Genomic DNA, 125,733 nt, shown 5'->3' with positions numbered 1-125,733 from the left:
CTGTAAAGTGCCAGTGTAGACAGTGCACCACCACTGGGAACCGCGCTCCCATGTATCTGGTAACTATTCCCCTCGTGGAGGTGGTTTATTTAGCTCTCCCAGAGCTCTCCCAGCGCTATGTCGCGACTACACCAGCCATGTTAAAGCGGTGCCGCGGCAGTGCTTTAACGTTGCTAGTGAAGACATGCCCTAATATTACCTGGGCCAGTCTCAATGTAATCTTTCAAACAAACAAACAAACAAACAAACAAACAAACAAAAAGCCTTTGTTTGCTTAACATTTTCAGTGACTTCATGTCCACACATGAAGACTAACCCTGTTGATAGTGACTTTGACACCCGAAGTGAGCAAGTGGCAGTCTGTAAGGACTGATAAACTTGATATACAGTTGAATCTTCTCCCAAGGGGGCATCCACTGGATCTGGCTAGCAATTTTTTAATTTCTGTCTCTTCAGCAGGTTGTCATGTCAATCACAGAAGCTCCTATCTCCATTTAGATAATATAGAAAGGTCTTGAAGATTACACTTTGAAGTATACTAAAATTTTTAGGAAATCTACCTCGTTGCTGTCCCTGGCCACCAACTTTCTGGGCACTATTGCCCTCTGATACACCAATATCATAAGGAGATAGCAAATTACTTTCTTTACTGTTATAATTAAGGCTGTCGATTAATTGCAATTAATTCACATGATTAACTCTAAAAATTAATTGTGATTAAAAAAATTAATCGCAGTTTTAATCACACTGTTAAAAAATAGAATACTAATTGAAATTTATTAACTATTGGAAGTTTTTCTACATTTTCAAATATTGATTTAAATTACAACACAATACAAAGTGTACAGTGCTCAATTTATATTATTATTTTTATTACAAATATTTGCACTGTAAAAATGATAAACAAAAGAAACAGTATTTTTCAATTCATCTTATACGAGTACCATAATGCAATATCTTTTTGTCGTGAAAATGCAACTTACAAATGTAGATTTTTTTTGTTACATAAATGCACTCAAAAACAAAACAATGTAAAACAACAATTGGCAACCTGCGGCCCGCGGGCCGCACTTGGCCCATCATGGTAATCCGCTGGTGGGTCGCAAGACACTTTGTTTACTGTAACTGTCTGCAGGCATGGCCGCCTACAGCTCCCAGTGGCCATGGTTTGCCGTTCCCAGCCAATCCACGTTGCCCACCACTGATTGCCCACCACTGATGTAAAACTTTAGAGCCTACAAGTGCACTCAGTCCTACTTCTTATTCAGCCAATTGCTAAGACAAACAAGTTTGTTTACATTTAGGGAAGATAATGCTGCCGGCTTCTTATTTACAATGTCACCTGAAAGTGAGAACAGGCGTTCACATGGCACTTTTGTAGCCGGCATTGCAAGGTATTTACATGCCAGATATGCTAAAAATTCATACGCCCCTTCATGCTTCAGCTACCATTCCAGAGGACATGCTTCCATGCTGATGACACTCATTAAAAAAAATAATATATTAAATTTTGATTGAACTCCTTGGGGGAGAATAGTATGTCTCCTGCTCTGTTTTACCCGCATTCTGCCATGTATTTCATATTATAGCAGTCTCGGATGATGACCCAGCACATGTTGTTCGTTTTAAGAACACTTTCACTGCAGATTTGACAAAATGGAAAGAAGGTACCAATGTGAGATTTCTAAAGGTTGCTATAGCTCTCAACCCAAGATTTAAGAATCTGAAGTGCCTTCCAAAATAGGAGAGGGACGAGGTGTGAAGCATATTTTCAGAAGTCTTAAAAGAGCAACACTCTGATGTGGAAACTACAGAACTTGAACTATCAAAAAAGAAAATCAACCTTCTGCTGGTGGCATCTGACTCAGTTGATGAAAGTGAACATATGTCGGTCTACACTGCTTTGGATCGTTATCGAGCAGAACCTGTCATCAGCATGGACGCATGTCCTCTGGAATGGTGGTTGAAGATGAAGGGACATCTGAATCTTTAGCGCATCTGGCATGTAAATATCTTGCAATGCCGGCTACAACAGTGCCATACGAACGTCTGTTCTCACTTTCAGGTGACATTGTAAACAAGAAGAGGGCAGCATTATCTCCTGCAAATGTAAATAAAATTGTTTGTCTGAGTGACTGGCTTGAACAAGAAGTAGGACTGAGTGGACTTGTAGGCTCTAAAGTTTTACATTGTTTTATTTTTGAATGCAGTTATTTTTTGTACATAATTCTACATTTGTAAGTTCAACTTTCATGATATAGAGATTACACTACAGTACTTGTATTAGGCGAATTGAAAAATACAATTTCTTTTGTTTTTTACAGCACAAATATTTGTAATAAAAAATAAATATAAAGTGAGCACTGTACACTTTTTATTCTGTGTTGTAATTGAAATCAATATATTTGAAATTGTAGAAAACATCCACAAATATTTAAATAAATGGTATTCTATTACTGTTTAACAGTGTGATTAATTAGGATTAATTTTTTTAATCATGATTAATTTTTTTAAACACTTGACAGCCCTAGTTATAATCAGTGGGACCACAACTTAAGGTCATATCATGCCTTTAATTCTGAAGTGGGATTAGTAAAATTAGTAATCTCGAATCATAAATAGCTTCATTGTCTCTGCCTCATGCTTTTACAAAGAGCTATTACTTGCTTTCAGTCTCTGAGTATGAGTCCAGGCCCAGTATATATGTGTCTGTTACATGTTCTGGGACAAAAATTCTAAATTCTCTCACCACTTAGCCTTTAGCTGTTGTTCACAGGGCCTCTTTACATTAGAGGCTAAAATTGGAAAGTTTGTGTGGCTAGGCACAACCCTGGAGGTTTATTCAGTTCTGGGTTCATAGGAGATACTGTGTTTCTCCTTCTGTATGCATATAGAAATAAGGATGTGTATCAAGGCAATACATTTGGAGACAAGTAGTCACTGTTTGTAAGTAACCACTTCTTACATTCTACATAAAATTTATGAAAGCAAGGATGGATTGTTTAACAGATGTAGACGGAAGAGGTTTCAAACCTTGGTGCTGATTATATGTAGCCAGACATGCACCAAAGGTCTGTTATGCCACTCTCAGTACCAGGCATGTTACCCTTATTAAAGGTAATCTACATACTTATTTTGGATGGTTTTGTTTTCATGAGTTGCTAGTTACTGTATGTCTCAATGTATTTTGATGGATAATATACATTAATTTATGAGTAATGTTACTCAAACGCTTATGTGTAAATACAGTAGATTCTGCAGGTGACAATAGTTAGGATATACTATCCTCTAGGGAATGTTAGGCTTTCAGTTTCTGCTTAATGAGTTTGATTTGAAGGTTAATAAATTCATTTTGTTTCCATATCATTGCCAGTATGACTATGCTCACTATCACTGTTCTTAATGTCATGTAACATCAATTAGTCACATAACATCATGACAAAGAGATAGAAAAGCAACTTTATTTAACAACAAACAAGCAGCCTGGCTGAAATAACTATGTAAACATTTGTTTACAAATGTAAACAAAAAACATACATAGTCCATCCACTGTCAAGCACTGTGAAGAGTGGAAATGCACTATATTTTGGTTTATGTTCTCCTGGTCGTAGCTATGGTCTAACTGTAGAACGGGGAGGAGAAAATGGGTCAATCTAATACATTGTTGAGGCTGTTCTGTGATGTGCCACTATAAATCTGCCTGTGTGTATGAGGAGGGCCATACTGAGGTACTTGAGGATGGCACGTAGTCTGCATGAGCTATCTCACAGAGCTCCTGTAATCTCATGGTCTCCCTACAAATGTCTATTGCCTCATGTCTCCTCATGGTTCCCTTTATGGCTCAAAGAACTTCTCTGTATCCGCCCTGAAGGCTTATAAGCAGCATTATCCTCTTTGAATTTGTCTCTTCAGCTCCATTTAATATACGGATGATTGTTCTCATTTCCTTTTGCAATTCCACTGACAAGTCACCCATGTTTCTGTGCTGGTTCCCCCTTATCTTGCCAAATGCTCTGCCCCTTTAGCTACTGGACTGCTGCTCACTTATCTGGCCTGTGATGGACCAACATTTCTGGGTTCTTTCTCCTAGTACTGGTGGGGTCTGAAAAGGAAAAACAAAGCAAAAGCTTGAAAGTAATATTAATGCGTGTTGCATTGCTTTTTCAGCTGCATACTTCTTTTTCCTTCAAAGGAGTCTTAATGGTTGCAATTCTCAGTCTCTGAGGATACTTTGTACAGCCCCCCCCCCCCTTTTTTTTTTTTTTTGGAAAAATTAAGCAGCAATATCAAAATGCTGTCTCTTAACCAGTGTTTTTTGTTTTATTTTAGAGCTTTACAATTGGCTGTGGGTCAGAGCAAATAGTCTATGATAAGGCTACTTGTTGAAGGCATCAAGACCCACATGAACACCCTACAGAGGCCATCTGAAAAATATTTCTTCTAAAGCTATGTCTACGCTGCACACCTCTTGCAGTGGTGTGTAGGGTATGTGTAGCTACATACCATAGTGAAAAGCAGGCTGCATCCTCACTGTTGTGTGTAGCTATGCATCAGTGAAAGGCTCTGGTAGGTGGGAGGAAGCAAGGAAAGACTCCTGCAACAGGGAGCTTCTAGAGCCTTTCCCTTCCACAGGGAAGGACTCCTGCAGCCAGAAGTTGCTGGTTCTGGCAGCTCCCTGTTGCAAGAGTCTTTCCCTGCAGTGGAGAAAGACTCTGAAAGCTCCCAGTGGCAGGAAAATTTTCCAGCACCTGGGAGGCAGTGGACCGCTAAACTGATAAAAATACCAGGGAGGCACTGCTTGGGCATGTAGAGAGTGCATACCCTCAGGGTTCAGGAGTGTCTTTACTCCCCTAAGCAGTGCCTCATTGTCTACACTGCTATTTATACCTGTGCTAGGGGAGCTAGCCATGTATGTATGCTACGTACCACTGAAAGGAGTGTGCTGTGTAGACGTACACCAAGGGTTCCAGTGAGGGAAGGGAAGGCTTCAATAATTTAAATGATGGTGCATGCTGATTTCTCCTGGATGATGACCCAGGAGAACCTTGTTTGGAAAGGTTCAGGGAGCTTCAATGGAGGTGAGGGACAAGTAATATTACACCTTTAATTTAATTGTAAAATTAAGGCTGACTGATAAAGAGATAGTGGGAGTTGATTCTTGAAAGCTGAGGGAATATTAGGGCTCGGATAATTACACTGCTCTACAGCCAAAATGCTTCTGAAATAAATGTAGTCAAACTTTACTAATTCTGGGTCACTGAGAACGAAAATGATGCTTAAAATTGTTGATTGGCTCTAGTTTTCAAGATATGCTATTGAGTCAGTATATACGACCCTTGACTTGGGAATGGCGGAGGATAAGTGAGTTATAAAGGGAAGGGATCTCAATTTAAAACCAGAAATGACTAAAATACATCTTTGACTGGATCTATGAATAAATCTATGACTGGGTTTGGACAGTACTTGCTTTTTAGGCAAAACAATGAATGATGCAATCTGAAGCTGGTATTGCATCATACATGATATGAATTGCATCATGTTATTCCTAGAAGTCATGGATGAGGCAATCATAACGAAGCTTACATCACTCTGCTGAACAAATTGCCCTATATCAGCTCTAGAAATCATACAGTGTCGTGCACTCTTATTTGTCAGTGTTTGATTTTGCAAAGGGACACATTTCTGTTTAGCCAAAGTGAGCAGAGATGCCTCGTACTTGTGTGAACAGTGCAGATAACTTCTGCTATGTTTGTGGTGAAGTGACTTTTGCATCACAAAAGCGCAGTATAACCACTATGGTTAAGAAAGCCTATCACCTTTATTTTGGCTGCAAAATTGGAGATCAGGACAAGAGGTGGGCCCCACACATATGCTGCAACACTTGTGCAACAAATCTTCGCCAGTGGTTGAACAGGAAAAGGAAATCTATGCCTTTTGCAGTGCCAATGATTTGGAGAGAGCCAACAGATCATACCAGCAATTGTTACTTCTGCATGGTGCCTCCAGTTGGGAAAGGTGTGTCAAAGAAGAAAAAGTGGACTGCGCATTATCCAAACATTCCATCAGCTATACGCTCAGTACCCCACGGAGATGGACTGCCGGTTCCTGGTGCACCAGAATCAATCATTCTCACTTGAGGCAGACGAAGAAGAGGATGAAACTTCTGGTCCTGAACCATCAATGTCACAGGACCCACATTTTCTCCCATCCTCCTCCTCTGAACCACACCTCATAACACAAGGTGAACTGAATGACCTTGTCAGGGATTTGGAACTACCCAAGAGTAAGGCAGAGCTGTTGGGCTCCAGACTACAGCAGTGGAATCTCCTGGCAGGTGATGTTAGGGTTTCCATGTTCTGTGACCGTCAAAAGGATCTTGTCCCATTCTTCTTCATGGAAGGTGATCTTGTAGCCTGCAACAACAACATCGATGGTGTGATGGCAGCCCTCAACATCATTCACGATGCAGATGAGTGGAGACTGTTCATTGATTCATCGAAGACGAGTCTTAAAGCTGTTTTACTGCATAATGGCAATGTTTTGCCATCAATTCCAGTTGGTCATGCAGTCTATATGAAGGAGACCTATGACAACATGAAACAACTTTTGAGGTGCATAAACTATGACCAACATCAGTGGCAGCTTTGTGGCGATTTGAAGGTGTTGCTCTCTTGCTTTGTCTGCAGACTGGATACACAAAGTACTGCTGTTTTCTCTGCGAATGGGATAGTCGTGCAAGAGATTCCCACTCATCAAGAAAGATTGGCCACTCCGACAGTCATTGGAGCCTGGGAGGAAAAGTGTTCCTTGATTCAACAAGTGGTGGATGCTGAAGATTTTGTTACCACCCTTACACATCAAGCTGGGTCTGATGAAGAACTTTGTCAAGGTCATTGACAAAACACAAGCAGCTTTCAAGTACCTCCGTGGAAAATTTCCAAGGTTAAGTGAAGCTAAGATAAAGGAAGGTGTCTTTGTTGGTCCTCAGATTCGTGAACTTCTTCGAGATGATGTATTTGACCATGCACTGCGTGGCAAGGAAAAGACGGCATGGAAAGCCTTCCAGTTAGTGGCAATAACTTTTCTCGGAAACAACAAGGCAGACAACTACAGGTTGTTGGTGGAAAATCTCCTCAAGGCATACAAAAGCCTTGGTTGCAACATGTCACTAAAGATACATTTTTTGCACTCTCATCTAGATTTTTTTCCACCAAACTGCGGAGCAGTGAGCGACAAGCACGGCGAGCGATTTCACCAGGACATTGCAATAATGGAGAAACGCTATCAGGGCAAATGGAGCCCATCAATGCTTGCAGACTATTGCTGGACAGTGACAAGAGATGCTCCATTTAATGAATACAAGAGACAAGCCAAGAAGCGCCAAGTAGACACTGAATAGGACTAAACTATGTACATAATAGTTTTTTGCCTTTTGTTTCATAATAAATTTTATTTATATAACCCTTTTGCTGATTTTTAAAGTGTTACATAAACAGGACAGGTGAAATATTATCATGTAAAGCAACCATAAACACATGAAAAGACCTAGGTTTACAATTTATGATTAAAACTCTACTATCTACACAATATACAGAGACATAAAATGTAAAACTTAAATATCTTAGAAACAGTAGCCAATCAGTTGTTTTAATTGTCATATTTGAATCCAGCACATCAAAATACATAATAAATAGCACATTTTATCTCTGAAGCAGACGACTTCTCAAAAATTGTAGACCAGTGTTATTATCAATGGCAGATTTCCAGCCCTGAATGTGTTGACTTGCAGTAAGTGCTATGGACAGATCCAAGCTTTCCCCCCCCAACTGTCAAGTGGGCCATCACAATAAATATGACTCACTTTCAAGTGTGCAATAGAATGCAGAATGACAGTTTTTATGCCTGCTAAATAAATGCTTTAGTCTGAGTGTCTAGCAGTAGTGTGTGTATAAATTCAAACAAAGAAGGGGAATTTCAAAGACAGAAATAGCAGTTTGGTGCCTAACTCCCATGAAAAGCTTGATAGGAGTTAGGCATCTAATTGCCATTTCTGTCTTTCCGCCTCCCGCCCCCACCCCCACCTCCACCTCCCACCATAATTTACAAGCTGCGGGCTGATGTTGCTCAGTACAATAAATATCTGGCATTGCAATTTCCAATACTGTGTCTCTTTCTGGTCTTTTGCTAACACACACCACACAATTGGACGAAAAGATTTTTGTTAAAGATTCTATATCCTGACCCTTGAATTAAAGTTCTCTGAATCCATTAAGTAGCCCCACAGCAAAACCATGGAAGACAAAACTGGAATTTCTTTATATTTTTAAAGTGAAAAACAAGAAAAAAATCTGCCAACATACAAACAAACAAGGCTTCTTACAGCAAAAAAAGGGAAAAGGTGGCACAAACACAAACGGTTATAGGGCAGGGATGAATTTCCACCGTGGGTCTGCATCTGTGGCCTCTTCACTGCTAAAAAAAAAAAAAGTGTATTTTTTAACCTTGGGGTAATTAACCCATGTGAGTTATCCTAATGAAGACCAGACACTTTAGTTTCACCATGGATCGAGGTCAACCCCCGGTGTGGGGGCAGTGCTGAACTTGTCTAGTTTACCTCACAACCTTGTCTTCGCCATGTTTTTACCTCAAGATAGCTCTCATGCATTAGTTGTCCCAAGATAAAAAAAAAAAAAAAATACATATTTCTTTAGCAGCAAAGACGAGGCCTATGACAGTTACCTGAGGTTCTGTCCTTTTTTTGTCCTATATTTTGGCAACACTGGCATAGAATTCTGACTCTGAATGCAGAAGTCTCCAAGTGATGTTTAGTCTGGGAAAAAACTGTATCACCACGGCAAAAAAAATAAAGGTTTTAATTTTAAGACAAACCTTTTAATTGACCTGACAGGATTATGTTCATGGATGCTCAGTCATGACAAATTCATAGGTAACCCCATGTTTTTAAAAAACAAACCTGCAGCGCAATGCCATGTGTTTAACATCAGTAATTGATTTTCTTCGGAACATGTATCATGCTGTGGAAGAAGGCTTATTCTAAATATTTAATAGGAAATAAGTTAAACTTCAGAGTTTGGTACAAGACAGTTGTAACCACAAACTGCAAGCAATCCAGTGTACACAACCTTATAGCAGGCACATCCGTGGACTCCAGGAGCCCTTCAGAGATGGCTTCATTTGGCTGCATATTTTACTTTCCCAGAAATAGTGAGATTATTTTCTCTTTTTTAAAAAGTGCAACATATTTAATAATCTGGTCCTGCAAAACTTTTGTTTTTTAAATAGTTTTCCTTTCCCAAGCTACAATACTTTAATGTATTTCGAAGTGGGAATGTATAGGGAAAGGTTATGGTATTTTGGACAAGGATGATCTGCAAAATTTATTCTATGAACTTAAAACCATACCCAGCTTTAAGCATAATTTGGCACAGAGCCAGGACTTGTTCTTAATGTTCTTTTAAAAGAGCTTGTAACCAAAGAATAATTTACAAAGTTGATGGGTGAGGAAGGCTAGCAAACATGCTGTGTTTTCATTTGAAAGCTAAGGCCTTTCTGCTCCCTTCCAGTGCAAAGGCATCCAGCGGAAAACAAAGGAATGAAAATGAAAAACCTTTATAGTTCCCTTAGTACAGTCATAGTATCTGTGCAATATTTCCCTCTGGTATGCAGAACTAGCAGAGATGGGTGTGGAGTCTATCCTGTTCCCCTGTGATGTGGCATCTTTAGCAGCAACTGGAGTCAGTCTCTATGTGTTCAGGCTCTGCCTCCAAGGAGTGATATTTGTGTGGGGGTGTCCAGCCTAGTTTACTTCTTTATCCATCTCCCCACCCCCATCACCATTGATGTTCCACTAACAATAACCGCAGTCTGTCTCTATAGCAAGCAGACTTTCTGGATCTATGTCTCTTTACAGGCCATGGAAAGGAGGTTGCAGTATTGCCAACTCCAAGCATTCAAAATTAATGATCTAGGCCCCAAAGTCTTGACCTTAGTTTAAAAATTGCGAGACTTTTAATAATCAGTTTGGGTGTTCTTTTTATTTGCCTTCTGGGTTTAGAGCCTTTAGGTTACATTTGAGCCATATTTTCAAGCTTATCTCTTCAGCCACTAGGGCTAGAAACATACTTTTTTATTTTTAAATGAAAGCTGAGATTCTCAGATAATCAACTATAGTTGAAGTGTGGTAGAACCACAAGTTTAATGGTAAAATATAGATAGATTATGTCTCGATCTATATGGGCCTTTCAACAGAATTTAAGAACTGTGCTTAAAAATGGTCTAAGCATATTTGTAGGCAAACAGCATTCCAAGCCTGAATTGCCTAGCCAGTGTTGGTGGGAGGTCAGACTGGGTTATCACAAGCATACTTTAGCCAGGATCCTAGACTAGGCCATCACAGTTGTTCTAACACGACTGGCTCCTACTCCACATTGCTTGGCCAAACTGTGCTAGACCCAGGTATCTACCCCCAGGTCTATCACTCTTCTGTCTAGCTCATTGAATACTAATTTTGGTCTCTAACCCTGCAAGTCCATGCAGGCAGATTTCTCCACTAACACAGAGACCCTACTGCAGGGCAGCTTGCAAAATCAGGGCCTTGGATAGCAGATATTTATAGAGCAATAAGGGAAGGACAAACAAATCTTAAGGCATCTAATTAAGAAAATTGTAACAAAGAGATGCAAAAATAATACCGGGGGTGGGGGGGAAATTGTCTCCTGTTATACAGAACGTGTAGAAAACTGCTCATATGTAATAAATTGAAGTGATTAAATAAAGCACAGTGTTTTGCTTGACACCATTTGCTTTTCTCAAATTAAACAATGTAATAATAACAAACTCAGACAAAATAGTTGTGTCAAATGTAAAGTGGGACTTGTCCGTATTCCATATGTTTTGAATTTATCCTGTATAGCAGAGTTCTGAAGAAAGATATACAGAGTGAAATCCTGACCTCACTGAAGTCAACTGCAAAACTCCCATTGGGTCCGAGATTTCGCCCACGGCATTTTATTTGCTGTATATGATGCCTACATACATTACTAATTTAAATTTTGCTTTTTACATGTATAGACAGGCATTAATTTTAGTTGGACAGAATGTTTATAATCCTGTATACCCATGAGGTAAATTGCTCTTAATATTTTAATAAAAAGATAAACTTTGGATAAAAAAGGAGTTGTAATAGGACAGTGTTATCTTTATAGATTAATGCTAGTATATTAAAAAAAACCGAATATATTTTTGAGATCTTTTTACAAAACAAAGATACTTAGAATTCTTAACAGTAGGGTTTAAAATTATCTTCCCTAAACTAATTATGAGAGATTTAACTGCTGTGTTTCTGTCCTTTCTTTAGTTAATGTATGAAAATTTCAGTCTGGTTTTTATTTTGTCAGCAGTCGCCAACATAACATGTGCACACTTCTATCATAAACAGTATCATTGGTAGCCCTTTAAAATAATTATCCCTCAATTTTAAGTGCCTTTACTTTTAAGGGTCAAATTTTCTGCTTCTGTGTGCTTGTCTTTCCTTGTTGTTCTGTTGGAATATATATATAGAGAGAACATCGTATTTGCTTGCTATATATCAAAATTATATTTAGGGAAAATATATTTTTAATTTTTTTAACTTTATTCACTACTGGCTAAATGTCCATAATTTATTTTCAGAAGTTGTTCTAAAGGCAAATCTGTGTGCCATGTGGTTGTCTATTCTGGATTATGAAGGGAAAAAATTGAAGCATTTCGCATTTTTCAGCCTCTGTTGGTGTAGGGGTCCCTCGCTCTCCCGCTCGGAGGGAGGCCACTCCGGCTGGCCCAGTCTGGTCCGGACTAGAGTCTGCAGGGTAGCCAGGGGCTCACAATAGGGCTAGGCGATCAACTGTTGCTACCAGGCTTCGACCTGGTGGTCAAGTGGTCAGCCCCTCAACACAGTCTATGAGGGGTGGCTCCGGCCTGGGCAGGCCCCAAGCAGCCCACAAACAACCAGTCTTCAAGGGCAGGCCCTGGCCTGGATGGAACCCAGGCAGCCAGCGAGCAAACAGTCTTTACAGGGCTGGCTTTAGCCTGGGCGGGGCCCCAGTAGCAACAAACAAACAGTCTCTCCAGGTGAGTGATAAGGGAGCTCTCGTCCTGGGCTAGAGCCTCGTTGCACCATGTAGGGGGTCAGCCACCCGGGGTGGGGTGGCAGGGGGATGCAGGCCCACCCTACTCCACCTCGTCCCAGCCCAGGGCCCTGGCAGGGGCAACCATCGGCGGGGATGCAGCCGCAACACGCAGACTGCTCCAGGGCTGCCAACTCTGCAGCCGGCTGCTCCAGGGCTACTTCCTGCCTCCCCGGGGTTTGGTACCTGCGGCCTCCAGGCCTCTTCCAGCTCCTCGGGATAAACCATGGCGGGTACTCCAGGCCAGTCCTCGTCTATGTCGGGGGATTGGGAACAGCCAGGCGCAGGTTCCTCTCGTGGCGTCCGGAGAACAGGCCGAGCATCCTCCTCCGTTGCAGGCTCTCCCTGAACTGTGCTGCAGGGCCGGCCTTTTATACTTCCAGCCACGCCCCGGTCCTTCTGGCGAGGGGGGTGGGGCGATCTAGGCTCCGCCCTCCAAGGGGCATGTAGGGGTCCCTCGCTCTCCCGCTCGGAGGGAGGCCACTCAGCCTCACAACAGTTGGCTAAACTTCTCTTGTGTGTACATTTATCTCATTCTTCATAGTTTGAGTCAGTGGACTTTGTATTGGACAACTTGGCCACATACTGATATTTTTAGTATGTGTGAAGAATCTGTACAATGAATGGAATATTTCTGTGGGTTCCCTGTATCTGAATGGTTATTGAAGATGATGTATCAGTTCAGCTCATATTTTATAATAATTTTCACCCATCAGTAAAATTATCCATCAGATTTTAAACAACAAAACTAGTTTAAAGTAAACTCCTAACGCAATATTTTTAGAGGAAACAAGGCACTGTGTACATTAAGCCTTTTATGATCAAAACACTTACCATACATTTACATAAACTATAAGTTAATCTTAAAATATAGGGTTCACTTTCTTGCATTTCCAACAATGGGGTCTCCTCGACAATACAAGTTGTATGAACATGTTACATTGAGGAAAAGAGACTAAACGTGAAAACCAGAAGGAATGTCTCTAAATTCACCAAGGAAAGAGAAATAAAATACACCCATTAAGGCTTGTTTACAATAAACTGCTACTGAAATAATTAAGGACTTAAAAATCAATTTTGTTTAATTCTTAAATTGGTTTAAAACTAATTATATGGCTTAGAGCATTCCTGCAAATTTACCCGTATAAGTTAAACCAATGTAAATAAAGTTTAAACTGATATAAGCATCAAGCCACACAATTGAAAAGATTTAACTAAATGGTTTAAAAATCACACTTTTAGTTAAATCAGTACAATTTTGTGTCTAGACTATACTCTTGGCTGAATGTCCACAACTAATTTTCTGAAGTTGTCCTAAAGTGTCTGAAGGGGTCCTAAAGGCATATCTATGTTTCCACATGTGTTTACTGCAATTGTCTGTTTCACATGGATCTGTGTTGTATTTATAGACGCCAACTTCCCCTCTATCCAGTGGGTGCTCAACCCACCCTGCCCCACCCCTGCACTGCCCTGGCCCTACCCTCATTCCACCCCTTCCCCCAAGTCCCTGCCCCACCCCGCCTTTTCCCACCCCAGCCCCGCCCACTTCCCACCCTCATTCCACCCCCTTCCCCCAAGTCCCCGCCCCGTCCTGCCTCTTCACCTGAGCAAGCCGCATCCCCGCTTCTCCCCCTCCCTCCCGGAAAGTCCTAAGTGCCGCCAAACAACTGTTAGGCAACAGGGGGGCGGGAAGTGCTGGGAGGGAGTGGGAGGAGCGGGGACGTGGCATGCTCGTGGGGGAGAAGGGGGCGGGGGGAGCTTGGCTACCACTAATTTTTCCCCTTGGGTGCTCCAGCCCCGGAGCACCCACGGAGTTGGCGTCTATGATTGTATTTGGCTCCCTCATTTTATAACTGTCATCATCCATAGATGGCAAAAACTCAGTGATTCAGTGCAGAGATTACCTACACTGACAAGATGGATTCTTCTGTCAGTGTAAGTAATCCACATCCCTGAGAGGCAGTGGCTAGGTTGATGGAAGAATTCCTCTGTTGACCTACTACTGTCTACACTGGGAGATTAGGTCGGTATAGCTACATTTCCACGGGTGTGGATTTTTCTCACCCTTGAGAGATGTAGTTATACCAATGTAAATTTCTAGTGTAGGCCAGGCCACAGGATCGTTTATTCCCAAACTAGAGATTGTCTAGCTATACCTATCAGGGGGGAAAAAATCACATCACCTAACCAATATAATTATACCAATACAAAAACTGTGTGTAGATCAGGCCTTAATCTAAAATAAGTGTCCTTATAGATTTTCACCAAAACAACAAAATTGCTTTCAACCTTTCCAGACTACTCTACCCCTTTTAGGAGTCTGATTTGCCCCCAAATTTTACCTCACTTAAAAACTATTTGCTTATGAACATAAAACATAAAAATACAAAAGTGTCACAGTACAGTATTACTGAAACTGCTTATGTTCTCATTTTTACCATATAATTATAAAATAAATCAATTTGGATATAAATATTGTACTTACATTTCAGTGTATAGTATAAAGAGTAGTATTAATAAGTCATTGTCTGTATGAAATTTTAGTTTGTACTGACTTCGCGAGTGCATTTTATGTAGCCTGTTGTAAAACTAAGCAAATATCTAGATGAGTTGATGTATCCCCTAGAAGACCTCTGCGTACCCCCCGGGGTACGTGTACCCCTGGTTGAGAACCACTGTTCTACTTAAACATTCCCTGATTAAAAAATATTTAAAAAACTGTACTCAGGAAGGCCTCAATGCTGTTTGTGGTTTAAAAAGCCTCTAAAGGCAATGATTTACCACAAATTCTGTTCAATTAACGTAATAGGGGGTGATCTGTATTGTATGCTGATGCTTTGTTTTTATTCTGAATCTTCTGGTTTTTTTTTATCTTGATAGATAGTCTCTTTTCATTGTAAACCCAGATGCAGTAACTAATCAGATGAACTCCACAGCTTGTCCCTGATTACTTTTGAGAGAATAGATCAAAGTGGACTATCTCTAAATTGAGTTCTTTGACAGTCAGCCATGCTCTGTTTCCATGGCTTTACAAACATAAAAACAAATTAAACAAGCTTTTACCCATTTTCATAAGGGCTACTTTACAACTATGTTTTTTTTCCATTGTCTGACTACTAGTACATATTCTCTCCTCTTTACTCTACTCTACCTCTTCCTCCTGTATAAAAGAGCAATTATCAGCAAATCCCATCAACTGCCTTGCATTCCTTTAATTATTAAATGGGTTGTAAAGAATGCAAAGTTGCGTGAGAGTTTGCCTAGCTCCATGATGAAGCACTAAGTATTTGTGGAGATTAATATTTTGCTCCCAAATACAGCAACTGTCCATTTCACATGGATCTATGTTGTATTTGTCTCCTTCATTTTATAACTATTTTCCAAAGACGGCAAGAACTTGATGTTTCTTGTTAGAGTTTACTTTAAATTTCTGTGGATGCACAGAAACTTTGAAAACCAAGCATTTAAAAAATATTAAATTTATGACACTAAAATGCATGATGAACAACAGACTGGAACTTCCTCTCAGAACCAAAATTGGAGACCAAATTGGTCAGCCTTTTCCTTGCTGGAAACTGGCAGCATGAAGATTGTATTTGAGCAGTTTGGCTTATAAATCCTACAAATTCCCTTATAATTTCTACTCTTCTGCTTGTGCTAGTGGTGTTCCATTATTTGGACCTAATTAGGCTCCTACTGAAGTCAAGAGAAATAGGATTGGGCCTAGTTGGTAATAAAATCTGTATTAAAGGGGAGAACAAACGTAATCCAAAGACATCCAGAGAATTGCTCTTTAGAAGGGAGGAAGAGGAGTGGGGTTATGAAAGGTACTGAGAGGAAATAAAAAACCCCCACACAAAGTGAAAACTATTGCTACTAATGGCACCATTTTAAAAACAGCTGCAGAGCCAACTATTGGGAAGCCTGTTTCTCAAGTAAAAAACTTCATTTCTGAAATGTTGATCATCAGCATGCCTGCCCTCTCTGGACCACGTAGAGGGTTCTCTGTGTGGCCTGGGGCATATGTAAAGAGAAGGGGTGGAAGCAGGGCCCTAGCAATACCTCTCAAATGTCCCTCAATTTGAGAAACATCACTCATTTGCTCTAAAGTTCCCTACATTCCACACAAATCTGATGTCCCCTTGCTTTTATTGTTGGAAATTATTTAAAATGAGAAATAAAGAACCATGAAACTGAGGTTATAGGAAGGAGAAGGTTCTTTAGAATAGATGAATGAATCCCAGTGGTGTTACAAGGTTTCTGCTGGATTATTTTTTTCTGTCCTTTATTTTTGGATCTTTTTTGCACAGGGAGTTTACATTTAGGTCTTGGCACCTTGAGACATATGGGCTCCATGCTGTATTAATTTTTTTTATTGCCCCATGTATCTTCAGGATTTGCCATGGCCAGCTGGGAGTTTCTGGAAGTGGGGGCATAGAGGGTAGGTTGTAGTTAAGGGTAGAGGGTGTTTGGTGCTGGGGGTTAGAGCTATTGTGGCAAGAGAGGGCCTCTGCATGGATGGCCCTGGCTTCTCATGGATCACCAGGATCCATATAGATCCCAGGAAAATCATCAGATTTGGGCGTGCAACTACCCTTCTTGACAGGACAATTTGGGGTAAATTTTACATTTTGTGTAGAGATTTCCAAGTAAAAAGTCTCCTCTGTGCCTTTTAACCACATGGGAGGGAAGAAAACAGCTTCATAGATACTAGCAATACAAAATTATGTTTCTAATATACTTAACAGTAAGATGTACTTGGCTTTTAAACAGGACTTGGGAGGTAGGGGAGAGATCAGAGACTGTTTTTGTGTTCAAGATACTTGAGAGGTTTTTTAAAATATATTTCTTCTGCTAAGAAAATGGGTAACAGACTTTATAGCAAATCTGTAGTAGATGTGTCCCGACTAGCGGTCTTTTTCCCAGATACCTAGGCAGGCAGGTTGTAGTGAGGAAAACAGCCTGAAAGTGGAGGAAGTGTTTTGGGGTTGTTTTTTCCCTTTGCACCATTTTTCTTTAAATTGAGAAGTCATTCTTAAGTAACCCAATTCAAAATAGTATCCACATTTTAAACACTGCCTTGATATTTGGGCTGGAGAGAGAGGACTAGAGGAAACTAGTGTAGCAGACTTCTGGAATTCCCTCACAATTTTTTTTTTTTAAAAGTGTTCTCTGACATAAAGATTTAAAAGTAGTAAAATATTGGGAACAAAGTAGTTAAGGTGTATTTCAGCAGTCTTTATTTAAACAATTCCCAGGTCTCCACGTGAGGGGCTGGGCTGCTGGCCAACAACAGGAACTGGAGTGGGCAAGGGGAGGGGTTTTCCTTAAAACGAACCACATGGTCTGCCCACCCCAGTCAGTGCTTCTAGTCCTAAAGCGAACAGCTGAGAACCGAATGGACTGCAAAGGACTGTCTATCAAGTAAGAGGGACTGTTGCAACGCGACTTTAGTTTGCTTTCCTCACAGGCAGTGGAGGAAGGATTCCGTGTGCTCTAGTTAATGCAAGAGGCTGTTTTGCTGTGTCACTCTTGATTACACTGAGTCTTCACAGAAATAAGGGAGCATCATACTCTGGGGAGAAAATTTGTCATCAGAGTTGTTTTAAAAATGCTGGGGACCATAACGATTACAGGTAGGAGGAAGTGGTGTTGCTAAACTGTATGTGTTGACTATATTGATTATTGGCTTTCTGTGTGGTTTGTGCCATCCAGGTGATTTTATGCTGCAAGTGTTTTGGGGGTTTTTTTGTTTTTTTTTTTACTGCCTACAGGGATGGCTCAGAGTCTAGGGTGTGGCAGAGAGTGTCCTGTGCACACAGGAGTGCTCCTTTAACTTTCACAAACATTGTTTTATTTCTTAAAACTTTCCCGGTAGCGTGCGGGGCGGGGGAGCAGAAGGGGGACACACTTTAAATAAGTTGGCTTAAACATTTTTTCTGAATAATAACCATTGCCAAGTTTAGAGTATATATGTTGGAATTTCTTGTCACTTTTAATAGGACGTGATATAGAATTTGTAATACAAGAACAATTGATAGGCTCCTGGGTTTCAGAGAAATAATGACTTATGTTGGAGTAGCAGAAAATAAACTAGCAGCTGAATTAAAGGATAAGTAAGTGCAAAAGAAAAACTAGCCATGACTGCCTTGATTCTGTTGATAAGTACGAATCAAGAGATAATGTAATACAAAATTATTATCCTTCAGACTCAAATTAGTTAAATGGAATTGAAACAGATGTATGGAAGGGGATATAATTTAGACCCTACAAAAACATTAATGTATCTTTGTTGCTTGATAGTGTTTTTAATTTAAAATGGCAAAATTAAAAATTGCTGTTTGAGAGTAGCTTACAAAAAAGAAACCTACATTAATTTCTCTATACATTTGAGTTCAATCACTAGAGGTTTTCCTTGTGTATGTAGATTAGTACTTAATAGTAGCATTCAGGGTTTCTTAGAAGGCATTCTAATGTACTTCTTGCAACCTTGAACTCTGAAGAATTTAATGAACTTGTTAAAACTTTGTTTTACATTGAACTTTATTATGAATGATCAGTTTTGTTATATCAGCTATTTTCCCATACATCAGGTAGATAACACTGTTTTGAAAAGTTTGTTGCTTTTGATGTGTTCCCTCAGGCATTTGTTTCCCAGAAAACTTGGATGTTTAGACTTTACATGTTTTATGCAGTCTAGTATTTGTTCCACATTCATACAGTTAAGTGCAGTATAAGGACTTTTAAAAAATAAACTTTTTTAAAAACTCCATAATTTCATTTTTTTAACTTCTGGAAGTCAAATGATCACCATTCACTCACTTTGTTAATTAAAAAAGTACATTCCTTGCTCAATTGTTTGTCTTTATGACAGTAATAGCTATTGAAAATGAAGTGTTTGACTAAGAGTAGTGTGAAGAATGGAACTGTCTCTTCCCTATCCGTTAAACAATTTGTATTTTAAACTACATCTTAAAGAGATCAACATTTTTGTGGGTGTGTCAGGAAAATGCTAACAAATTGTTTGTTTGGCTTTAATGAAAGGTACTACTACAGTTTAAAAACTCTGGGGATTTTGAAAACATCTCTTCACAGAGTTGTTTGTGCAGATAGTCCCTTCTTGTGAAAATTAAAGTGATCAGAAGTTTAGCCAGAGTATGAACAAAACAAAATTTTATTACTTCCTGTCGACTTACTTGCTTGCGGTCTCTATGAATTTTGCCTTCAGCTGATTACTAAAGAAATTTTTATAATCTGTTCCTATCTTAACTCTTTGAACAACTATTCATTCTCCCTCATGGCATTTACTTGAGCTAGTAAATGGACATGACAAATACCTGAGTCCTGGCTTTTCATGTTTGAATTGTTTTATCAACGGTACAGCATTTCTACTGAGGATAAAACCTCCAAAAGTCTAGCTGTGGGAGAATTTGAGCCTGGGGGAGGATGGTATGTGGTCTGTAACAGCTGGCGAGGTTGGGGGAAAGAAGGGGGGGTTCTCTGGCCCAAGCTTTACTTGGTGCTGTTGTTTACAATGGGGTTTTCATTAAACTAGATGCTTAATGAGCTTATTGCATGCTGAGTCTATCCTCAAGGGCTCTTTTCTTTTATTGCTAGTAATTAAAGGGTAATTTATGTATTATTTATTTTTGAGGACCCTTTTTTATAGGGTCACAAGAATGATGAAAGAAAGAAAAAAAAATAATGAACTACCAAACTGACTTGGGTAAATTGTAGAATGATTGCATTTGAACTACATTTTGCAAGCATTTAAACTTGCTCATAGGACTAGTTACCATCTGAATGTAGAGGTCTACACTTTTTTTTTTTTTTTTTTTTATAAGAAGGAATATGTGAGCTCACATTAGTGTAAATTAATGTAAATCCATGTAAATCTCTTGTGCAGTTTGCAAGTAATGCTAAAATTTATCCTTCATTAAGATGTCCTGAGAAGGAGAACTTTCAGTCTGGTTCTCATTGTGAATTGGCATTATTCATTGTTACATTCCAGAAACATCCTGATTTACATTTATAACACTCTTAAGTAAATACTATGATATATAACTTTAAACTCTTGTTTGTCCCTAATGCATCAGGTATTTTTTCAAATATCTGAGTAGTAGTGTTATAACTATATGTCATATTGGGGAAACTAAGAATTTTTTTAAAATACCTCTGAACATGAGGAGAGTAGCCAAGCTTAAAACCCAGATGTCATAATTATTTGTAGCATGTTGGTTTGGTTAACCTGCATAGTAGCTCGGATGACTTGAAAGCAGAATGGTTGTGAGAAATTCATTTAGCAAAGAATCTCTAAATACAGTAAGTAACTGAAAAATTGTTAGTGAACTTAAAGAGCATCAAAACAACTTAAATGTGTTTTAGAAATATTTAGATAAAAATATAAATATGTTGTTAAATTGGTAAAATACAGTACCCCATGGCAGGAATTTCATAAATCAGACCTCAATCTGGAGCAGACTCTTACAGGTATATCATAAATGTCTGAAAATAAGGTGTTTATGATGGAAGGCAATACCATAACATTAGTAATCCTTGTGCTTTCTTTTAAGTTAATATAAATTTAATTACACCTCTACCCCGATATAATGTGACCCGATATAACAAGAATTCGGATATAATACGGTAAAGCAGTGCTGGGGGGGGGCAGGGGTGCACACTCTGGTGGATCAAAGCATGTTCGATATAACGCGGTTTCACCTATAACGCAGTAAGATTTTTTTTTTTGGCTCCCGAGGACAGGACAGCACAGCATTATATCAAGGTAGAGGTGTACCTTCATCAGGACCATGCTTGTGCTTTTTCACAGAGAAACAAAATGGTAATTGACTTATGACCCCCCCCCCCCATTTCCTTTATGTAAATAAAAAAAAAAAGTGTGGGATTACAACATTCAACTGCTTGACTACCAATTTGTTAAACACTACTAGGAGCATCCAAGGTGGAGTCAACTGTGAATTTGTATTTAAATCTCTGAAATAAATCACTGGAAAGGTCATGGATTACAAGTATTCATTGTGAAATCCAGTGTGTAAATCTCCTTTAAATGCTAATTACTGCTATCTACAACTAAACCCCTCCCCACAATTAGGCAAGGTAAATCTGTGCCAAAAATAGGTGAGTGGATAGAATGGTGAAGGATGTAGTATAGACTTTAAAAGGAGGTATTTGTAATTGGAGGGTGTAGATGTAAATATAGCCATTGGAAGGTCAGCAAGGAGAGAAAAGACTTGCAAAATACCTTGTCACGAATCAGCAGTGCTCCAGACTGCAGTACATTACACTCTTCAGTTTAAAATTTAATATAGCTCTTGAAAAAGTCATGTCTAAACTCTTTCCTTTAAGTTATTTTATTAGTAAGGCTATAACTGACTGATCATCTGATTTATTATTAAAAGCTATACCCTCAAATCTGAGGTCCAAAAAAATCCCACACCTGGGGTTATAAAACAATGTCTAATTCTAATTTTCCATAATGAAAATTGAAATCCACAGCTTGTCTTTTGCTTGCTAGAAAAAGTCAAATTGACTAATATCTCCAAATAGCTATCCTAGCAAACAAATCTTTGCAAAGTAAACATCTTTTTAAAGTATATTTTTGACATGATAGACCATCAAGAGTTATTGCTTTTACCAAGACTTATAAACTTTGGACTCCTTTCATAATTTTCTTTTCATGCTTCTATTAATAATAAAAGCTAAACAAGTCCAACAAATACATGTAAATAATAAAAGGTGTGAATTAAACTATCAGAAGCAAGGAAATCTGTCCATCCAAATTCATTCTTAAAATTGCCCTGTTGTGTCTGGCTGTTGTGTGAGTGTCAGAACAGTGGGTGGCTTTTACATGTCACGTGTTGTAACTCTAGGCACAATGGAGGCAAAATACTGTTAATATCCTTTATGCCTTGGGTTTAAGCCAGAGATTTTAATTTACACTCATGTAACCCCAGTAATCACAATATATGACCAAGAGCAGAATGTGGCCCTTAATATTTAAACATTTAATAAACTAAGACCAAAAAACCTTGTTTGGAGTCTTTCAATGACTAGTGGAGTTTGGAAGAGGGGTGTTGGGTGTGTATGACATATATCTGATGGATTTAGAATGTAGGGAATTTATGGAAAAAATCCAGGGCTGTGCTACAAATCCTAGGGGGGGAAAACTCAACCAGCTCCAGATGTTGACATGGTTGACTGCGAGAACATGAAATGCTGCAGATTTAACTGTTGCAGCCTGAGATTTTTTTTCTCTCTTCCAAATACTATAAGTGGAATACATTCTCACCCCTAAAGGGAAGGGAGATGGTAGGACGAATTAAGAAAAGCTGCCAACAGTATCTGCTAACTTAATAGAAGATAAATGCAAAAAAGGTTATTAATTCTCTATGTTGTTCATTGGATTTTAATGAGATAGGAAATGACTGAAATATGTATGAAAATCTTAATATTGTATCAATACTTTAGCAGCAACATATAACTGAAAATAAATTCTTATCCTCTGGACACCTAGCTACCATAAAAGTTTGTAAAATCAAGCATCCTTGCTCCTTAAAGCCCACATAAAACACTACAGTGCCCTTGCAGTTTTATTAGAGGTCAGACTATACCATTCAATTAAAAACACTTACCGGCTGATTTAGGCACAAGAGCAGTAAAGAGCTGAACCATTCTGGGTAAGTACTGAGCTGATGCATTGTGTGAGATGACCCATGTTCTTATGACCCATGTCTTGTCACTCCAGCAGCACATTATACATGAGTGGTATACGGGGTGTTTGTGGTAAAGACAGTTTCAGCCCTCATCCTAAATATTTGACTTACTTTTTTTTTTTATTATTATTATTATTATTAAAGGATGGAAGTTATTTGAATGTACACTTTTTGTACTCATCATTTTCTTCTAACTTTCATTTAATGAAGTATTGAAATGAGGGGTAGGTATTTAATCCAAATGGCCTTGAAAACTCTAATTATTATAAAATTACTTTAGCAATTTTAAAAAGCTTACTACATAGCCCACAAACTACATTTAGAAATTTTATTCATTAATTTTTACTACATATCTGTAGCTTTCATAATAAATATACAGCTCTATTTTTATCTTCAAAGCATTTTACAGACATTATTGTCTTAGCATGCTATGAACAATAGTACTAAAAAATTAGAAGTAAAAACACTTTATAAGTGATTACCATACATATAAAGCAATGCCTTTATGAACAGCAGTCCTGCATCTGTCAGACTCAGCACTCGATCTTTAAAACAGAAAAAGCAACTGATTAGTTCCCATTCTGGTCCAGTTGCTTGTTAAACTGAAATTAAACTGTGTATTTGGGTTTTAAGAATACTAAAAAGGAACCCAAACTGGTAAACTTGTATATATTTTCTGCACCTCTAGTTTTTCAGAACTAAAGAACCAATTTAACCCTTTGAGACAATAGTTAATTCTTAGGGTTCAACACTTCGCAAGGGTTAAGGAGAGCCATTAGGAGGCCTTGTGCCTTGAGGGACAATTTCTAGCTTCTAGGAGGCTAGTGTAGGTCAAGATTCTTGCCTAGAATGAGTCATCACTATACTTATTATCCTTGTTCCTGCTGGCCCCTCCTGCCTCTGGCACCTCCAGTACCAATCTGCATTCCCAACATGCCCTCGGTCCCTTTACTGATTCCTCCTTCGATCTGCAAATCATCAAGGAGAGGCAGGGTTTCAGTCTGAGAAAGGACAAGCATGTTGCTTCAAGCATTGCAGATTGGAGAGGTTGATGGAGAGAGCTTTCTGACCTCTTTGGATACACCTACACAGGAATAAAAGACACATGGCATGGTCATGGCTGGCCCAGGTCAGCTGAGTTAGGCATACAGGGATCAGGCTGCTAGGCTAAAAACTGTTGTATAGATGTTTGGGCTCAGGCTAGCTCAAGCTCCAGCCTCAGAGAGTCCCAGAGCTCAGATGCCAGCAGTATACATCTACCGAGCAATTCTCTTCTTTCCCCCCCCCCCCCCCCCCAGCCCCACAACCTTTGCTCCATGCCCTTAGTCAGTTGACTAAGGGCCAGCTAGGTTTGCCAGAGGTCCGGTTTTCCACGCCTGGTCGAAAAGGGACCCAGGCGGATCCAGGCAGCATTGCTGGCTGGGCTGTTAAAAGTCCAGTCGGTGGCACAGCGGGGCGGAAGAGCAGGAGGGGCTCCTGCTGAAAGGAGGAGAAAGACCTGACTCTCTCTGACCCCACCCCCCCACAATTTTGCTGCTTGCCACCTGAAATTGAGGTTTTTAATCATAGAAACACTGTTAGATCTTAAACTATAGCAATATTAAATTACTTCTGTTGTCACAGGTTGCTTTCCCCTCATTTTACTAATCATTTTTCAAATATCTGATACATGCTTCGTATTTGAAGAGCCCAACCCTTTTCCCTTTGGGAAATTCCACTCATACTTTGTGACAAGCTTCCCATTAAACTATAGTTTTGTGGAAATGGCTTAATTGAAGTATGCTTTCTAGGGCGAAGAATGAATGAAAGAACGATTTTCATAGATTGTTTGGGTTTCTTTCTTGTTTCCTCTCAGCATGTGAATCGTATGGCTTTAATTTTTAAGATTTAAAAACCCAGAAAAAAATCAATAAATCACTTATTCACGATACTCATTTTTCACTGGGGGTTAGAGAGAGAGAGAGAGTTACCTGTGTCTGGTAAAGTTAATTGCTCTGAGACCATTGCTAAGCCCTTCCTACCTAGGATTCTCTAGATAAATATTTTTGCTTGTGGAATGCACTGAAGTCTACAAAAGACATACATTCCCAAAGGGAGAGTAATCCCAGATTCTTTTAGAAATGTTTTATCCCAATTCCTGCCCTTGCAAATTAATCAGTTTGAACTTTTAACGACTTAAAATTTCATGGGGGCAAGGATGTTACTGGATGTTAGACTGTACAACTGAGGTTGTACAGTCCTATGTGTTAATAATTAAAAGGAAGATTTTTACTTGTCAGATAAATACAATTACCATTAGAGATTCCAGTTGTTGAATAAGCAGTTGTCTGTCATTGGGCTATTAAATGTGGATATGAATACTACCTTTTTCTCCCTAGTTCGTTACTTGGAAATCTCGTAGATGTATTTTTAGGTTTGTTTGTATTCCAATCATATCCACGATGCACTGTTCATGCACAAAGATGCAGTCTCTTCCAGAGGGACATAGAAGCGTAAGTCACTTTTGAAAGTGTGACTTGGGCAGTTTTGAAAATTTTACCCTTTGTGCCCTGTCGCAGAATTACTGCATTTATCCAAATGTCTGGTGAAGAGTAATACTTGTCCCAAAGTTGTGGCCATTTCACTTTGATCTATTTTTCTTTGTGTATTCTTAGCATTCCAGTCAGATCTACAGAGCGAAGGAATGCACATTCTCATCCTTTCTTAGTTTCACCTCTTACACAATATCAGGGGTCTGGTAGAATAATTGACGTCAAGTCTCATTGATTTAAATGGGGCCAAGATTTCACCCTTAATGTCCCTTGTAGACAATATCGTTATCTGTCATTTCAGATTCATTGCTCAAGGATCTTCCCCTGCATCTCAAAGAAACAAACAAAGCCTAAGTATATTAACTTAGGGCTAATGTAATTTGACAAACCATTAATGATACTTAAATCTTGATATTACCTATTTTTGTATACCATGAACTTCAAGAGAGGTGCCTGATAAACTATAGTGATAGCTGTAAAAATGTTGCTGTACTGCCATCTGCTGTTCTTTTCAGTAATGTGGTAATTGTCTGGTGTTTCAATTCTGCAGTCTGAGTCCTGTCATGAAGCATGCTGGCAAAGTTTTCAATGTGGAAATATGTATTCTGATACTTAGCTACTTTAAACTGTGGCATTTTTGTATGCATGCATAATTACTTGGCTTCTGCTTTGGCAGGGAAGAGCTCAAATGTTAAGGTAGGGAAGTGGCAGCTGAAAAATTACCAGCAGCCATATTCATTCCTTTTGAAGATACTTTTTCTCCCCCCCAAAAAAAGCTCTTGATTTCCTGCAGAGTTGTCTTCCACTCACAGATGGAAGAGCAGATACTTCCAATTATTTGGCATCTTTTCCATAACTGCAGAGAATTCCAGCCATTTTCCTTTAAATGTCATGAATAATCAAACTGTGGATAAATATAATCTCAGGTTTGATGGATATTAACTGTCACGCTGTCTGGAGGTGGCTGACAACTGAGTGTCTACCTCAGGGCTGACTGTCAGAAAACAGGGCGGACACCCTAAGCTGGTGGAATGTTCCATAATTAGACTTCACCAAGCCAGTAACAAATGTGAACTCTGGGATCATTCTGGGTTGCTCACAGTCCCGAGAGACCAACTTACCCCAGATCAGTTGGTACTCTAGCTTCTGCTTCTTACAGAAAACAAGATGACAATGCCACCACACGTGGGCTTTTCCATGAGCTTTTCGATGATGGAGAGTGAGGAATGCATTTTGAGTCTTTGACCTCCAGTCATCACATGCACAGTGACCACTTGCTTTTCAGTGACCACTTGCTTTGAAATTAGCTCTTTTCTCTCAAAATTCTTCATTTGCATTCCACGAGGCTTTTCTCATTTGATGGGTTATTTAGTTACAGGGGTATCCACAATGTAAATGTTTACTACATTATAACAGGATACAGATAAGTGAAAACAATGCAAGTAGCACCCCACTACTTTTAATGACGTTTAAATACCAAATACACTCTGATACATTTAACAATCATTTTGATCTACAGTTTACGAACACCTCGGGAATGGAGGTTGTTCATAACTCTGAAATGTTCGTAACTCTGAACAAAACACCATGGTTGTTCTTTCCAAAGTTTACAACTGAGCATTGACTTAATACAACTTTGACACTTTACTATAACGAAGAAAAATGCTGCTTTCCCTTTATTTTTTTAGTAGTTTGTTTAACACAGTACTGTACTACATTTGTATGTATGTATTTTATTTTGTCCCTGCTGCTGCACTTCCGGTTCCAAATGAGGTGTGTGGTTGACTGGTCAGTTCGTAACTCTGGTGTTCGTAACTCTTGAGTTTCTACTGTATACTAATACACAAGTGAATTGGCCTGGAGCTCCGGCATGAGCTGGCACCTGGTCTGCAGCTTCACACTGACCATCCCTTCAAGACCTTGTGCATCACATACTCAGAGCTTGTCTACACTTACAGCGCTGCAGTGGCACAGCTACCCACACCCATGGGGTTCTCCCATCAGCGTAGGTACTCCACCTCCCAGAGATGCAGTAGCTATGTCGACGCCCATCGACCTAGCACTGTCTACACCAGGGGTTAGGTGGGTATAAATAGCTACATCACTCAGGACTGTGGATTTTAGTTATACCACCATAAGTTTGTAGACCAGGACTCAGTGATGTATCAATTTCAGAAAAGGGAAAAAAAAAAAACCATGAAGGAGAAATATCCAAGTCAGATCCAGACTATAAATATTGGACAAAGTCTCAGAATAATGAGGAAGGAGTAATTGTACACACGGATTTGGGAGGTCAAATTCTTTTGGCCAACAGTGTCCATTGGTCACACCTGTGCCCCAGGTATCCTGATGCACCCCCTTACACACATGCATAAATGGCAGAGTGGACCCAGCTATCTCTGTTACTTACCACTGTAGTGGCAAGACAGAATTCCTGCAATGTCCACTTACTTTGCACACTGCAATTTTTTCCCCTTAGCCTTGTATATAATATTTAGTGTAGCTTTCTTTTTTTATCTGTTTGTTTTTATATGTAATATAAAATTTCTGTTGTTCTAGACCCCCACACCCCTCTCTTACAGGGTTTCGCTGGGATTTAATACCTATCCTTCATGTGATGCTTTGATGCCCATTAATGATGGGCATATCTGCTGCTTGCTTTGTCTTGGAGATATCCTCGGGCAGTGTTCCATCTGTCTTTCTTTCTCCAAATAGAGTGTGAGGGAAACATATCTGAAAATTCATCCTAGATTAATCAATGCAGGCCTCCTCAGGCTCTGAGAGCTACAGTCAGTCCTCAGATACTGAGTCAGTCTTCGGTAGTGTACCAGTTTGCCGTGATACCACTCAGTTCCCGGGCCACATCCACCTATAGGCAATGTCTGTCACAACATTGGTATTGATGTCTAAAAGGAGCACCTGAAGATGATCCCAGGCGCAGGTCATTGTCCCTAGCATCTGGAAAAGTGATGTCACTAGCCACATGACTTTATTTATTCCAAGGCTTATAAACCTCTTAAAACCTTTCCAGTGGCAGAGGATTCCCAGAAATAGACTTGTTTGCCGCTGACCCAAACAATAAATGTGAGATGTTTTGTTCCAGAGTGAGTTTAGGCCTAGATCATCCCTGGATACTGGGACGTATGTATGCCTTTCCAGTGATTCCTGTGATACCAATGGTATTGAGGAAACTGAGGCAAGATGTAGGACTGATGATTATGATAGTCCCAGCATGGGCCAGTCAGTTCTGGTACTCTGATGTGATGAATACTCTGGTATTCACCCAGTTCTGGTACTTTGATGTGATGAATCTTTCAACACAGCCATCCCCATCTCCCTACTGGCTCTGCAGAGCAATGATCAGATCCTGCACCCAGCTGCACCTTTATTTCACTGAAAGAAAAGCTGTTCAGCTAAGGTTCAGATCATTCTGCTCCAGCACAGGAAACCTTCAACCAGACTTTTTTATAAAGCTAAAGAAGAGGTTTCTTATTTGGACATCTCAGTACCAGATTTCTCTCTTAACATCACCTATTTTAGGAGTATTGGGCTGTTTTCTAAGACTGAAATAATCTGGAATTCCCAACAGTTCCATAAGGATCCATGAGCAGCAATATCTGCACATCGCCCCTCAATCCACCCTGTTTTCTCACCCTACAGTTCCAAGATTCCTGAATGACCCCATTTATGTTTTTTCTCCCCATTGAGGAGCTCCCTTCCTCTTGGGACACCACTATTGGTTGCTGGGTCTTCCTTTTGAGTCCGTAGAGGCCTGTTCCCTGTACCACTTATCAATGAAGACTGCCTTTCTGGTAGCCATTGCATCAGCTGAAAGGGTAGAGGAGATTCAGGTCTTCAGGACAAGTCTTCTTTATACAGTTTCATAAGGACAGGGTAACTCTTGGACCTCATCCCAAGTTTTTGCCCAAGGTTGCTTCAGAGTCCCAATGAATCAATCCATAGTGAAGACAATGCCATAGAGCAGTGGTTCCCAAACTGGGGTTTGTGAACCCCTGGGGGTTCACGAAGTGTTATAGGGGGTTCTTGGGGGGGAAAAAATCCCTAATGGCGGACAGAGCTGTCCATAGGGACCCCGGGCAGCACGGGGCCAGCAGCCTGGAGCCTCTGGACTTCCAAGAGCTAAGAGGATCAAAGCAAGCATATCTATCAGACTGAGGAGATTTAAACTTCAAAACTCCTTATAAGAAATGGAAAGGGAGGTGGATATTTTTTGCTGTTTTTAAAATAAATAAGCAGCTAGTATTGTTTTTAAAATTATTATGAAGAACTAGTTTAAGCTTTGTTGTAACGTGCGTTGTTTGCCTGGACTGCTTAAGACCTGAATGCTTGTGTAGGAGGAATTCTTTGAGTTGGCTTCTTAAATACCTTCACGCTGTTTCACATCTGATACTCCTTGATGAAACGTAGGAGCCTTGTCTTATAACAGGCTTATTCAAAGTGATACAAGCTACGAAAGTGAGATCTTGGAAGAGTGTTGCCATTTTCATAATGTAATAAAAATACTGTAATGATAAATAATAATTAATAATAGTGTGTAATAAGCATGTCATAAAAACACATTTTATATTTCCAAGATCACGGCTTTTATAATTTATACTCGGGTAAAGGAGAAAATCCCTGGAAATACTCATTTTTAGGAGGGGATTCGTGAGACTTGACATTTTTAGTGAAAGGGGTTCACAGGTTGTTAAAGTTTGGGAACCACTGCCATAGAGATTTGGTCCACAACTTCTACTGGAAGGGATTGTTTTCAGTGAGGAGTTTAGTCCAGGGTGCTTGGGATGCTGAATGTATTACCTGTCTGGTAAACATCTATCGTGTCTGGTAAATCACCTGTATTTTAGATGACTTGGTTTAATTTGTTGCTAGGCAAGAAGTGCAAATGATCAACCAGTCTGTGTAGGTGGCGCTCAGCTCTTTTGGGCCCTCAAGAGACAACAGCAAAGGAGACTGGCCCCATCCTCAAAACAACATCATAGCAATTCTCTAGATGCATCCAAACTGGGACCAGCACCACCTACTTGTCATCATTAAAGGTGGGGGGAGGGAAATAGAGGAATGGAAATGGGAGTCTGCCTTTACTGGGAGGGAGAGCGGGTTTAGGTGGTTTTGGTCTAACAGAGGGTTAGGCTCAGCTCTAGGGAGGCATATCTGTTGTGGCCTCTGCTTATAGCATAGGTTCTTGGCCTATGGTCATGTCTCAAATTTATGGGTGAGGGGAGCAAGGGGAAGGAGAGAGATGCAGATAGGTCGTGCAGTGGTCTCAAGAAAGCAGATTGTCTAAACTCTTTAAGTATTTTTTGGGGGTGGGTGTTTTTTTTGTCTAGTTTTTTAAGAAAACTAGAATTTGCATTGATTTAACATAAGAAATAAGAACAGCCATAGTGAGTCAGACCAATGGTCTATCTGGCTCAGTATTCTGTCTTCTGACAATGGCCAGTGCCAGATGCTTCAGGGGGAGTGAACAGAACAGGGCAATTTATTGAGTGATCCCCATTCCCTGTCATCCAGTCCCAGCTTCTAGCAGTCAGAGGTTTAGGGACACCCAGAACATGGGGTTGCATTCCTGACCATTTTGGCTAATAGGTCCATCAATGGCTATCTTCCATGAACTTACCTGATTCTTATTTAAACCCTGTTATACTTTTGGCCTTTACAGCATCCTCTGGCAATGAGTTCCACAGGTTGATCGTGGGTTGTGTGAAGAAGTACTTTTTTTTTTAATGTTCATTTTAAACCTGATGCCTATAATTTCATTGGGTGACCCCAGTGCTTAATTTTGTGCCAGGAATTGCCAGGGCTGAGCCTTGGCATCTCTAGGCTTGGCAGTTCATAGCCCCAGCACCTAATTGCTTGAGCCCAGCACCTATTTCATTACAAATTAAGCACTGGGTGACCCTTTCATTTTACTGAATATTGCAAAACTTGCATATAAGTATAGGATTCTCTCTTCCTTTGTCAATGCATGGTAGTTCATGCAGGTATGTAATTCCTGTAAATGCTAATGAGAACACAAGTGAAATCCCTTCCTCCACTGATGGCATAATAAACTCTTAAGAAAATTACTTCCACTGGTCATAGAAAGCATCTCAGAATAAAATTTCTTGGCTTTCAAATCTAGCCCAGGTTGGTGGTGACCAAAAGCTGCTGCCATTTGATGGCTGTTTGATAGCCTATGTGAAATGAGTGTGGTGGTCTCAATCTTACTTCTAGAGAACAGACTTCTATATGACCACAATCACTGTAACATTTGGCGCGATTTGGCAACATCAAAGACGAAGGATTTAATGGATGGAAGTGCTAAACAAACCTCTCACTCTGAGAAGTGGTTCCTGCATGTGTGGGTTATAGCACAGTAACCAGGCTAGCTTGCATTGCTATTGACCATGCTTATTGTGCCTGACCTGTGAATAAATAAAGGACTTTCAGGGATGTCAAGTCATCACCTGTCACCAGCACTGAATTCCCAAAACAAGGTGTTGGGGAGGGAGGAAAATATTTCTCCACCCGCCCCCCCCCCCCCAAAATTTCTCCTCTGCTCTCAATGTCAGATTTGTTTTATAATCCAAAAGTATTCATCTAAATACACAAGATACTTAATATTAATTAACAGGATTCTGACAAATCTGGTAGAATTACATGATCTTAATAAAGGATATTAAGTAATTTCTAGATCAAATCACTTTACTTCCCAAAGTTAATATATTGGAAGCTGTACAACTTTGAATCACCAAGCTAGTTGGCAAGGTAAGGTGCTGCATTGCAGATGAGTGTAAATTTAGTAGTTTCTGAAAGTCTGTGTATGTATCAATAGTTTATTCTGGGGCTGGCTGGAGATTGAAGACATGTGCATTGAGGGACTGGCCATTGATTATCACTTTACTACAGGTTTTTCTGCTCAGGAAATGAGTTTAATGTAATGCAATGCAAAACAAAACTGCTGACACAGTTATGGATGATACAGTTGTTAGAAGATTCTAGATCAGGGATCGGCAACCTTTGGCCCACCAGGGTAAGCGTCCGCAGGTTCGGCCGATCGCGGCTCACACTGGCTGCAGTTCGCCGCTCCAGGCCAATGAGGACTGTGGGAAGCAGCGCGGCCCGAGGGATGTGCTGGCCACTGCTTCCCACAGCCCACGCTGGCGTGGGACAGCGAACCACGGCCAGTGGGAGCCGCGATCCGCCGAACCTGCGGACGCGGCAGGTGAACAAACCAGCCTGGCCCACCATGGGGCTCACCGCGTGCCAAAGGTTGCCGATCCCTGTTCTAGATTATGAAGAGAGGGTTTTTTTTGTTTTTTTTTTATATTGTGGCTTTAATTTTTTTCAAAATGAAAACAAGTTAGAGCATATTTTCTTTCTTCCCCAATAAAACCAATATATTTGCAGATATTCTACTTTCAACTTAGCTGACATTTAAATTTATTAGTCAGAGATTAGCAATAGTGTTCCCTGACTAAGACAATATATTTAATAGTGCAACCTGGCAGAGAGAGCTGCAATATTTTTAGTAATATTTAGGACCCATATATATATCAAGTGGATCTGTAGAAACTAATGAAATTGCATACAGTAAATTGATAAATGTTGTGGTTATAACATTCAACCGATCAGATATCTGTGAATTTAGTACAGTAGAGATTTAAAATTGGTAATTTAAGGATAAACTGATTTCTGGTTGGAGGACACTAGATCTGTTCTTTAAGATATTAAGAAGGAGCATATGGTAATGGTCTAGTGAAAACCCATTACTGTTGTGGATCAACTTCCATCAGATAAAATCTTCATCTACTTAGGCCAGTTCGACACTATAAATGTGCATCATTATAACTACGTTGCTCAGGGGTGTGAAAAAGCTACACCCTTGAGCAATGCATTTATACCGACCTAACACCCTGCTGTAGACAGCTACTGTGTCGACTCCTGTCAACATAGCTACCGCCTCTTGCAGAGGTGGATTAACTCTGCAGATGGGAGAATAGTAGCATCTTCACTGAAGCACTACAGTGGCACAGCTGCACCGCTGCAGCGTTGTCAGTGTAGACCTGCCCTTGGATTTTTCAAGGCTTTTCTCTAAATGGGGGCGGGGGGGGGGGGTTGTTTCTTCTAGTCTACGTAGTAGTGTTCCATTTGCCTCTTGGAAGCTGAGGGTGTGAGAAAGGAGGCCTTACTTGTTTTGTTTTGTTTTATTTATTTATTTATTTATTTTTAATGTAAGTTTAGTTGTGAAATGAGGATGGCAACTCCACTGTGACTCCTGTATGCCCCTCACTTAGCCACATCATCATACCAGGGAAGGGAGCAGTAGAGTAATGGTGCGCTTCCTCCTCCCCCACCTTTCAGTCACTTTCATACAAACCAGGAGAGACTAGAGAGGGGAAGGGACAGAAAAATTTTCCCAGGAGCTAAGCAGAAGTGGATTTTCAAATTTTACAAGATCTTTGTTTAGCCAAATGCAGGTCTGAAATATGATGACCATCTAGCAGGGTTCAGGGACAATAGTCTAATAGAAATACAAGCCCCTTTCACTTCCCAATAGCAGTGTGCTGGCTGCCTCACATCTGTAGCCCCTGGATCTTGCAGTGAAACTTCTCCCTTCCATTGTACTTGAATTTAGCATCTACCTCTGATTAACAGAGAGAGTTCTCAGAGTAATAGGTGTCAGAGAAGGTTTGAAAAATTTACCAAACAGATCTACAGCATACAGCCTCTGGATCAGGAGTGATCTAACCAGTTTTTGTTCCATTTGACACCAGTGCAGCGTCATGCTAACTTCAAGAAAATTAATTTTGACTTGGGGATTGATTTTTGTTGTTGTTGTCAGGGATGGCAAACTTCTAATAACTGTCTACCAACACTTTTTTTTTTTTTTTCTTTCATCCTACTGCAGCAGCAGGAGTATGTAGCTGATGGTGTAGAAGTGGGGAGAGGAAGTAGGTATTGTTGGGATGATATCTGAGAGGAGCAGGAAGAGGTACATGCTACTGACCATGCGTCTAGGGTTTCAAGGCAGTCCCAGCTCTTCTGCTATATCTCCAAGCTTGAGTGATATCTGGGACAACCATGAGACTTACCAGTTTTCGTCTTGACTCTCTCTGACAGTAGTGACGAGCCAAAACTACCCCTCATACCAAGTCCAGCAAACTGACATTTTCTGTAAAGGTGGAGAAATTAAGCTATCTTCAGAATTTGAATTTAATTTAGTTTTTAAAGTTGAGGAGGTGATTGGAAAAGAGAATGTTTTAAAAGTTGGAAAATAAAAGCAAAATGAGGGGGGGAGAGTGGTTACAGCTCTGAAGGGGAGCTTGAGGGTGGGAAAAGAGAAACTTTGAGTCACGTGCAGCCCCAGTGGGTGGGAAGGAGACCAGAGTCACTACTACTTCCCTGTCTCCAGTTGAAGCACTGGTCTAATTGCATCTCTCATTTTGCTCCTTGGCATGCTTACAGCTTTAAGGTCATATTAAGGCATGCTGAGTAAGAGAAATGCCTGCTTCCTACCTAGAATATCTGCCTTACCCCACTAGGCTGATTTCTCTGCATCCTTTTCTAAAGCATTATTACTTGAACTCAATCTCCTAGCAAGAAACCAAATTTGACCCTTCCAAGTAAAGCTGGGAGTGCTCTGACTGTCCTGTCCATTAGATATTTAAATATTGCTATGGTGGCTTTGATGGATTTTGGGTGTTGGGGGATGGTGGAATTTTTGCAACTTATGCCAATGCGGTCATATTGTGTTCAAAAATTTGAAGCCAGCATCTCTTTGTGTATGCTGTACACTAGTGTCCAACACCTTGAATAATCATTTCCCCTCGTGCAAAATACTTACTCAAACAGCATGATTCTGTTTTATACCCACTTTACACTAGTATAAATGACTATACAAGGCCCATTTTTTCTAGTTAATCTCCACAAAATAACTTCTGGAAGTTTTGCGTTTCCAGGAGTCAGGAATCTATTCACATAATTTACCTTCAGAGAACAAGGAGTATAGATAAATAATTTTCTTAGTTGCAGTGGTTAGTTGTGATGCGATAACTCAGCTCACCTTCTCCAGGGTCAGATTTTGTCATTTAGCATTCAGATATCTTTTTCATTTTATTCCTTTCACATTATTTTAAGAAATTAATGAATGTGGGTGTGGAAACAATGGCAGACTACAAGCAAATAAAACCTCCCTCTCAACATACTATAAAAATAAAGAACGTAATTTGTATAACTACCACTTCTAGGCAGTTAACAGTTTTAGAATTCCAGCTGGAAAAATTCCCAGTAATCAAATGCTAGAAGCAATGACTGTCCTAGGAGTGATTATTATAATTTACCTGTAAATCTTCTCTAAAGGTTAAGAACTTTCTTCATGTCCCTGACACTTTCCTAAATCCCATTACAAGCAGGCTTCAGTTTGGGTCTCCCTAACAGTAGAGCATTATACTTGAGCCACCAGATTAGCTATGATTTAACACTTACATATTTGACTTAATTAGTATGTTCTTCTAGGATTATGGGTTCATATGGTGCTTTTTATTTTTCACTTTAGCCTAGTACTATAGTTCCTGTATACAGTAAACTGCAGAGATAATATAAGGGTCTTATTGCCAGGTTTTGGATGGTTTTTTTCCTGTAGTCTAGGGTGCCAACCCTCCAGGATTGTCCTGGAGTCTCCAGAAATAAAGATTTAATATTTAATTAAAGATTGTCGTCATGAAACCTCCAGGAATACTTCCAACCAAAATTGGCAGCCCTACTGTAGTCATGAAATAAGTTAAAAACAAACATGTATAGCTAATTCCGATAATAAAATATGAACTTCTTCCAAAAATAGAATTCCTTGTAATTATTTCTATATTTGCTTTAATTTTTCTTTGCCAGTGACTAACTTTTATATAGTTGTGTGCTCACATAAATACAACACATTTGCTTCTCTTATTGTCTCTTACATATATTTTCATTTTCATCTCATGAGTTATTACAGAACTACCTTAATAAATACAAATAATATCAACATGCTACTACTATGAAATATTCTGAGCTAGTTCACTTTTTAAAAATACCTTCAAAATTCATTGATCCTTGGATATGAGCGCCAAGGCCCTCTCTCAGGGTTAAACTGTTGGAAGTTTCATAGATTCATTATTTGAGTGAGTTTTATACAATATAACCCCGATCTTACAATTGGATGCAGACAGGTAAACCTTTGTGACACTCCTGCCCCAGTGAAGCCAGTTGCTCTTCACAGGTGCAAGGATCTATCAGTCTGTATTTGATTGGAGGACCAGGGTTGACATTTGTTGTTTGCAACTTATTCTGTGCGCTTGCGTTTCTTCAAAGCAAAATAGCTGTAAGTTGGTATTGTCCGCATTTAGTAACAGCAGGGTGAGCACAAGGTCTTATGTTGATTATATGAAATTCAATAATTTTAACTGTCATAAGTCAGTAGTTGTGAGTGGAACGCAATGCATTCCTGCATTCATTTCTTGTGTGTGTGTTTTGGAGTCTCTGAGCTTTTCCTGTTACTTACATTCCAACCCCCTCCCCCCAGTTTCATTTCAGTTTTCCTGCTAAGTGCATTTGGCCATTAGGTAGCATTATAATCTTATGGTCTAAACATTAGAGTGCATACACTGCATTTAAGTTCACAACTGCTGTCTCTCTTGGGTTGTTGCTAACCGTACTGGCAATATACTAATAAGGACACAGTCGTTGGCATATTTTGCCAAAACAACTATAATGTACTATATAAATCAAGAACCCTGGCACGCATCCAGAAAGACTACAGTGCCTATTAGAATTCTGATTGTACACTATGTAAGGCATAAACTAAACTGTCTCCACCTACAGGCCAAATGCTCTTAGCAGGAAAGCTGTAATGAGATTTGCCCCCTTTGATGATCTGTAGGAAAGCAGGAAGGGGGACTCCGAACTGACATGCACAGAAGCAGGTGTCAGCATGTGGTGCAGAAAGGTTCATTGTAAGTAGAAACTAACCTAAAATGTTTGATGAAAATCTTATAATTAACAACAACAAAAAAGAGTAAGGCTCTGGAAAATCTCTTGTGGAGGGGAAAATAAACATTTTAGTTTGTATTTTTATTTAGAGCTAAATTGTGATTTGTTTGTGTGGCAGTGCAGGGGAATAAGAGGGCGGAAGACGCCACATTCCATTGCATTCTACCATACCTGCACAGGGAGGGAGATGGAATGACTAGTTTCCTTGGGGCTTGTAGTCCCACTCCTGCGCATGGACCTGAGAGTGGTAGGGAACAGGAAGATCCTGGGCTATCCTCCACCCAATACTATAACCAGCACCACTGCACCAGAGGACATTCATTACATCGAGTGCATAATATAGACCAGCTGGAGTGTACTTGTTCTCTTTTCCTTTCCTCCTCACACTATTGTATTTTTTTTAATCAGATGTCCTCTGCCTTCACTGGGACACTCCTCTGTCTAATGGGGGCAGGAAGCAGCTAAGCAGAGATAAAGCTGCTAGGATCTGAGATTAAAACTGGGTTCTTGCCTTCTCATGTATCATCACCAGCTTTGATTCTGCAAGCCAAACTATATTCTTTTACACCTCTGCAACCTCACTGATTTGATAAGCTGTTGCACTGGTGAGTAGATAAGATCTAGCCGTCAGAACATTTAAATACTGGCGATGTGTGGAAAAGGAAAGAACCCAGTTTGATTTGAAGATCTCAGGGTGAGTTTGCGGGATTGGTGCTTTCATTCTTGATGCTATGCTCTTCTCCTAACTGGGAAGGAGGTTGAGCATCTGCTTCAGAAAAAATTACCAATGTCATATGTATCTTCTAAGTAGAGGCATTACTGAAGTGAACAGCTGTTACCCAAACAACCTGAGTATTGAACTTGTTTTAAACTCCTGAACTTCGCTTGCCCAGAAAGAATGAGAGTGAGCCTAGAATGTTCTGAATGAGCCTGTCAAGCACAAGACTAATCCAGATATGATTTTCTTCACCTCTTACAAATGAGGGGGAAACTAGGTTTATAATAACTGCTGATAAACCCTTAATTAGCAGACCTAAGAGGTGCCACCATACTACTGGAATTTATATTTTACAAGATCACATTAAAATGTAAATTCATATCTGTATTAAAAATTGAAGTATGTATTATCTTTTGAGTGATTTTAATACATAATTTAGTGAATTAAGATGGTAAATCTAATTTGTTTTTATCTGATTTTTACTTTTTTTCTTTCTTTTTTTTTTTTTTTTACAGTTGGACAAAGAGAACCTGCGAATGTGACTGTAAAAGAAGAGCTAGCTGAAAATATGGAAGCCATGCCACCAGAATCAACCGATAAGGATCGTGTGGAAGATGGACAGAAGGATGTTCAAGAAGCTAATGAACAGTTGCCATCAGAAGAAGAAAAAGTAGAAGAGCTAGAACAGCCCAGTGAATCTCAGTCTAATGACGTTGGATTTAAAAAGGTTTTTAAATTTGTTGGTTTCAAGTTTACTGTTAAAAAAGATAAGACTGAAAAGTCTGAACCTGTTCAGCTACTGACTGTAAAAAAAGAGGAAGCAGAAGTGGCAGCAAATGGAGCTGGAGATCATAAAGAAGTCAAGCTGGAAATGGTGGAGGAAGCAACAGAAAGTGAAGTGACCCATCCTGCAGAAAAGATTGAAGAAGAACCAAAGAGTGAGGAAAGGAAAGATGAATCTCTTCCTGAAAAGGTAGCAGAAAGCCCAAGTGAGGAAGCTGAAGGAAACGAAGAGGCAGAAGGAAAAAAAGAACCTAGCAAGTCACCAGAGTCTCCAACAAATGGATTAGTTAATGAAACCGCATCACCACTAAGAAAATTCTTTACTCAGGGTTGGGCTGGGTTTAGGAAAAAGACAAGTTTTAGGAAGCCTAAAGAGGATGAGCAGCAGACTCCTGAGAAAGAAAAGGAAGAGCAAGAAAGGGAAGTGGCAGAGATCCCAGTAGAAGCACATGAGAAGGAGAAAACTGAGAAAGAAAGGGAAGAGCAAGAAAGGGAAGTGACAGAGATCCAAGTAGAAGCAAGTTTGAAGGAGGAAGTTGTTATTCCTTCTGAACAGCCACTTCCACAAGAGACCGTTGAAAGTGTAAACAAGGAATCTGAAGTGTCCTTTGAAGAAAAAGTAGACCTATCCCCTGAAGAAAAACCAAAACCAGTGAAAGAATGTACAATATCCTTAGAAGCAAAAACTGAAATACACTTTGAAGAGAAATCTGAACTACCAGCTCCCACGACCATGGAAATATTTGGTGAAAAATTAGAAAAATCTAAAGGCAAATCTAAAGAAGAATCTGAACCTGTAGCTCCAATGACAACAGAAGTGTTTGGTGAAAACATTGAGAAACCTGAACCAAAAGCTCCACTGGCAACTGAAATCTTTGATGAAAAGTTAGAGACAGAGGAAGAAGTTCATGTTAGCACTACAGCGGCGAAAGAGGTTAAAACAAATGAGATAGAACAAATGCCCTCCTCAGCTTCTGAACAGTCAGTTGAAGGAGATGGTGAGCTACAAAGAATTCGACCCACTGAGGAACAACTAAAGGCCAAAGAAACAGTATGCATAGTAGTAGACGACCACATCAAGCAAACAGAACCAAGCCCTGAAGATGCAGCTGCATGTAAGCCTCCAGAAGGCATCACGACTGAGGTTGAACTGTTGTCATCACAAGAAAGAGCCAAAGTGCAAGGCAGCCCCTTAAAGAAACTTTTTACAGGAACTGGCTTAAAGAAGCTTTCTGGAAAGAAGCATAAAGGAAAGAGAGAAGAAACTAAGCCAGGGGAACAAGTAGAACAAATTCAACATTTAGCTGATTCCCCAGAAAGTCCCGAAGAACGGAAGGCAGAGAGCTCTGCCTCTTCACCTGAAGAATCAACAGAGCCTCCTTCTGTGGAGAAAGCCATAGATGCAACACGGGTCACTGAAACCGAAGAAGGAGTAATTTCAGATGTAGAGAGGAAAAGAGAGTGTGTAACTCCTTGGGCATCGTTTAAAAAGATGGTGACTCCCAAGAAACGTGTCAGAAGGCCTTCTGAAAGTGACAAAGAAGAAGAAATTGATAAGGCAAAGAGTGCTACCTTGTCTTCTACTGAAAGTGCAGTCTCTGAAAATCAGGAAGAAATTAAAGTAAATGGTGAGGAGCAGAAGCTAGAAAAAAGCACAGAAGAGCCAAAACGAAAGGTTGATACTTCTGTATCATGGGAAGCCTTAATTTGTGTAGGCTCCTCTAAGAAAAGAGCTAGGAAATCCTCCTCTTCTGATGAGGAAGTAGGACAGAGGCTTGCTCAAGAAGGCCAAAAGATAGATGAAGTTGGCCAAAGCAAAGAAACTGCACCAGACACGATCCTAACTAGTTCCCAAGAAAGTGATCAAGGACAAGGAAGTTCCTCACCAGAGCAAGCTGGAAGTCCATCTGAAGGAGAGGGTGTTTCAACCTGGGAATCATTTAAAAGATTAGTCACTCCAAGAAGAAAATCCAAAACCAAAATGGAAGAGAGAACTGAAGAATCTGTGTTAGTTTCCAGCATAGAACATTCTACTTCAGATGGTGAGCCTGGAAAAGAAGAAACATGGGTTTCATTTAAAAAATTAATACCTGGTCGTCGGAAGAAAAAGTCAGACGGGAAGCCAGAACAAGCTTGTGTTGAGGAAGCTGGAGAAGAGATGACAGAAACCAATGAAGAAGACTCTGATGTTCCAGCTGTTGTTCCTTTATCTGAGTATGAAGCAGCTGAACAAGAGAAAATTGAGGCCCAACAAGCAACACAAACTGAGGCAATAAGGGAAGAAACTTTAGATGAAAAGAGAGCTGAAAAATTAGAAGATACCTTAATTATTGAGCAATTTAATGAAGGACTGGTTCATGCAGTTACTGTGACTGTTGTAGAGGGGGAGAGAGCAGTTACCAGTATTGAAGAAAGGTCACCATCTTGGATATCTGCTACTGTGACAGAGTCCATTGAACAGGAAAAAGATGATGAAGAACAGACTGAGCAGATATTTGAAACTGAAGTTGTTGTAGAAAAGACAGTGGTGGTTTCTAAAACTTTGCCAGAGTTGAGAAAGGACATTAGTGATGATACTATAGTAAGTGAGCTGGAGTTAACCTCAGAAGCATTGACAGCACTGGAAGAGGCAACAGAAGTTTCCTGTGGTGAAGAAGCAACAGAAGTGTCCCTGGCAGAGGAGACGACTGAGATGGTTTCTGCAGTGTCACAGTTAACTGAATCCCCAGATACTACAGAAGAAGTTACACCTGTGCAGGAGATAGAAGGGACTGAGCAAAATTTAGAAGAATTAAATAAACAAACACAGGAAATTCTTGAGGAAGTTGTAGAAAGAGTGAAGCTATCAGATGAAGTACAGATGATTAGTGAAAGAACTGTGACTGGAGTCATAATTCAGTCAGTGCAGAAAATTGGATCTGAAATGAAGGATGAAGCTAATGAAGTTACAGTCATATGCAAAGAAACTGTGTTGGTTGAACAGTCCTTAAAGAAAGAAGAACCTGAAGAGGCTGACATTCAACACATGGAAAGTGCAGGAACGGTTCGAGGCAGAAATGAAGCTGACGAAAGTGTTCTACAGGAAGTGTCAGAGATGAGTGAAAAGTGTGCAGTGATGAAGGAACACACAGAAGAAGCTAAAAGTCTGGATAGATTGGCAGATGAAAGTCAATGGCAAGAAACTGAACAAGCATTTATAGAAAGACATGAAGAAACGTCTGAAGTAGAAAAGATTCTAGAGAAATGTAAATTGAAAGAGGAGGAATTTTACAGTAGTGTCACAATAACTACCAAGGCAGAGCATGAAGTGAAAGCTGAGTATGTTACAGTAGTAAAACAACAAGAAATTTCAACTGAAGAGGCCAAAGTGAATTTAAAAGTAATAATTCCAGGTGAAATCACAGATGAAGGTGCTCCAGAAGTGGATGGATCTGAAAGTGAAACACATGAAGCAAAGCTTGAGCTGTCCCAGGAATTTAAGCAAGTGGTGGACATGGTGCCTAACTTAGAATCAAAATGCATGAAAGTAACTGTAACAGAAGCCCCTTTGCAGAGTGAGGCAGAAGATGCCATGCTCTCTTTGGAATCAAAACGTACAGAAGCAACTGCAGCTCAGTCCCCCATACAGAGTCAGGGGACTGACATCCCAGTGCAGAGTGAAAGGGAACATGCCAGGGAGGCCTTAGAACCAAGATGTACAGAAGCACTTGTAGATGAGGCCCCTGTGCAGAGTGGGGTAACTGAGGTTTCTGAGAAGAAAGAGGTGGAAGATGCCGTGCTTATCTTAGAATCAGAATGCACTGAAGCAGTTGCAACTGAAGCTCCAGTGCAGAGTGATGTGACTGAGGCCTCTGTGCAAAGTGAGGGGCAAGATGCTATGCTTACCTTGGAATCAAAGGGCACTGAGGCCACTGTGCAGGGTGAGGTGACTGAGGCCACCATGCAGAGTGAGGTGGAAGGAATTGCTACTGAGGGGTTGATGCAGAGTGAGGTAACTGAGGCTCCTGTGAAGAAAGAGGTGGAAGGTGCCGTGCTTATCTTAGAAGCAGAATGCACTGGAACAGTTTCATCTGAGGCTCCAATGCAGAGTGATATGACTGAGGCTGCTGTGCAGAGTGGGGTGGAAGATGCTGCACGTATTGTGGAAAAAGAATGCACAGAAGCACTTGCAACTGAGGCTCCCATGCAAAGTGAGGTGCAAGATGCCGTGCTTCTCTTGGAATCGGAATGCACAGAAGCAATTGCTGCTGAGGTCACTGTGCAGAGTGAGGTAACTGAGGAGGCCACAGTGCAGAATGAGGTGGACGATTCCATGCTTACCTTAGAATCAAAATGCACAGAAATCACTGCAATAGAGACCACCATGAAGAGTGAGGGAACTGAGATCCCTATGCAGAGTGAGATGGAAGATGCCCTGCTTTCCTTAGAATCAAAATGCCCAGGGGCAGTTGTAACTGGGGACGCCATGCAGAGTGGGGTAACTGAGGCACCTGTGAAGAGAGAGGTAGAAGATGCTGTGCTTACCTTAGAATCAGAATGCACTGAAGCGATTGCAGCTGAGGCTCCCATGCAGAATGATGTAGAAGATGCACCGTCTAACTTAGAATCAGAATACCCGGGGGCAGTTGTAAATGGGGCCCCTCTACAGAGCGACATACATCCTAAAGAACTGCCTGTGTATGGAAAGGGAGATGAAGAGGAGCCCATGGAAGCAAAACAAACACTTCTATTGACTGTGACAAGTTCAAATGACAATCAGCAAGAGGAAACCAAGTTTGAGCTAATGACGGAAGTGGAAAAAGATTTGTTTGAATCTGGAAAATTGGAACTTGCAAGCGGTGATAAACTTTATTCAACTCCAGTGCAGCAAGAGATTTTAGCTGTGCAGCTGGAAGATACTGGCTCACCCATTCCTACTGTTGAAAGCTCTGAGGCTCAAAAAGCGTCTGTGCCTGTAACAGCTGCAGCAATTGAAGAACAAATCATTGTAGAAACTGTAACATCTATGGAAACCTCAGCTGAAACTTTAGAGCCTTTAGCAGCAGTCCAAGATACTACCATTGCTCATTCAGGAGTTGAGGCTGCAGACAGTAGGAGTGAAGAAACTGCAGCACTGTCAGTATCAGAGATGACCGCTGCAATGGTGGATGGAATGACTGAGGAAGCAACAAGCTGTACACAATCTGATTTGGTCCAAAAAGATTATGTGGATGACGCAACCCAGGGGAAGGAGCAACAGAAGCCAGAGTGTAGGGAAGAAGCTGGGGAAAAAATAGTTTCTCAAGATAAAAGCCCATCTCTAACCCACGTAGAATTCGAAAAAGATATTGTTCAGTCTGTCACTATAGAATCTCAGAGTACAAAAATTGTATTAAAGATAATTCAGACTGCCGTTGACGAACTTGAAAGAACAGAAGAGCCAGCTGCTGTGTGCATGGCATCTGAATCAAAGCAGCAGATTGAATCAACAGACGGAAGTCAAAACGGTATAAATATAGTTGAAGTTCAGGAAAGTGTACAGGCTCATCAGCAGCTTCTTGTAAAAGGTGAAAAGACAATAGAGGGTAAAGAACAAGAGTTCCAGCAACCAAGTACAGTCAAACATACTATTTTAACACAGTCTGCAGAGAAACAAGCTACTCTAGAACAAACAGAAGATGTGCCATTAATTTCTGATATGTCAAAAGAGGGAGAAATTCAGGATTCAGGAAAGATTGTAGCTGTCCCTGAAGATGTTTCAAGTGAAAGTTTAGGGGGTCAAAAATCAGCGATAGATATGAGTGTTTCAGAAGACTTATCCACAGAGACAAGAACAGACCAACCAAAGCTAAAGGAAAAAGAAGCGGGGCACACTGTGGCCACCCAAGAGAAATATATGGTTCAGCAAACACATATAGAAAGGAAGGGAGACAAACATGGCCAACCAGTGGAAGACATGAAGAGACACACAGAGGAAGATGTAAATAATCAAGAATATGCATCTTGTGGGAGTCCACAATCAAAGTCAGAGCTCACCAAATCTTGAGGCCCAACGTAAGTAGCATTTTCATTACTTATTTTTTGGTAGCATTTCAGAAACTTTTCATTTCTTTTCATTGTTACTGATTTGATACTGTGTAGTGCCTTTTGCACGCATCAAAGACCTCCTCAGGATTGCAACCCAAGGCCCAAATTTTCAAATTATTTTGCCTGACTTGAGACAACTAGACCCATATTGGTTGAAACTATAGTTTCAACCAGAATTACCAGACACTTAGATCAGTGTTTCCCAAACTTGGGATGCTGCTTGTGTAGGGAAAGCCCCTGGCAGGCCGGGCCGGTTTGTTTACCTGCCGCGTCCGCAGGTCTGGCCGATCGCGGCTCCCACTGGCTGCAGTTCGCTGCTCCGGGCCAATGGGAGCTGCTGGAAGCGGCGCAGGCCGAGGGATGTACTGGCTGCCGCTTCCAGCAGTTCCCATTGGCCCGGAGCAGCGAACTGCAGCCAGTGGGAGCCGCGATCAGCCGGACCTGCGGACAGGGCAGGTAAACAAACCGGCCTGGCCCGCCACAGGCTTTCCCTACACAAGCAGCATCCTAAGTTTGTGTTCATCTATGTCAATGTTTCCCAATCTGTCGGGGAAGAGTCAACACTGCTTTTGTTAAAGATTGGGGAGATATGCTTTAATATTCCTTATTAGAATTCTTTGGACAAGGGTGATCCAGTGGATACAGTGTACTTGGACTTTCAGAAAGCCTTTGACATGGTCTCTCACCAAAGGCTCTTAGGCAGAGTAAGCAGTCATGGGATAAGAGGGAAGATCCTCTCGTGGATCAGTAACCAGCTAAAAGAAAACAAAGGGTAGAAATAAATGGTCAGTTTTCAGAATGGAGGGATGTATACTGGATCCAGTGCTGTTCAACATATTCATAAATGATCTGGGAAAAGGGGTAAACAATGAGGTGGCAAGATTTGCAGAAGGTACAAAATTACTCAAGATAGTTAAATCCAAAGCAGACTGCAAAGAGTTACAAAGGGATCTCAGACTGGGCAGACTTGGGTGACTGGGCAACCAATTGGCAGATGAAATTTAATGTTGATAAATGCAAAGTAATGCATATTGGAAAACATAATCCCAACTATACTTACAAAATGATGGGATCTAAATCAGCTGTTAGCACTCAAGAAAGAGTTATTGTGGATAGTTATTGTGGATAGTTCTCTGAAAACATCCACTCAATGTGCAGCGGCAGTGAAAAAAGCTAACAATGTTAGGAACCATTAGCAAAGGGATAGCTAATAAGACACACAATATCATTGTGCCACTATATATTTCCATGGTACGCCCACACCTTGAATACAGCGTGCAGTTGTGGTCACCACATCTCAAAAAAGGTTTATTAGAATTTTAAAAGGTACAGAGAAGGGCAACAAAAATGATCAAGGTATGGAACAGCTTCCACGTGTGGAGAGATTAAAAAGACTGGGATTTTTCAGCTTGGAAAAGAGATGACTAAGGGGGGAATATGATAGAGGTCTAGAAAATTGTGAATGATGTGGAAGTGAATAAGGAAGTGTTATTTACTCCTTACATAATAATAATAATAATTAAAAAAAATGGGTCACCCAATGAAATTAATAGGCAGCAGGTTTAAAACAAAAGGAAATACTTCATACAATGGACAGTCAACTTGTGGAACTCATTTCCAGGGGATGTTGTGAAGGGCAAAACTATAATGGGGTTCCAAAAAGAATTAGATTAGTTCATGGAGGATAGGTCCATCAATGGCTATTAGCCAAGATGGTCAGGGTGTCCCTTGTCTCTGATTGCCAGAAGCTGGGAGTGAACAACAGGGGATGGGATTCATTGGTAGCCGTGTTAGTCTGCATAAGCAAAAAAAAAAAAAAAAAACCAGGAGTCCTTGTGGCACCTCAGAGACTAGCAGATTTATTTGGGCATAAGCTTTCATGGGCTAGAACCCACTTCATCAGATGTATGAAGTAAAAGATACAGGAGCAGGTATAAATTCACGAAAGGATGTGGGGTGCTTTACCAAGTGTTAAGTCAGTCTAATGAGATAAATCAATTAACAGCAGGATACCAAGGGAGGAGAAATAACTTTTGAAGTGGTAAGAGAGTGGCCCATTACAGACAGTTGACAAGAAGGTGTGAGTAACGATAGGGAGAAATTAGTATTGAGGAAATTACATTTAGGTTTTGTAATGACCCAACCACTCCCAGTCTTTATTCGGGCCTAATCTGATGGTATCTAGTTTGCAAATTAATTCCAGTTCTGCAGCTTCATGTTGTAATCTGTTTTTGAAGTTTTTTTTGTTGAAGAATTGCCACTTGAGGTCTGTTATTGAGTGACCAGAGAGATTGAAATGTTCTCCTACTGATTTTTGAATGTTATGATTCCTGATGTCAGATTTGTGTTCATTTATTCTTTTGCGTAGAGACTGTCCGGTTTGGCCAATGTACATGGCAGAGGGGCATTGCTGGCACATGATGGCATATCACATTGGTAGATGTGCAGGTGAACGAGCCCCAGATGGTGTGGCTGATGTGGTTAGGTCCTATGATGGTGTCCCTTGAATAGATATGTGGACAGAGTTGGCACCAGGGTTTGTAGCAGGGTTTGGTTCCTGGGTTGGTGTTTTTGTTGTGTGGTGTGTAGTTGCTGGTGACTATTTGCTTCAGGTTTGGGGGCTGTCTGTAAGTGAGGACTGGCCTTTCTCCCAAGGTCTGTGAGAGTGAGGGATCGTCCTTCAGGATAGGTTGTAGATCCTTGATGATGCGCTGGAGAGGCTTTAGTTTGGGGCTGTAGGTGACAGCTAGTGGCGTTCTGTTACTTTCTTTGTTGTGCCTTTCTTGTAGTAGGTGACTTCTCGGTATCCTTCTGGCTCTGTCAGTCTGTTTCCTCACTTCACCAGGTGGGTATTGCAGTTTTAAGAATGCTTGATAGAGATTCTGTAGGTGTTTGTCTCTGTCTGAGGGATCGGAGCAAATATGGTTGTATCTTAGAGCTTGGCTGAAGATAATGGATCATGTGATGTGGTCTGGATGAAATCTGGAGGCATGTAGGTAAGTATAGTGGTCAGTAGGTTTCCGGTATAGGGTGGTGGTGGTTATGTGACCATTGCTTATTAGCACTGTAGTGTCTAGGAAGTGGACCTCTTGTGTGGACTGGTCCAGGCTGAGGTTGATGGTAGGGTGGAAATCGTTGAAATCTTGGTGGAATTCCTCAAGGGCCTCCTTCCCATGGGTCCAGATGATGTCATCAGTGTAGCGCAGTGGCTCTCAAACTTTTTTTTACTGGTGACCCCTTTCACATAGCAAGCCTCTGAGTGCGACCCCCACCCCCTTATAAATTAAAAACACTTTTTAAATATATTTAACACCATTATAAATGCTGGAGGCAAAGCGGGGTTTGGGTTGGAGGTTGACAGCTCGTGACCCCCCATGTAATAACCTTGCGACCCCCTGAGAGGTTCTGACCCCAGTTTGAGAACCCCTGGTGTAACGTAAGTAGAGTAGGGGCGTAAGGGGACGAGAGCTGAGGAAGCGTTGTTCTAAGTCAGCCATAAAAATGTTGGCATATTGAGGGGCCATGAGGGTACCCATTGCAGTCCTGTTGACTTGAAGTTATAAATTGTCCCCACGTCTGAAATAGTTGTGGGTGAGGACAAAGTCACGAAGTTCAGCCACCAGATTTACCGTGATGGTATCGGGGATGCTATTCCTGATGGCTTGTAGTCCATCTTTGTGTGGAATGTTGGTGTAGAGGGCTTCTACATCCATAGTGGCTCGGATGGTGTTTTCTGGAAGATCATCAAAGGATTGTAGTTTCCTTAGGAAGTCAGTGGTGTCTCGAAGATTGCTGGGAGTGTAGGGCCTGAGCAGAGAGTCTACATAGCCAATAATCCTGCTGTAAGGGTGCCAATGCCTAAGATGAATGGGGCGTCCAGGATTCCCATTCTCATTGCTTGCCTGTTCTGTTCATTTCCTCTGAATCACCTTACGTTGGCCACTGTCGGAAGACAGGCTACTCTGGGCTAGATGGACCATTGGTCCAACCCAGTATGGCCGTTGTTATGTTCCTATCTAAAAACATAAATAAGGAGCCTTATTTTTAAAAGTTGTTGAGTACTCACAGCTTCCATTGTCAACAACAGAACCTTCACCTCTGCAAATGAGGCCACTTTTATTCAGAAGCAACAGATCTTTTGGATGTAAAGCAGAGGTACTACTAAAACAGCTGTACTAGTCAACTTCATGGGTAATTGTTCTCCACTTGCCTACTGTATTATCCTTCACCTGCTGTCCCCCATGAGTGCCAGTTGGAGCTGTGCATACTCAACACCTTGGGAAATCAGAACACTTTTATTCAAGTGCAGCACAGCACTGTTTCTCTTCTAAATGCAGTAAGAGAGCTATTCTCTCCTGTAGGGCCCCTCCTCCTTCTTGGGTAGTACAGTGAGAGTTTGCTCCACTTCTCATTTTAGTCTTTGCTCATCCGTGAATAGGGGGGAATTCCAGCAACAATCCTGGGGGTAATATGGGACATGCAGCTATATTACTGTCATCTTATAAGCTAAGCAAGTTGATCCGTATCTAGTCAGTACTTGGATGGGATACCTCCAAGGAAACCCCAGTTGCTGCAGGAAATGCTGATAATTCAGTAGTGGCAGTCTTTCCTCTGGCTCAGTACTAAACTGTTGGTGTTAATTGAGACAGAAAACAGAAGTTCTAACTGTTTCTATTGCCGTTGTCATTTTGCCTCTGAAAATTAGAGGCCAAATCATCAACTGGTGTAAGTCAGTTACTCTGTAGACTTCAAATAGAGCTGTCCTGATTTATGTTAGGATCTGATCTTAGATTTCCAGAAGAATGTAACCTGGGAACTGGCTAATTTCCAAGTTTAAGAGGTAGCCACTTGAGTATTGGACACCTGGGAGGGAGGGTAGGTTTCTGGCCACTGGAAGATGGGTCTGCTTCAGGACTTTTGAAAGGGAAAAACTCACACCTACTCATCCTTTGCTGGGAGTCTCCTCCTTCTCATCTTGTGTTCCTAATGTGATCCTGCTTACCTTGCTACTCGTACCCAGCCATCCTGTTTGGACGAAAACCAGCAGCGCAAAAACCAGTAAAGAACCTGTGAAGCAAACTGAGATAATGCTGTGATGCTGCCACCTTCCTGTTATATTAGAGTTCTGTGGAAGTGAGAGAAGTGGTGTTCTCTTCAGAGCAAGAACTCAGAGTGAGATGGGGATTCTGCTGGGAAATGAAGACAAGGGATGAAGTACTGAAAAAGAGTCCCTTCAGTGTAGGAAAAACTCTAAAAGCTATACAAACACAGTAGGGAAATGCAGCCACTTCTTATATAAAACTTCAGTCAGTGTCAGCTGGTGGATAATTATGAACAACCTGACAATAACAAACCAGTGCAGCCATGTCATTTAAGCTTCTGTGATGTGGGATTTAAAAATAATTAACATGTTTAAATTCTGAAAGCTATGTTGACAGTATCTTTAACTAGAATAATCCAGCTATATATACACCTGTGTGTTGACTTGCCTTTCAACAAGAACTGAAACAAACTGGAGAAGGTGAAAGTTCAAGTTCAGCTGTCTATGGCCAGAAAATTGGTATGGATTCTAGAATGGGTTAGTTCATGGGTAAGCATTTAAGTTTCCAAGGAAATTTGGAATGGTGCCCATTTATCTGTCTTTCCCCCACTTAAATGAGTCTGCTAACAAAGGAAAATTTGTTGGGTATGTCTGGGGAAGAAGTCGGATTTTTATCTGAAATATGAAGTTAGGTGGACAAATAGTTACTGAATTATGATATCCTAAATTGTGTTCATCTTTTTTTTTTGCCATTTTCATAAAAAACAATGGAAAAGAAGAGAGAGAGAGAGTTTAACTGATTTTTCAGGTCTCCTATTTCTGATATAGAGTACAAGACAAAGTGGCTACATTCCAATTTTAAATCTTCATATTTAAATTCGTAATGTCAGACTGATACCTCAATCCAGAAGAGGTTAAAATAGGCTGTCAAATGACCAATCACTAGAGTAGCTTGTCAATGTAGAAAAGAGAATGTTTACCTATACTGAAGCTAATCAGACACGCTGTTGAAAACAATTAAAATGAAATGAAAATGTAGTGATCATCACCCTTGAAAATTCTTCTAACACTTTTTTTTGTCAGATTCTAGATTTAGAACATCTATATAGGGTGTGCCTCCATGTCTCCTGCTACCCTCTCCCTGGATTTCCTTAGGTGCTCCATTTCTGTGAATCTTAGGAGTTCTGCAGGAGGGGGGTGTGAGTGTTCATGTAGTGAGCAGTGGCGGCTCCAGGCACCAGTGTAGCAAGCGTGTGCCTGGGGCGGCAAGCTGTGGGGGTCAGCCTGCTGGTTGCTGTGAGGGCGGCCGTCAGGCTGCCTTCGGTGGCATGCCTGCAGGAGGTCCGCCGGTCCTGCGGCTTCAGCGGTAATTCGGCAGTGGGGATGCTGAAGGCGCGGCACCTGCGGACATCCCGCAAGCATGCTGCCAAATCCGCGTAGCCAGGGGACCGCCTGCAGGGGTGCCACCAAAAGCCGCCTGACTGCCGTGCTTGGGGCGGCAAAAACCATAGAGCTGCCCCTGGTAGTGAGGGTGTTGTGTTGTAATGAGTGGGCTGACCAGAGCGTCGAGCTCAAGGAGGGCTGTGAAGAAGATGGTACAAATGTTGTCAGTGGGGTACGGGAAGTGTTCACTGGAGAAAATGGGGCAACTGAGCGAATAGTGAAGAAGGTTTTGTGGAGGCAGCAGAATGTGGGGCATGCAACAAGGGCAGAATGGGGGTCTACAGGGCTTGTCACTGTATTCCTATATCTCCCCCTCAAGTCTAAAAAGGCTCTCGGTGCTTTCAAAAGATGAGCTTAAATTCCCAACTCTGTTAGACAGTAAAAATCATGGACTGAACAGAGACACTGGATTTATGCTTTTTACCAATCTGCAACCCACTACCCTCCTCATTTTGTCCTATGACTGCAGAACTTAATGGGCCACTCTACCTTATATTATGTGCTAACTACTTATGCTAAACAATCTGTTCCACGTTGCATTTGGCTGTGTTGCTCAGTACCTTTCACAGACCTGAAGACGAGCTCTTTGTACGTTTGAAAGCTTGTCTCTTTCACCAACAGAAGTTGGTCCAATAAAAGATATTACCTCACCCACCGTGTCTCTTTAAAATGCTTAAGGGAGCCCAACTCCTGTGCACCTCCGAAGGCCCCCAGGAGTCCAGGCACCCTTCATTTTGGACTTTGGGAGATACACAGGAAGAGCAAAGGGAAAACTCCCATGCTGTGTTGCCCTACAATCCTTTTGCTTTCTCCATCTGGCTCCCCCTCTCCAGCCGCATCCTAAGATGTTGCTCATCACAGCCTTGTTCCAGCAGAAAAGTCTGACTTTTGATTAAGTGGAATCCCACTTAAACAATTGCCACTTGTTGGCTGGTATAACAACTTCCAAGATAATGATTTAGGGCTGTGGTTCTCAAATTTTTGTACTGGTGACCCCTTTCACACAGCAAGCCTCTGAGTGCGACCCCCTTATAAATTTAAAACACTATTATAAATGCTGGAGGTGAAGCGGGATTTGGGGGTGGAGGCTGACCGCTCATGACCCCCCATGTAATAACCTTGGAACCTCCTGAGGGGTCCCAACCCCCAGTTTGAGAACCCCTGATTTAGGAGGTGAAGATTTTCTCAGGTGTTTGGATTTTCAAGTGAATTCTCTTTAAGGGGAGGTAATGGTCACAGGTCATCCTTACCCTTACTGTCAGTTGTGTTTAGCTTAGCTTTTTCTTTTTAAACTGGAGGATGTTAACTGAGTTGATGAGGTCTCTCCAACACCACTCCTGACGAACAGCCTCACCACTTAAGGAAATTCTGAGGGAGAATATAAATTACTTGAGAGAGAAATTTGTGATTAATAAGGCTTTAATATTTTTATTCTTTTATTTCAGCCGTTCTGTTAAATGTGTGTGTTACATTTGGAGAGACCAGAATGTGAAGAAGGCAAGAGCAGAAAGTGGAATCTGCTGATTGGTCTGTAGACCAATGTTTCTGAATTGTGAGATTAGACCATCAATATCTGACGTCATTCCTTGAGAGTAGCTGACAATCCTGAGGCAAGATCAGGAGCTTTAGTCATCACCCTCTACTCTTTTCAAGACTTCTTTATTTTTTGTTTGATGAAATGATTGAAAAAAGTGATGTCTTTGATTTAAATGATTTCCATAGCCTATTGGCAATGCCCAGTTTCTATTGTTCCAGATTTCCCCCTTCTAACATGCTTCCAAAACTGGAGTATAATTCTTGGTGTATTTATATGTATATCATAAACCCACTTCTGATTTTAATGTATATGTTCTCTATCTTATGTTAAAAATACAAAATGATATACATTTGCATCACTATATGAGACTAAGTGCATGTGACCATGGTGAAGCACTGTGAGTGAGCTACAGCTGGCCACAAATTATCTTCATGAAATTTAGGCAGGTTTTCCACTTAGTGGAAGGGTGTAAGAACTGATATTTAAGGCATTATGCTAGTTGTTGTTCCTGCTTCCATAAAAGAACATTCATGATCGAACAATTCCTATTTGGAAACCTACTGATGTAAATTATTAGGCAGAAGTTAATTTTGCATCACTTCCTCTGTAGGAAGTGCACTATAATTTTATTGAAAACATTTAAAGTTCACTTTATTGCAATTTGATTTTTCTGACAGCACCTGGTGGAAGCTGGAAGTCCTTAAGAGTTACAAATTTATCCATTTCAAATTGTTCAGCAACCTTGAAATGGCGATTTCAAGAAATTATTGTGCTTAAATCTCAGACAAAATATTTCAGCGTTATGAAGAAAAGGATTAACTGTTCTTATTTTTGCATTCTAATGTTACCCTGTCTCCTGGACCACACAAATGCCATGAAATGAGACATGTTCTTTTTAAAAAAATGTTCTGATAGATACTGCATTATGTCCGCTCCATATTTATGCCCACTTCTTTTCAGAACAGTGTGTTTCATTATGCTCATGTACATTTGGCAGATTGTGATTTCTGAAAATGATTTAAATAAAATCTTTGCTTATACTTCGCTCTGTTGGTTTTAATTAAGACTTGGCAAACCTGGATCAAAATATTTCTCAATTTTGTCAGGTGTTAAGTTACAAGTGTAGATCAGTGCATACATAAAACTGGGCAGGCTTGAAATATTAAATAACTGAACAATTATTAAGTGTTCAAAGTATTCTGTACCCGACCTTCTAGGCACAGAGCAAGCATGGTGGGTCATCAGTAGTTTTAGATCTGGTTTCTAAAATAAATGTTATACGTTGCACTTTGTGAACTTCACACCATTCTGGTTGAGCAAGATGTTGACCAATAACTTCATTATCCTATCTATATAGTAATTTATTTGAAAATGAACTGTTTCCTTCTAGTGTACCAAATGTTCTTGTTACGTCAGGTGCCTCCCAGTCTCTGGGGCTGCACAGTGTGCAAGCAAAGAAATGTGACAGATTACACTGTTGTGATTGCACCATCTGGTGGTGGTTTTCTGCAACTTGCAGCTTGTTACTCAGAAAAAGTATGTTAGCCAACTAATTCACCTCTGGCAAGCAGATATGGGTTTCTCCTAAAATGTGTATAAAACATCACATCTTGCACAGCATCTGCTAACAAAATATGGCCATGTCTGCACTTACAAGCTTACAATGGCACAGCTGTATTGGTACCAATACAGCTGTGCTGCTGTAAGATTGCTCGTATAGCCACATTATGCCTACGGGGGAGAGCTCTCCCGTTGACATAAAACCTGCTCAACGAGTGGTGGTAGCTATGTCAGCAGGACATAATGCTGTGTACCCAAGTGTTTATGCCGGCAAAGCTTATGTCACTCAGGGATGTGGGGTTTTTTCCACACCCCAGAGGGTCAAAAGTTTTCCTGACATAAGTGCTAGTGTAGACATGCCTTGGTCTTGAGCCGAAAAGTGACAGGATCCTTGTGCTGTAACTGCTAAATGAGAATTCCAAATATCAGGTTGTTAGTTTGAGCATATTCCCACTGTATTTGGCATAAACCATCTCATCACAAAGTATTGGAGCAGGGAGATATTGGTCATCGGGAGTTAGAAACACAAAGTAATTTCTGCAGAAATATCCAGTTATGTGCAGTGTTTATAGCTATCTTCTGAACATTTTAGGGTACATGAGAAAATGGAGGGTTGAATGTATTTTTGTTAAAAAAAAAAAAATTAGTTTCACAATTCTTCTCTTTTCTTCATTTTTACCATCTCTCCCCTCACTCCCTTGCTACTCTCTGTAACAGCAGTCAAAGTGCTTAGCCCAGGAACAATGTTTTAAAAAAAAAAAAAAAAAATCAGAGAAATTTTAGCAGAAGTCTTTTTTTCCCTTGATGGTTTTAACTGTAGTTGAATATCACTTCAATCCTAAAATTGGGAAACTATTCTGAGTTAAGAGCAGGTCTTTAGTAACTTGTACTACAGGCAGATGCTGCTGCAGTAAAACATTTAACCTGGGACACCTTAACCCGAAAGAACAACCTAGCGCTCAGAACCTTGGAATCCCTTCTTTCAGCTCACTCATATTTTAACAGAAGTTAGTCGTGCATGTGAGACTCGAGGCTTTATATAAATGTTTCTCCAAGACACTTTGATACTGTACTTAAAATGAATTAGGATCTTCACTCTGCTATGAGGACTTTGATTTTACCTGACATAATGCACACGCACTCTGTTTGTGTGTGTGTGTATAACATTGAAAGGAGAGGTAGGTATAATTAACAGATGGAACTCTGGGGATGCCCAGAAAAAAGCAGTGTCCGTTAGCTCTCTAAAAAGTCAATATTCTCCTACAAAGAACATGGCAGGAAGGGCCTTATCTTTGGCCCAATTATAAATGACGCCAATCTGCATTGTCACCAGTGCAACTTGCTAGAGTACTCCCATGAGTGCAGAATATAAAGGTTTTTCTTAACTCACAGAAAAATATATAAAAGTTGAGAAATGTGATATCAAACAATCCAGTCTGTCTTTCCTTAGTGGCAGCTTTCCCCCTTATCTTTGGGCATGAATTACAAAAGTAATTCTGACAATGGCTGTCAGTTCCCAGAGTTTATGTTGCTTGCGTTATTTGTGCTTTTTATAACACCATGCAAATGTGAAATCGGTTACGTTTGTACAAAATTATATACCTATGTACGTTAAGCCATATTGCAATAACTGCAACAGGTAAAACAAAATAACAGTAGCATGACCTGTGTAACCCTTTGTAGTTCCAAAGCTGTTAATAATATGTAAAGTTATTTCTTGTCTAAATCTCATTTAAAGAAAGCTAGCGTTTATCACAACGGAAATGGTCTGTTGGTAGAAGCTGAGAAGCAAGTGCTTAAATCTTGCTTGTTTTTTATATTAATCCTGGGCCTAGCTAAGCAATGCAACAAATGTGAACTGTATAACCAATGTTTCTCCTTGTAACAGACACCTATAAAATATGGCACCATTAAGACCTTCCTAATGGTGCAAGGAACATCGCTCTACACACAGATACTACTTTGTTCCAGCGTATTGCTTTGGCCCCTGAAATACTCAGGCTGCAACCTGTAGCTTGTGCTTAAACTCCAAGCTTGCAGCTTCCTCTAATCCAATGTACTGGGTTTAAACAAATGTTGATTTTCTATTTTCTGTTTTTAAGGTAGATTTTCACTGACTAAATAAAGTACAACCACAAGTTCATTCTAATGTGTACGTGTTTTGTAGTTTCGACTTCCTTCTTGCAAATGGTTTCTCTGTTTATTGATAAATCTCCAGACATGAGAATGAGTTTTGCTTCTTGATAACTGACAGTGTTGATTGACATCTCATTCAGCTTTAGATCTGAATAAAAAAAATTAATTCTATGATTACATTGAAGCTTCAATTGTGTGGGTGTATGTATTAATGGGTATATGTAATAAGCTATTTCAGAGGATTTTGAAGAACAGTTTCCAGATTGAATTCAGGCTTGGTGGTTGTATTCAGTGAGCAGGAAAGGCTATGGAATGAATTGTACACTTGCCTTGTGTAGCTACTGAAGTCAGGCAAAAATAAGGCATCAATGTGACTAAAATTACAACATAATACTGACATTGAATTGCCACAGCAAATATGCAAAGCTCTCTGCATTGGCTCTCTGATCAGAATTTTCAAACTTTCCAACAGCAAAGGGGTAACTCAGCTTCTCCCTTGAGATGATACAAATAAATAACAATTACATAAAAGAAGATTTAAACCCAAACATAAAAATGGGGACTATCAAATTATACAAAAAAACATGTTGGGGGAAAAAATACTTTTGACTCCTGTCCCTCCTTCAGCCTATCCTAGCAGCACTGATTTCAAAAGGAAATTATAGTTGCATCTGTAGGGCAAGCAGCATCAGGCCCTAGATTGCATTGGCCTCCCTTTTTATAGGACAGCAAGGTTTGCATCCTCCCAGTAAGTCTTATGTTGACATTAGTTTGTAGCCTCTCCCTCTCAATTCAGTTTTGAAACCCAGATTAAAACAACTTTGCTATGGTGGAGTTTTACAGATTGGTTTGTGTGTTTTTCTTTTAAACTGAGACCATTTAATTAAAAAAAAAAAAAATCAGTGTTGGCCAGTATGTGGTGGTTATTTGGTTAAGAAACTCTGCCTTTGTCCTCACTACTTGTGTTGTCTGTACATGTCCTCTTGTGGCCCTCATCACCACAGTGTCTGAGCCCCAGGCCAGGAAATGGTTGTTACCTTATCAATAGCAAGCATCCTAATTATTAAACTGAAGTGCTCAGTAAATGGGATGCTATTAGACTGGGCCCTTGCATCAATTTTTCTCAAAGGTTAATGTTCTCAGTTTCTAGCATAATAGGCAGTGAACAGACACCATGTTACCTTAGTAGGATGGTGCTGTTTGGTGATGGTGAGGGACTTCAGTGGAGCTACACCACTTAACACCAGCTGAGAATTTGATCCAATTATATCTTTAGAGTTAACACTTACATTGTGCCTTAGCTGATATATATACTATAAAACATCAATTCCTACTGCCCATATGAACTAATGTATAGAATAGACTAGAGTAAATCTGTACTAGCAAAAGCTTATAGGCAAAGCTGGATTTAAATATAACCTGAACATAAGGAAAATCTTGCTGTGGCTCTGAAGACTTCTTTGGGAACAGAACCACCATGATGATAACACATAGGGTGGGAGCAGGACTTTGGAATGACACAAACGGGATGGAATTCAATAGTACAAAGCACATGGTCATGTACTTAGGGTCCAATAAGTGTTTCTTCGAGCTTGGGAGGCTTGTCAGTTGGAAGCAATGGAGGAGGAGAGGTCCTGGTCTGTTGGTCAATCACAGGATGCCAAGCCACCAGTGTGATGCAGTTGCGAAAAGGCAAATGTGCTCCTAGGCTTTATCTGGTGAGGCATTTCCTGCAGAGCTAGAGAAGTATAATGCCATTGTACAAGGCACTGGTGACGTCAGACCTCATTTGGAAAATTATATACAATTCTGGTCACTTGTGTTAAGGAAAGAGGAATTGCAGTTGGAACAGGTGCAGAGAAGAGCTACTGGGATGGTCAAGGGAATGGAGGGCCTGTCTTAGGAAAATGGAAGAGCTTGGCTTGGTTAGGTAGCAAAAAAGGCTGAGAGGAGATATGATTTCTTGCTATTAATACATGAGAAGGGTAAACAATGGCCTAAAGGCCAAATATTGACACAAGAACAAATGGATATAAATTGGCCATGCCTGCAAAGAAGGTCTCTAACCATCAGAAGAGTGAGGGTCTAGAGCAGCCTCCATATAGGAGTTGTGGGAATGAACAACCTAGTTTTAAGAAAGAATAGGACAAATTTATAAGTGAGAGTGTATGATGGGTTGCCTGTAATGGAGGGGGTGCAGGGCTCACCAGTATTAGGACTCACTTCCAGTTTATGCTTTATATTCAAAAGCTCGGGCTTAAGCCAGTCTTGTAGGGGTCAGGAAGGAATTTTTTCTCCCCACCAATGTATTCTGGAATTATTAATTTTTGTCTCCTTCCTCTGAAGCATCAGGGACGGCTATGGCTGTAGATGGGATAGTGGGGTGGACCAGGGCTTTGAGGTGGCACCAAACAGTCTCTCTCAGGTGTGTAGCTGCCTGGTTCTTGCTCACATGCTCAAGGTCTAACTGATTCTCATAGGTGGGAGTGGGAAGGAAGTCCCCCCCCCCCCCGGTCAGATTGACAGGCCTAAGTCTATGATAGTAAGTGGTGAGCAACTTAACTATAGGCCTCACTACCTGCATGACCTATAACATTTACACATCTATAGCAGCTTTCAGCAGAGGATGGCAAAGATTGCAAAGCTCCAGCTGAGACTGGCAAGGAGGCTCTTGCTGTTGGTATTGTTGGAGCGCACTGGACCTGATTCTCCACCCCTTGCACCTGCACCTTGCAGAGTCAGTCACACTTGTGCAAAGTGAATACAAAACATGAGCAGATCTGTATGGTAGTATTTCTCACCCCTTTTCCCCAGGTCAAGGCAATGGAGAATAGCCTCCTCCCCCCAAAGTCTGAACGGTCGCTCTTAGCTGAGTCGGGTTTTAGACTTCACTGCTTTTCAGTCCAGGAGAGCAGGAATCTAGGGATCTGCAGGACAAGATAAACTGATGTTGTTTAGCATTTCATTAATTTTTTGTTTGTATTTTAATCCCTGTAATTAAAGTTCTTACGTCCATGGTTACGGGCACTGTAGAAATTAGCAAAATAACAGCTCTGAACCAGCTTATTTGAGGTGTTGTTGTTATGCAGAAAGACACAGATTACAGAGGATAATATTTATTTGTTGTTTGAATTCCTCTCTCCACCAGCATAGTATTTAGTCTTTAAGGGGCTCAGCTTCTGTACCAAATGACTGAAGGATAGCTAATGTGACATCAATTTTTAAAAAGGGCCCCAGAGGTGATCCCAGCAATTACAGGCCAGTAAGCCTAACTTGAGTACCGGGCAAACTGGTTGAAACTATAGTAAAGAACAAAATTGTCAGACAGCTAGATGAACATAATTTGTTGGGGAAGAGTTAACATGGTTTTTGTAACAGGAAATCATGCCTCACCAATCTATTAGAATTCTTTGGGCAGGGGGGCGGGTCAACAAGCATGTGGACAAAGGGGTCCAGTGGATATAGTGTACTTAGATTTTCAGAAAGCCTTTGACAAGGTCCCTCAAAGGCTCTTAAGCAAAGTAAGCTGTCATGGGATAAGAGGGACGGTTCTCTCATGGATTGATAATTGGTTAAAAGACAGGAAACAAAGGGTGGGAATAAATGGTCAGTTTTCAGAATGGAGAGAGGTAAATAGTGGTGTCCCCCAGGGGTCTGTACTGGGACCAGTCCTATTCAACATATTCATAAATGATCTGGAAAAAGGGGTAAACAGTGAGGTGGCAAACCTTGCAGATAATACAAAACTACTCAAGATAGTTAAGTCCCAAACAGACTGTGAAAGCTACAAAAGGATCTCTCAAAACTGACTGACTGGGCAACAAAATGGCAGATGAAATTCAATGTTGATAAATGCAAAGTAATGCACATTGGAAAACATAATCCCAACTCTACATATAAAATGATGGGGTCTAAATTAGCTGTTACCATTCAAGAAAGAGATCTTGGAACAGACTTCCGAGGGAAACGGTGGGGGCGAAAGACCTCTCTGGCTTCAAGATTAGGCTAGATAAGTTTATGGAGGGAATGGTTTGATGGGATTACGGGATTCTAATCAATTAGGCAATAACGGCCATCGCTGGTAAAATGAGGGTCTGGCTAGAGAATCTTGCCTGTATGCTCGGGGTTTTGCTGATCGCCATATTTGGGGTCGGGAAGGAATTTTCCTCCAGGGTAGATTGGCAGTGGCCCTGGAGGTTTTTCGCCTTCCTCTGCAGCATAGGGCAGGGGTCGCAAGCTGGAAAATTCTCTGCGACTTGAAGTCTTTAGATCACGATCTGGAGACTTCAACAGCAGAGTTAAGGGAAAGTGGGGGGGTCAGCTTTTGTGGCCTGCATCATGCGGGGGGTCAGACTAGATGACCATATTGGTCCCTTCTGACCTTAAAGTCTATGAGTCTATGAGTCTATGAATCTTGGAGTCATTGTGGATAGTTCTCTGAAAACATCCACCCAGCGGCACTTAAAAAAAGCGAACAGACTGTTGGGAATCATTAAAAAAGGGATAGATAATAGAACAGAAAATATCGTATTGTCTCTATATAAATCCATGCTACGCCCACATCTTGAATACTGCATGCAGATGTGGTCATCCTATCTCAAAAAAGATATATTGGAATTGGAAAAGGTTCAGAAAAGGGCAACAAAAATGATTAGGGGTATGGAACTGTTTCCCTATGAGGAGTGATTAATAAGACTGGGACTTTTGAGCTTGGAAAAGAGACGACTAAGGGGGGATATGATAGAGATCTATAAACTCATGATTGGTGTGGAGAAAGTAAATAAGGAAGTGTTATTTACTCCTCATAACACATGAATTAGGAGTCACCAAATGAAATTAATAGGCAGCAGGTTTAAAATAGGGTTACCATAATCCAGCAAGCAAAAAAGAGGACGGGAGGAGCCCTGCCCCTGTCCTGCCCCAGCCCCACCCCATCCTGCCCTAGCCCCGCCCCTGCCCCTCCCACTTCCCCCCCTCAGAACCCCCAACCCTCCCCCCGCTCCTTGTCCCCTGACTGCCCCCTCCTGGGACCCCTGCCCCTAACTGCCCCCCAGGACTCCACCCCCTACCTAAGCCTCCCTGCCTCTTGTCCCCTGACTGCCCCCTCCAGAGACCCTCCCCCCATCCTAACTGGCCCCCTAGGACTCTACCCCCTACCTGTACCCTGACTGCCCCAACCCTTATCCACACCCCCACCCCCAGACAGACCCCTGGGACTCCCACGCCCCATCCAACCACTCCCCACCCCCTGACAGCGCCCCCCAGAACTCCCGACCCATCTAAACCCCTCTGCTCCCTGTCCCCTGACTGCGCCGATCCCTCTCCCCACCCCTGCCCCCTGACAGCCCCCCCCAGAACTCCCAACCCCCCCTTGTCCCCTGACTGCCCCCTCCTGGGACCCCTACTCCTAACTGCCCTCCAGAACCCCACCCCCTGCCTAAGCCTCCCTGTTCCTTGTCCCCTAACTGTCCCCTCCTAAGCCCCCCCCCCAAATGCCCCCCAGGACCCTAGCTGTACCCTGACTGCCCAAAACCTTCTCCACACCACCCAAAAAGCCCCCCCCAAACTCCCGACCCCCCCCCGTCTCTTGACTGCCCCCTCCAAAACCTCCCTGCCCCTTCTCCGACCCCCTGGCCCCCTTGTTGTTGGCCTTTCTTCACCTAATGTCTCCGTGAGCTTGCTCAGAAACTGCATGAGCCGCTCGTCCGGCACGCTGGGCAACAGTGGGGGAGGAGCTCCAGACTCCCGGAGCCGATCTGCCATGCAGGGAGGGAGGAGGAGGAGGAGGACGTGCTCTCTCTGGCTGAGTGTCAGAGCCCCATGTAAGTGACACCGTCGGCGGCAGCACTGTTAGCCCTGCGCGCTCTGCATCAGGGGGAAGTCCGGACATTTACAAATTCCCCCCGGACGCTATTTTTAGCTTAAAAAGCCGGACATGTCCGGGGGAATCCGGACGAATGGTAACCCTATTTAAAACAAACAAAAGGAAGTAGTTCTCCACACAACACACAGTCAAAACTCTTTGCCAGAGGATGTTGTGAAGGCCAAGACTATAAGAGGGTTCAAAAAAGAACAAGATAAGTTCCTGGAGGATTGGTCCACCAATGGGCAGGGATGGTGTCCCTAGCCTCTGTTTGCCAGAAGCTGCGAATGGGTGACGGGATGGCTCACTTGATGATTACCTGTTCTGTTCATTCCCTCCTGGGCACCTGGCATTGGCCACTGTCGGAAGACAGGATACTGGGCTAGATGGACTTTTGGTCTGACCCAGTATGGCCATTCTGATGTTCTTATGTTCAGTTCTTGGCATCAGGCAAATTCAATTGAGACACATATGGCTCTTCCACAGAGATGCACTAGAGTTTGCAGAAGCCCCACCATTACATCTGAGTAGCCTAGGGACTGCCTCTGCTCCAGGGCCTGGGTGCTGACACATGTCCCCCCATTAGAGATCTCCAGTGTCTAGCACTATTACTTGGCCTCAGATATTACAGTAACGGGAGCCATATAAAGAACTAGAAAGACAGGAGCTGGGGCAACGGTTTGCCCCTACAGATGGAACCCTCATTAAATTATGTAGACATACCACCTGAGGGGCAGCTGCAGAATGAAGCCGTTATATAGTAAAGCGAACAGCGAAAGACTGGTACACTTACTGAAACAGCCTTGATTTCTGACCCTGGAAAGATTTGCACAGGTACTTACCTTTAGGCATATGAGCAGTCCCATTGACTTCATCAGACCAACTCACACATGTAAGTTTAAACACATAAATACATAAATTCTTGATGGGTTGGGGCCATATTTGTTAAATAGTTGAAATATGGCTATTTAAATAATGAGTATTCAGCAATGAATTATTCTGTTTATTTGTTCCCCTGAAGTTAAAAATAAATCGCAACAAATATACAAATTTGTTTGCATCAGGATTTTAATTTTGTTCTCTTTTCCCCAAGGCCATTAATCAGTTTCCAGGAGCAGAGTCAGTGGCCAAGATTCCACTCAGTTAAGCCTAGAAAAATCAGCTGCTGAGGCAATTGGCTGGCAAGCTCCATTGCCGGTAAAACCACTTAGACTGTCAGCTTTTTGTTTGTACAGCGCCTAGCACAATGGGCCCCTGCTCCATGACTGGGGCGTCTCAGTGCTACTGCAGTACAAATAATGAATGATCATTAATGTTCCTGATGTTGGCTCTACCTACTTCTTCCATGTCCACCAAGAAAGCAGCTGGGGAGTCCATCTTTGGGTGTCCGTGATGGCCTAAGTGATTAAATTAATTAATTAAAAAAAACCCAGTTGCTTAGGGAAGTCATGAAGACAGAAAAGAAATGGTTAATTATAATTCAGCCCTTAATTTCAAAAGGGGTAAAAGAATTGGATGAGGAAGTGGAATGACAAGCTGACAACCCAATGGGGGTAGACTAGAACTCCATAAAGCTTTATGCAGGCAAACTTTACTGTCTTTTACTCTGCCCTCAGTAAAATATAAGTAGAAACCAACTACAGCTAGAAAAAGAATTTAAGTGTTTGAGAATAAGTAGAGCCTTAACTCAGAGTCAGAAAGAAGGAACCAAGTATACTACTAGTGGTGGCTAGGGTAAAGCGTAGAAGTTATTTAAACATATAAAAAACTCCAAGGGAAAGTGAACAAAGATGAAGGAAATAGAGACCAACTTCTGGATCTGCAGATGTAATTGCTTGAATGCGTTTATAGTTGAATTTAGGAATCCTGTACCAATCAGAAAGCTGACCAGCTGGAAGAAATTCAACAAGCAGAGACTTTCAACATCCAAAAGGAACTAATACCAGGTGCAAACCAAAGTATGTGAGTAAAATTTTCCTTTGCACTTACCTGGCCAGGATTTACATAGTTTCCTATGCTCTTTTATTCTTTCATTTTGACAGATAAGTTACAGAATGTGGTTTTTGGCTTTTACATATAAGGCCTTACTGTGCAGGCTTTAGTCATCTGAGTAATCTTAGCTCATGCCAGTAGCCCCATTGACTCCAGGGAGACTACTCCCCTCATGAAGACTTGCATGATCAGGCCTATAGTTAGTTCATGCTTCACAGTGATTGGTGGACTAATGGTAGTTGGGGGAAAAAATAATTCACCGTGTCTATGGAATCTTTCTTCATTGTCAGGATTTTCATATTCGGTTACAATAGGGTCCCCAAAATATTGCCAAAAGATGCAGCAGCCTAAACAATGTTTTTCACAAAGCGGGTCCACAAGGTGGAAACCCAGTTGGAGTTGACTATTTATTCTGCTTCTTTAGGCAGTAATTTTGCTCACATTTCCAGGGGATTGCACTGATTCAGGAAGATTTTTCTCTTCTTGGCATTCTTCCATTTTTGTAGCTTAGCCTCTAAATGTTTTATTCTTTTCTTTTGCTGGTTTGGTAGTAGAATTCGATTTCACTATCCCAGATTGGATCATTTGGTGCACCTGTGATTGACTGACTGAGACAATGGCCTGCTATACAGGGCAAATATTGGCACAGAAAAACCCTCCAAACCTTTATTGTCTGGGGAAAGCTAACTTACTTGTGTAGCCTAAAGGGATTTTAAGGACAGCATAGGTCATAGGATTGTCAATAGGAGAAGGAGAGACTAGAGGTCAAATCCACTCATGAGTAAGCAAAACTAGGGGAGGCTAAGCTAGTGTACCTTATGCATGGATGGGCCAGAAGGAAAGGGTATAGATCCTAACACAGGACGGGGTATGGATTTGGAGGTACAAGTACAGTCCTTTGTCATCCACCCATTAGCAAATAATTCAATCATTTAAAATCCTCTAAGCAGATCAGATTCAGAAGTGATGTATAGAGGGATATAAAATACACATCAATAAGCCTGTGTGAATCTAACAGATCTTATTTGAGTGTAAATTACACACGGATGGGGCCAGAAGGTGTAAATTGTCTGCGGGTTGGCTACACCAGGAAGTTATTCTGCAATAAGGTAGGGTGTGAATTTAAAGCACTATGGATATTTTGGAATAATTCCATGTATGGACATTTTTATTCCAGAATGTTCACATGATGAGCTATTCTGGAATAGCTATGCCAGACAATTTCCCCATGTAGAGAAGACCTTAGATTTGTGTCAAGTTTAGCCCCTATGTCTAACCATAGAGGTGGAATGGTATGGCTTTAAAACAAATGGTTCTTCCACAGACCTTCCCAGTTCCATGCTGAAGGAAACCCCCACCAAGTAGCACCCTGCCTCATCATCAGCTCACCAGGGCAGCGTTTAATGTATTTTTAGGGCCTGAATTGATTCTTGCTTCAGGGGTCTGCTTTTATTGAGAAAAAGTGTTTGAGGATTAAAAAAGAAAAAAATCCCTTAACAAGATGGCTCTTCTAGGATAATAAAATGTTAATCTCCGGATACCCAAGATCTCCTAGTGCTAAGGGGATGGACTGGGATCCTGTCACACTATGGATTCCCTGTCCAGTAAGTAGAGGGTCACTTACTCTGTGCTTAGACCCATGCTAGCCCATCTTGTGCTTCTCTTCCCTCTCCCCATGGAGCACAGTTTGTGAACAGTTTGTAACTATTAGGTCCTGTCTATGCTGTAAAATCAACAGTGTCAAAGGTCTCTGTTACAACATGGGAGTTCCCCAGTGCTTAAGGTAGCTGGGACTGCAGCATGGTACAGCCATGTCTCCAAACGTGAAAGCCTTGGACATAGCATACAGTTACGGAGCACTTTTAAGCTATGTTTTAGGCCTGTCTAAATTTGAATAGTATATTAGCTGCATCTGGGGAACTTCTATGTTGCAAAAGCCCCCCTGATACTGATGATTTTTCAGCAGAGGTGAGATGTTAGATGTGAACACAAACCATCTAAAAATGTGCAAGGCTGTGATCATGTTTGAAAATGGCTTTAAACACAGAGCTCTAGTGTGACACGGGATAGATGATCTAATAGGTCTCTTCCATCTTTAATTTCTGTGACTGGGTCTTGGAGGAGATCCAGCCTGCCTTTCTCAAGAATGCAAAAAAAACTAAATTGAGTAAGTCTTGGCAACAGGTCTACAGGGGCTGGGATGTACATAGACTTCTCCTTTATCTTCTACCAAAGTCCACTAACAGGACACATACTCTGAATGAGAAAGAGGGGATGGAAATGTAATGAATTGATTCACAGAGAATAAATTTTACTAAAGTATATGCTTTACCTGTTAACCAAATATCCAGCAAACTGATACAATGCAAGATCACAATGCTGTAATCTTGTCTCCTGTTACCACCTAAACTTTTCACAGCCTCTGCAATATTAAATTAACTCAATTGTTCTCCTAATCCTTCTGTCCTGATCATGATCAGTTCATTCCAACCTCACCGCTTGCTCGTCCGCTCATGCCCATGGTTGATAAAGGAAAATATAAGGAAGCAAATGGATTGTTTGTGGTGAATGGAAAATAATAATGTACTAAAAATAGAAGCTACCAGTTCAAATACAGAAGAATGTCCAAGGAAAACATCCTGTCTCAAAAGAAAGAGACCAAAGAGACTGACTAGTACGATGTGTCTAGCTAGCGGTTACATTCAGCCCCTCAAATCTTTTTCATACTCCTTCCCCTGGCTCCCCCTATGCTTCCCTAGATGCTCCTACGGGGATCCTTAGTCTCTCTTTTTCTAAAGAATGAAAATACCAGTATCTGCTGTTTTATTCTGATGCTCCAGCCTTTCAAGCTTGGCCAGCACAAGGTGCTACACCACTTCAGACTGCCCCTTATAGCTAAATGCATCTAGGGACTGGGCCTGGCATCACTGAATGGTGTGCGTCAAGCTTATAAGGCAGAAGGAATATGAGTGGAGAAATTAAGTAGAAGACATTGGGATGTTCATATTTAATTTCTAGTAAAGCATAGGGGAAAGGTACTCAGGGTGGTGGTCTAGAGAGTCTAGACAAGAGCAATCTGGGTAGTGACATGAAAGGGGAAAGAGGGATTAACATAATGCCCTTGTGCCTGTCTGGAATTCTTGCTAGCTGCAGCAGGGCCACATTTTGGAACTGTAATGCTTTACTTTGTCTTGCAACAGAGCTGCACTTCAAAGAATTAAGTGAAGTGAGTTGGGTGGCTTCCATCTAGTTCCATGGAAAGCTGTTCACGCAACTGGCCTCCCTTGCTGGCGGTCTCAGCAAACGCCAAAATTTAGCATGGATAGTGAATGACTCAGCTAGAGGTGGTCACTGCTGACCAGGCTAAAGCACGTTAGTGGGGAAGGATGCAAAAGATTCACTGCCCTTTGCTCATGCTTTTCCTGTGTATGACTGGGATTTTGTTATCCAGGGTTGACAGTCAGGCACCTCTTACAAGCTTAGCTAAATAAAAACACATTAACATGGAAAGACACCCATGCCTTAGTAGGACAATAGCCCTACTAATATTTGGGCTCATTTTTTATACAAACTGACTGCCTTTATCAATAGCAGTCTTTATTAGACTAGCCCATCATTAAAACTGTGAAATAGTAAGTCATTTTGTTGTCTGGGGTACATTCCTGAGATCCAACTCTTCACACCCAACATCTCCCAATATCTTCTGGCTATGGATATTTAACTGTCCAGAAAGCAATGAAAAAAATATCTATATAACTAGCACTATATATTTTGGAGAGTAGCAAAATATTTTCTAAGTGATAGTGAATCTGATGCTTGTTCCTGAGACTCCAACTGTTTTGTAGGGTTGAGTGTTACTGAAATAAACCTGAGGACTTTTATACTGCAAAGTTATTTTAAAGTAACATTTCACAGAACAATTAGTTTCTTTTAGACACTATTTTATACCTATTAAAATTGAACTGAAAAACAGACGACTTTCTAAAAAACAGGGCAGTAATTTGTTGTGTTTCTATGCAGCAAGCACCACCAGCCGCAATGCTTGAACTATTAGTACATAAAGTGTTAGTAAAACTAGCTTTTTCCAATAAAGTATCTTCCCTTGCACAATTAGAAGGGTTATTGGGAGGCTAGAAGACTATGGCCAAAAAGAGACTTACAGAAAGGTGATAAAAAGAAGCTCTTTACTTGTACTGTACACAAAGGTCTTAACTTTCAGAAGTGCTAATCATCTGCTGCTTCCATTGTTTGCAACTGGAGTTGTGGGTGCTCAGCACTTCTGAAATCAGGCCATAGGTGTGTTTTATCTTTTAAACTCATGCACCAGCCTCACTGGCAACAGTTATCTTTTTGGCCTGGTCTACACTTACAATTTAGGTCAACATAACTACAGTGCTCATAGGGCTGAAAAATCCACATCAGAGTGCTGTAGCTATTCCAGCCTAACCCCCTGTGTAGCTGTAGCTATGTTGAGGGAAGAATGCTTCTGTCAACCTAGCTACTGTTGCTTGGGGAGGTGGTGTTCTACAACCGCTGGAAAACGCCTTCCATCGCAGTAGGCTCTGTCTATGCTACAGGGTTATGCTGGCATAAGTATGATGCCATAGCTTTGCTGCTGTAGTTCCTGTACTGTAGACCTGGCCTTTGGAAATACATTGGAGAACAATCCTATTGACTTAAATGGAGCCTGGATTCCATCCCGCACATTTAAGATTTCCTGCAGTATTGTTTTCTCTAATTTGGTGATCTCTTCAATTTTACCACTTACGTAGATTTAATGAAGAATTCAATCACAGCCTTCATTCTATGTAAGAGACTTATATAAAACCTTAAGTTTCACCTTGGACTAAAAAGGTTAACGCAGATTGGATTTAATATACAAAAAGGTGAAGAAAATGTATTTACACTGAAAATCTGTACTACGTCAATGGAGTTTCATAGTGCATTTATAATAGCGTACAAACTATTTTTCACCAATGATCCCATGTTTTAGTGACCCTGTAGACTGGAATGTTCCTGACCTGAGGTGAAGGGAAAAAAACAGACCAAGCAGTAGCACTAGCGTACTGAGACAAAAAATTCAATGATGTCACTATCCAGTGTCAGACAATAACATAGTATTTAAAAATAACTTTTATAATGGGTACATCCATACAAAACATTCTTCCTCTCTCTGTCTCCTTTTAATGGCCAAGTTTCCCTCCCTCCCTCCTGGAAGAGGAGAGCTCATCAGAATGGGTTTGAACAGCCGAAGATATCTGTATACACCACTTATTGGTGTGTAAGAAGAGCTAATTTTCCTCCTTTGGGTGCACTTCAGATAGTGACCACCAGAACCAGTGAAGATCAAATTACAGAAAAGTCATACTATCAGTTGAAGCCCCTAGCAGAGACAAACTGTCAGCACTGAAAGTAGGGAATAAACAATAAGACATAGCACGAGATTATTTTGATATAGTATAGCAATTCATAGGGGCACGCATCATCCTTGAAGGTTATACTGTGCAGTAAATTCTTAGTTTATTTTAGTTCTGTCAGTCTATCAGAACAGTACTAAACTTAAGGTTCAGGTGGTACTTTTGCTCTAAATCCACTATTTTTAGGCAGGTGTAATTTTCTTAAATAAGCCATTTGTTTGCTTATATGAAAGAGTTTTATTAACATTTCATGCTTCCTACAGCTTTTATATTGCTTCAAAAAGAGTCCTGTTGAACAGATCACAAGCCAATAATCTTTGATCAGACTCAAAATAAATCACATTCCATTTAATTCAATTTTTATTCAATGAAATGATGTATAAAAACTTACAAATCTGAGAACTTAACTATACACAAAATAGGATGATACTCAGTTTAAACATATACACAGAGCAGAGCTATGGTTTGTGCCTTGCCCTTCCCCCCTCCCCCCCACACTGCCTCCGTTTATGGTGGGGCACTTACTCTGCCTACATAAGCTTTCCTATTGGCCCAATGACTGATCAGTGGGCTTCCTTACTGCTGTCAGCTTAGTTTTTAGCCTACTGGCAAAAAATCCAGGCATCTATAAAAAATTAAATATAAAAATCAGCAACTTGATTTTAAATACAAAGATGCAGTGCTATCCTGAGCAATAGCTAATGCTATGGTATTTGCCCTCCCAGCGTTTGCATACTTTGCCTTGGAGTCTAAAGTAATGGGAATCCCTTAAACAATAGAATTCACTGGCCAGCACTGCAGCTTCACTTTTAAAACAACCATGATCCATAGCCACCTTTCCCTCTGTCCGCTGCTAGAAGGGGACTATATTAAACAAAGGGCCAAATCTTTTTCACCTTAACTCATGCAATTAGACCCACTGAAGTCTGAGACTACTTGTGTGAATAAGGTGATCAAGTCTCCCCTCTCCCCTCATATCAGGAATGACTCGGATCTATTGCTACAGCACATGTAAATGCAGCACTGATAATTGCACAGTGCTCGCTAGTATGCAATTTCTCTGTTCTCTAGTTTCCTCCATGTCTTGGGTGACAGCACTAATTATATTAATTTCCATTCAAACACGATAATAAAAATGCACACATCCTGGGGCAGTTTAAATTTAATTTAAAAATAAGGGTTGTGTAAAATGGCTTATCTGTCAAATAACTAAAATTTATGGACCTTTTTGGTTGAACTTGAAAGCAGATGACCAATTGTTTAGATAGGGTGTGTGCATTCATTTACCTGTATATACCAAACACACAAACACACACGCTTTCTATATATACATATAAAAAGATTGCCATCACATCATTATTACTGCTACTTTAGTCAAAGTTGACTAAGTAACTACATTTTCTTGAATGGACATAATGTCAATGATGATACCTGAAATACATACCCCAGGGAATACTTGAGGAAAAACTAAAGGCTAAAAACAAAGTTTCCTGGGTTCACTGTGAAAAGTTTTAAGCCTTTTTTAGTTATCTTACAGAGTTTGTACATGTAGCTCTAGAAAGTACGCTGCATCATCTGCTATTTCTTCTCAAAAGGAAGACTTGTTACCAGAGAAAATAATTATAATTAAATATATATATATTCTTCGTTTACCAAAATGGTATTTTATTTCTCATTACACACTTCATTGCATCTAAGTATGCATTTAAATAATCTAAAATCTGTTTAAAATCTATTTAAATTTGAGTTTACTAGTACTATTGACGAAGTTAGCTGAATTCCCTCTACACACTTTCCTTTGTATTAAAATCAATTATGTTGGGGCTTGAGGCAAAGGCCTTTTATTTATTTATTTGTGGGAGGGGCAAGATCAAATTTTTTTACCATGCCAGTGTAGTTCTGGTTGCAGGGGGAGTATTAGTTTGATACAAATGACTGAACTTTAAAAAATTGATAGGTTTCACCTTCAGTCTAACAACACTGCTTCCTGCTCCTTTTTGATGGAGGTTAACACTGAGTTATCAGTCTCTGTAGCTTCTGTGTCCTCACTACCTAGCAGAATGGATCTATCTTCTTCTAGAGCAAAGACAGAGTTTTGATTTTGGCACGAATGTTTGACCACTTCATTGGGAGTTGAAAATGTTTTGTCACACAAGTTACATTTGTAGGGCTTGTTGGTCTGTACTAACATGTTGTCCATTTGACTGCCTTCCTCAAAAGTACACAGTTCCAGAGTCTGTTTGTCCACCATAGTATATGTATCCATGCTCTGATTTAGGCACACATGTCTGGCTGCTTGGTTGGCCCTGCAGAAGCTTTTGTCGCAAGTGCTGCACTTGAAAGGTTTGCCAGTATGTATGTACATATGCTCCCTCCAGTGGCTTTTTTGAATAAATTTGCGTCCACAGATGGAACATTCATACTTCCGTCTTTTAACTTCTCTTTCTTGATCTGCCTGCTCCAAGTTGTCTATGTCTGCAATGTCTGATGGTGGTGGTGTTTCTGCCTGCTGCTGTCCATCAATTATTGGGGAATCTGAGATCTGTTGCAGCTCACTGTCACTAATCATTCCCGCTTCAGGCACTTCCATGGCATCTTTTTCAGCTGCATTGTTACAAAGAGACAGGGAAATGCTACTTTCTCCCTGTTGGCTTGATGTGAAGGGTACTCCTGTGTGGATCTGGAGGTGCTCACGCAAACTGCTTCGCAGATTGAACCGACGACCACAGAGGTGGCAGGCATAGTATTTTGGGAAGCTTCCATTCCTTTTCATAATACTTGGCTTGACATGTGCTATTGTGAGTGAAGCAGGCTGTTCATCTGAAGAAGATGCTTCCATGTTGGCTTCCTCCTCTGGAGGAGAACTATTACCAGCAGTGGAAACCAGTTCTGGAGACAGTGAAGACTGCAAAGGGTCAGAAGTGGTCATATTTGTCCGGGTCACTTGTGGCAGACTTGAAGCCAACTGTGAGAGCTGTGAGCCCTCAGACACTGGTTCTTGGCTCATCCTGGAAGGCTGTGGCCTTGATTCTCGCCCAAGTTTGTCAGTTGCTGAGGTAACTTTAGTGGGATGTCTTGCCTGGTGATCTGCAATTTGAATGCCATATAAAGAAGAGGCTAATGGAAAAACTTGATCTGGATGAGAAAAGGTACCCTGACTGGCAAGGCTGGCCTCTTGAATCAGTGGATATGCGTGCAGAAACTTTATTCCCTGTTCTAATCGAACTGGGTCAATGAGCTGAGGTGCCATCTTCCCAGTATACATCAAATGCAAGAGATAGCTGAAGATATCTGGCTGTATGTCAGTTGCTTTCAAACGGACACATTCACTGAAAGAAAAATAATTGTTTAGTAAACAATGAGATAAGGAAAAATCTCTAGAATCTAATCTAGGTTATTCAATTCTGAATAAAAAATAATTAGTGTTATATGCTTGAAATACAAACATAAAATTTATTACAAAATTTATTTGCTTTTAAAAATGACCTCCTCATTTTAACTGAATTTTAGGTCATATGTGCAGGAACCAATTCTTGCATTTATGCAGCACCATAACTAAACATAACACTTCTACAAGTGCCAGGCAGAAACATAGGGAGATTTTTGAAACACAGGGAGAATCACATTTGTTGTTGTTAAATTATAAATATGTGAATGCTAAAAGTGCAAGTGTAAAACAATAACCTATAGTCCCCATAGTTCATACCAACCTGCAATTCCAGTAATGATTAGTTTTGCTTGGAAAGAGAGGGTGTAGCTTGTCATAAGAGACATGGTTTGTAGATGGGGCAAAAGGCATTAATTTATTTGGCCAATTGAAAAATGGCAATCTTATTCTCAGTAAACCAACTGCTTTGAAACATAAATGTGTTCTGACAGACCCTAAGATAATAATTCTTTTCTGCTGTTATGAAATTGCTGTCCCACACAATATATTCTGCAGTTTACAAGGATGTGTTTTTTCCCACTAGTCTTATATTAAAATCTTGCTAATGGCTAGATTAAATCCTATCAAAGCATTCTTACTTACAGACAATTCACTTTAAGTGGCGGATTGCTAAAACAAGAAGTGTAATTTGCACATTGCAAAGCACTGAAACAATTGGGAGCTTTTATTCATTACTGTTTCATTACATCAGAGGTCACTATGTGGGTTTCAATGTACAAGATGAATATTAATGAAATTCAAGAATTTGTCAATACAAAATTTGACACATGCTTTTGAAACTAGATCATGCTACAGCCAATGTTTTCTCTTTAATTTCCCAGCCCTTTTTTGGTTAAATGCAGTTACATTTAGGCCATAATCTTAAGAAGCTGTTTTCACATGTATACAGCACAATATTACAATTGTTTATAGGATTACCTACTGCTGACTCTAGGTAGGAGGAGATTGGGGAGGAGACAGTGGGGGGCATGATAAAGGGGCAATGGATTAGAAGGGGTAGGGCCTGAGGGCAAGGACTTTGGCATGGAGCCATGCTACCTGGTCTTGGAATGAAGGGCTCTGGAGAAGGGAAGCAAGAGGTTAGGAGTCGGGGGGGATGAAAGGAACGCAGGGGACTAGAGGGACAGCGATAGGCAGAGGCTCTTATTCATGGTAAACTTTAAATGCTTAATTTTCTAGATAGAAGACATTAACCATTTAATCAGGGGTACAGTCCTGGTTTTTAGGGCTTTTTTTTAAGTGCAGGTACTCTGCCACTGCCACCAGGAAGCTTCTGTATAAAATGGCATCGGCCATTTGGCATGACCTCACCCATACAGTGAGTGAGGTCAACAGTGCTACAGAGTATGGGAACACTGTTCCCACAGGCTCCTGCCCCACTACCTTCAATCTGAATAAGAGGCTTCCATCTCTCCATAGTCCGCCACTCCCATTTTTTCCCCAGGTATAACTTCCGCCTCTCCAGTTCTTGTTAAAATATGCACCTTGATGGGTGTTAGAACTATCTGAGTTGGCTCTCTACCTGTGGACCTTATATACCAGATTCAAAATTTTAGTGCTAGTTCAAAAAACTTTAAGAGTTAAGGTTGAACTTGTTCACTGAAGTCCAGCTAACACCCAATAACAATACTTGCTTTTCAAAAATTCTACCCTTAAAACACCCCCCACAAAAAACCATTTTTTTACAATGTCTGGAAATAAACAGCTAAGGGATGCAGCCTGTGCTCCACTGCCATGTAATGCTTCATTGTTCACTATCACCCCTCCAAATCTTAACTTTGTAATATTTTTGCAATTTTTATGGAGCAAAGATAAAAAACAAATCTCTAACCGATTTTACAATGCCATTTCTCACACTCTCCCAGTAATTAGTTACTGGCTCTTGGGTATTCTTTTGCAGATTTGAGGAGATAAAGTTAAGTTTGGGTGGATGACAGTGACCAAGAACTACAGTGGAGACGAGGCTGGCTACCTTAACTATTCACTTCTAAATATTCTAATATGTGTTTGTTTTTTAATGGTGAAGAATTTTTGTTGAAGTATAATATTAGGTTTGGAGGTTAGCTGGACTCCAATGAAACACAATTTCAACCTTACCACTTCTTGATGAAGTTCCTTGTTTGCAAATAAGAATAGATTTCGGGTTCTCTATGAATATTAATAAAAAAATCAAATGAACACTTTTTTAATGCTTCAGAATGTAGCTAGACTTTTTTAGCCAACTTAAATGAATAACATTTTAACAGTCAACATTTCTATAGTTACCTGGTCTGATGAACAAACAACATCTTAAAGTAGTTGGAGAAAGAAGCAAGGACAGATTTGTGCGCCTTGAAGTAGACATCACCAATAGCAACCGTGCAGTCACACAGGAAACCAAACTCCCTCTGTGCATTTAGCTGCTGTAGCAGTATAAGTCCGTGGTTGGCCAGATCCATTTTTTACACGCTGAAAAGCAAATGACATTTATGTAAAAGTATTTACTTAACAGTAGATGTACATGAACATTCTTTTTCAATATACGTTGTGCTTCTACTGCACCTTTCATGCAAGAGTATCAAGGTGCTTTATAAACAGTGTCTTTTAATTAGGTAAATATCCCCATTTTATAGAGGGTTGACTTATTTGCTCAGGGTCACATAACAAGTCAGTGGTAGAAATAAGGGTATTAGAGTAGGAGATATCTAAGAGATAAATATACACAATCCAAGAGAGGGGAAAGAGAGACAAAAGAAAGATGAGCAAGAGATGAATGAGTTTATTTTTACGGGGAGATTGTATTGAGGTTTTTTGCTATTAATTTAATTATTTATATAAGTATAGTCTGGTCAGTTGGTAGACCTTTATCTCCTCAGGATTTCAATCACCTCCATCAATACCTCAGTGTGGGTAGAGGAGATCACTGACACACATGTGTAAAAGTAAACACCTACCTGCAGGGCAACTGAAAATCCAAACAGGGCTTGGAAAACCTCACTTGCCCAGGGTGAGTGGTAATTTGGAGCAGGCAAGAGGAGCCAGGGATGTTATACTTGCTGACTCTTTCCCCTGAGGGCAAACCTGTGAGCAGCAGCAGCTCAGAGGTTGATGCTGTAGTAAGGGGGAGGCAGAACAGGAGCAAAGCAGTCCAGAGGTGCCATTACTGATTTTGTTCAGGATTAAGGAGGTGAATGCAGGAAACAGTGCAGTAAAGAAGCAGCTCAGGAGCTGCTATTACTTTCTCAAGAGTTAGAGGCAGAGTAGGGAGTGCAGCATCCTCTAAGACCCAATGTCTTTAACTTTTGGGATGGGGGACCAAGAAAGCCTTTGAGTGGATGAGTGCGTGTGTGAGTGTAAGTGAGTGCGTGGGTATGGCGGGAACGATAATGGGAAGAAGAAAATGAGTAGGGATAAAGTACAGGAGAGAGACTTTGGAAAGAAGGGAGAGATGGAAAATAGAGAACAAAAGACAGTAGGAAAGGGAGGAATGGGTATAAAGCAGTGGAATGTGTAGGAAGGAAAACAAACATCCACATCAATTAAGAAAAACATACATGATCTATAGAGGGATGGTGGTGTAGGTATTTCACCTTAGCTAACAGGTTTAGTCATTGGAGTAGTAGGTATTAGATATTTTTCAAACCTGCTGAAGGACCAAAGCATTATAACACTTTGTGACTGCAATTAGCCACCAGGCTGCTTGAATACATTGCACTGACACAGAAGTTCATATGAAATATGATCACCTCATAAACAAACTAGGGAAATATAATGTAGATGGAGCTACTATAAGGTGGGTGCATAACTGGTTGGAAAACTGTTCCCAGAGAGTAGTTATCAGTGGTTCACAGTCAAGCTGGAAGTGCATATCAAGTGGGGTCCCACAGGGATCAGTTCTAGGTATGTTCTAGGTCTGGTTTAGTATCTTCATCAGTGATTTAGATAATGGCATAGAGCAGTGGTTCTCAAACTTTAGCAACCCAAGGACCCCCATTTTGATTTTAAAATGTTAATGGACCCCCAAACCTCCCACTCAGCCCCAGCCCCTGTCCCCACTCCACCCTTTCCCCTCCTCTTTCCACCCCCTCCCCCAAGCACACCTCCTCCCCCCCAGCACCTCCTGCACCCTGCTGAGTGCAGGGGACTGGACTAGAAGATCTCTTGAGGTCCCTTCCAGTCCTACAATTCTATGTGTAAAGTGAGTCAGGAGTGGGGAAGAAAGAATGCAGTGTACAAAAGACAACTTTGTTACGAACACTACTGCTTAATAGGAAAAAAATTAGCTTCCCATCATCATAAAGGCCATAAAGCACACAAGTTGGCATTTGATATTTGTGGCTCTGCAAATATAATAGATCAAATAAATTCTCAAAAGTAAATAACAACAACAAAGCACATTCACAGTTCAGGTTCCAATCCTGTAAGGTGCTCCACTCAAGTAGACTCTGTGACAACATGGAACACTTTGCAAGATCAAGCCTTCACTTTTATGCAATATTTTTGTGAACATCTCAGGATTTACAAACTAATTGGGGCTGGGTCCAGTCTGTACTTGGATAGAAGAACTTTAGGTGAGATAGAAGGTAATAATGATCCAGGTGGTGGTGGCATCTGTTAAGAGGCACTCTTTATTTACCTTTCACTACCTAAACTGGTCCTGGATACAGTATTGTTTCCTTTTCTAAACCGTAGAGTCAAGGTGGCTATTGAACAGCTATTATATTCCATCCCAGAGCTGGCTAAATTAGTATCCAGGATGACAAGATCTCAGTATGTGTGTACACTTATCACTTTTATGGGCACTCAAAAATGATAAAGTGTTTTAGAATCAAAGGCACTAAAAACTAATTCCATTTTCACACTCACCCTGGTGAAGGGGAAAAGAGTGAGGAAACAACCTATTTTATTTTGTTTTTAAACAATATCGAAGTTGTTTTCAGCCTAAGAAAATTCAACTTAGTGATCATATAATAAAGTCGTGAAGTATAGCTAAATAAGGCTGATATAATAAATCAGTCTAATAATACAATTTTGTATTTAAAACGTTTCCACATGGAAATATCTCTGTGCTTAGTATTATGGAGAAGATCCTATTACTAAGTTGCTGGCAGCATAGCTTGGATGGGCTACTTTGTTCCGCTGGTGATCATTTCTAAAGATCAGTTTTTGAAGTCATGTAAACTGAGTAACAGATAAAAACCATAATTCACAGAATTGTCCCTTTGCAAACACTTAAGTCTGGTATGGACAACCAAAATATAAAAGTGAAAAATGAGGTCAATTTAATTATAAAGAGAAAATCATGACAAATAACCGTAAAGAAATGAAATAGGGACGGGGTTGCTCTGGTAGCAAGTTAGGACGTGGGAAATCTCTCACCGATGGAAGGGCTGGGAGACTGGAGACTCTCTCAAAAGGTGCCATGGGGTAAGGCTGGTTTGCTCTATTAGCCAGAATACGGTAAATACCTTATTAAAATCTGGCCACTACCTGAGCCCCCGCCCCACGCCAGCCGAGCTGCCCCCGGGCTCACGCTAGCGGTGTGCGGCTGCAGCGCCTGGGTAGGACACCAGCAGCAGCTCCCGGAGCGGAGGCAGCGGGGCTCTGGCTGGGCAGTTCTCCGCGCCCGCCCCACCCAGCCAGGTCCCTGCCAGCCGGGCCCCGGGGTGCCAAGGGGCAGCTAACGCGAGTGCTTGGTGCCAGCGGCTTATTTCCGCCATGGGGGTGGCGCCGCCAGGCCCCGTCGGGCCGGGCTGGGAGCGGCCTGGGCCTGCAGCGTGGAGCCCTCAGTAGGGCTGGGCCCAGCTGCTGGGAGCTCAGCGGCACAGCATTCCCCTCCCCCAGCCCCGCGGGCAGCGGGCTCTGGCGCGCGGCGGGGGTGGAGTCTCGCGGCTGCTCCTCCACCCCCTCAGGAGTCACGCTCGGCCTGTGGCAGCGGGGACTGAGGACGCCTTCTCATTGGTCGCCGAGGCGGAAGGTTGAGTGGCCGCGCGCCGCTCTTACTGGCTGGGCCCCGCCCCCTAGCGCACGCGACGCGCCCTCCACGCGCGCACGGACGGGACGGAGCCGGCGCAAGCAAGACGCAGCGCGAGCGGAGCCGCCAGGGCGCGCGAGACGGGATCCACCGCTGCCGCCAGGGCCGCCCAGCCTGCTGAGGAGAAGCAGACGGAGCCGCCCCCTCCGCTTCGCGCGGCTCCCTCAGCCCTCGCCCCTCCCCCACGCCGGATGTCGCCGCAGGGGGCCGCTCCGCTTCGGGCGCGAGGGGCGGGGAGAGAGCGCGAGGGCCCCAACCGACCGAACCGAGCCCTGCGCGGGCCGAAGGGGGGAGGGCGCGCGAGGAAGGAGACAATCTCCCCACTTCCCCGCGCGGCCCCCATTCCCCCTCGCCCCGCGCGGCCTGGATGGAGCGGCCCAGCCCGGCCCGGAGGCCAGGGAGCTCCGGCGGCGCCAGGCGCTGCTGCCGCCCCCTGTCCCTCGCCGGCCCGGCCGCCGCTGCCCACTCCAGCTCCCGAGGCTCCCGCGGCTGGCCCGGGCCCGCTCCCCTCTCACACAATGGCGGGGGCCGGGCCCAGCCGCTCCCGCCGGAGCCCGCGTTCTCCCGGCTGGCTCGGTGCGGCGGGGATCGGGCACGTGGGAGCGGCCCCGGCCCCCCTGCGGTCTCGGGCGCAGGGCGCTCACCTGGGGGCTCGGGCCGCTGTGGCGCCTGGTCCCGCTCGGGCCGCCGCCGTCTCCGCGCCCAGCAGCAGCAGCAACAACGGAGTCAGCGCGGCGGCGGCGGCGGCTTTTCCTGTCCGGTTACGTTAGGGTCACATGACCGAGAGCGGAGCACAGAGGCTGCAGCGAGGAGCCCCCGCCGGGGGGGGAGGGGAGGCGGCGAGCGCTGGTGGCGGCAGCAGCAGGAGCCACCCCGCCCCTCCCCTCTCTCTCTCGCGGCGCCCAGCACAGGCCGCACCGGGCCGGGGCTTCCCGTTCAGCCCCTGCTCCGAGCCGCCAGCCACAGCCCCCCCCCCTCCCCCGGCCGAATGGGGCCCCGGAGCCAGCCCTACCGCGCGTTATTGTTGGGGAGCTGCCCCTTTAAAAACCGGCGGGGGAGGTGAAGCCCGAGTGTAGTTTTCCCCAGCCCTAACCACATCCTGCTGCTGAGGGCGCAGCCTGCTCCTGGGGAGGGGGATCCAAGGCCTGGCTCATGTCGGGGCCTGTTTCAGACACAGCAGACCAGAGTGGCCTGCTTGGGGTGGAGCAGTGCAAAGCCACCGCTGTTCGGTGCCACACACCCACTTCATATTCCAAAACTCCCTAGACCTGCCTAAAAGCCACTTTGGACTTGCTCTTTCTTTCTGTGGGGCTCAGCCAGTGAGACCACCTTGCGCTGCGCAGGAGTGCCCCTCCGCCAGGGTGGCATCTTCAGAATTATACTTGAAACTGGGTGTGGATATTAAACTGAGTTTAAAATGCAGTTTAAAGTGCCCACTTAAACCTTGTCTACATTATTAAAAATACCCATTGTCAGCACTGGGCAGAACTGATCCAGTGCTGGATGTGGTTTAACGGTAAGTGTAGCCAAGGACTATCTGATCAGCACCATTTCAGAATCCACGGTAAAGTCTTGGTTTGGTTCTGCTCATCGGCAACAGGCACCTTTTGCAATAAAACAAAGCTTTAAGATGTATCTAGATGGTTTTATCTATTGCAAGTGGTTGTGCCCTTGCTCAGGTCGCATTGGTTAATGTGGAAGTTGATATAACATCTGTTATAAACGGGATGGTAAAGACCTGTCAAAGCAGAAACTACAGAGTATAGTAGGCTTTACTTTAGTGCTGGGTTTTAAAGGTACATCTACACAGCAGTTAAATACTTGTGGCTGGCCTGTGTCAGCTGATTTTGGCTTGGGATACATGGCTGTAAAATTATTCAGGCTTGGGGCTGAAGTCCAAGCTCTGGGACCCCGCTAGGGGGGAAGGGTCCAAAAGCCGGGACTCCAGCCTGAGCCCAAATGTCTACACTGCAATTTTATAGCTCTACAGCCTGAGCCCTGCAAGCCCAAGTCAGCTGACACAGGCCAGCCTTGGGTGTTTAACTGCTATGTAGACATATCCTAAGAGGTTAATTTAGGTAAGACAGGTTTTATATTTCATAGGACTGTCAAATACATAAACTCTGCAGTCTAAAATATTAAGTTAAAACATTGCTCAAGTATAAATGCAGTTGGAATGTCTTAGTTCTTCATACTCTGTCTGTAGTTTTAAAATACTTCTAGTTTTAAAAGTTTAGAAAATCTTTCATAAAAGTTTGCTCTGCAGCTTTTACACTTGTGACTGTGCCCATTTCTTGTAGTGGGAGGGAAGGGAGAGGCAGTACTGGAGTGAGACCTCATCTTACTAAGATTTTATATATTGTGCAGAACACTTGTGTATTACAAAGTAGCATAAATAAATTTGAACAAAATACATCGATGTTTGATGTGATCCGTGGTCTTTGAATTGTTTGTTTACTTATTTACAAACTTTAATACATTGCAATTGGCCGTAGACATTAATGTGAATTGAGGGTGGACTTTCTCCTTTGGAAAGAGCGGGGGGGGGAGTCATCTGAGAAATGGAAGTTTCCCACCTTCTCAGAGGTCTACATGTATTTTTCTTTGCTGTACTTCTGTAGTCTCCAAGTCCAGACCTGAACTTTAATACTTGTGTGTGTGTCTGTGTGTATGTATGTTACGAATAGAGCTGGTCAGAAAATAGATTTTCTGCTGAAAATTTCAGGTTTTTTGGCTGAAAAATCAAGTTTTAAGGCAGAAAGCAAACATTTTTCACCAAAAAATTTCAATTAGTTGAAAAATCTAATTTTCCATCAAAACAATTTGGTGGAAAAATCTTTGACCAGCACTAGTTATAAAGCTTTACCCTCGAGGGGACTTGTCCTGATGTCATTAAAATCAGAGGAAGTTTTTCCATTTGACAGGAGCAGGATATAATACCATGTCAACTGTTTGAATTTGATCCGTTATGGAGTAAAGAGAATTTTCTGATGGCTGTTAAGTAGCATGGTGGGTGAACTTACTTGTTTCAGTCCAGTTCTTAGGAGACAGGTGTTCGCATTACTAACTACTTTTTTGCAGTCTGCATAAAAAAAAAAGGCCATGAGATGCACAAATAATGGAGAATAAACAAACTTTTCACCTGTAGAGCCAGTCATGATTGAGACACAGTGGGCAACTGCAGTTTTCAGGGCTGTCTGTCATCACATTTTACAAGCACTAAATTGATGGAGGGCTTGATCCTGCAAATGAATCTGTCAAGATATGTCTCTAAGCTTGTGTGAAGTCCCACTAAAGTCAGTGGGTCTCTGCATGTATGCAGGGGTGTGCTCAGGTTGGATCCATAGGGAGAATCTAGCCTATAAAATCTGAATTATAAAACAAATCTTAAATCAGACTTTACAGTAAGTTTAGAAAAAAAATTATTTCAGTTGGTTTTGTGCTCACCAAACTCAAAGTTGGTAGTCTGTAACATGTACTAATGTTCAGGTATTGTGCATAAACAGAGTACTGTATCATGTCCCTAGCTGTATGTACGTGGTTGACTGCAACAGCTTTGAGTTGTTCGATTCCGTGAGTGAATGTGTGATTTAAAGAAGCTTATACAGCACATATTTAATTAATAAATGGGAACATTTCTGATCTACTTGCCAGAATGGTCTGTGCTCTTTTTGACAGTGCTTCATACTTGATTTGACTATTTGAAATATAAACTAACCTAGCTGATAAGCCAAATGTTTGAAGTTAGGGAGTTTACACAAAACACAGAGATGCTACTCTCACTGAGAACAACAAAACCATCATAATTTTAAAGTGAAATAATTATAGATAATTCTCTAAGTGGGCTACTCAGAAGAGGGAAACAAATACATTTCTGGCAAGCTTTCTATTTGATAATTGAAGGCTAGGGCTTTGAGTGTCATATTTAAACAATTTTATACTGGTGTTACTCCCGTGGCTTCCATGGAGTTACTCATTCACAGCAGCATAAGAGAAGGAGAATCAGGCTTCAAAGCTGGAGGAAAATGTAAATAATTGTATTTAATAGTTAGATTTTCATCAACAGTTTATAGACCACTGTAAACTTCAGTTCATAACATTTTCTACATAATGGTAATCTGATATCTTGATGTAAAAGGACCCTTGGTCTGATCAAAGCCCATCAGTCAATGGAAAGATTCCCATTTGAATCGGAGCCATATGGTATTTCTAAAAGCAGATTTCTTCCCCTTTGTCACTGAATACTAGATGAATAAAATGGTTTTACTTTCCTTGTACGACTTTTGACAGGCACAATCAAACTGACTAAATACTGGCCTGATCCTGCAGTCTTACTTATTTGAGTACAGGACTTGAGAACAGGAATGACTATTTGTGTGACTGTGGGCTACAGGCTCCAATCCAATCATAACATTAGACCTTATTCTGTCCTGCCAAGTATCCTGCACCCAGATAAAAGATAAATGTCTATCAGGGATGGTCTAGACAGTATTTGGTCCTGCCATGCGGGCGGGGGACTGGACTCGATGACCTCTCGAGGTCCCTTCCAGTCCTAGAATCTATGAATCTATATATTACTTACAAGTACCGCATACTATGATTTAGATCAGTGGACACCAATGATGAAGATGCATGTTAATCCCATCGTCAATGCATTGCAAGTAAGAATTCAGTTTAGCAGTGGGAGAAGCCTGGACTAGACACCCAAACCCCTCAAGTTAATTTTTTATTTTTGGTAAATGTAATAATTAGTACTAACACTAAACTAAGAGACTACAGAACAGCTCTCAGTGCCAGCCTTGAGCCTGCTGTGGGGTGTCTAGAATCTGATGGTCCTATTGACTTTAATCCAGTTCAGGCTGACTGATGCTAATTATTGTTTTCATGGGTGCCCTCAAGAGATGTCTGGCACCATTTAAACCTAAAATAGAGTCAGTGCCCTGAATAACCACTTGCCTTCCTCTTTTCCACTCAAACAGGACAGTTGTGTCTCTCAATGAAAAAACCCTGGCCAGTTAGAAGCAAATGGATTTAGTACTTATCCTAGGTGATGAGTGGTGGTAGTTCTGTGTAGATTATAGCTTGTGTATTTCCAGGTAAAATTGGAAAGGTGTTGCATCTTTCCTCCTTCCCTTGAGAGTGTTACTGGAATGCACTAGCCTCAGTTCGGTGAACAGCCTATGTGGCTGTTGCAGCCAGAGCGTACCTGAGTCTGAGAATACACCAAGTACAAAAGTAGCTTAAACCACCTCTTCTGTATCCTGTGTCAAGTGGAAGACTGGAGAATTGGAATGCAGGTCTCCATCTCCAGATTCAGCCTCCTTCCCAGTTTAGCTTCATATTTGAGCCCAACTTTCTCTCACTGTAGTCAAACTCAGAATATGACTGCACTCCTGACTAGAATATGACACATTTCAGAGAGCTACTCTATTATACATCAATGTGAATGACTATACTTCTTGTAAGAGAGGGAACAAATTAATATACTAAAAAAAATACTATTGCCTTTACTGAGTGCTTCCATACTTGTATAGTTAAAAGCTTATGCAATTACTGAACTCTTCAGTGGAAAAAACGTAAAATCACACCTGCTTAACTGAATAGCATTGATAAGTATTTACAGTATAGCATAGTTTCCTTCAAATTGTAGCATACATTTAAAATCAATGAGATACTGTGCATGTGCAAAACCAATTTGAGTGCTTAACTGGTCAACATCCACTTGAAATCTAGTTAGTAGTTAAAAACAAAGTACTTTCAGGTATTATATTTGCCAATTTCTATCATTTTACAATCAAATGTTTCCTGCCCAGTTGCTCTTTGAAAGATCCACATAAACAACAGAGGAAACATTGAACATCTCTGGAAGAGAACTATCAAAAGCCTAAAGTAAACTGAAGAAACCAATTTTTTTCCCTCTAATCTTTTATAGGCAATTTTCAGTTTCTTATAACAACAGGGTGGGAAAAAAGTGACTTTTTAAAATTTGGTGGTGTCACTTCAACTTCTTAATTATCTCTTGTAGGAGAACTTGCATGATGGAAACTTTCAACTTGTAAAGGTTAGGTACTGGGGTTGTATGCATAGTCTTAATTCTTACAGAAGAAAAGTTGTGTGAAATACAAAAATTAAAAAAAAAAAAAAAAAAAAACCCTCACACTCCAGAGACCAGCAAAAATTGGTTGCTTCCTAAAAAATATTCTGGAGATTTCTGGAATAATTTTAGAGTGGTTGTGTATATGTAGATGGTGTTTGTGTAGGTTGCACTGTAGTTCAAATGCTCCTTACATTTAGCAGATTTTTCTTCTGTTATGTGTATGTTTTCTTCAGAAGAGATCTCAGCATCCTTGCTGATTGTGTCCTATTTTAAATTTTTTATAATCAAGTTTCTAGTTTAGTTTGTCCTTCTCTCATCACAATGTCATTCTTTAGTAATGAATCTTGGGGGCTCCTGTGGTGCTGGGCATAGAAATTGAGGAAAGGGAGACTGTATTTTCTGGGTTCTCAGTGCTATCCCTGCTGGTCCCCATGCAATGTGGAGGGGCATAGGGGAAGGAGCAGAGGGAGGGGAAAGATATAGGGGCAGGAGCAGAGGTGGGGCAGAAGATAGGAGAGACACAGCTAAGGGGGGTGGCAGGAGTGAGGGAGGATAGGAGCACAGAGGTGCTGTGGGAGAAGACTGACGGGAGCAGGAGTTGGGGAAGGGCAGAAGTGGGGGAAGATAAGGACAGAAGAGGATGGGAGCGGGAAAAGGATAGGGTAGGTAGGATGGGAACAAGAGCTGAGGGGGACAGCAGAGGCAGGAATGATCTGTAACCACTAGACACTTCCCTTCGGAGTCTGGAATGGAACCCAGGAATCCCAAATTTCACCATTCCTGTGCTGTCTAGCAGCTACCTGTGAAATTAACTGGCAAGGTGTGTCCCCTCCTTTCTAGTGGAAGAGCTATACAGAAGATAAGAGCTTTCTATTACTGTCATTTACTCCCTTAGTTCAAGTAGCAGAGGATGTGCTTGTGCATCTAAAAATCCGAATCTTGCTGATGACCCATGTAAGAGTTTAATATGGTTCCATATCATATTTTTTCTTCAATTTTTGTTTTTTTAACAAACAGAAAATTACATTTTAAAAAAACTGCATTAAACATTACAGCTGCAGAATCAAGTACACAAAATGTAGTAAATGACCTCTTTTAAGTTCATGCAACCTTTATTTGGCTACCTTCTGCATATCTATTTATAAATCTTTAATTGTATGTAATTTGCTATTTTCCCACAGGACACCTGCCTCATTCAGTGCACAAGATGGACGGTGCTTGGGGATGAATCAGGGTTGTGTAAGAATAAGACTGTTGTCTCTAGGACCCTGCCTCGTTTGTTGCAGAAACTGGAAGGGGTGTAGTAAAGGAGGCAAAGAAGAGGCAGGCTGGTCTCATGGTTGAACAAGTTGAACGCTTCCCAACAACTAGATTCTCTCCCTGCCTCTGCCCCAGAGTTTAGGCAAGTCATGTAAACCAAAATTTCGGCTGATGTCTGCTCCTAATTTTCTGGTGACCAAACTTGAGGCATTTGTTTTGAAGTGCTGAATACTCACAACTGCAACTGAGTTTAAGGGGAGTTCTGCTCTGTGCTATTTAATGTGCTATTAAATGCTAGGTTCTCTGAAAAATCAGGCCCAAGGTTTCTCAAATTGGGTTTCACCCACTTTTATTTGACATGTCTGGCTTTCATCTCCGTACCCTCATCCTCTGTGTAAAATGGAGATAATACTCTTCACCTCACAGGGGTTTTGAGAACATAAATTCATGAATGGTCTGTAAAGAAAGTGGGTAGTATGATGTGAGTACCATAGCAAAGTCTATATGGAATATCTGTGTTCAGTGCAGCTTGGATGATACATAAATAATGCATAGGGCCATAAAAGAATGATGATTAAAAAAAAATTAATAGCTACCCTGTTAGTATTGTGCATCCTGTGCACTGTGAGGAAAAAATAGTACACGATCATGTAATAGATGCCTATATAATGCATACATGCATGCAGATGGGCTGCATTAAAATTGCACAGGTAACCTTACTTCTGGCATTTCCTAACTTTTAAATGCTTGACTTTGCAACTTTAATGTTTTCCTAATGTAATACAGTATAATCATAGGACAAACCACTGGAACTATTTAATAGGAAAAAGTGACCAAACTAGCCATTGCTTGACACTGTTTGCCCTTCTTGCTTGTTTATATATTTCAAAAAGGTGGTTAAGTGCATATGTCCACCAGGTGAAGAATTAGCAATTTAGCTGAAACATTAAAGTCTACAGACTTAAAATGCATGAGATGCTGGTAGGTTAATGGATTATGCCCAAAATGGATAAGAATTGAATTTAGGAATGGGGGAAAAAAACAGATTGTTGCTAAAAGAATGAGACCATTCAGTTTACAATAAAAACACCTACTAAATTTAACTTCTAAAGTTAATGGTTGTCCCTTATTGGAATCAAGTGGTATCTGGTTACGTTTATTATTAATATAGGAACAACTCTAGGCTAGGTTCTTCAGCCATATAGAAAACACGATTCCTGCACCAGAGCTGTTCTGGAAAATTTTATAGGCTGCCAGTGTAGCCCTCCACTTGAGTCCTTCATATCTGTGAATGCTCATGTGATCATTCAAACCTTTCCCAATCAAAGGTCTTAGGTAACAGTAGCTGAATTGTCCCAAAAGCAAAATCCTCAACTACTGCATATTCACTGTGAGTGGGTGACTACTGTACTGTAGTGCAAAGGGGATAGGATAGAAAAACTTCCCGGAAGGCAGGGAGGCCAGTGGCTTATCTGGAACCAGGGGAGTACATTCTTAGTAGGGCGGAAGGGTGGATCTCATGTCCTGCAGCTTTCTCTGCCCCTTGGACTAGTCTGGCACCCTCCCAGAGAAGCCCACACCCAGGTTAAGAAACACTGCTTTAGAGAGAGCACAGAAGATTGCAAAGGGGTGCTTTTCACAGGAGTTTATCAGTTTGATTCCAGTCTAAATTTAGTCCTGCCCAAAAGCTTTTACTAGTTGATAGTAGTTGGATGGGTTATGTGGAAAGAATTAATTTCAGTCCAGTTCCCAGAAGACTTGTTTCACACCAGCATATGTATGGTAGCAAGAAGTCAAGAGACGGAATGAGTAAACAAGCATGGGTAAAGATTAAAAATGGGACAGGGATAATTCAGGAAATGAGGATAAATTTAGGTTTAAAAATGCTGGTAAATCTGAGGTGATATGGTCCCACTATCTGGAATAGGATTATGCCTGTGGATTCTCAATACAGATTTAGATAGTAGGGCTTTAGGCAGACTAAATTAATGAAAAGACCCCATAAAAAGGTTCAGTAGAGGCAAGATGAAGGAATCATAGCGGTGTTTTGGAGATGGTGATTTGCAGATTGAAGAGCCAGAAAGGAAAAGTTAAGGTTACTTATCTGTAACTGGAGTTCTTCAAGATGGTTCTGCATATTCACATTTAAGGGATACTACGCCACCTTGTGGTAGAACCCTCTTCTAGCAATGTCAGTACCCCTTCCCCTCCAATCCCGTTGTATTGAGGGGCAAGGCTAAATAAGGAGCGATAGTGCCCTTCCACCTCCGTTTCTTCCACCACCAAGCCAGCCTCAAGAACGTGGACTAGAGGAGGAGAGATGGGAAGTGTGAAGATGCAGAGACAGCTTGGAGTCCAGTTACAGGACTCGGAAAGATAGATAAGCAGTGCTGAAACTAACCTAGAGGAAGGAGGAGTCCTAGAACATAAGAATGGCCCTACGGGGTCAGACCAAAGGTCCATCTAGCCCAGTATCCTGTCTTCCGACAGGGCTAGTGCCAGGTGTCCCAAAGGGAATGAACAGAACAGGTAATCATCAAGTGATCCAGCCCATCGCTCATTCCCAGCTTCTGGCAAACATAGGCTAGGGACATGGTCCTAGTTGAATAAAGACTAAAGCACCTCCTTGTGCCCACTCTAAAAGCCAAATACAGAGCATAGTGCTTGCTGAAGGTGTGTACCAAAGTCCAGGTTAAAACTCTGCAGATCTCAGCAAGTGGTATCTGCCTCACACTAGTGAAGGAGGTAGGCACAGCTCTACAGGAATGTGGTCAAATTGAAGCAGGTACACAAACTTTTGCGAGCCTGTAACATTCACCAATACATTGCTTAATACACCAGGAAATAGTCTGGGAAGAAACTGTGTGCCCTGTGTTGGTCTTAGCATACAAAACTAACAGTTTAGATGTTTTACAAAAAGTCTCAGTTCTGTTAAAATAATAGGCAAGAGCCCTTCTAGCATACAATGTATAGAGAACAGATTTTCCTTTATTAGAATGTGGTTAAGGGGGAAAAGTGGTAAATTAATAGACTAATGAGAAAATCAGACACAACCTTCGATATGAACCAAAGATCAGGTCTAAGGACCTTGTCCTTATGAAAAAAAGTAAAAGGTGGATCAGCCATTAGTGCATTTTGTTTACTCACTCTCCTGGCTGATGCAATAACAATAATGAGGGCTGTTTTGATAGATAGATAGATGATTAAACGAACACTCAGCTGCTGGCTTGGAAATTTTACCAATGTTGTCAAAACCAAATTGAGGGTTCCAAGAAGGGACAGAACGTCTAACATGAAGATACACTTTTGTTAAACCTTTCATAAACTTTGTAACCAAAACATGAACAAACAGCAATCTACCATCAACTAAGGTATGATAGGCAGAGAGGGCTGCCAAATGGACATTTAAAGATGAATTAACTTACCTAAAAAAACAGGGGTTCTCTAAGTATTCCAGAACACAAGGAATGGAGGCAACTATAGAAGAATCAGACTTCCTCTGCATCCATGCCTGCAATCTGGACCACTTTAGAAAACAGTCAACTAGAAACTGCTACTATCTAGAGTTAGCTAGTATGTCCTGCATACAGAGACAGATGACTACTCAAGTGCAGAGTCAAAGTCTGGTTGCTCATGCCATCAGGTGAGGAAGAGTCCCCCCTCCTGGGACACGAGAGATGGAGAGAGAGAGAGAGGAGGAGCATAAAGACACTGCTGGATAGCTTGATATCAGTAAGCCACTGTTGACGTGGCCACAGCAGAGCAATGAATATCATCCTTGCCCTGCCCTGATGTATCTTCCTGATCACCTTCTGTCTCAAGGGAAAAGGAGGAAAGATGTACATCAGACTCTTTCCCCATTGCAGCAGGAAAGCATCTGCTAGAGATAGACTGTCCAAGGCTGCTCTGGAAGATAAACAATGACACTTTCTGTTGAACTTCATTGTGAACAGTCAACAGTTGGTCAACCCCATCTGGAAAATATGGTCTGATCCAACTGATCTTTCAGGGACCACCTGTGCATCTAGGCGCTGTCTCTGCTGAGCCAAATTGCATGTTCTTCCTGCTTGACCACTAGTGTAGCGAGACTATAACGTTCTGAGACATGGTGATCAATAACTGAAGACTGTCACAGCCTGGAGCGTAGACATGCTGGGCCATCCATTGCTGCACAAGTCTCATGGTTAGCTGGGCAGTCACATAGGTAGTGGCTGCCATGTACCCCATGAGATCCACAAGACGACTCTTACCCTCAGTGTAGGGCAACTTTGAGTCTTTAATAGACATTGCCTCACTTTGAGAAATCTCTCCTCTGGCAGAAAAGCTCTCCCTTTTACTGAGTTCAATATGGTGCCTATAAAAGGAATCCTTTTGATTGACTTTGGAAGGTTGAGAAAAAAGGCTAGGTCTGAGAAAAGATTGATCGTGGTGACCATGTAGCTCAATGGGTCCTTGCGTACAGTGGCCTGCAGCAGCCAATCATCCAAATAATTGTAAACAAAAATACCTTGATTCTGCAGATACATCACTACCACAGAGAGGCATTTTGTAAATACCCTGGGTGCTGGGGAAAGGCCAAAGGGGAGCACCTGGTATTAGAAATGGTGCTCAGCCACCATGAATCAAAGTTACTTTTGATGATTTTGGCAAATTGGGATATGGAAATACACATCCTTTAGATTGTCGTGAACCAATCCAGGACCGACAACAAAGGGATTATGGAGGCCAGAGCAGTGTACAGAACCAAAACTTCTGGATGTACTTGTTAAATTCCCTCATGTGTAGCATCAGCCAAAATGCCCACTACCCCAACCCTTCCTTTTTACCAGAAAATATCAGGAGTAAAACCTCTGAGGTAAGCAGGAAGCACTTTGACTGCTCCTATCAGAAGCAACTTCTCCACTTCTGGGAGAAGAATTGCCTCATGAGAAGAGTCCAAACGCAGAGGCAGAAAAGTTCTGGTTGGTTCCTGACTCTTGAACAGCTTGTCAAAACCGAGGCTTAATTTTCTGGGGTGAAGGAACTGACGAGGAAGTGAGCTGTTTGGATTTGGAAACTTGTTTGAAAGGCCTCTTTCTACAATGGCTCTGAGAGACTACAGACTATTGGTGGTGTTGGCATTTTTGATATGACAAAAAGTAGAACCACCAAAGATTGGGGGTAGATCTGCATCTAGTATCGGAAAAAGAGAGTGAAGGGCCTTCTTTGAGTAGATAGACTCAATCCCAGAGACTGAGCTGTCAATCTTGTGTCCTTTAGTTTTTCTAATAAGTTGTCAGTCTTTTCACTGAAAAAAACCCTCCCCTTCAAAAGAGAGATCCTCCATCTTACATTCTAATGTCCATAGCTTGAGGAGAAGGATCTAAGCCAGGCATGCCTCTTGAAGGTCACAGCCAACACCAATGCTCTAGCGGCAGAGTCTGAAGCATTGAAGAAGGCCCTGAGGGCATGTTTGGTCACAATCTGACCCTCCAATAAGACGGCATTTGCCAACCTTCTGTCATTAGGCAATTCCTGGGAAAAAAAGCAACACTTTCCCCCATAGATGGAATTGGTAATAGGCCATATCTGCCTGATAGTTTGCCACCCTGATACCAAGGGATGAGGAGGAAGAGGAGAATGCCTTTCTCCCTAATGAGTCAATCTTTCCCCCTTTATCATTTGGGATGGAGTGTGATTGTTCAAACCCTGCCCTGTTGCTGGCAGCAGTCACCCCCAATGAATTGGGCGCAGGGTGGGTATTGAAATAAGAGAACCCTTCAGAGAGTATCTGGTATAATTTGCCTTCTTACAGATAGATGGACAGGAGGTGGGATTGGACCACACGGATTTGGCTGGCTGGCTGTAACAACCCATTGAGGATGGGGAGTGACATTCTATCCTGAATTGAGGATATCAAATAGCAGGTGGGAAGTCTCTTCCACCAGTACCGAAGGGAGATTCAAAATGGACACCACGTGATCCATCAAATTGTGGAACTACATAGCATCCCCACGAGAGGAGGCTGAAGCCACTGCATGTTAATTTGGTGATAGGTCAGGCTCAAGGTTAGTTTCTAAATCAGCATTTCTCACATGTGGCCACCGGAGGCTTTTCGGGTGGCCACAGCCTAACTGGCTAGCAAGTCTTAAAAAAATAAGCAACCAAAAAAAGCAAAAGAAACAAGAACATGCAAAACACATTATTTGTTTCTATTCTGTTTGGGTCCAGTAAAGAACAGAGAAAACAACATATTTTTATTATTGAGTCTGCAAAAAAACCCTACATAAATAAATTACAATGATGTGGACATGTATATGTGCATATTTATTTGTTTTTCCTAAAGGTAATTTAGTATTTTAGGAAAAATTGTCAGAGCAGCCACCAGCAATAGTTGGTGGCTGCACTCTGAGGCCACCAAAAATTTTCTTGGGAGAACCCCTGCTCTAAATGCTCCTGTTGAAAGACAAGCGTTCACTCTATTTCATCATCCTCATAAAGAGGTATCATTGTAGCATCAATGGATCTGGGAGTCAGATCTGAGGATCTTTGTGCTTTTGGCTTTTCAGATAAAACATCACCTCTCCATCCATGTGGAGGATAAGTGAAGAGATCCTGAGGTGGCCCCCGATAAGGCCCCAGGACTGCCAGTCTCCCCAACAACTGGGAGTCAGGACCATCCCGACAGGGGTGGCCCAAAGAATGGTCCGAACCTCGCTCCAGTTCTTTGTATTCTTCCTCTGTCCTCCTCCTGGAGAGATCCAGGTCTGGAGAGTGTACTGAGCATAGAAATGGATCCAGAGAGGGGACTGGAGAACCAGCTCAGTGTGAAGAGTCTGTATGGATCCTAGGAATCAGAAAGTGTTCCAGGGAAGATCCAGCAACAGGATGTGGTCTCATCTTACTAACAGGAGATGAAGACGACTATCCTGAAACGGAGGCTACATGCCCCAGTGGTTCTCAAATTTTTGTACTGGTGACCCCTTTCACATAGTTAGTGTCTGAGTGCGACCCCCTAATAAATTAAAAACACTTTTTAATATATTTAACACCATTATAAATGCTGGAGGCAAAGCGGGGTTTGGGGTGGAGGCTGACAGCTTGCGACCCCCCAGGTAATAACCTTGTGACCCCCTGAGGGGTCCCGACCCCCAGTTTGAGAACCCCTGCTTTAGGCGCTGTGTGCTTCAAACCTGGATCCAAAGCATGGACCAGAGCTGAAAGGTGGACTTGGACTGCTTGCCACAGTAACAACTTTCTGGAACCGAGGAGGTAACCAGACTGATACAGAAACTGGATCAGGAAATGACAGCAGATCTGAAGATTTGGACATCATCGGATCCAATGATAAGTGGGCTCATCTTTTTCATTACTGAAGCTGGGGGTGAAACATATCTCCACTTTGCAACTACAACTCCGTCAGAATTGTATGGATCTGATAGCTCTGATGCACAGGAACCAGCACTGCTAACGTTGGCTGTCTTGCTCCTGTGCTTTTTCCTCAGTGCCACAGCATCTGAAACCAAAGGCGTTGACAGCTCTAGTTCAAAGGCATTGTTTAAATCCATCTTCCAAGATCTGGAAGTGGCAGTTGGAACTGACCCATGTCCTGCAGCTGCAGGGGTTACGTCAGGATCAGATTGCTGTGAGGTACGAGGTTTGGTACTGGCAAGGGTGGCCGAACTGTTCATCGACCTTTCTGCCAGAACCGGAGCATTGGGATTCAACCACACGCCTCTTGGTTCAGCCTTGTATTGTTCAGGGGCTTGACTGTGGGAGCTGCAGGAACCAAGTCTGGCCCTGATTGGGGCTGCAGCTGCTTGGATCCCTTCGGAACTGACAGAGACCACTGGGGCTGAGACTGACTCTTTAGACCTTTGAAGCAAAGTCTGAATGGATCCAAAGGGTCTAGCCTCAAGGGCTTCCTTAAGCAGAAGTTGTTGCAGTTGTGAGTTCTTGGGGTCTGACAGATTGAACATCCAGAAGGTGAATGGCCTTCTCCTAGACATTTAAAGCAACAAAATGTGAAAGGAAGAAAGCTTTCACCAAAAATGGAAAAGGAGGGGTAGGTGTATCAGTATCTTTTCAGTGCTCAAAGGGAGCAGGCAGCAAACACTTCAGTACAGGGGGAGTGGGGGGGAGAGGAAGCAGGGGCAACAGCGAGGACTTTGGTATCCATGGACCAGAGCAGGCTGAGTGAGTCCCCTCCATGATGGCTGAGACAAAACTAATGTCACATTGGAGGCATTTATTGACACACAGCATTTCCTACTCACTGCAGAAACTTCACTTAAAATGCCTAAATTCTATAGATTAGTGTTATATCAAATGATCAGTTGTCTAGTAGTGCTGAACCTAACTTACAATTTATTCACTAAGTTCACAGTTTATTTGAACAGACGTACATTTATACATAAATACATTTATTTAGTAAGACAGCATTTTCAAGAAGTGTACAGAAAATAAAGAGGTGGGAGCAAGGAACTTTTTTCTGTTGTGAATATGGTCCTGTCATACTTTTCTCAGATGTTCTTAGCTTCTGCCATGGTCAGAAAACTACTCGGGCAAGTTCAAACATGACCTGCACAGTAATGAATACAAGTATTAATAAGGAGTTGCATAGTACAAGTTCTCTTTAATACTAAAAAAAAGGTAAAGGGTAAATGAAATAATCTGAAAAGACGGACTATAGATAGCTGCAAACCAAAAGAAAAGGCTCAGTGATGATACATGAAATAACCAAAACTGAAGACTTATTCCTACAGGCTACATAAGCATAAACTATTCCAGGATATTTCAAATCATGCCATGTAAAATATACAGCTGCTTACACCTGCATAAATAAATAAATAAATAATAAATTAATGGAGATATCCCATCTCCTAGAACTGGAAGGGACCTTGAAAGGTTATCGAGTCCAGCCCCCTGCCTTCACTAGCAGAAACAAGTACTGATTTTGCCCTAGATCCCTAAGTGGCCCCCTCAAGGACTGAGCTCACAACCTGGGTTTAGCAGGCCAATGCTCAAACCACTGAGCTATCCCTCCCCTATGGGTGACTACTGCATCATAATATTTTCATTATTTAATTTTCTTCTGCAGAGTGATGATTAAAAGCGTGGCAACTGAACACCAAACTAACCTCTATAGTGATGAGTATGACTATCATCCATTCCAAGCGCAGCGCACGTTTTTCATTCAGGTGATTTCGCATCAGGTCCGTCAGCTCCATGCAGTGCTGAAGTTTCTCATTCATTACCTGCAGCAAAAACATGTGTTTTCTGTTGAAGAGTCTGCATTTGCAGAAAGCCTGAGTTAAACAAATTCTATGAAATCATTAAGGAAAGCTAACCAAACACAGAAATTATCTAACTTAAACATGACTGTTTGGTTTCCAGGCTGATACAGATTTTTCACTGTGCAAAAGTGTACAGCACAGCCCCTTGTGGTACACCACACAAACACAGTAGCAAGGTTTTTAATGAAAACACCTTGAAGCTAGTCTGTCAATTCATCATAAGGATGAATAATGTCCAGTAAAAATACACGTTCATAGGAGCCAAGATGAATAAAATTAATAGGTCATCTATGTAGTCTAAACCCCTAAAAATGCAAGAAATTAAGTAAGGAAGCACAACTCATGTGGGTACCCAATAGACTGTCCATTAAAAAAAAAAAATCATCCTTACCCTTCAACCAAATTGAAGGGGTGGTTTCTCTCAGTGCTTCAACTAAGTATTGAATAGGCATTTTGAGTTACTGGAAAAACTGAATGCTCAGGACCTCTGAATCTGTGTGATGTAAATCCATCGAGCACATTGTAATAGTGGTAAGATAAACAGTTGGAATTTAAAAAACAAACAAACTGTGATTTTATAAGTATTCATACCGTGTTTCCCCGAAAGTAAGACATCCCCCGAAAATAAGACCTACTTCCAGTTTTGCCTCTCGCTGTAATATAAGGCATCCCCCGAAAATAAGACCTCCCCGCTAATAAGGCCACCCCGGAATATAAGGCCCCGAAGCTCCAGGAAAAATAAGACCTCCCCTGAAAATAAGACCTAGCGCATCTTTGGGAGCAAAAATTAATATAAGACACTGTCTTATTTTCGGGGAAACAGGGTATTAACTTTTAAAAAGGCAAAGCCTGTTTTATATGACTAGCACTGAACCCAGGAAAATGCCACACAGCCACCAATGTCCTACAATTGGATTCCAGGTGAAATGTAAGAAGTTGTTTTGAACTCAAAAAGCCCAATTGGTTTGAGCTCTTACTACCTTCAGAGACTGCCACTTGCCCCAAATGACACTGTGACAAGTGATTAGCTGAAGCACTTTTGTTAACATCTCCCTGGTTTATACAGAAAATGAGGAACGGTTACTTAGTGTAACTGAGTGTCTTCAAGATGTGATGCAGATGTGTATTCCACTTAAGTGACTGTACACCCAGTGTACCAAGGCCAAAGAATTTTGCCTAGTGTTACCCACAGGAGGCAGCACTGGTACCTCGTGCCCACAGCCCCTCCCTTGGCTATATGAGGCAATGCCACCTCGACCTTCTCAGTTCATTCACACCTGAATGCCCAGAGACTAGACTCTGATACAGAAGGGATGGGGTGGGGGATTGTGGAATACATGTCTGCATCACATCTCGAGGAACCATTTACAGTAAGTAACCGTTTCTTCTTCTTCAAGAAGATGCAGCTGTGTATTCAACTTATGTGACTCAAGCAGTACCCACCTCAGGAGGTGGGGTTCAGTTTATCTAAACCAGTGCTGCCCAATCTTATCACACAGGAGTGCTACATAAACCTAAGCACTATCTTGTGTGGCCAAATAGATTCTATATATTTTAATAAGATCTAAAGGCACCTGTATTGATTTATATTTTTTCAGCTTGTTTCGTATTTATTTAGATAGAAACAACCTATGTACAGTATTGTCTATTTAAAAAACAAAGAAATCTGTGCATAAAACGTTTATCAGATGAATTATAGTAAACAGGAAAAAAACCCAGTAATGAATCGGCCATTAGTATATTGTGTTGAAGCAGGCCGTGGGCCTTATGAAATGCTCTAGTGGACCATGTATGGCCTTGGGCCATAGGTTGGGCACCCCGACCTAAACAAAGACTGCAGAACTGGCCCACTAACATTTGCATCTGCTTTGGATGATGTGGTAATGGCAGAATGGTTCGAAAACATATGTATTGATGACCATGTTGGCCTTGCAAATGTCCAATATTGAGACATCACTGAGGAACACTATTGATGTAGCTTGCGCTCTCTTAGAATGAGCTCGACCCACTTGATGCTTTTATAGCACCTTTCATCCAAAGTCCTCGGAGTGCTTTACAAACACTAATGATTTAAGACTCTCAACATCCCACCATTAGGTAAGTATAACTTCCTTTAGCTCCCCACCATCCCCAATACTATCAGGTCCATCATAGCCAGAAACTTTTAAACAGATTAATAGGTCAAAGATTAAGTAAGCAATAAGGCAATGTCTGTGACACATCTTTGGGTTAGTCCGCCTGCTGATGCAGTTCAGGGCAGTACTGAGAACAGTGAACTGAGCAATTTACTGGAGCAAGGTGAGGTGTTGCCTTCCAAAACAATTTTGGAGGAAGGGGACTTCTGTACCTTCAGAGTTTCCCTATCACCCACAATGTATGCATCTAGCCTATTCAGTATTCACACAGTGAAACCTGTCTTGACTTTGTCACTGTCTTTTTACTTAAGTAGCTGTGTAATACAGTTTGGGGTTGAGAAAAGATACCCAGCTCTTCTTCACAGGACTCAACACCATTCTTACCCTTTGGTGTCCACTAAAACTCCTTTTATGTCACAACCAATGCTGTTCGGGAAACAAGGTCCCTCAAATGGAAGGTACTTTAAGTATCCCAAGAATTCAGAGACTTCTAATATTAAAAGGCTCTGGTTTAATTTTCTGTTGTATCTCATTCATGGTTTTTTTCCCCTTCTGTGACCGTCAATGATTGGGATTAAGAGCCTGTAACTTCCACTGAGATCAACAGTAGTTGACTTCTGGTTCCTCATTGAGGTCTAACCTGCCAAAAAGACAGCACCAGCATGCTTTTAATCTGCCAAAGGCACATTCTACGGTCATTCTGCACCTGCTCAGCCTATTGTTGAAGTGCTCCTTGCTGCTGTCCAGGTTTCTGGGGTAAGGCTTCGTGAGCCATGCGAGTAAGAGGTACGCTGGGTCTCCCAGGATCACTATGGGCATTCCAACATCCCCCACTGGAATCTTCTGGTCTGGAAAGAAAGTCTCTGCTTGCAGCTTTCTGTACAGGCTAGTGTTTCTGAAGATGTGTGCGTCATGCACCGTCTCAGATCACCCCATGTTGATGTCAGTGAAACGCCCACGGTGATCCACAAGCTCCTGCAATATCATAGAGAAGTCCCCCTTCTACTGATGTACTCCATCACAACATGTCCCGCCGCAGTTAGGGAATCCCATTGCCGCAAAGTAACCACTATTTCACGCACATTCCCAAGAGTCACAGTCCTTTGTAGCAGGATGCGATTAATGGCCCTGCACGCTTGCATTACTGCAACCCTAACGGTGGACTTACCGACTTCAAACTGATTCGTGACCATCTGGTAGCAGTCTGGAGTTACCAGCTTCCACACAGCAATTGCCACGCACTTCTCCACCGAGAGGGCAGCTCTCATTTTGGTGTCCTTGTAGGTTGCTTTCCACATCCGAAAGTTCTGCAGCCACTGCTTGTCATCCCAGACCTGCATAACGATGTGATCCTAACACTCAGTGCTTGTTTCCCGAGCCCAAAAGCAACGGTCCACCGTTTGCAGCTGCTCTGTGAATGCCAAAAGTAATCTGATGTTGCTTCTTTCCATGGCACACAGCAGGTCAGGCACCTCTGATTCCTGTTCATGATATACTGAATGATCAGCAGCAATGTGTTCATAACAGTGACCACAACAGTAGAGAGCAGTGCAGGATCCATCCTTTGAGACAGAGATAGCAGGCACACAGTAAACTGGGGCCTTGGAAAAATGCCTCAAATTGCATTCGGAAGCCCATGGAATGATGGAATGGAAAAAAACTGCATCACGAGACATTGAGCCCTCAACTCGTAGCTGAAGAAGGTGACAAGTTGCACAGTGGGATAGCTACCCACAGTGCACCAACTATGGACGTGCTCTGCCGACCGAAGGAGCATTGTGTGAACATGCACAAGCAATGTAATTATACCGGTTTTCGATCGTCAGCATAACTTGTGTCGACAAAACTCTGTAGTATAGACAAGGCCTAAGCAGCATGTTCATTTTATTACAGCTCATTCTATCAATCGATTAAGGTGTCACAGGAACCTTGTTTGGCTTAGCTAAAAAGATTGCTTCACACCTCATTGGCCTTTTAACTCCTCTGTTTCTTTAAAACACTTTTACTTGATAAAAAAACCCCAAAGCAGAAGAAAAAAATTAATTTGCTTCTTTACATATTGTTTGGTATTTTAGAACAAAAGAAAAGCTCTTCCTGTTAAAATTTAAACTTTATTTAAAGGCTTGGAAAAAATACTCTTTACACGTAAGCCGGAATGATAAAGGTTAGCTGTTTGTCATGGCCAAAAATGGGGAAGTATCATGAATTCGCCACAGAAAAAATGCAAATAAAAAGCTTATAGAAGAGGATGCAACTTACAGGCCCCTATTATTTTGTACAAAATATCTTTTTGCAGTAAATAATACTGAACTTTTATTAATTAATAGTTTAAAACAATTAAAAAATCCAGGTCACTCTCTCAATCTCTGCTTCACTGGACAGAGTCAAATTTATAGCAACTCATGGAGTAGTCTTGCTCAGCAGAAGACTAACCAGAGTCTGTCATGGGATAAGAGGGAAGGTCCTCTAATGGATTGGTAACTGGTTAAAAGATAGGAAACAAAGGGTAGGAATAAACTGTCAGTTTTCAGAATGGAGAGAGGTAAATAGTGGTGTCGCCCAAATGTCTGTACTGGGACCAGTCCTGTTCAACATATTCATAAATGATCTGAAAAAAGGGGTAAACTGTGAGGTGGCAAAATTTGCAGATGATACAAAACTACTCAAGATAGTCAAGTCCCAAGCAGACTGCGAAGAGCTACAAAAGAATCTCTCAAAACTGGGTGACTAGGCAACAAAATGGCAGATGAAATTCAATGTTGATAAATGCAAAGTAATGCACATTGGAAAACATAATCCCAACTATCCATATAAAATGATGGGGTCTAAATTAGCTGTTATCACTCAAGAAAGAGATCTTGAAATCATTGTGGATAGTTCTCTGAAAACATCCACCCAATGTGCAGCGACAGTTAAAAAAGTGAACCGAATGTTGGGCATCATTAAGAAAGGGATAGATAATAAGACAGAAAATATCATATTGCCTCTATATAAATCCATGGTACACCCAAATCTTGAATACTGCATGCAGATGTGGTCACCCCATCTCAAAAAAAATATATATTGGAATTGGAAAAGGTTCAGAAAAGGGCAACAAAAATGATTGGGGTATGGAATGACTTCCGTATGAGGAGCGAGTAATAAGACTGGGACTTTTGAGCTTGGAAAAGAGACAACTAAGGGGGGATATGATAGAAATCTATAAAATCATGACTGGTGTGGAGAAAGTAAATAAGGAAGAGTTATTTACTCCTTCTCATAACACACGAACTAGGGGGTCACCAAATGAAATTAATAGGCAGCAGGTTTAAAACAAACAAAAGGAAATATTTCTTCACACAACGCACAGTCAACCTGTGGAACTCTTTGCCAGAGGATGTTGTGAAGGCCAAGACTATAAGTGGGTTCAAAAAAGAACTAGATAAATTCATGGAGGATGGGTCCATCAATGGCTATTAGCCAGGATGGGCAGGGATTGTGTCCCTAGCTTCTGTTTGCCAGAAGCTAGGAATGGGCAACAGGGGATGGATCACTTGATGATTACCTGTTCTGTTCATTCCCTCTGGGGAACCTGGCATTGGCCACTGTCGGAAGACAGGATACTGGGCTAGATGGACCTTTGGTCTGACCCAGTATGGCCATTCTTATGTTCTCATGTAGTTACAAAGACTTGTTATGGGTGAAGGAGAACTTCCTAATTGCAAAAAACTTACCTTAACTCTGCGATTAATGCTGAGAAACTGACAGGTTTTGTCATAAAGCTCTTCAAGGTTTTCTCTGTCCCAGTAGAAGTCAGGAGTTATCAGCAGGTCTGAACTCAGATTTATACAGTGCCTAAAGAGGGATGGTTATGGTAGTTCAAAGTTCTTTTGGCAATTAAAGGTTCAAATATTTATAGTACTATTTCAAAGCAATGATTAAAGTTTATTCAGTTTCCTACCAATTTCTACAGTGTTTATTTTAAAAACATCAACTGTAACTGTATGAAGTATTTCCCCTTATTCCCTATAGAAAATACAAATCCGGGGACAGGAGACTAATACTAAAAGTAAGAATTGCTTAAATTGGTTGTTCTGAGAATACTGAAAGTCACTAGACCCTCATGAATGAGTCACTTTTTGCTATACAGCAATATCAGTATAGACAGATGGTTTTGAAATAAACAAACTTATTGTGACAGAATGCTTAGGCCTGAGGGCTGAGCACCTACAGGAATAGACTTGAGTGGGAAGCACCTTCCCATCCCAGGCCTTTTGTCACAACAGCATCAAAGTTACCTTGTAATATCTTCCACCTCCAGCACAAAACAGATATTGAATGCTGGTTATCAGGATAACTAACAATAACTTCCTCCAGCCCACTGGCAATAGGCTCCTCTAGGTGTGGATACGAAATCCAGAGCCTTAGCAGGTAGTGTTCATATCATAGCTGTGTGTCTTCACAGTCCTTGTTTCCCCTTCCACCTGTTAACTTACTGAATTTAAGTTGTATGGGACATATATAGTAATGTGTATTACAATCACACTTATGTGATTTGTGAGAGGGTCACAACAAAGGAATCATTTTTATCACAGTAAAACTCCTCAGATCTTGACTTAAAAATGGCCAGTGATGGAGAATCCACCACAACCCTTGCTAAACTGTACCAATGGCTAATTAGCCGCACTGTTCAAAAAGTACGCCTTATTTCCAGTCTGAATTTGTCTAGCTTCAACTTCCAGCCACTGGATTGTGTTATACTTTTCTCTGCTAGATTGAAGAGCCCATTATCGAATGTTTGTCCCCCATGTAGACACTTATAAATTGGGTTCAAATTCTCCCTTAGCCTTCTCTTCATTAAAGTAAATAAATTGGGCTCCTTGAAATTATCACTAGAAGGAATGTTTGCCAATCTTTTAATCATGGGTCACAGAGGTTCTTTCTTTCTGGCGTTGGACTCTAAGAATGTATTAATATACTTTTTGAAATGATAGGGTGTGAGCCCTTAAAAAAAAAGTTTACCGTAAGGCAAAGAGTTCCCCAATTTTCTGCATTACATCAGCATGAGAGAGTTTCACTTTTTTTCTTGATTTTAATATCTGCAGAGAAGTTAGTGATAAATCGTTAGCCAAAGACATTCCATAAATGCTTATTTTATTTAAACTCGGTAAAAAAAAATCATGAGTCCTACACCCTGAGCATTGTACCAGTTGTTCAAACTATTCCTTCTAAAGTGCAGTACTGCACATTTATCAACACTGAATTTCATCTGCTACTCTACTGCCCATTTACCTTGCATTGTTAGGTCGCTCTGGGAATCCTTAGTCTTCTATAGTCTTGATTTACCTAAATAATTTGGTAACCTGCTGTGTCACATCCAACTGGTCAACCTTTTTCTAGATCATTGATCAATATATTAAACACCCCCACTCCTAACATAGACCCTTGGAACACCCCTTGTTAAATTTTTGCCAGGCTGAAAATGGACCACTTATTCCCTTTTATTCTGTTTTGTCTCTATTTAGTTTCTAACTTATGATAGAACTTTCTCTCTTATCCTGTAACTACTGAGCTTTCTTAATTTCTTCTTTTGAGATGCTTAAAAAAAAGTGAATACATTGTTTTTAAAGAGACAGGCTAGCCATTCAAATGCTTTCCCAATATCTTTTTCCTGATAAAATTAATTCTTTACAAAGAATTAAAACAAAACAAAACAAGTAAACAGAAATTTCACCTCAGGAATTGACTGGATAGATTCCACAAAATTATCCAAGGATGATTCCCAAATGGCCAGTTTTACTGCAACAAAAAATTAACAAAATAGGACCTTACATCTCATGTGTTGTCTCAGAATTCAAGTAACCATAAAACACAGTGCCTATCTGCCAATGTTTCAAGATTCCATTAAACTGCAGTTGACTTTTTATGACTTGAATGCTCTAAATAACCAGCCATTCAAATAAATATCACTCGCTCATTAGTTTTAAGTCTATAAATATACATTATCACTTGTAGCTGTTCCAGGCTTGTGTTAGAATAACTAATCTGGGAGTTGCCTGACATTGCTCTGCAAACACAGAGAGTCAGAACAATGTTTCTGCAGTGTTCGTGTAAATATATATTTTAATGAAGTAAATTTCCTTCTGTTTTTGGTGAAGTTGGTGTTCATAAAAGGTGTAGAACAGACAGAACTGGATAAAGAAGTCTTCTGTTTATTTACAGAAGATGTTCAGCATGCATAGGGAGTGGCAATGCAGGCATACTCTATGTGCTTCAAGCACAAACTGCTGCTATCTTCTAGTTTATCTAATATTAGTAGAGTATTTAGGGTTGGGGAAGGGAAGAGATGTAAATTGAAAAAAAAAGGTATGTTTCCTCAAGCATGTTGTTTTAAAAGATTTACCTGTGATTGAAGTAGGGCTCCAATTTACAAAACACATGTTAAAAACTATGAGAGTAATCCTCCCATTCAGCCTCTGGCAACTTATGTGCATACCTCACTTTCATGAATGAGAGTAACCCATTTAACAACACCGGATACCCAACAGGGAAAACAGACAGACATTCACCATTTGATACATATATAAAGTTTGCTTAAGGTCATCTTCTCCCTCCATCCCTGTTATTGTATATGTCCAAATTTGTGATGGCATTTCACAATCTTAGGTAAAATTGGACACTACATAAAGTATTAGCTTACCAGAAAGGCAAAGAGCATTTGAAAAGGCAAATTTCTGCAGAATTACTTCATCAATATCCAGGTCAGAATTTAACAAGATTTCTCCTCTGTGGAGCTTTGACTGGTCTCTGTAAAAACAGGATTGAGACATCTTCATTGACTAAGTCACCTCTAAAAACGAATAGTCAGGGTAGAATCCTTTACACAAGGAAATTCCTCATGCACCTTTTTAAAATTTAAAAACATGGAGCAATGTATATGACTGCTCCATCTCACTTCCTTGCATTTTGCTCTCAGTCACGATTAAAGTGAGAGAAAACCCATCTAGAGCCCTTTCTTCAACCTCTACACCAGCAACTCCTCTGCAAAAACCTAATATTAGTATCTTCTACAACAACTGCAGCACTACTGAGAAAATTCAGAGAAACAGCAGGACTATGGACTTCTCTTTCCCACTCACTCCTCCTCCCCTCTTGTGCTTTCTCTTTCTACTTCATTGTTCTTGTTTTTGTCTCTCCTATTCTGTTCTGTCACTCTATTTCCACTCCTTTCCCTTCTTGAATTGTGATACTCCCCCCCCAACAGCTCTCTTCTGTGTGTCAGCAGCAAAGTAGAAGTCATGAGTCCTGCAAGTTTCAAGGTGCCTTGCATAAAGTCCCACCTGAGAATCTGGGAAGCATCCTGAAATTTAAAGTACAAATGCCTGTGAAGGAGAAGCTAAAAACAATGGAACAATTCAACAGTTACAGATTCCATAATTTACAACACATTCAGTTTTCCATTGGCTATGAAAATGGCCATCTTATGTAGCAGCATTGTACTACAAAAGACTAAACACAATGTATTCTATGAAACAGCAATGATTTGCAATGAAAAATCTTTCTGAACAAGAACTTCAGCTCATCATGATCTCAAGATACGATTTAACAAGTAACAAAGTCAAGGAAGGTCACACGTCTTCTTCCATGATATGCCAGTTTTACCCCTATTAGAAACTTATGTTTTCAGTGTATTTCAATATATTTAAGAAGGCAAGATACTCCTTGTGATGACCATTCTGTATCAGAGCTGTCTCAATGTGCACCTTTCCTTTATATCGGCCCTAATAAGGTGTGAGTTTTTCCATTTGAGAATGCTGTAGAGCACTTACAATTGTGAAGCCATGGAGTTCACTCTAATACTTTAGTATGATCAGTAAATAAAATCAAAATCACAAGTAATGCTGCAAAGACATATTTAAAAAAAACCAAAACATTAATGCATACTCCATTAAGACCGATGGCTTTAGTGTTTGTGGGCCATACTATTTACCCCTCAAAACACTTATCTTACTCCTTTGGAGGAGAGGTAGGAAAGGAATGTTTTTGGTAAAGGATGCATAAAAATGCTTACTCTCCTCTCCTATAGTTAATTTCTTCATTCTCCCAATGAACCAGTGCAACTTCATAAGGCTGAATTTCATGGCGCTCCAGCACTTGCATTATTTTCTTCATCTAGGAAAAAGACAACTGCACATTATTAAAATGGTTAGCAAATCCTACACAATTGCCCCACGTAAGTCTTCAAATATTTAATACATAAAATTAAAGCAATATGTTGAAGGTGTGGTGAAAATACCTTTTTGCATTAGGATAAAGTAACCATTTTAATATCATTTTACATCTCATTGAGAAAATCTTCCATAGTACAAGACTTTCTGACACTGTACATTTTGGAACAGAAATTCTAAACTAATTTGGCCAAAAGATTGTGCCATCTAGGCACTTATACTATACTCACTGCTACAGTACCCAAGTTTTAAACACTTATCTCTTCAAAATAAGGAGAATAGTGGAGCTTTCAATGCAAAATTTTAGCTTCATCAATTTCTAATAAAGCAGTTTCCAGAGACAGATAATTTAAAATCAGTTAGTACCCACACGCAACTATAATTTTCTCTGCGGTGTTAGCTTTCTTCATTGCTTTCATAATATTTATTGACAATATACATGATGCTATAAGAAGTCATTGCCATATGTTTTTATGGAGGGCTGCAATTTCTGAAATATTGCCATATCATTTTGAATTTCATACTGAAGTGTCTAAGGTCTGCCAAGTATTCCAAGAATTACTGCTAAAAAGGTAGAGAAATACTGATTTGTATTGCTGAGATAAAGTACCTTTCATTTTTATAGCAGTCATAATATCTATGGCTGTGATCTCACAAGATCCTGTAGGCTAAGCAGGATCAGGCCTGATCAGCATTTGTATAGACCTGTGGGGAGAATACACAGTGCTATAGGACTTTGAATATCAGTGATTCAGTAGGCAGCACAACTTCCCCTTAGAAAATACTGAATACTTGGGCCACAAGACACTTTGCTGCTGAACTTTACTGTCTCTATTTGTTTAGCTAGGAAATCATAGGCTTGTTCTTTGCTGAAGCTACTGTCATTTACATGAGACCAAAAATCCAAGTTCTAGCTGAGACGATCATTAAACTCTCATGGAACTATACTCAAAAAGTAGGGCTGCTAGCCTTCGTTTTCCAGCCATTCCTATTTGGTAATTCCTGTCTGCCTAGCTAAATGCCCCCATTCAGTTTACAAATTGATGCAGTTTTTCTCTTCATTTTCTAAGCTGTCATGCATCGTTGCTGTATACTGTTGTGTTCCATCGCAGAAGTGGCTACACTTCACTGGCAGCTTTCTTGTGTCTATTTGGGGTCTGATCCAAAGCCCACTAAAGTCAACAGAAAGATTCCCATTGACTTAAAGTGTATGTAACAGCTTAGCTAAAATCTTCCTTGTAGACTTCTCAAGAGAAATCAGGAGGCAGGTGCTAAATCAGTCTTGGAAATTAAAGACAGGCCAAGGAATTAAGCAAAACTTCCAACAACATCCAGGGACCATGTGTAGTATTGAGGGTGCCCTTCAGTTATACTGGTATAAAGGCACTTATACTAGTATAGATTATTCCAGCAGAGGAAGGGAAATAAACTACACTAGTATGTGGCACCGTTATACCAGTGTAACTGCATTTCATACTAGGGGTTGTGCAGGTGTAACTATTTTGGTTTAAAAAATTAAAAAAAAAAAAAAAAAAAATCACACCCCTAAACGACAGTTATACCAGTACAAAAAGTGTGTGTACACCAGACATTATATCTGCTTCTCTGTTGCCCTAACTCACGTGTAGTTTAAAAAAAAATACTAGTGAAAAGTGAATTAGAAGTGGGTATAAAATGCTCCCATTCTGCTCCGTTAGTATTTTACATCCACTTTGTACTGGTGTAAATAACTGTACAAGGTGCACAGCAACAAAGAATCAGTTCCATTGTACCCAATTCCAGCTGCAGGGGAAGCTTAAGTTGGTACATGGCCAGAATATGGGATCTGGAGTGATTGCAAGAGATGAGGGACCTCTGATCTAAGATGACATATCCAACAGCACAGTGCCCCAAAATATTATCCGGGTGCAGTTCAGTATTGAAAGAGAGGGAAAGGTGTCACATACTGAATAATCATCTAGAGGTTCCTTGTTGTTACACTGCTATACTGACCTGGCTTGACTCCAGTTAATTTATGAGACGTGACTGGCTTTCAGCACCAGGTGGCATGGTCTGCAAGGCATCTTAGAGCTTCTACTTTGCGGTAACTGGGATATTATTTTCTAATGGTAGCACTGTGGAAGACCTGCCCACCTTATACAAGCAGGCAGGATGTGAAGATTACACAAGAACAATCCACACTTGTCTGATGCAGTCCCAAGTGGCTGCCTTCACTGAGGAGAAGAATTTAATCCTCCCCTCGCCTCCATAGGTCACCTATGCAAAACCCATCTGCTCCAGCTTTGCAGGAATGACAAGAATTTCACCTTAATCAGCTTTGATATTTAAATGATACAGCTTCTTTTTCTACTTACAGTTTTCTCTTCCACATTCCAAAACACAACAGACCCTTCCCTGTGTTAACAGAACATAACGATGCATTAGGCTTGAGGGTCAGATTACATTGTTTTGTACTTAAAAAGTGCTTTAATGCTACAGTCACCTTGTCAGGAATTGCCTTTGCATAAAGTGAATCAAGAAAATTTACAATGCTTAGTCTTCATATGGTCCCCATAACAGATGCTGTTAATCATGCTTTAAGTTTTAATACAAAAAATACTCAAATATACTTTTAAAGTCATAATTATTTAATTACTTAACACTTAAGTGGTTGCATGATGTTTCCTGGATCTCCAGAAGGAAACACTTATTTTTTTTTTAACATACCGTAATTAAAATAAAATATGTGACAGATATGGCAATTTTCTGCAATAGGCTGCACACACTTTAATTCAATAAAATTTAACTTATTGAATTAAGTTTCAGTATCTTACAAGTTCATTGTATTAAAAATAAAAATGTGTAGCATTATTGGGGGATTATATGCAATGTCCAAAGGGGGAGATATGATTAACATAAACCCTGGGAAGCGTTATTCGCGTCAAAGGACTATTTGAAACAATGGGCTAGACAAGAATGAATTTTAAAGATGTGGGTTTCCCAGGAAATCTCTAGGGGAAGGTGTATGCAAATGTACCCCCTCCAGTTGTGTAACTCAGCCTTTTGAAGCTTCACCCTGAGAAGGGGACTTTTGTCTGCTCATTACCTGTTACATAAGGGCAAGATCAGAGGCCTAACAATGAGGAACTCACAGATTCATGGGGTGCTTGTTCTGCACTAACAGCTGTTATGAACTTGTAACCACAGAAAACCCCCTTGGTGGGGATGAGAGGGCTGGTCACCTGCCAGAGCCCCTGTTGGAGTTAGGATGATCTCTGGTAAACTTATTAGCATGTGTGTAGATTTATAGCCTCTGAGGAGAAGCAAAGCAGGTCTGCTAAGGCAGTCTGACTTTCACACTGTAGAAAGACGTGGGGCTCTACCCAAGTGAGGTGACTGCTTGAGGAGCCTGAAGCATAGAATGGGTACCCTTGCCAGACTACGAGGAGGAAATCCAGGTGCATTTGCCCTGAACTCTGACAAAGTAGCTTGCTACATCCACATATAATCATATGTGGCAGGCTTGGTTTGCAACTTACCTGAAGAAAAAGATCATACCAGGATCATATTCTTTTGCAGCGTTTTCTGTGCCAATCACCAAAACATTTGCTGCATCTAGTTTAAAAATAAGAGGAAGGGAATAACACTTTAGAAGGCAGAACAGTTTCTGTATTTTAAACCTGTTTAACATTTATAACTAACTCCAGTTTTAACAGTCTTTATCTGGGAACAGTACTTCCAAAATCAAAGTACTATATTTTTTTAAAATAGAAATGCTTTCAAGGAGGGAGTATAGGAAGCGATTACAATATATAAAATTGCATGGGTTCTCAAAAATGCACATTCATTCCTGATTTTGATTCTGCATTCCACTAGCCTAGTTCCCTTTAAAAATCGTAGTGAAATGTAGTACTCATGAAGAATATAGGACATAGGATGGAACTGACGGCACTGGACAACAAATGAAAAATAGGAATGGGAGTGAGGTCATAGGTGTAAACAAGGGAATCAGTTGGGGGATACCAAGCAGAGAACCCTGGAAAGTATACACTGTTCTATGAAGGAGACCCAGGAGTCAGTGGATGCCACCCAGAGGAATTCTAACTGATGTGAAAGGAACAATGGTTTGCCCCCACAGTTGCAGACAACCTCCTTGTTGAGCTTGCCAGCCCAGAAAACTGAAATCCTCTTTTCCCATACAGCAAGGACAGCAAAGTCCAGGTCTACACTAAGTTTTGCCAGCATAGTTATGTTGGTTAGGAGTGTGAAAAATCATACCCCATAACAGACATAGCCATGCTGCCAAAAGCCCTAGTGTTGATGCAGTTTTACCAGCAAAAGGAGTGTTTCTGCTGCTATGGCTTATTTCATTTGGGGAACTGGGATAAGCTATGAGGGGTTGCTGGTGTAGCTATACCAGCAAACCCTTTCTAGTGCAGACAAGGCTTAAGATAGTAGCCAAATGTGCATCAACCCCAATGTGACAGAATCACTTCTAGGGCTGGGGTGAAGTGTTAAATTCAGTGTCTGTCCCCACTCAATCCTTTGCCTTATTGCAAACTTACTTGGGAAACAAGTATCTATTAGGGCTACTTGAGGTGGTGACTGTGTGATGTGGATTCATTTCCAATGGAAACTGAATTGACGCCACCAACTGACTTGACATCGGCCACTTAAAAGCCATGACTTTTATCCACTAAGGCAGTCAGAATTGGGAAACTTGTTGTAGTGGTTGATCAAGTCTCAAACGCTAAGCAAAACTATTACAATATCATCAGTGTTCTTTGATGGAAGAGAGCACTTGTCAGCATACCCCTTCATTTTCCCACTTTAAAATATCACTGCCCAGTTATTTCCTCTGTATTTGTTATACTTCCCATCACGGTTAAAATACAGTTGACATAGGATAATTTTGGCTATCATGTAATGTCATGGTATAAGTGGGCACAAATCCCATTTCATTTAATGGGAGTTTTGTCCACTTATACCATGCCAGAATTCAGTCCAGTGTAGTTACCAGAGAACTACATGAACAGAGAATGAGAGAGAAAAGATGAAGAATCATTTAGTAATAAATTACTAATTATGTGGGTATTCACCCACGAAAGCTTATGCTCCAATACGTCTGTTAGTCTGTAAGGTGCCACAGGACTCTTTGTCGCTTTTTACAGATCCAGACTAACACGGCTACCCCTCTGATACTAATTATGTAGGCATTTCAAAAGTTTAGACCTAGTTAGGATAATCCATAACTTCCCATCTCCATATCCCACCAAATACTTGTTTTCTCCATGTCTATGGTCTTCTAGGAAAATCTGTGGTAGTCTGCCACTATAGTATTTCTAAGGTGGTAAGTAACAATCAGCATTGATTTGTCAAGAACAAATTGTGTCAAACCAACCTAATAGCTTTCTTTGAAAGGGAAACAAGCCTTGTGAATAGGGGGGAAGCAGCAGATGTGGTATATCTTGACTTTAGTAAGACTTTTGATACGGTCTTGCATGACCTTCTCATAAACCAACTAAGGAAATACAACCTAGAGGGAGCTACCATAAGGTGGGTGCATAACTGGTTGGAAAACTGTTCCCAGAGTAGTTATCAGTGGTACACAGTCAAGCTGGAAGGGCATATTGAGTGGGGTCCCACAGGGATCGGTCCTGGGTCCAGTTCTGTTCCATATCTTTGTCAATGATTTTGATAACAGCATAGACAGTACGCTTATAAAGTTTGCAGACGATACCAAGCTAGGTGGGGTTGCAAGTGCATTGAAGGGCAGGATTAAAATTCAAAATGATTTGGAAAAACTGGATAAATGGTCTGAAGTAAATAGGCTGAATTTTAATAAGAACAAATGCAAAGCACTCCATTTAGGAAGGAACAATCAATTGCACACAAACAAAATGGGAAATGACTGCCTAGGAAGGAGTACTGCAGAAAGGGACCTGGGGGTCATAGTGGATCACAAGCTAAATAGGAGTCAACAGTGTAACACTGTTGCAAAAAAAGCAAAACATCATTCTGGGATCTATTAGCAGGAGTGTTGTAAGCAAGACACAAGAAGTAATTTTTCCACTCTACTCCAGCTGAGGTCTTATCAGCACAGAGTATTGTGTCCAGTTCTGGGAGTCACATTTCAGGAAAGATGTGACAAATTGGAGAAAGTCCAGAGGAGAGCAACAAAAATGATTAAAGGTCTCGAAAACATGATCTATGAGGAAAGATTGAAAAAACTGGTTTTGTTTAGTCTGGAGAAGAGAAGCCTGAGGGGAGACACCATAACTTTTCAAGTACATAAAAGGTTGGTAACAAGGAGGAGGGAGAAAAAAATTTCTCCTTAACCTGTGAGGACAGGACAAGAAGCAAGGGGCTTAAATTGCAGCATGGGACATTAGGAAAACTTCCTGTCAGGGAACTTAAGTACTAGAACAAACTGCCGAGGGAAACTGTGGAATCTCCTTAGTCACTGGAGGTTTTTAAGAGCAGGTTAGACAAACACTTGTCAGGGATGATCTAGATAATACAGCTTGCAGTATTCAGGGGATACTTCTTAAATTCATAATACAGCTCAGGGCTGGAAAAGTTTATCAGACACTCAAGGGCCAATTAAGATCAGGAAAAGAGCGTCAATGATTAGGGAAAGTGCCCTGGTGAGAAGTCCAGCCAGCTGCAAGGAAAGGGGAGATTGTTGGGATTCTAACCAGGCTGCTGTCCCAGGATCTTGTTCTGGGCTTTTAAGATCAGCCTCACGCTAGAAAGTGCCCAATAAATATGAAGCGTCTAAACTTTCTGGCTGCTGGAAAGAAGCAGCATCCCCTCCCTCCCTCCTACCCCAAAGACCCCTGCAGTGGGATGGGTTGGTTGAGGATATCACCACTGCTCTACTCAGCTTCCCACAAGAGACGTCTTCACTATTCTATTCCCATCCCAAGCTTCCCCCCCCAATAAAAAGCAACGTCTCATAGCTTTTCCAAGTAACAGCAGAGCGAAAGACGTGTTTTTACTTTTATCTGCAGGGCTCTGACTAACAGCTGTGAAACTGCCAAGACTGGTCAACTTTCATTTTGCTGCAGATTGGTAAAGTTATGGGCAGCTATAGAGGAATTAGAACTGTCTGTAGACAAAAGATGACAATCTGCATGTAAACTACTGCTGTGCTATATTCATAACTATAATATCTAGAAACGTTCACATGAAAGCTTAATTCTGCCAAATTTGATGGCAAAGGACTACTTACTAGAAAAAGCTTCATACTTGCCAGTGACAAGTAGGTTGCAGAACAGATAGTATATTGCTGCATTCTAGTTTAGACCTTTTGTAGTCAATATGTAGGTTACCACTTATTAGTTATGTTATCTTCTTAACAGTTACCAGCTACCTTCTTATTTTAGCACTTACTATACGTGACAGCTGGTCAAAAAATTTTCAGACTAAAAATTTTTGTAGTTGGAAAGTAGGGTTTTGTCAAAAGATTTGAGAAATTTTCATTTGACAATTTATTTTTTTCTGAAATTTTTCAAAATGAAGAATTTTGGTTATCAAAACCCCCACCATTTTTTATTTTGTTTAAAAGTCCTGGGACAACAGCTGGAATCTGTTGAGGAGGAAAAGGAGGTCTCATCCTCCCTACTCTCCATGCTGCCACCGCGACTCTCACCAGGAAAAGTGGCATAAAGGAAGAAGAAGACGAACCATGAAAAACTTCATTTTGTTTTGAAATGTTAATTAGAAACAAAACAACCTTCCATTTGAAAATTCCTGTAAAAATAGAAATTCTTTTATCAAACTTTCAAAATGATTTTTTCGGGGCAATTTATTTTTGGTGGGGAGGAGGGATTCTATTTTCCAACCAGCTCTATTATGTCATTTTTGGAAAATCATAAGTTATTTGCAAGTGCAGAGAATGTTGCTCTGTCAAAAGTTTGTTTTGTTTTGTCTCCAGTTTTTGTTTTATTAAGAAAATTTTGAGAGAAGGCAATTTTGTTCGAAGGTATCAAAATATTCCCTGATACTATGTCAAAGATAAAGTACATATGAAAGTGTAGAAAATAACCACTACTTTTCTATATAACTCACCCATATTTTGTTCCCAAGATAAGATAAAGCTGCTCAAAATAGGTTTTAAAAATCTACCTCTAGGCAAACTTGTTATTTCAACATATCCATATGAAGTCAGGTCATGACATAGATTACCAAGATGATATTCATCTGCTGTTGCGAAGGCTGTACACTGCATCAGATCCTGTGTCTAAAGGAATACAAGTTTGGGTTAAAAAAAGGCTGAAGTGACATGTTTACAGGATATTTGTTTGGCTCTGTGGCCAAGTTTGTTATATGATTTGACATTCATTTTTCCAATTTAAATTTGTTATTTTACTCTCTGTGCTACGGACACCTTCATTTGGCACCAAAGGATGGCTGGTAAGGTAACCAGCTTCACATGTACCCCCTTTGTGTAATGCACAGAGGTCAATGCATGCACAATGGCTCATCTTCCTCAAAGACTCACTTGCTGGAGACGTGTTCTGCTGTACTACCTTTACCTCATCCTTCCTGATTGTGCAGGCTCTCTGAGAAGCTCAGACTGAGCACCAGGGCCTTCTTCTGTGGCAAAAGCCAAGCAGAGGTGTGAATCCATTAAGACCTTGGACTGAAGGGGCAGAAGGAATCAGTCAGTCTAAAGCACCTGGGTGAACGAACTGCTGTTCATCACATTATCCCTATGGAACTAGCAGAATGGTTTGGACAGACTTGAATATCAACACCTAGAAAACGGCCCTGTAACAAAATTGAGGACTCTGGTTCTTAAATGTAGTTCTCCAGTTTCCATTGAAGACAGCATTCCCCGCCCCACTAGCTGAAGGATTTGCATCTTTAAAAGAGGAAACCTGGAAGAAGAACCTATTCCTTAGCATCCATGTACGGAGTCAGTCTTCATGGGCTCTTAGGAATGTAAGAACCACCTCACCTACTGTGTCTGCACTTAAAATTCAAGTTCTTACTAGCCTGCATAGCTACCACTTTAGACAGCTGAATAGGAGACTGTTTCATACCTTGTGGCCACAGCAGCTAAACAGAATAGTGGTACCACTAATCACTGAGGACTTGTTTAGTCAATCCAAGGACTTGCAAGTAATCCATCCATTCATCCCAGTTTCTTCCACAAAAACTGAGACTACCACAGACGAATCTGCACTGTCATGGCTGGGATATTTCTACTAGCACCCTGCTGCAAGTATTTAGTAGTAGCTGAAGTAATACTAAAATCCATTCCTCATGACAGAGTATAAGGAAACTGAATCTCCTTGATAAGAAGGCTTATTCCTCATCTACTCTGTGAATGAGGATGACTAACTGTCTGACTCTTCTGGCCAGATGAGACTACCTCCAATTGAACAAGCTGAAATCCTTCACGGATCACCTGCCAGAAGACCTAAAGAGGGAACCTAAAGCCATCATTCCAAAAGGCAGGATATAGTCAAACACTCTCTAAAGGCTACTTATGATGATTCAGATACAGCAGCATGCTCTTTTACAACTGCAGTGACAATAATATAGCCTGAATATTTGAAGAGTTCTGGGTTAATTCAAGATATACAAAGGAAGAGTAGATGATGTGCTTTTCAAGGACCAGAGGTGATGCTGGTGGGTAGAGAAAAACATTTTCAAGAGTTTTCAGCCACAGCAGTGTCTCCATTGGTGGAAGGTACACATTCATAATTGGTCAATTTGGTTAATAGTTTAGGAGTATTCTTGGATTCCTCACTGATGCTAAATTGTTCCATAGAAGCATTCATGAGCAATGCTTTCTATCACCTCCAGTAGGCTAAGAGATTCTGTCCCACCTTGGCAGATGATGGCCTGGCATCATTTATACAAGCCTTAGTTACTTCTCAACTGGAGTACAACAATGTAATATACCTGGGCATAAAACCTTCAACACTCAGGAAACCCCAACTAGTACAGAATGTTACAGTGTCTCTCCTCAGTCACACAGGTTACTGAGAGCACACAAAAGCTGTTCCCCTGCTCTCTACACTGATTTCCCATAGAACCATATTCAAGGTCTCAAGTCTTTATCTTCAAGGTGCTCCATGGCATGGGCCCAGGATATCTAAGACTGCCTAAAGCTCTGGGATGAAGACCATGGTTGACAACCACACTGCTCTGGCAGTGGAACTCTCTACAATAAGGGTAAAGCTCATCTGTGCAGGAGACAGAACTTTCTAAAGGGCCAGTCTGAGACCATGGAATGAACTGCCCCAGGAACTAAGGACCATTACAAACCATACCACCTACTGTTACAAGTGCAAGACACATTTCCTTGACATTGCTTTCTCCAACAAACACATAGCAACATCTATATTAAAATTTTTTTGAAAGCAGTTATAAAAAAGCCCTACACTATATATGCTCCTCCCTCTGGGGAGATTATGAGAGAACAAACAACACGTGACAGAGGTGTAGTCACACTGTTTAATACACTACTGGAAGGCACTCATATACCACGGCGTAAGGGGCTATGTAGAATAAAACTTAGTGAGGAAAACAAATGACACCTTGGAAAAATACTTCAAAGATTTTCCATTTCAGGGTGGATAAAAACAGATTTAAAAACTCCACAAACACAGAGTTTTTCATTTAAATAGGTTTATATTTAAAAAGAAAAAGGTATGAAAAATTAAATTTGAAATTATGATAACCTATATTAAGGCCTAAACTTACTATAATTTATTGAAATAATATAAATAAAAATATTCAAGCAGTACATGTTTGCTGCCAACGTTTTAAAGAAAGTCAACCCACTGGCTAAGCATCTGGAACCAGACTTTGTTGAAGTGCTAAACCAGCTTTTAACAAGAGTAGCCTCTTCTGCAGGTACAAAAAAAATATTTTCTTCCTTTTAGTTTATTTAATTGTTCAATTCAATGACTAGTTCATTCTAAGTTGAGAAACTGATTGGGAGTTGAAAGATCAGGAAAGCTAATTTTCCTCTTCCAAACTATGAAGGTGTAAGGATGAGATCTGCTAGTTCTAAAACATTGCAAGACACGGTGATCAGAAACAGTACAATCCCTAACCATAGATACTTTGTTTAATAAATCAGTTTTAAATGCAAAACATCTTTTGATACATTTTTCTTTTGTGTCCAACACATTTAAGGTAGCTTTATTTAACTAATGAACAGCAATTTTAAAATGTTATTGTGCATTTTAATTGATTTCCAATTTCCAACCAAAGGCAGCTTGACATCAATCACAAGTAAAAAAATAATAATAAAAAAAATCAAAAAAATCTAGTGAATCAAAAATGGTGAATGACATTTCTTAACATAACAAAAACATAAAAATTAAGAATCTGAATAAATGTATGTTAAGCTATGCAACTGCTTAAATGTGTGTAGATATCGTTTATCCCCATGGTTAGCAAAAAGTACCACCAAATTTAGTGTAAAAAAACTATATTTTGTTGCAAATCAACATGTTTCAATGATTAACCAACCAATGAGAATCAAACTTTTAGGAAAATAATTAAAAACAGAAATGCAAAACAAGATTAAAATCAATTACTTAAATCAAGGTTTCCTGCTTGCCAGCTTAAATCAATTGATTGATTTGAATCAATTCACGCTGCTCCATTCATTGGGACTACATCAGTCATCTTGCAGAAGTCAGACATGCCTTTAAGGAAATGTATGTAGATGTTAAAAAAAGGTGCGTTCTTGTTGCAGTGTGCAGGGCCGGCTCCAGGCACCAGCTTGCCAAGCAGGTGCTTGGGGCGGCCGCTCCGGAGAGGGGCGGCACGTCCAGCTATTCGGCGGCAATTCGGCAGACAGTCCCTCACTCCTGCTCGGAGTGAAGGACCTCCCACCGAATTGCCGCCGCAGATCGCGATGGCGATCGCGGCTTTTTTTTTTTTTTTGGCGCCGCTTGGGGTGGCAAAAACCCTGGAGCCGGCCCTGGCAGTGTGTTCTGTGTCAACCTTTTGCTGGGTTACAAAATGTCAGCATTCCAGTAGGTGGAGCTATACATTAAGAAAAAACACAGAAGTTATTTCTGAAATAACAAATGTTTTTATTACGCCTGAGTTTGTGTGACCTCTGGCATAATGGTTTGAAATGTGCAAGCTTCCACTGAAAGAAGTACTATTTCAGTACTTCAGACAGTTTGCTCTGCCTTTGACAATGGAAAAATCACAGCTGCACTATGTATTTTTACATGCACACTCTGCTTTTGAAAGTGTCAAAATTAAGCAATTTGTTAGTGTTGTATAGTGCCTTTCACAAGCCTCAGAAGGTATGCCTACACTGCAATGTAAGCCCAGGGTTTGTGGGACTCAAGTCAGCCAAACTGTGTTAGGGAACCCTAAGCTTGAGCATTTACATCGTATTTTAACCCTACATTAAGACTTTTCTAACCTGCGCTTGAACTTAGGGCTCTGGCATCCGCATGGCAGTGTGCAGACCCAAATCAAAGTGACCATATTCCAGGCTCAAGCATAGGCTTACGTTGTAATGTAGACATATGCTTGAGCCTCAGCTCAACGATAACCCCCTCTTGCATCTACCCTGCAATTGCACTAATTCAGGGCTTGAATCCAAGGCTCCCAGGACCGGCTAGAGAGTCCGACCTCATAGAATAAAATCATAGAATATCAGGGTTGGAAGGGACCTCAGGAGGTCATCTAGTCCAACCCCCTGCACAAAGCAGGACCAATCCCCAGACAGAATTTTGCCCCAGATCCCTAAATGGCCCCCTCGAGGATTGAACTCACAACCCTAGGTTTAGCAGGCCAATGCTCAAACCACTGAGCTATCCCTCTGCCTGTTACCTCTCGAGTCAAGCTAGGACCCAAGGTCCAACCCCTATTGCACTGCAGTGTAGATGTAGCCCTGCTTGACTTGGGTTCCAGGAGTCATCCAGAACTATCCCACAATTCCACAGAACAACTTCCTTTGTTCTCTCTATCCCAGCAATCTGCAGTTTACTCCACTGAAAACGGAAGCCACTACCGCTTGGCGAACAGCAACAGCTCAGGTCAGCATTAACCCATTCTCTTCTGATCACCAATCTGCAAGCACGCTATCAGAGAGCTGGGAGCGCACAGACCAAAATTGACTACTCAGCAGGCTGTGTTGGCAGGCTATTCAAACTACCTGTACATGCAGGGTGGGCAGTGAAGTTTTCCCACAGTGCATCACAGTCCTAGAGCTAAAGCAGCCACATTGGGGGGGGGGGGAGTCACTAGGGACTCTGGGATATGGTTACTTTGACTCAGGTCTGGACACTTCAGTGTGGACACCAGAACCCTAGCTTCCAGCAGAGGTTAGAAAAGTCTTAACGTAGGGTTAAAATACAATGTGGATGCTCAAGCCAAGAGTTCCCTAACACAGGTCATCTGACTCAAGTCCAACTAACCTTGGACTTATGGTGCAGTGTAGACATACCCAAAGAATTGCAAGGTACATGCTATTATGTATGAATCACTCACTAACAAATTACAACAACCTCTGCACATAGTAGGGTGGCTAGAATAATAATGCTAAAACACTACATAACAATTTAGGCACAGGAAGTGGAGAAGAATACCATCTCTCCTTAAAGAAACAGGAGAATTTATGTAGACAGGCATTAAATTATCCATACTGAAATTCATATATTACATTGAACCATATGCCCTATAATCTTGCAAAAAATGAAACGGAAGCTTAGATGGCTAGAAAATATTAATACGTAAGTTTTCAGCCTCATTCCACAGTTAGCCTATTCTACAGCATCACCCTCAAGCTGAAGTTCAATAGTGGCTTGGAGGAAAGATTGACAGTTACTGAATCAAACACCGCTTCTTACAGGACCTGGGTTTTTCTTTGAGATTTCCTATCTAAGGTCTGCCCTGCTTAGCTTTCAGGTGTACAAAGGGTTATGGTTATAGGAACAATCTGTTCCAAGAAGGTGTTTCACACCCACATATTAGATTCACTTTATATACTTGATTCCTCCAAGGAACATGGTCTTTGTGGTTAGACCTTAGGCCTTGGAGTCAGGAGATCTGAGTACTATTTCTGTAGATGTCCTGTGTGACTTGGGAAGTCAGTCCACCTTTGTGCCTCAGTTTCCCTACCTGTAACATGGGAATATTATTTCCCTACCTCTCAGAGATGTTGTGAAGATTCAAATATTAATGAAGTATTTGTATCCTCAGATGGAAGTCATTATTATGATTTATTGTTACTTGAAAAATTCATCTGAGTATAGTTGTTCAGTTCAAGGGAAAAATATAGTGGCATACCACCATCAAACTTAACAAATCACCCACAAAACCCCAAACTACCTTCTCTTTGAACAGTGAGTAAACTGTATCTCAAAAGTTTGGATCCTGACAATGTAAGTTACTAAAACAAAATATTTACTTCAAATGGAAGTTTTGATATCACAAAATTATTTTTACCATTTCTACTTTGATCTTTCCCAAGTAATCTGGTCTATTCCTGCCAACAACCTTTAAAACTGGTTAATTACTTACATCCTGTAAAGCAAATATATAGTCCAGATACACCCCAGCTGCTGAAGAGAAATATAATTTATATCTCTGTGCTAGCCTGGCTCCTTAGCCTCAGCGGTGGGGGATTAATCCTGAAAAAGAACAGGTTGTAGTATGTGCACCTGCCCACCTGCTCTACAGAAAGGAGCCCTGATGATGGAAGCTGCCAAGTGATATGTTTGATCAATATATTCCTCATCCCACACTCACTCTGTGGGCTGCACTGGTCCTCAATAACTCATGCAAAGTTGCAGCAGCTTCCTGACTCAAGGAACCTTTGGATTGGGTTTCTACTGGCAAAAGCATAGGCGATTCCTGGACTGCGATTTGTTTTGTTTTTTAGATATACTTCCTGGCAACAGTTTTCTACTGCACTACATCCACCTTAGAGCACTAAAAAGGAGCTTCTACCTAGAATCTTTGTCTCTTGAAATAAATGTGCATGTGGCTAAATAAATACTGAAGCCTGTAATCTTTCAATAATGTGCCTATTAAAGAAAACATTCTACCTTTTCAATATTTTTACTGTCACTTTTGTGGTTGCCTGGCATTAGCTTCCTGTCCTTGACTTATGCCATGCTCACATAAATATAGATTTTTCAAACAGTCTAAAATGCTAAAAATGGTCATCATGTAGCAAAATTTTAAGTATGGTCTAGTATTTGCTGAGAAATGGGTAGCAAAGATGTCTATAGACCAGTGTTTCCCAAACTTGGGACACCGCTTGCTTAGGGAAAGCCCCTGGCAGGCTGGGCTGGTTTGTTTACCTGCTGCGTCCGCAGGTCCGGCCGATCACGGCTTCCACTGGCCGCGGTTCGCTGCTCCAGGCCAATGGGAGCTGCTGGAAGCGGCGCAGGCCGAGGGACATACTCGCTGGTAAACAAACCAGCCCAGCCCGACGGGCTTTCCCTAAACAAGCGGCGTCCCAAGTTTGGGAAACATTGCTATAGACTATTGACAGTTGTTATTAAGTGGATTTCTTGATTGATTTGTTCCAATTGAATACAACAAACATACACTACACTGGCATAGTACTCATCTTTACCCCGATGCCAGATGGTTTCTTAAGAGCATACTCGTTTTTGCTTTTGAATGATTCAGTCCTCCTGCTCTGTTGATGCAGTTTCTATCCTCTGCCAACTTTTGGGAGTTATTTAACCAACAAGTCTGCAGGGCTTTGTGACAAACGCTACTTTCATTTATAAATGTCAGACCAAATCTTCCTCACCAAGCTTATTCAAGTAGTTCTATTGACTTCAATGGAACTTCCCACATGAATCAGGGAAGCAAGATTTGTCCTGTCATTAACTGTATCACAAACATTAAGTGCAATGATGTGTTTATGCTCAGATCCAGAAACTAGCTATACAAAATGTATAGCCGTCCTTCCCCCAACCCCCAGGGAAATGTAAATGCAACAACTATGCACTAATTCAGGATTGATTATAGGAAAATATCATGAACTTCTAATGAAAGGAACATTTTTGCGTAATTTATTTCTCTATAGCTTGACATGACATAATTATCCCTTTAAAAATAAGAATAGCAAAATCAGACTCAAAAAAGAAAAAATGTTATACTTCTGTTACCTATGTAAACAAACTTCCTAAGTATTTTTGCTTATTTCTTCCCTGAACTGAAATTTTTTTAAACCAATTTGGATATTTATTCTGTATACCTTCATATTACTTTCTTAACAGAACAAAAATGGAGAAGAGTAAAAGCCTTTTAAATGGTGACAGTTGATCACTGAGGCAGAAAGAGAAGAGTGTTCAAAGATTAAACAATTCTGAAGATCAGATTTTGTCTTTCAACACCTCAAGAGAGGGACACAAGCTAAATCCAGTTAAAAAAAATCTTTATATCTCATTCAGTTCTAATATTGTTTTCTTCTCACCATTTGTGCAGTTTACTTGCTGTATCTGCCTCATTTTAGACAATAACATTCTTATTTCTAGTGAATTTCACTTTTTTTCTTCTATTAGCATAGTCCTACTGTTTGTGTTGACAATTATGTATGTGAATGTTTAAATCCTCCTCCTTCCACCAAAAAAGAGTGCACTTAATTTTATGAAAAGTATTTGTTAAAAAAATTGGGACCTAAACTAAATTGACAGTGTTCCTTTAACATTCCACAGACAACACAAGTTTTATACTTTACCTCAGTTTCTGACACTAGTGGCTGGTTAGCTCTGGATGGCTGTTTGGTCCTAGGTGCCTTCGGTGGTCTCTTAGTTGGCAGAATACTTTGTTTTGGCAGTATTTTACTAGTTGATACAACTGAATAAGATCTTGTTGGCATTTTCATAAACTTTCTAACACTACTTAGTCCATGCTTGTATTTCACAGTCCTTAGAGTATCAAAATGGTCCCTGAATGGAGGATAAACTTCTCCGATCTGGTAATTCACAATCTTTGCTTCTGACGTTTGCCAATTCTTGAGTCGTTCACACAGATTTGTCAAGCAATAGGTAGCAGTTTCAGGAGTGCACAAGTTCAAGACTTTGTTTGGTGCTAGAGTTCTGAATGATGCCCTGACAACATCATTGCTTAGTTTTAACACTGGATGCCTAGGTTTATGAAGGCCTTGGCACTCACATATTTTCATTAAAACATGGGAACATCTATCCAAGAATCCAAGCAGTTTTACTGTCATCGCTTCACTCTGAACTGCATAAAAAAAAAATTAAAAGATCAACTCTTGGAAATAAATCACATTATGTTCAGTTGTATTTAAAGAGAAGAGCCTATCAATACTCTTCTTGCATTCTATATAAAAAATACTGATGGTTCTGAATACTTTTCCCTCACGTTTGATATTCTTCCTGAATAAGGTCAAAATGCATTTCTTGCCCAGCATCCGCAAAAGACAGGAAAAGATAATGCAATAATTGAAAGTGCCTGCCTATCAGCTAGCATAACAGTTAGATTCTCAAACCCTTACTCACACCAAGTAGCACCTTATAATGGAATAGGCCCCATTAGCTTCGACTCACGGATTAAGATGCTCACATTGACTAGGACATCAAACTATACAGACCTTATAGTCTGAATACTGATCTCTAACATTTACATTAGTTAGTGAACACTTGCTAAAGAAAGGTCACCTACAATACACGCATGTTGCCTGACAATGCCAATTACCATGTCTCACAAACAGCCCAACACAGATACAAGTGTTGTGGTTATTAATTTATCATACAGAATCTCATAAGAAACTGATACCAATTAGGTCAGTAAGGCCTCGATCCTGCAAGTTATTGCAGAAGAGTGCTTGAATTCCACCTCATTGATTTTGACAGGAGTTTGACATTGTCCAGTAACTAGCTAGCACTAACCAAAATAAGATCAGTTATGCTAGAATGAGAGTGAATGCCTGAAGATTTTGGACCACATCATGTGTGCCAATATGAATGAGCTGCCAGAGTGTTCCAAAGGTGGTAGATTTAACATGCTGCTAACACCTCATGGAGCACATTCCATTTATAAACAGTTACACAACTCTAAATCTTTTCCCCACCTGCTTTTCTTTACTTGGAACATTTGCCTGAAAATACAGGATCTGTTTTCAGGCAAATAACCCTAGTAATAAAAAGCAGAGACAGAAACACAGCAAATGTTATATTATGAAAAAATTGCCTTTTTGGAGAACATTTTTTTGAAAAACCTCCTGCATAGAGGCATCTTCAGTGGGTCTTTAGGCTTCTTACTACGGTAGGAGAAGGTATGCTTTTCCCTCATAGGGACATAATGCACAATGAAATTAAAACTGCACTTGCTTAGGGTCTTTTTTTTTTTTTGGAACGTGCTAAGTTTTTCAAGAATGGGAGCAATCCTAATGAAATATGCAAATTAAAATTACAAGTATACCTAACAAGAACCCAATTCCCAATCATCCAACATGTATTTGAAATAATACTTTAAATTGTCATGTTCTTGTGCATGAAGAATAATGTACAAAAACACACACTGTAACAAGACCTTGATATCCATAAAAAAAACTAGTGCTGTGGAATCCATGTTCTAAACTTCTGAATGGAGCATCTAGGTGCTAACATAATACAAATAATAAGCACTAAGCATTTTCAGAAATTCTTCCACCATTTGTCTATACCACTGCTGTTCTACCAGTACTCGCAATGGTGGGAACGTTAATGTGTTAATGTAGACTGGATGCAGACAGCAGAGGTTAAAATGCACTAGTGTTCTTCCATTACCAGCACTGCTGAAGCTGCAGTGTCCAATTGTGCAAGAATTTCTGAAAATATTCAATGGAGACACAGCCTGTACACCAGTCCTGTAAAAACATATGTGAATTCAAAAGGACTACTCCCAACGTTAAACATTTTTGTAGGTATTTGCAGACTTGTGGGATGGGGGGCTTACTCATGTGTTGTAGCAGAACAAGAGAATCAGTGGACCAGTTGTATGTAGTTGAATTGTACTATAGGCAGGATATAATTAGGGGCAGAGACCTATATGAACTGAGTGGGGGAGAGGAAGTTTTGATCATTTCTTAGGTTCTGACTAATGGAAGAAGACACAGTAGGCACCTCCTCCCCAAAGGACAGAGCTCTTTTCTCAAGACAGAGAGACTCAGCGTACATCTACATAAGCACTGCAGCAGAGACGCTTGCTACAGCAACAGAAGGGGTTTTTCTGTCAACAAAGGCAATCCACCTCTCCAAGAAGCAACAGATAGGTTGATGGAAGAATTCTTCCACTGACCTACTGAATCTACAGTGGGGG

The 125,733-nt window shown here is 41.1% G+C and overlaps 3 protein-coding genes across 7 annotated transcripts in view; 1 reads left to right on the top strand and 2 right to left on the bottom strand.

The window, feature by feature from the left end:
• The first annotated feature begins 17,569 nt into the window (after nt 1–17,569).
• On the top strand, nt 17,570–56,773 carry AKAP12 (A-kinase anchoring protein 12). The gene is made up of 3 exons (XM_024200377.2): nt 17,570–17,821; nt 38,710–45,010; nt 52,973–56,773. Exons 1-2 carry the CDS (start codon nt 17,797–17,799, stop codon nt 45,000–45,002), a joined length of 6,318 nt encoding a protein of 2,105 aa, XP_024056145.2. The 5' UTR covers nt 17,570–17,796; the 3' UTR covers nt 45,003–45,010; nt 52,973–56,773.
• Nucleotides 56,774–70,420: 13,647 nt separating this feature from the next.
• ZBTB2 (zinc finger and BTB domain containing 2) lies at nt 70,421–81,438 on the bottom strand. The gene is made up of 3 exons (XM_024200389.2): nt 80,138–81,438; nt 75,746–75,928; nt 70,421–73,361 (listed from the first exon to the last, which is right to left on the bottom strand). The coding sequence occupies exons 2-3, from the start codon at nt 75,916–75,918 to the stop codon at nt 71,999–72,001; spliced, it is 1,536 nt and encodes a 511-aa protein (XP_024056157.1). The 5' UTR covers nt 75,919–75,928; nt 80,138–81,438; the 3' UTR covers nt 70,421–71,998.
• A 13,624-nt stretch (nt 81,439–95,062) lies between these two features.
• Nucleotides 95,063–125,733, bottom strand: part of RMND1 (required for meiotic nuclear division 1 homolog) — a 39,033-nt gene continuing 8,362 nt past the window's right edge. For 3 of the 5 annotated variants that reach the window (XM_029911066.1, XM_029911062.1, XM_029911063.1), the window contains exons 2-11: nt 123,146–123,654; nt 114,577–114,685; nt 109,986–110,061; nt 108,822–108,861; nt 106,311–106,411; nt 104,940–105,046; nt 103,974–104,038; nt 103,262–103,338; nt 101,974–102,094; nt 95,859–96,086 (exon numbers count right to left, since the gene is read on the bottom strand). In XM_029911066.1, the coding sequence (XP_029766926.1) occupies nt 95,913–96,086; nt 101,974–102,094; nt 103,262–103,338; nt 103,974–104,038; nt 104,940–105,046; nt 106,311–106,411; nt 108,822–108,861; nt 109,986–110,061; nt 114,577–114,685; nt 123,146–123,640 (1,365 nt within the window). In that variant the 5' untranslated portion in view covers nt 123,641–123,654 and the 3' untranslated portion in view covers nt 95,859–95,912. Of the gene's footprint in view, nt 95,411–95,858; nt 96,087–101,973; nt 102,095–103,261; nt 103,339–103,973; nt 104,039–104,939; nt 105,047–106,310; nt 106,412–108,821; nt 108,862–109,985; nt 110,062–114,576; nt 114,686–123,145; nt 123,655–125,733 lie in introns of those variants that run through there. The other 2 variants (XM_029911065.1, XM_029911064.1) reach the window with 2 other exon arrangements.

Source organism: Terrapene carolina, unplaced genomic scaffold, assembly GCF_002925995.2.
Source record: "Terrapene carolina triunguis isolate 2854851 unplaced genomic scaffold, T_m_triunguis-2.0 Scaffold85, whole genome shotgun sequence".
In the NCBI taxonomy this organism is placed as follows: Eukaryota; Metazoa; Chordata; order Testudines; family Emydidae; genus Terrapene; species Terrapene triunguis.
The sequence above is the reverse complement of the archived record's forward strand: the minus strand, read 5'-3'. Positions and strand labels throughout refer to the sequence as shown.

Excerpts from the sequence above, each read along its gene's own strand:
- ZBTB2 (XM_024200389.2), bottom strand. The coding sequence starts at position 75,918 with ATGGATCTGGCCAACCACGGACTTATACTGCTACAGCAGCTAAATGCA. Across the intron at positions 73,362-75,745 it reads TTGTTTGTTCATCAGACCAG|TGAATGTGTCCGTTTGAAAG; the intron begins GTAACTATAGAA and ends TTTTTCTTTCAG.
- AKAP12 (XM_024200377.2), top strand. The coding sequence starts at position 17,797 with ATGCTGGGGACCATAACGATTACAG. Across the intron at positions 17,822-38,709 it reads GGGGACCATAACGATTACAG|TTGGACAAAGAGAACCTGCG; the intron begins GTAGGAGGAAGT and ends TTTTTTTTACAG.